The sequence below is a fragment of the Moschus berezovskii genome, chromosome 4, assembly GCF_049115385.1.
Source record: "Moschus berezovskii isolate FMDL1 chromosome 4, NW_MosBer_1.0, whole genome shotgun sequence".
NCBI classification, from domain to species: domain Eukaryota; kingdom Metazoa; phylum Chordata; class Mammalia; order Artiodactyla; family Moschidae; genus Moschus; species Moschus berezovskii.
In genome coordinates, this window is record NC_142463.1 from 7,423,811 (window position 1) to 7,535,327 (window position 111,517).

The following is a 111,517-nucleotide window of genomic DNA, read 5'->3' on the forward strand; positions in this document are numbered from 1 at the left end:
GGACTCTTTACCAAAGTTGAATCGGAGATGAAGAGTGGTTTTGTCCATATTTGTCCATTGCCCTGTTTCTCTGGGGAGGCTCTTTGGGTGCCCTGGGCTAGGATAGCTCAGGTCACTAGACACACTGCCCCGTGCCGCCCCCTTCCCCAAGTTTCCAGGGAAACAGCCTACCCCAGAGACCCTGGAGAAAGCCTGGGACACACCAGCCCCCCATCGGGTGAGCACATGGTTTCAGGATGCCTTCTAACCTTGAAGGGTCCTTCTTCCCCCAGCCCACTCTCCCACGCCCCCGCATCCCCAGACTCCAGGCTGCCCCTTGTGTGTTACTAACTCACTCAGCTTCCCCAACAAGTCAGCTTGACTCACAGCCAGGGCAGAACAACTTTATTTCTCTGAAAAAGACCCGCACTTTGGAATTTAGCGTCACTAAAGGGCTAACTGGAGCCCTGCTACCATGTGGCTAGCTACCCTGCATCCCACGTCCTGAGCCGGCCTCTTCATTCATCCATAGCCGCGTCCTGATCTGTCTTCTCTTCCTTATATTCTCCTGCATCTTTCAGATTTTGGCGAGCAAACTCCTCAAAAACAAAATTTTCATCCTGAAAACTAAAATAAAAACAAAGAACATTTTGATCAAGGCATGTTCTTTGGAGCTTGCGATGAAATCTGGAGGAAAAACAAGGTCCTTGATCTTCCTTTTGCAAGAGGAACCCGTCAAGATTCTCCCACTGATGCAAGGGGGGACAAGGCCGTCCTCCTCCTAGCTTTCCGTGTAAAATCGCTTTAGCAAACAAAAATGTGAAACAATGAAGGAACCCACACAGCACACATACATGCTTGCAATAACTGTGTGTGTGCATGCGTGCACATGCATGCGTGTGTCCACGTGTGTGCATGCCCTGATAGTAGGGAGCAATAGGAAGGTCAGGGCATGCGCCAGTGTTGAGAGCGTGGGGTGTCTATGGAAAGAACCCCCCCAAAGGGGTTTGTGCTTATTTTGTACAGGTCTTAGCCTATCAATATCCACTGTTGTGGCTGGCCCGGCCCTCGTGGTTCCTGTTAGGATTGCAAGACGCCCTTCAGCAATAACCATCCGGAAACTTTGAGAAAATAAAGGTTTATTACTTCCAGGACCTGGAAGGTACACAGCACACCTGGGGCCACACGGCAAAGTCAAGGATAAAGAGAGCTCAGGGACATGGGCCTGGGTGTTCCGCCTTTACTGGGGTCGAGGCGGGGGCGTCTAGAGTTTCGGGGGCTCACTCTTTATTGGGGAGTTTTAAAACAGAAGAGCGGGGAATTTAAACCGTACCAAGACCAAAGAACAAGTGGCTCGAAGGATCTGCTACTGAAATCAACCGAAATCTCTGAATCAGAGGTGCCTCACTGGGGAGAGCCGGCCTGGCTGGGATCTAGTCCTGTGGCTGGCAATGTGTTTATTCGAGATAGCCATCGCTGGAGCGGATGCCTCTTTGAAGTGGATGCCTCGGCAATCAAAGCCTAAGTCAGGCACTTGCATTAAAAAAAAAAAAAGGAGAAGGAGAAAAAACAAAACACACACAAGCATGAAGACTTGCTCTAGGGTTGCGGAGGAGGAGGTCACAGAACAGGGATAATGCCGGGCAGTGCTCACCTTTCCATGGCAGTATCTGTGAGCATGGAAGAGAGGAGAGACATCTGTTAGCACCCATCCTGTCTAGCAGAACTCTTCTTCCTTCATTAAGTCACTTTACAGGTGGAGCAATAAAAGGCCCGGAAACACACATTTCATGAGAATTGCATGTCAATCCTGCTGCATGGCCAGGTCCCCCTTGGAGGCCCTTTCTCCCTGCATTTTTGTTGTTTTTAAGTCATTTATTGATTTGGCTGCTCAGAGTCTTAGTTGCGGCACGTGGGATCTGGTTCCCTGATCAGGGATCGAACCCGGGCCCCCTGCATTGAGAGCACAGAGTCTTAGCCACTGGACCACCATGGACGTCCCTCTCCCTGAATTTTGAACCGTCGCTTCCTCCGAAACTTGCCCCCACAACCCGCCACAACCTCACCTCTAGACCCTCTCCCTGCTTAACCTCACCCGCTCTGAGGCTGGGCTTCTCTTTTCAAAGACTTTCTCCCTGTGACATGTCCTCTGGACCCTGTCCAGATCAGAGTCGCCGGGAGTTGTTAACGGCCCAGCTCCCATGTGGTGGAAGTACACCGGGTCCACCTTCCACGTCCCACTCTCCAGGGGGTAGTCCTGGGACCTGACACTGAACCTGCACCCCAGCGGCTGTTACGCGGTGAGGGGACATACCAAGAGGCTGATGCATCAAAAACGGTACTGGGCAAGAACCATCCTGGACACCCTCCTGGGTGCTGAGCGTAAATTATCCTAAGTGCGACCATCAGCCTTGAAGAGAGTCAACACCTGGATTCTGTAAGAATGCTCTAGACAGAGGACAGTAAAAACTCAGCAGCATTTCTCTAGCACCTACTGCGTACAGATCACTTGGCCTCTAGCCCTGGCAGGCCTTCTTAACTCTAGTTTATGCTTCTTCTGTTCAGCATCTCCTCGTCTAGACTCAGGGAGTTGGGGACCAGGCTAGTGAGGGAGATATGAGCGTGCATCTGCAAATGAAACTTGGGACGCATGAACCTCGGGGAATCAGAACTCCTAGTCCATGGGGTAATTTGTTCTTTCTCTCTGAAATCTGACAGTATGAAAGATCATTGTCTTAGCCTTGATGTTGTAATATGTTCAGTGTAAGGGCCATAATGACTGGAACATGAAGACGTCATACCCAGGAAAGGAATAACCCCACTTCCCCCAAGAGAAGTCCTAAAGTCTGTTCACACGGCCAGAAAAGGATCTGACACCAGCGATGACATCTCCTCCAGTCATAGTTTTAAAACGGCCTTTTAAAATGTCCTTGAAAGGGACCAGAATGCATCTCAATCTCACAGAGTTTAAAATAGTGCTTTAATGACACAAGCATAAATGAATAATAATAATAATAAAAAGTATGGTTAGGCTGTGTGTTTTTCCCCCAAGGGAAGTTTTTGGCAAAGCACACTGAGTATTTGAATCCAAAATATTTGGAAGACATACTTTGAGACAAAATAGTTTTGAGACAAAGCCAAAATGAATATGGGGGCTCATTCTGATGTTTAAATGCCGCCTCATTATCAGTGTAGAAAGGCTTTTTATAAAATATAAGAAAAATAAACCCCGCTTGTTTACACCACTTTTACTTAAAATGTTCTTAATTACTATAACTCTGGAGGGTTCTCATCCAGACAGGTCCATTTTTCTTTCTTGCCAATTAAGCCACCTTAACACACAGTGGAGAATTCTTCCTCAGAGTTTCTGAGATTGCATCCACATTAATTCTGCTGGTTCATTTATCTCTTTCAAAAGAGCTGTGCTGTGCTGTGCTTAGTCGCTCAGTCGTGTCCGACTCTTTGTGACCCCATGGACTGGAGCCCACCAGGCTCCTCTGTCCATGGAATTCTCCAGACAAGAATACTGGAGTGGATTGCCATTTCCTTCTCCAAGGGACCTTCCCAACCCAAGGATCAAACCTGGGTCTCCTGCATTGCAGGCAGATTCTTTACCATCTGCGCCACCGGAGAAAGCCCAATTCACACATCGTACAATTCACCTGTTACCATGCAAAGCGTTACAAGCTAAAGCCCTCTGGTTTTTAGCTTGCTCACAGAGCTGCACAGCCACGGCTTCATTTGGTTTCAACATCCATACATCAGCCAATGGACTGACAATTCAAAGGAGCCCAGGCTTTAGGATCCCAGCCTGACCCTCATTTCTAGTAACGTCTGTATTCTCATCACAGCTGCCACTCTCGGAAACACTCACCTTCTAAATTCCTATTAATGCTCCCAAATGAAACACAAAAGCCTCAGGCTGGCAAATTTATCTTTCACCCGAATTTTCTTTAAATCTCAACCCAAGCCTATCTACAGCAAAGCGTCTGCTTTTAAATCATTCCTAACAAAACCTAATGAGATAGCCTGCATCCAAGCAAGGATGCTACATCCTCCGGGCACTCACTGGAGCTGGACAAACCACCTGGACCACTGGACGAGCCCCCTGACATAGTCGCTGAGCCCTGGTTTCTGGGAGGGCCCGGGGCACTTGAATGTGGCCGCAGCCTCGGATGCCTGGCCCCGTCTGTGCCCAGAGATGTGGTCAAGGAAGAACTAGCAGTGGCTAAGTAAGAAATCCACGAGTGGTGTAGGACTAGAGGAAGCCAAGACAGGGCGTGACTGACCTGGGTCCTCTGGCTGAGGATGCATGAGGCGGAACGGCACCTCAGTGGCCACTTCACTAGAAACAAAGGAGGCAGAGCGGTCAGAATGCGCATGGTTGTAAATGCACAGCTGAGAGCTGGGCTGCAGAGCTTCGAGAAAGATCCCCAGGCCCCAGCTGAAGGAGGACTCAGTGAGGTCCAAAACAAAACAAACCAGAAATCAGGAAGTGGTCAGGAAGGAATTTTTAAATGTATTCCCTGGAATGTGGTCCGGAAACTCCACTTGCACGAGGCTGAGGAAGCCAGGATTTTGGGGTCCCCCTTCCTCCTGGTTATTAGTTTCAGGGACATGCTAAGTAGTGGGATGTCCAGGGACATAGTGTAGGCGAAATCAATTCAGTTATGTCTGACTCTTTGAGACCTTGTGGACTGTAGCCTCCCCAGGCTCCTCGTCCATGGGATTCTCCAGGCAAGAATACTGGAGTGGGTTGCCATGCCCTCCTCCAGGGGATCTTCCCAACCCAGGGATCAAACGTAAGTCTCTTGCATTGGCAGATGATTTCTTTACCACTAGTGCCACCTGGGCTCCCCTGGTGGCTCAGAAGGTAAAGAATCTGCCTGCAATGCTAGAGACCTGGGTCTTATGGAGAGCAGTCCCTTGGGATGAGCAGAGTCCAGCCAATTCCAGAAGCTACAGGACTTTGAGGTGGCTTGGAATTTATACAGAAAAAGGAGGGCAGGGAGTCAGGAAGGGGCAGAAGGAAAATGTGGACACAGGAAGAATGAAAAGGGGTCGGGGGGTCAAGGGTTACTCCCTGTTTCACCCAGGACCCACCGCCTCCCACCCTGGGGTCACTGCTTTTGTCAAATCTCATCTGTTGATAAGGCGCTCTTAGTGGATCCCCGTGTGGCCAGGGTCTAGGAGAGAAGTTCCCCTGGGTTCCATGGGACATGGGGGTTGATAGGAGTCAGTGACAGAATATTTAAGGTCAGCACCTGCCTCAAATGTGTCTTACCTGCTGCCTCTCTTGCCTGATTTAAAAGGCTGCTGTCGCTATTCACAAAAGCCCAAAGGTGGAAACAACCCAAATGTCTACCCGCCGATGAATGGATGAACAAAATGTGGTCCACTCGTGCCGTGGACTGAATCTCAGCCATAAACAGGAAAGAAGTACTGACGTGTTACAACAGGGACACCGCAGACACGCCGAGTGAGGAAGCCGGTCACAAGGGGACAGGTATTGCCTGATTCTGTTCATATAAAATGTCCAGATGAGGCAAATCCACAGAGTTAGAAGGTAGATTAGCAGTTGCCAAGTAGTGGGGGGAGTGGGAGAGATGGCGCAACAGGTACTGGGTTTCCTTTTGGGACAGGCACAGATACAAGAACTGGACAATGGTGACAGTCACGCAACTCTGTGAGTGTCCTTGATACCACTGAACTCTCTTGTTTGGTGTGTTTTCTTGTGAGTCTTAGTTTCCTGACCAGGGATTGAACCTGTGCCCCCTGCATTGGAAGCACAAAGTCTTAACCAGCGGACCACCAGGGAAGTTCCTGAACTACACAGGTTTAAATGGTTAAAACGGTAGACTTCACGTTATGTATATTTCACCCCTGAACACACATGCGTACACACAGGGGCAACTGCATGGAGTGTGCCTGTTTTCTGAGGGTGTGTCTATGTGTGTGTCTTCATCCAGGGGCAGACCCAGCGACAGTCTCCATGAAACATCCCAGCCTCACACCTGTCAGCCAAGGTTTGCACAGTGTGAGCGGGCAAGTTTCCCTACATCACTGAGCATGACACTGGGAAACCGGATTTCACTGTCCTGTTTTAAACCCCAGGTTTGTCCCCTTTATACCCTGGAATCAAGCAGAGAAGGAAGGTGACGAGGCTTACCTGGAGGTGAGCTCTCCCAGAAGGCTAGGAAACAAAAACACAAACAGGGCTGTGGTGATTGTCCATGGTGGTAACACGACCTTCCTTGCCATTATTCAGAAACGGATACGGCCCCCTCGGGTCCTTCATCACCCGCCACTTTCAGGACCTTTGTGCTCCTCACTGTGTACTCCGCTATTCCCCTCTGCTTGCGGCTTCATGTCTTTCTCAAGTGGATTAGTTAAAAAGAAGAATCACTTAGGTTTAAGCCCTAAAGTTCAAGAATAAACCCCAGTCCAGAATTTCTCTCATAGCCACAAAGGTCACCATGAAATACCTGCTAAACGCTTACCTTGACTGCTACATTCGACTCTGTTTCAGAGTCTCTCAGAGAAAGTGAAAGAAAGCACTATACACTTTATAGATATAGATACTATATCATATATATATATATATATATCTTGTCCTTGCTGCAAGGCATTTTGGATCTTAATTCCATAGTCAAGAATCGAACCTGCATCCCTGGCATTGGAAGCAACGAGTCTTAACCACTGGGAAGTCTCAACACTATATGCTTTGTAAAACAGGACAACTACAACGTTGTGTTAACAAAATCTGCAAAATCAACCCATGTTCTACTTTGTGGTCCCAACCAAAATTTGGGGAACTCTTAGTCCACTGAGACTTATGGAATATACACATAGATTTGCCTTGAGACTGAACTACCCAGGACTCATTAACGTAAAAGGCCAGAGCCACGTGGCATGTGGGATCTTAGTTCCCCAACTAGGAATTGAACCACACCCATTGAGTTGGAAGCACACAATTTTAATCACAGGACCACCAGGGAAGTCCCTTGATGAGATTTTTAAATTGAAAGAAATTGATTTCAAAGAAAGATAGAAAACCGTTTCCTCAGAACTATGAGATATCTGTGCTGTAGTGTGAAAAGGAGATTCCCCAGTCCTGTAGCGACTTTTGTGAGGGCGGGGGACGCCTTCCCATTATGGATGGAGCCTCCTGAGATGCACTGTGAATTCATTTCCCAGCTACCATGCTTTTCTGAAGAGAACTAGAGATCTCTTCAAGAAAATTAGAGATACCAAGGGAACATTTTATGCAAAAATGGGCACAATAAAAGAAATGGCAGGGACCCAACAGAAGCAGAAGATATTAAGAAGAGGTGGCAAGAATACACAGAAGAACTGTACAAAAAAGACCTTCATGACCCAGATAACCATGATGGTGTGATCACTCACCTAGAGCCAGACATCCTGGAATGAGAAGTCAAGTGGGCCTCAGGAAGCATCACTATGAACAAAGCTAGTGGAGGTGATGGAACTCCAGTTGAACTATTTTAAATCCTAAAAGATGATGCTGTGAAAGTGCTGAAGTCAATATGCCAGTAAATCTGGAAAACTCAGCAGTAGCCACAAGATTGGAAAAGTTCATTTTTCATTCCAATCCCAAAGAAGGGCAATGCCAAAAAATGCTCAAACTACCGCACAATTGCACTCATCTCACACGCTAGCAAAGTAATGCTCAAAATTCTCCAAGCCAGGCTTTAACAGTGCATGAACCATGAACTTCCAGATGTTCAAGCTGGATTTAGAAAAGGCAGAGGAACCAGAGATCAAATTGCCAACATCCATTGGATCATAGAAAAATCAAGAGTTCCAGAAAAAAAAATCTACTTCTGCTTTATTGATAACGTCAAACCCTTTGACTGGGGATATCACAACAAACTGTGGAAAATTCTTCAAGAGTTTGGAATAACAGACCACCTTACCTGACTCCTGAGAAATCTGTATGCAGGTCAAGAAGCAACATTTAGAACCGGACATGGAACAACAGACTGGTTCCAAATTGGGAATGGAGTATGTCATGGCTGTATACTGTCACCCTGCTTATTTAACTTATATGCAGAGTATATCATGTGAAATGCTGGGCTGGATGAAGCACAAGCTGGAATCAAGAATGCCAGGAGAAATATCAATAACCTCAGATATGCAGATGACACCACCCTTATGGCAGAAAGCAAAGAAGATCTAAAAAGCCTCCACATGAAAGTGAAAGAGGAGAGTGAAAAAGCTGGCTTAACACTCAACAGTCAAGAAACTAAGATCATGGCATCCGATCCCATCACTCCATGGCAAATAGAAGGAGAAACAATGGAAACAGTGACAGACTTTCTTTTCTTGGGCTCCAAAATCACTGCAGATGGTGACTGCAGCCATGAAATTAAAAGACACTCCTTGGAAGAAAAGCTATGACCAACCTAGATAGCATATTAAAAAGCAGAGACATTACTTTGCAAACAAGGTCCGTCTAGTCAAGGCTATGGTTTTTCCAGTAGTGAGAATTGGACTATAAAGAAAGCTGAGCACTAAAGAATTGATGCTTTTGAACTGTGGTGTTGGAGAAGACTCTTGAGAGTCCCTTGGACTGCAAGGAGGTACCCGTAGTGTACGTGATTTGCAGTCTGCTTTTCTACCTTTTTCTCTGTAATGTTATATCAGGCAGAATTGTGAAACTAGACAAATAGAGTCTTTCTCAAACCCTACCATGTAATTGGTAGAATTTGAGGACCTTTCTTGCTTTCTGTCTCCCAATCGCTGGGGAACAAAACCATTCAGATGGCTGACGTCCAGACACAGCAGGTGGCATGTTGGGACGTGGACACTCACCCTGACACCGTGAGCTTCACCTTGATCTGGTAAGACACCAGGATCCCCATGACAGTCTTGTCTATTCCCTCCTTTATGCTGTTCAAACAGAAAAGAAAAATGGAAGAATGCAGAGGAGCAGTAGGAAGCGGAGACCGGATGGATCAACCCTTCTCCCTAGGCTCCCAGGTCGGGGACCACCCTCTCCAAGAGACCAGATCATCCGTGTTCTGCTGTGTCCTCACTGGGGAGCTGGAAGGCAGCCCTGACCCTGGGTGGATGGGGGGCTCGGGATTTGTCATCATTCAGTCACTAAGTTATATCCGACTCTTTGCAACTTCCCTGTCCGTTGCTATCTCCTGGAGTTTGCTCAAACTCATGGGCTTCCCAGGTAGCTCAGTTGGTAAAGAATCCCCCTGCAATGCAGGAGACCCTGTTCGATTCCTGGATCAAGACGATCTGCTGAAGAATGGATAGGTTACCCACTCCAGTATTCTTAGGATCCCTTGGTGGCTCAGCTGGTAAAGAATCCAACCACCTGCAATGCAGGAGACCTGGGTTTGATCCCTGGGTTGGAAAGTTCCCCTGGAAAAGGGAAAGGCTAACCACTCCAGTATTCTGGCCTGGAGAATTCCATGGAGTGTATAGTCCATGGGGTCACAAAGAGTCAGACACGACTGAGCGACGTTCACATTCATGTCAGTTGAGTCGGTGACACCATCCAACCATTTCATCATCTGTCACCCCCTTCCCATCCTGCCCTCAGTCTCTCCCAGCATCAGAGTCTTTTCCAATCAGTCAGCTCTTCTCATCAGGTGGCCAAAGTATTGGAGCTTCAGCATCAGTCCTTCCAATGAATATTCAGGACTGCTTTGCTTCAGGTTGGACTGGTTGGATCTCCTTGCAGTCCAAGGGACTCTCAAGAATCTTCTCCAACACCACAATTTGAAAGCATCAACTCGAGGCTGGGGACTAGGGGTGGGCTTTGCTCTACCACTGACTGACCCGGTGTCCTTGGCTGAGCCTCTCATCTGGTGAAACCTCAATTTCCTCATCCACGAAATGAGTAGAAATTCACCTTTCTCACCAAAGAAAGCATGGAGAGACGGGCGTGTTTATATAATACTCCACGAACCATGGAAGATCTTTCCAAATGCACATGTCATTTTGAACTTTGTGATTCCTTCACCCTTGAGTTCCTGGATCTAGGGTGTTGTCTCCCTGTTTGCCCATCTCCCGGAGCATCACAGACATGCTTAGAATCTAACATGCCAGCTGATAAGTCGTCCTCAGAAACCCTTTGACTCCCATGATCCTGCTTTCTGCCTGGTATTCACTGCCCCAGCTGTTCGTCTCAGAGCTTTTCCTGACAGCATCACCTTGAGGCGATCACTGGGGCCGTGGGCCATACAGGATGGGGTTGGGGGTGGTATGGGGAGCTGGCAGTGAGCCCCAAGCCTGGTCACAGCTCCTACCCCCAATCCTCAGGGCTCATCCACACACACGCTGCCAGGAACGGAAGCCCCAGAGGACGGTATGGAGTGGTAGGGGTATTTGACTTAGAAGCTTCGATCTAGTTTTTACTGGATCCACTGGCTTAATTCAGTCCAACATTCTGAGCTGGGTGAGCAGATCAGTGCTTAGTTTCATTTAGATTGAGCTGACGTCCATAGCCCTCAGGACTTCCTATTCTTTACCTTTCCAGATGGAAATGAATAAACGATGTTTCCATCCTTCTTGAGGCACTCAGTTCAATGCTAGCTGATGCTATTTCTTAGAGGTACTAGCTGACTTTTCTGGAGCATTTACTGTGTGCCGGGCCCCACACTGATGTGGCCTGTCTTCCATAATCCATGTCAGCTCTCATACCCTGTGGATGGGGAAACTGAGGTCCTCGCTCAGACAGCTGATGGTGTGGCCCAGTCAGCAAGGGAGCAGGGCTTTGGCACAAGGGTGTCTCCAGAGCCCAGAGCTATAGTCACTACATCACACCAGCGGGCGCGGGCGAGGGGTCCTTGCTTGGGCCACTGAGCATTGGCTTTGCACCACCAGCCACCATGCCACATGCCAGCTGTGAGCCCAGGACTGGGACGATAAGGGGCGCAGACCCCTTCCCCCCACCTCCCCCAGCACCAAGGCTCAGGGGCTCACATGGTGCTGGAGGCCAGGTTCGTGTCCTCATGCTTGATCTTCCCGTCCAGGGCGATGCCCCTTCTCTCGCGGTTGTTGGCCAGCAAGGGCACCAGCGTCAGCGTCTTGGTCAGCGAGCTGTTTGGCGGCACTTTTTCCCTGCAGGAAGAAACAAGGCGAATTTATCCAGTTGTTCTTACAGGCTTAAGGCCACTGGGGCCCCCAGGAGAACTTGTCCACGCTCACGCAGTTCCCAGAACCCACGTTCCCCGTGACTCGTGGGAAAGACAGCCCGTAGGGGCTGTGCATGTCTTCTGAGAAGGAGGAGAGCATGAGTGATAGCTCACAACAGGCTGTCAGCAACGTTGAAGCATTTCTCAGCCTGCTCCCATGGCTGAATTTCTGGAATATTCTGTGGGGTGAAGTGAGACCGACTGGCCCAAGGATCAGGGATCACACCCAGTTTCCTCCCAAGACTCCGTGAAGCACATGAGGGGCTGCAGGGTGACTGGTCAGCGCCAGCAGCAAGCCCAGGCTGGGCGTCATCCCAGTCAGGAGGACCAGTGTGTGCCCCGGGAGTCTCCCACATGAGCTGGACAGACTGGGAGGTTTGGGGTTCAGAGCAGCACAGGCTCTTTCTCCCCCAGATCACCTCCATCACATCAGGTGGGGCGTTGCCCAGCATCTGATAGACACAGGGATACCCTGCCAAACTGTGGGCCTCGGTGCAGCGGAGGGCACCACAGCATGGTTTCCCCAGGTCAGGCAGCATCCCTGGCTCACGGAGCAGCATTGAAGGCTGGAGAGTCGGCTCTGCTGCTCACCTGTGGGCTGCCCCCAGGCCTGTGCCAACAGCCACTGAACAGCCTCACGGGCTCTCTGATCACAGAGCCCAGGCGGGATCTAGCCACGTTCCTGGCATAACCTTTGTCCTTGTGCCCGGCCAGGAGAAGGCAGGGCCCCGGAAGCCCTGCCCAGGAGCCAGCCTCGGGCCCTTTCCTCTGCCTGCCCCCAGACAGACGGGGAGCCCCACTGCCAGCGTCCTCAGTCTCCCTGGGGAGTTGAAGGCGGCCGTGGCTTCTCCAGCCTCCGAGTGCACACAGGAGGCTCCTGGGCACACCCTTTACAGAATCCTGCTTGAGACAAGGTAGCCCACATCCTTGCCTTCTGGACCGGAGGGGAATCTTCTCTTAATAAGTTTGGTTTGGGCAGCAGAGTGACAGAAGCAGGAATTACCTTGTCAAGGTAACTGCAGTAGAAAGGGGCCCCTGGGCTGGGCTTGGACCATACCTGTCCTGCTGTACCCTGGCCGATGGCCTCTGCCAAGACCCTGGACCAAAGTCCCACCTGGCCACTTCCCAGCACCTTCGGGATCTGGGACTGGGTGGTGGGTAACAGCTTGGGCAACAGGGCTGACCTGGTTCCCAGGTGGCCTGCCCACCAGAGCCCCCAAAGCCTCACTTTCACTCCCACATTTTTGAGGGTACCGAGGATGGTGTCCCGTTTTCTGGGACTCTTTGATGCAAAATGAGCTGCAAAGAGGACCAGATAATGGGGTGTATTAGGGAAAACCTCAGCTGGGAACCATGTCCTCCTATTGTTGTCGGGCACATGCCAACAGGTGAGCCGGGAAGACTCCCGGGCACGGTGCGGGCAAGGATGCAGTCTGAAACGAGAACTGACCCGGCCCTGGCCTGGCGGAGGCGGTCAGAGGTTCATTTCCTGCCTCTCCCCCCTGAGATGTAAACTCCGGCCAGGTTCTGCTTTAATAACAGTTTATCCCGAAGTGGCCTTTAAAGTATTATGTAATGTTTTCTTGCTGATTCGGCTGTCTTTCCTCACCCCACCACCTTCCTCCAACGATGAGAGTATTTTTGTCATACAATGGGGCTTGGAAAACAGGAAAACACCTTCCCAAATGATCCTTCCTGGGTGGAGGGGGTTAGTAACCCCCTGAAAGCTGTGTGTTAAATGAACCTGAGTGCCTAGCACAAAGCAAAGCGGTCAGGTCTCCTGCTGCACCATGAAGAAGCCATCACAGGATTCTCATTTGGGTTTTACTGTTTGTTTTCCGTTTGATTTTTATCTAATGGAGGGAGAAAAGTCACTCATGACAAGTGACAGAGTACTGAGGTAGCATTCTAATCTCCTTGTCATGGGTACCAGATTTTCAAATTGTGGAGACCAAAAGATAGAGAACCCCCATGTGGGCTGACAGGTTATTTGATGATCTGCTCTGAGGGTCAGAAACAGTATCAGATTCCTACCCACTTATTTAAGGATCAATAGAAAGCTCTAGCCCTTCTCGCTGTGATGATTCAGGCTTCATTTTTCTCCTCCCCATCATTTCCTAGCTCGACCCAGCTCTCAGAACTCTTGTGACTTTGCAGCCCTTGAAGTGAGAAAAGGGGAAGGACGTGGCAAGCTGGGGAGCTGGCTGACCGCTCTACTTCCTTCTTCAGCAATGACCGAAAAGGGGAACTTGACAAAGAAGCCGGAACCGCCCAGGAAATAGAAACCCAACCCGCTACTCACTGTGTTTCCTCTGCAGCCACCGGCTTGATGTAATAATCACTCGAGTAGAGAACCACGTTGGCCACTTGTTCCACTGCAAAGTGAGGACAGGGTAGGGTGACTCAGTGCGGGGTCCTGCATGCTGCCTCTCTAATGGCCATCTGAGTGCACCTCTCAGGCTCAGCGTTAAGGCTGAGATTCCTGTTCTGGCCTCAGGCCAGGCTTTCCAGGTGACACTGGTGGTAAAGAACCCTTCTGCCAATGCAGGAGACATAAGAGAGGCGGCTTCCATCCCTGGGTCAGGACAATCCCCTGGAGGAGGGCATGGCAACCCACTCCAGTATCTGGTCTGGGGAATCCCATGAACAGTGGAGACTGGTGGGCTACAGTCCATAAGGTTGCAAAGAGTCAGACATGACTGAAGCGACTTAGCACATGATGACACATGATAACCTGCTCTGTGTCAGCTCCCAGCCAGGAGCCATTCTCCTAAAACCGCACCTCCTGGGAGACCCCTCCACTGAGCTCACAGCACGTGCCAGGTATCCTTCCCAAGCACACAAGCTCACAGTGTCCCCAACTCACCATCTGCTTTCTTTCCCTAAACGTGCCCCCTTCCAACCTTCTCTCTCTTGTTTACCGAGCATCTCCTTCTGCTTGCGCAGGCTAGAAACAGTCCGGAGGCAGCACACGATTGATTTGTGGGTGTGGTGTGGTGGATAGGAAGGTGGGCTCTGCGGCCAGACTGCTGCTGCTGCTAAGTCGCTTCAGTCATGTCCGACTCTGTGCGACCCCATAGATGGCAGCCCACCAGACTACCTGGCCTTAAATCCCCGCCTAGCCGTCAGTGGGGGGTAGTCACTGAGCTCCCCTGAGCCTCAATTTCCCCATCAGCAAAATGGGGGTGATAACTGCATCTAACTTATATAGTTGTGATGATTAAAAAGGTGATTTTTAATTTTTTTTTTTTGGCTGCACCTTGTAGCGTGAATAACTTCTCCAGCCAGGGATCAACCCCACGCCTCCTGCAGTGGAAGCATGGAGCTTCCTGGACCACCAGGGAAGCCCTCAAAAAGATGACTTTTAATTTTCATTAAAATCAAATTTGAGAATCAAAAGAAATAATTTGTGTGAACTGATCAACACAGCGCTCAGCCTATACAAAGTTCTCAATATCTGGCTTCAGAAATTCAACAGCTTCTTTCAAACATTAGGGGTTTGGGTGTTTGGATTCACAAAATTTTGAGAAACAACTTAAAAAATAATTATCAAATGATACTTTCTCCGTCCTGCTGCTTTGTGAAATACCATATGGAACACTACATACAACATGCTAAATAAATCATGCCAGGTCCTACAGAGACTTAAAGGCATAGAAACTAAACTCACATAAAAACAAAGCCTTAATGTAAACATGTATAGTAGCATTAAGAAAAATCTAGACTATTTCAGTATGAGTGCATCCGATTCCTGAGCCTTATCTATGATGGACAAGAAGGAGAGAGGAACGTAGTGGATGACACTTAAGTGACCAGCCATCCTGGTCTGCCTGGGACTGACCCATTTTAGCACTGGAAGTCCTTGGTCCTTGGTCCTGGTTAACCCAGGACAGTTGGTCACCCAAACTCTGTATCCGTCATCAAGGGCCTGAGGGAGAAATGAATGGACAGGTCTCCCTTCCAGGTCATTCTATCACATCTTTTTACATCGCCCACATGAGACCAAGATCTCGGAGCATCCCCCTCTCACTTTGATGCCCTTTGACCGGATGCAATGTGCTGTACCAGTGGACCAGTAAGTCAGAGGCCCCTCTCCCAAATATATGGGAGGCTGGGCCATCACATGGTGACACAACAGCAGTAGTGACAGTGGGGATGACCATTTATAAAGCATGTCCCGTGTGTTCAATCAACAGATCGCAAAACCCGGGAAGGTAGACCAGGAAGCCCTGCTGTGACTGCCTGCTGAATTCTGAAAGGATGTGCAAGCACAAGCCCACAGGGGACCCCAGAGTTCCCAGGCCGGGTCCCCCCCACTACTCTGTGCAGAAAGGAAAACCATCCCTCTTCTCCCCCAACCCCGGACCTGGACCCTCCAGGAAGGCAGGACAAGGAAGGACAGCAAGATGTCCTGTCGGGGATGTTGTCCCAGGATGGAAGCGGCTCTAAGCTGGGCAGGAGGCTACAGAGAGGACACTAAAGTGATCTCCTCCTCTAAGGTCCTGCTGCCCTGACAACAGAGACAGACGGGAGGTTCCAAGGACCCAGGAGAGCCGGAGAGAGCAGAGGAGAGATCCTGGGAAACATGACCCCTGGGGTCTTAGAAGGCTCTGCTGTCCGGCTTGGAGCAGAAGGTCCTACCTAGCACTTTAATCTTCTTCACTGTCTTCTCTGTGCTGTTGGTCACGGTCACGGTCACAGGAATGGGTTCCCCGTGGTAATAGATCTGAAGAAGTTAGCAGATGGGACAGAAAAGGGGAAGAGAGCCTGGTCACGTCTTTCTAAATTCATCCCAGTCCTTTAACTGGAGGCAAAGTGGCTGAATTCCCACGCTTTTGAGGAAGACAAGGTGAGGGCATTGTGACTCCTGTGGGGATGTGTCTGAAGCAGCTTCTGCGCCGTGTGTGGGAGGCTGAGGTGATGGCGTGGGCTCTAGCCACAACGCCCGAGTCCTGAGTGTCACGCAGAGTCGGCCCCGGGGCACTTGCGCGGGATCAGGAAGCTATTTAGGGCAGAGTGAGTGAAAAGAGAGGAGAATGTGGTGTGGGGTAGAGGTGGAGCTCGTCCAGTGGTGACTCCATGTTATACCACACGGGTATGTTGTTGCCCGCACGCGCACACACACACACACACACACATGCGTGCACACACATGCACACACGAGTGCAGCTATACATGCACACACATGCATGCATAGACACACATGCATGTACACACGCATGTACACATACAGTCTGCTGGGCTTGTGTCAATGTGTGTGTGACTCTTGTTGACCAGAGGGACCAGAGACAGCCCTGGCCAGCGGTTCTTCACCTTTCTTGGCCATGACATTCACACATGACACAGCCACCCCCTTACCGTCACTGCCCAACTTCAGTTTGAGGGAAGCAAACAATTTGTAACACCCATTGACGCTGCACTAAGAGGCTCCCTGAGGCAGAGATGGGGGTGGGAGGGCATGGGGGTCCCCCGTGTTGCTGGGACCCATGATGAGTAGGATGCAAGCCAGTTTGGCCCTATTCTAAGGGTCACCTTCACTGACTCTAAGTGATGAGAAAGTCCAGTCATCCTCATAGGTTGCTGTTTAACTACCACTATACCCAAGACTGCCTGCAGCCCACCCCCAGATGAGGGCCCGGGCGGTCTCCCCGCAGCCTGGCTCCACAGTCACCTCTTTGCTGAGTGAGACGGCGAGGCGCAGGGGCTTGTCCGACATGAAGAACTGCCAGGAGGCCTCGGCTTGGGGCTGGGGACCCATCTCGAGTGGCGCGTGCTGTACCTTCCGAATCAGCAAACGCACGGAGCTCCTGCGGATGAGACGTCATGGACAGTCCCGGGATCAGCACCTGGGCCTCCTCAGGACGGCCCACCAGGTTGCCCCCCACCCCCCGCCTCATCCCCAGGCTGGGGTCCCTCGGGGATGCTCCCGATGGATGCAGAAGGACTGGTAGCTGGCTCAGGTCTGGGGGCTGGGGGCTGGGGCCTGGTGGTTGGTGTGGACCCGGCCGCCCTCCGGGGTCCCGCTCACCCTCCGTGAGGACCCCGGCTCAGGCCCCTCTGGGGTGAAGCTGCGGTGGGAGCGTGTGCCTACATGACGTTTCAGAACTCTCTACAAATGGTTACTGCCATTCGGTACAGGCGTCCTCGGGTGTGAATGCTGAGTATGAGGGGGCAAGTGTTGAGGGCACAGTTGGAAACCTCATTCAGGAACAAGCAAAATGAACGCCGGGGCCTCAGGAGACAGGAGTCACTGCTTAGTGGGCAAAGTTTCTGTTCGGGGCGATGATAGCATTTGGGATACAGACAGTTTGGGGATATTTCCCAAATGGTATCATTTATATAGCATTCAGGATAGCTATATCATCATAAATATATATCCCATATGTATTATATATATCCCAAATAGCAGACAGTGGTTATACAAGGTAATGAATATGTTTAATGCCACTGAGCTGTACCCTTGAAAATGGTTAAAATGGTCCACTTCGCGTTATGTGTATTTTACCACCACCATAAAATGCAGCAGCAGAAGGAACTCAGGGCACTGAGGAGGCTCTCAGGGGCTCACACGGACCCTCGGGGTTGACAACGCTCCTGTCACTTTCTCCTGCGTTCCCCCCAGATGGTCAGCCACGGACGCCCACCCCATGTGTGGTTGGCCCCTCCTGATGGTCCTGACCTGGGGAGGCTCCATGACCCACCAGCCTAGTGGGAAGAGTCCATCTCGCAAACATAAAGTGAGGGGCGGTTTCATACCCCCAACCCTTAACCCCAGACCCCTCAACCCCAGACCCCTCAACCTGTTCCCACAGCCACACTCTTACTTCTTGGGGATTTTGTCCTCTTCCATATCCGTGCTGTGCGTGGCAAATGCTTTGATCTCAAAGTCGACCCCACAGCTCTGCAAGGGGGCAAGAGATGAGATAGGGCTGCGGTCTGCGCCTCCCTTCCAGAGCTGGATGGGGTCACAGCTCACTCAGGGGCTGTTTCATGGCACTTTCTTTTTCTGCATCAGCCATCTGCTTTTCAGAGCTGCACCAGTAAGACTAGATCTGGGGGCATCCCTGGTGGTCCAGTGGTTAAGACTTCGCCTTCCATTTCAGGGGGTATGGGTTCGATCCCTGGGCAGGGAACTAGGATCCAACATGCCACAGGGCAACTAAGCCCACAGGCCATAACGAAGGCCCAGTACAGCCAAAAAATAAAATAAAAATTTTAAAACTACTGTAACAGATTCAATAAAGACGTTAAAAATGGTCCACGTCAAAAAAAATCTTAAAAAATAAAGACTAGATCTGGAAGTGTGCTCATGATGAAATAGTGGCATTGGCGTAGGGAGAGTGCCCAGGCCCCGAAGCCCCAGCGAAGGCCACCAGCCTGCAGGATGTGCCCCACCAGCAGCTGCAGAGGGTGAGTCAGGCACCCTGACTGGTCCTCGCCTCCCTCCAGCTCTCATGGCGTCCAGCCCACCCCTCGTTCAGTTGTCCTCGGAAGTGGCCTTGTGTATATGTTACTGACGGTCCACTGCCTGCAGCTGGGAGACAGGTGCAGTGCTCACAGGGCCCGCGGGGGTCCACGGACCCCCGTGCTGGGGCTCCAACACCCGACCCCGGCAGGCAGCTGCTCTGCGGCTGCAGTCAAGCGTGGCCAGGCTGCCAGGGGACCTGGCGCTGGCAGCTCTCCCAACTTCTGAAGAGAAGCTGGAAATGGAACTTGGAGCGAAGGCTCCTGAATTTTAAATCAATGAAATTAAGAAATCTTGCACGGGTGGAAGAGATGCATCTGCCGGCCCCTCTGCCCACCCCCTACCCGGCCCCAGCAAGATCCCCTGCCCCCGTTACCCTCCTTCTCTCTGTGTTAACATGAGGGGGTGGGGATGGGGGCGCCAGCGTGGGGATGGGCCCTCCACCAGCTAGCTCCCCGCAGGCTGACAGTAGCACGTAAGTCACAGTTCTGCTGCTCCCGTGAAACTGGACTCTCAACAATGTTAAAACCTGCCTTGAAAATAAATACACATCCGTACCCACCAGAGCTTGGAGTTCTTAGCCCTGTGTTCTCGCCGCGCCACTCCACGCCCACCCCATGCCGCTGCCCGCACGAGCCAAGCTCTCCCAGCTGGCTACCTGGGGCACGTGCTGTTCCTTCCCTGTGAAACGCTTAGCGCTTCTCTCTCTCCATTCATGTTGACCAGCTCCTATGTGTGCTCCTAGACCAGCTCACAAGCCTTCTCAGGGAGGAGAAAGACCGTCTGTTTCACTCACAGGGCTGCTCATGGTTAGGAAATGCCCAAGGCAAGTGATAGGCTCATTCATTATAGTTCTCTCTAATTTTGGGTGTGTCTGAACTCTTCCACAATAAAAGGCTAAAGTATTACAACCTACAACAGAAGCAGAAGATATTAAGAAGAGGTGGCAGGAATACACAGAAGAACTGTACAAAAAAGATCTTCATGAGCAAGATAGTCACGATAACGTGACTACTGACCTAGAGCCAGACATCTTGGAATGTGAAGTCAAGTGGGCCTTAGAAAGCATCACTACGAACAAAGCTAGTGGAGGTGATGGAATTCCAGTTGAGCTATTTCAAGTCTTGAAAGATGATGCTGTGAAAGTGCTGCACTCAATATGCCAGCAAATTTGGAAAACTCAGCGCTGGCCACAGGACTGGAAGAGGTCAGTCTTCATTCCAATCCCAAAGAAAGGCAATGCCAAAGAATGCTCAAACTACCGCACAATTGCACTCATCTCACACGCTAGTCAAGTCATGCTCAAAATTCTCCAAGCCAGGCTTCAGCAGTATGTAAACCGTGAACTCCCAGATGTTCAAGCAGGTTTTAGAAAAGGCAGAAGCACCAGAGATCAAATTGCCAACATCCGCTGGATCATGGAGAAAGCAAGAGAGTTTCAGAAAAACTTCTATTTCTGCTTCATTGACTATGCCAAAGCCTTTGACTGCGTGGATCACAATAAACTGTGGAACATTCTGAAAGAGATGGGAATCCCAGATCACCTGACCTGCCTCTTGAGAAACCTGTATGCAGGTCAGGAAGCAACAGTTAGAACTGGACATGGAACAACAGACTGGTTCCAAATAGGAAAAGGTGTACGTCAAGGCTGTATATTGTCACCTTGCTTATTTAACTTATATGCAGAGTACATCATGAGGAACGCTGGGCTGGAAGAAGCACAAGCTGGAATCAAGATTGCTGGGAGAAATATCAATAACCTCAGATATGCAGATGACACTACCCTTATGGCAGAAAGTGAAGAGGAACTCAAAGGCCTCTTGATGAAAGTGAAAGAGGAGAGTGAAAAGGTTGGCTTGAAGCTCAACATTCAGAAAACAAAGATCATGGCATCTGGTCCCATCACTTCATGGGAAATAGATGGAGAAACAGTGGAAACAGTGTCAGACTTTATTTTTTTGGGCTCCAAAATCACTGCAGATGCTGATTGCAGCCATGAAATTAAAAGACGCTTACTCCTTGGAAGGAAAGTTATGACCAACCTTGATAGTATATTAAAAAGCAGAGACATTACTTTGCCAACCAAGGTCCGTCTAGTCAAGGCAATGGTTTTTCCCGTGGTCATGTATGGATGTGAGAGTTGGACTGTGAAGAAAGCTGATCGCCGAAGAATCGATGCTTTTGAACTGTGGTGTTGGAGAAGACTCTTGAGAGTCCCTTATACTGCAAGGAGATCCAACTAGTCCATTCTAAAGGAGATCAATCCTGGATGTTCATTGGAGGGACTGATGCTAAAGCTGAAACTGCAATACTTTGGCCACCTCATGAGACGAGTTGACTCACTGGAAAAGACTCGGATGCTGGGAAAGGTTGGGGGCGGGAGGAGAAGGGGACGACGGAGAATGAGATGGCTGGATGGCATCACCGACTCTGTGGACATGAGTTTGAGTGAACTCCGGGAGTTGGTGATGGACAGGGAGGCATGGCGTGCTGTGATTCATGGGGTCGCGGAGAGTCAGACACGACTGAGCGACTGAACTGAACTGAACTGATTACAACCTTGCTTGTTAATTGGCTATACCTCAATACAAAATAAAATGTTTAAAATTAAAGAATAAATAAATAAAACAGATTGTTAAAAAAAAAAAAAGAGGCTATTTTAAAAAGTCCTTTGACAGAATGAATGAATCCCTGGGATTCATTCTGGAACCAACCTTGCCCACATCTTGCGGAGCTGGCTGCAGCATCACCGAACAGGGCAAGTAGTCAGGAAACTGTGGAAAGAAACAATAGATCATTTCTTTCAGAGAATGTTATTCCACGTGTATTCCACCATGCATGCATGCTCAGTCGTGTCTGACTCTTTGTGACCCCATGGACTGCAGCCCACCGGGCTTTTCTGAACAAGGGATTCTCCAGGCAAGAATACTGGAGTGGGTTGCCATTTCCTCCTTCAGGGGACCTTCCTGACCCAGGGCTTGAACTTCAGTCTCTTGTGTCTCCTGCATTGGCAGGCAGATTCTTTACCACTAGTGCCACCTAGGAAGCCCATATATACATATATATGTATGTATTATATATGTAATGTGTATACATATAATACATATATATATATATACACACAAAACATAAACCTTACTATTTTAAGTATACAGTTCAGCAGCATGAAGGACATTCACATTGTCCTGCAATGGTCCCCACCATCCATTTCCAGAACTCTTCCGTCATCCCAAGCAGAAACTCTGTACCCATTAAACATCAATTCCCCAATTCCCTCCTCCCCCATGCCCTGGAGACCACCCCTCTACTTTCTGTCTTCACGAATTTAATTCCTCCAGATCCCTCATGTAAGTGGAATCACACAGCATTTGTCCTTAGGCGACTGGTCTCTTTTACCTAGCATCATGTTTTCAAGGTTCATTCTTGGCGTAGCCTGTGTCAGAATCTCCTGCCATTTTAAGCCTGAACCGTATAACTTCAGAGGAATATGTAACCTTAAGACCCACAAACACGCTAGTGAAGAGGGTACAGCCATTCCAGGATGGAGGCATCAGAGGCAGAACTCTGGCCCCAGGGTCCCTCGGTCCCACCAGGGATTTCTCTCCCATGACCCCCCAGGCTGTGCTCAAGGCTACAGACAGGATCTCATTTCACTTAGCTCTCCTGGCTCACAGGGAACTCTTGCCTGCTTAGAAACTGCTCAGGGCCAACCTAGGGGCACTTCTTTCTTTTTATAGAAGCACAAGTGAAGGCGTGACATGCACGTATAATTAGGTGGTCAGATGCAGTTTAAATATTTAAACTGTAGGTTGAAACCATGCCTTCAAAGGCTAGGAGGCTATTTTCAAGGACTTAAAAAAAAAAGACAATGACAGCCCAGGCAATCTAGAATTTCCTCAGTTCTAGAAGGGTGCAATTTGAAGGCCAGTGTATGTGAAGCCATTACTCTGGCCCTGTTCCTTGGCCGCTGGTCACATCACAAGGTGCTGGGGGTGGAAGGAACCAGTGCAGTGGTGGGGGGTGGGTTGTGACGTCACCCACCGTGAGCAGGAAGGGGTAGGTGTTGGCCCCCAGCTTCTTGATCAGGCTCTCCTGCAGCTTCGTGGTGGCGCCCGAGGCCCCCACGGGAGGGAACACCTGGACCTGGGAGAAGTAGAGGTCCCTGCGGAAGCTCAGGCCAAGCACGTCGATGTCTTCCTGGCCGTAGCGGAAGGCACACGTCAGAGACACGTACACTGTGAGAGAGACAAGAAGGGTGGGCTTGGCCAGCTGGTCGGTCGGCCTGGCGCCCCTGCCTGGGCTGACACCGCCTGCCTGCGGGTCTCGGCATTCAGCCTTCAGCATCCGGAGGCGATGGGACCTCAGGACCTCACCACCCAGCTGGCCCTTCCCTCCCTCTGGCCTGCGTTAATTACTCTAAAGGGCTGGGTTGGAGGGCGGCGAGGCCCCTCGGAGGGGCCACGTTTTGTCTCCTGACTCCACTGTTTCCTGCATCCTCCCCCCTTTCCCTCTTGATCCACCAGCTCAGGGACCTCAGGAGGCGTTTCAACAGGGAGAGGTCACTAGGGGTCTGAGGGCGGGAGGTCTGTCTAGAGTTGAGGGCGAAGGTGAGAAGCAGAGGGGAAACAGCGCTAGGGAGTAAAACTCACAACTCAGGACTGCCTAGTCTGGACCTGGCCGCGAGGGGCATGAGCCGGGGCTCAGGGACCAGGTGGAGAGGTGAAACCAAGGCCCAGAGGAAATCCGACTTTTCACATGGCTCGGAAACTTAATTGAGCTTTCTCTAAATCATCGGCACTTATGAAAATTCACTGTGGTTAGACGGATGTAAACGGTGCCCCCAGTGGACCAGAGGAATTATGCCTTGTGTAGGAGAAGGAGAAGAGCGTGACAGAGGATGGGTTGGCTGGATGGCATCACTGACTCAGTGGACATGAGTCCGAGTAAATCGCAGGAGACACTGAGGAACAGGAGGCCTGGCGTGCTGCAGTCCACGGGGTTGCAAAGTCAGATATGGCTTGGCGGCTAAACAAGGACACGTGTTTTGAGGATGGACTGTTTACAGCTGTCATCAATGTGGTAAATAAAACCACACGAGGTGCCCTGTGCTTGAATGGAAAGCACGTCCACCCACGTCCTTGGGAGCTGTGGGTTGAAGATTTTGTCTGTGTCTGCCTCAAGGATAATTGCCCCTCGGCGCTAAGCTCAGAAGAGTCTCATAAGAGTCTCATAAGAGATCACTTGCTTATCCCTCAACCGACATTTGTAGGGACAAGGTGCCCAGAGATGACCTGGATTTATGCCTGCCTCTTCGGGAAATGCTTTCCTGTCCAAGGGCGTGGGCTTTCAGGGCTGGAACTGGGGTCCTCCTGGTGTAAGAGAAGAGCAGGGCACTCCGGAGAAAGCCAGAGACAGCAGAGGAGGGCAGCTGTCAGCCTGCTTCTGCCCTGTCCCCGGGATGCTGAGGGCCCTACAACTGACATATTCCAGAGCACATCCAGGGTTAGGAACAATCCTTGTGGGCTGCCGATAGCAACGACTCTTAAGAGGCACGGTTTGAATAGAACTGAGTGATAACTCAGATGGGCTCTCATTTCATTTACACAACTGTTATCAGCATCAAATTGCTTGTCACACACTTCACAGCAGCCAGAGATCACTGAGCGTGCTGTGCTGCCATGGTCCAGAACCATCAGCGTGGGCTAAGTCACTTCAGTCCGACTCTTTGCGGCCCCATGAACTGTAGCCCCCTCAGGCTCCTCTGTCCATGGCGATTCTCCAGGCAAGGGTACTGGAGTGGCTTGCCATGCCCTCCTCCAGGGGATCTTCCCGACCCAAGGATGGAACCCAGGCCTCTGACATCTCCTGCACTGGCCGGCGGGTTCTTCACCACGAGTGCCACCTGGGAAGCCAAAACCCACCTGAGTCAGCATAAAAAACCTCTGCCTTCCAGCAGCCTCCTTTCCTCGCTTTTCAGATAAACTCAGAAAGGAACCCTCCTGAGTCTGCCTGGACATGGAACCACAGGACACGGTGGAGAGGAGCATGAGCATGTAGTCTGCGGAGGGGCAGCCCTGGGCTCCGAGCTCCGTCTGCCGTCCCTTATCCGGTCGGCTCGAGCAAGCGGCTTCTCTGATTCTTCACCTCCTTCTGGGGGATGTGGACAGCAGACTCTGGTGCGGACAGAGCCCACGTCCCGAGGATCGTACGAGGGAGTGTGGGTTGGAGGCCTGAGGCCCTGGCAGGAGAATGGGTGTGCAAGGGCTTCCCCACCCCTCCTTGCACACACACACACATGAGTCCCCTTCCTGCAGCGAGCTGAGACCAGACCCCCACTCCCTGGAGGATGGAGGAGCACCCCTCACCTTTCTTGCCCTTCACGAGCTCAGGATCCACCAGCACGACGCCATCTAAACCAAGAGAGAGGGAATAGTGAGGGCGGAAGAGGCTGGAGGCTTCCTGGAGACTGTGTGCATGTGTGTGTGTGTGTGTGCATATCACATGGAATCCACGTTCCTTAGGGGAACCTTAGAAACGGAAGTAAACAAAGGGAAAAACTCACCCCATTTCCACATTGTCGAGATATTGATCCAGAATGATTTCTCCAGATTAGATACACTTATGGAAAAGTTTACACTAGAAACAACGAGATCCTATTATACTGTTCAGTCCACTGCTTTCCTCACTCAGCTGCATATCACAAACATCTATTCACACACACATACTCACACACTCACATAATATGCATTAATCATTTAAACTGGAGCAAATGGCCACACATTTGCTCCAATGAACAGATGTATTACAAATTATTTAATCAACCTTCTCTTGTTAGGGCATTTAGGATGTTTCTGATTTTGCCCATTATAATTAAATTGCAATGAACATCCTTATAGATAAATCTCTATCCATGGTAGACTTGAATGTGGCTTTTGATAACATAAGTGCCAAATGATCTCCTAGAAAGGACATTGCTGAAGGACATGCTCATTTTACAGCCTAAATTGCCAGTGTTTTACACTTTTTTTTTTTAAAACAAAACAAAGAACAATTTGAGTTGAAGTAATTATAGATTCACAGGAAGTTGTAAAGATAGCACAGAGAGGTCCCCATGTTTCCTTTACCCAGTTTCTTCCAATGGTTACATCTTAGATAATTGCATACAATCTCAAAACCAGGAAGTCGACATGGGTACAGTGTGTGTATAGCTCTAAGTCGTTTTATCAAATGGAGATTTTGTGTTCCCACCACGGCGGTCCGGACACAGAACTGTTCCCCCACCATATGATCTCCCTCCGGAGCTGTACCTTTGTAGTCACACCCAACTATCTCCCTCCACCAACTTTAGCCCCCTGAAACCACTATCCAGTTTTCCTTTTCTATAATGTTGTCGTCTCTAAGATGTTATATAAACGGAATCGTAAAGCATATGGCCTCTCGAGATCGGCTTTTCCCACACATCATAGGGCCCTTGACACTTACAAACTGTAGCATGGGTTGGTAGTTCATTCTTTTTTGAACTTAAAGTTAAGTTAAAAATTAAAAAAAAAAAAAAATTGGTGGTGCATTGTGGTATGTGGGATCTTAATTCTTTGACCAGGGATGGAAACCAAGCTCCCTGCAGTGGAAGCCCGGAGTTTTATCCAGGGAAGTCCCTGGTAGTTCATTCTTTTCCACTGTCGAGTAGTATCCCAAGGCATGGATGTGCCCCAGCGTGTTTAACCTTATTCACCTATTGAGAGACATTTTGGCTCTTTCTAGTTTGGAGCCATTACAAATAAAGCTGCTGTGAACAATCACATACAAGTTTTTGTGTGAACATAATCTTTCATTTCTCTGTGATAAATGTCCAGGAATGCAGATTGCTGGGTCATATAATAAGTATATGTTTAGCTTTTAAAGTAACTGCCAACCTGTTTTCCAGAGTGGCTGTCCCATTTTACATTCCCACCAGCAATGCCTGAGCGATCCAATGTCTCCACATTCTCGCCAGCATTTGGTATTGTCACTGTTTTCGATTTTAGCCATTCTGACAGGCATATAATGATATTCCATTGTGGTTTTAATTTGCATTTCCCTAACGACTAATGTTGGTCATAACTTTCCTTCCAAGGAGTAAGCGTCTTTTAATTTCCTGGCTCCGGGAGTTGGTGATGGACAGGGAGGCCTAGCGTGCTGCGATTCATGGGGTCGCAAAGAGTCGGACACGACTGAGCGACTGAACTGAACTGAACGACTAATGTTGTTGAACATGTTTCTTTTGTTGTTGTTGTTGAACATTTTTCTGTGTGTTCATGTGCCACTCACGTATTTTCTTCAATGAAATGTCTTTTCATTTTGTTTGTCTATTTCCTGATTGGGTCTTGTTTTCTCTTTACACTGAGTTTTGAGCTTTCTTTAAATACTTCAGAGGTGAGTCCTTTGTCTCTCTCACACTCTTTAAATTGTCTCCAATCAGCTGGTGGCGCCTGGGTGGTGTTTTAATTTGCATTTCTTTGATTAGATTATTAACAAAGCCAGATTTTTAAAAAACCTACAAAACTAGTAGGTGTCTCATGACTTAAAGGAAAGCCAGCTTTAAAATGTCACCCCAGACCCTCCCTGGTGGTTCAGTGGATAAGAATCTGCCTGCAGGGAGCCCTGATTCAATCCCTGGTCTGGGAAGATTCCCACACGCCCGGGAGCAATGAAAGCCTGGGCGCCACAACTGCTGCGCCTGAAAACCGCAGCTACCGAAGCCCGTGTGCCTAGAGCCTGGGCTGCACAGCCAGAGAAGGACCGGGATGAGAAGTAAGCAGAGGAGTGCCGCTCGTGGCCACTACAGGAAGCCTGTGCCAAGCAGCAAAGACGGGGCAAGCACACGATAAATACAGATTGAAAAGAACCCCACCCCAGACTCGACTTACCCACAGGCTCTACTCGTTCAACGTGGTCTGTATAGTCTCTCTTCCCCAGGTAGATGGTCAACTGTGGGTACAGAGAGGGGTTCTCAGGGGCCAAATACGCGAAGGTGTTCATGTCAAAAACCGGCAACAACCGAAAAGGGGAAAACAGCAACCACGGAAACGTTTGCTCCCGTTTGGAGAAGAGGCGGCGCCTGGCGCTGCGGCTCGGCCTCCCTGTCCCCTCTTGCCCTGCTTGGCTGCAGGCAAGGCTGTAGGCAACGCGTGGTCTTTCCTCAGCCTCCGAAACTGCTCCAAGGAATTCTTCCCATCTCTTCGGGAAGACCCTGTTCTCCCCGCCTTTTCCCACCAAGCCCAGGTCTGCTGTCAACCAGGGAAACTTGGTGGATTCGTTGCTGATACTTTAGTGGAAAGTGACGCTTATGTGCACGAGGCTCCTGTCAGCTGTTTGCATGTTGAACCTTTCCTTTCTCGCTGTGATCAAAAGGTTTCTCGTCCTTATTAGAAGAATTTCTGGCCTCAGCAAGAGGCAGATATTCTGGCATGCCCGAAATCCTATCGGGTGAGCATCTATACAGACACACCTGAAGGAGCGGGGAAGGCGTCCTGGCTGGGGAGGGATAACCATGTCCCAGCCCTCGGCCTGTCTGTTTCAGTGCCCCTGGCAGCGAAGGCCCCTTCACCACCCTCGTTTGTGGGAGAGCGTGGGTTGGATTCACCACCACTCACCACCTTGAGCCATGGCAGTGTGACCATGGTGGCAAGAATTCTCTCACACATCTTTCAGCCATCACCGTGTCTAGTGCAGTGTCTGGTACAAGCAAGAATTTAATCGACGTTTGCTAAGTGCATCTATGTGAATGCATGGATCCTGGCTAGCTCCCTCTTCCCCAAGCCTCTGGAATTCACATGTCTTTTTCTGTGGACACTCAAAATAATTTCTGTTGGCATTAAATCATCTCCTATATCTGCACCCTTGTAGTGGTTATCCAGGAGTGTATCTCTGTGGCTTCCAGGTTATTTGTGTGATTGATGTTGAAGCACCTGATAATAACCAGGTGCTGGGGGTGGGTTATGGTGAAAGGATGCTTTCTGGGTTAAAAAAAACAAAACAAAACTCAGTATGTAAAAAGCCCAGTGCCAAGAGAATGCTTCTGGAACTGCCTATGGTTTCACCTACAGATGCGTAGCCACCAAATGGGGATGCAAACGGCCAGAAAGGATCTTACAGGACCAGACCCTAAAGATTCCAGGAGGATGTGGGAGCATTTGAGACAGGACGAAAGGCCTGCAATTAAGGGGTGCGTGGTGCTTGTCCTGTACCAGGTGCCATGCCAAGCACACGGAGTACATTATTTCATTTAACCCTCACAACTACTTTCTGAGCTAGGGACTAAGCCCATTTTATGGAGGAGAACACTGAGGCTCTGGTTGCCTTGGCAGCAAAGTGGAGAAGGGGTTGGAGAGAGGAAAGCCAGGTAGGCAGCTGAAAGCAGCAGGGAGGAGTGCAAGCTGAAGAATGAACAGGAAGGGAGAAGGTAGGGCGACAGAGAATATCTTCCTCTTTTTCAAGCTTTGTCTGTGAAGGAAGGAGAGCGAGGAAGGAGACGGGGTCAAGGGGCATTTGCTGTTCTTTTTTTTGTGTTTAAGATGCATGAGGTCGGTCCTTGTTGTCATGCTTAGGCTGGTACTGGTAGAGAAAGAGAGATAGCCCGAGAGGGAGGAGGCTTTGGGATAGGACCCAGAGGAGGTGGTGGGCCACGACCCAGGCTGCAAGCAGCATGAACCTCAGTGGAAGCAACAGCACGTCCTCTGCTGCAGCTGTAAGTGAGGGGAAGAGACAAGAGCAGGTGGAGAAAGTGGGGTGGACAAGTCAGTCTGCTGCTTACCCATCTGAAAGCCACGCACACCGTCTTCATGGATAAAAGTCACCAATCATCGCATCCAGGGCCCACCATCCCCAAGCGGTTGTGTTAAGAAGGCCACCCCAGAGGATCGTTCTTCCCCCGCCCCCCAGTTTTACTGAAATATAATGGACATGTTGTTTAAGTTTAAGGGGTACAATACAACGATGTATGTGTAAATCACAAAGCTATAAGCTGAAACTGAAACTCCAATACTTTGGCCACCTGATGCAAACAGCTGACTCATTTGAGAAGACCCTGATGGTGGGAAAGATTGAAGGCAAGAGGAGAAGGAGACAACAGAGGATGAGATGGTTGGATGGCATCACCGACTCAATGGACATGAGTTTGAGTGGACTCCGGGAGTTGGTGATGGACAGGGAGGCCTGGTGTGCTGCACGCAGTCCATGGGGTTGCAAAGAGCCGGACACGACTGAGTGACTGAACTGAACTGAACTGAATAGCCACAATAAATTTAGTTAACATCCATCATGAAGGATGATTCTTGAATGGCCTGCTCCCATTCTTTTGGTTCAGGATGGGCTGAAAGTGGGCATGCAGTCAGTTTTGACCAACGAGGTAAAGAGAAGTCTGCTGGAGAAACACCTTCTCACCCTTAAGAGACCCCAGGAATCAACAGCCTTTTCCTTCTGGAAGGAAGTGAAGGTGAGTCCCCTGAAGCTGGGGCAGCCGTCTTGCCACCAGTCAGAGGATGAAGATTGCAGAAGACGGAGGAGTGGAGAGATTCGGAGAGAAACTGACCCAGGGCCCTGGCACACCACGCCCAAGGCCAGACGAAGACTTGCAGTGGGAATGATCCTGAGACGGACAGAGTCGTGGATGAATAATTTTTTCTCTCCTAAATACAAAAATTCTAAGTTTCCCAGGTCAACGGAGGTCTAGCTAGGTGGGAGTAAGGAAAAAGAAAGTGATAATGCCCAGCAGGAGTGGCTTCTCTTTTCTTTTTCCAGAAGTCAAGATAAAGTTCACTGGAAAGACACAATTGGAAGAGAGCTGGGAGGATGAAAGGCTGCGGGGTACCTGACTTGTCACCCTGAAGAATCAGAGGACTGGATGGAAGTGATGGAGATGCTCAGGGAGGAGAGGGCGGGGGAAGGGGAGAGTGTCTGTGCAGAGCCTGTGAGGCATGAGACGCTTCCGAGAGTTTCTTTCAGGCCCAGTGTAGGCTTCAGGAGTCAACCAGGAGGATGACCTAGGTGCACATCCTCCAATATTTACCTACTGGTGGCCACCAACACTTGAAATGCGGCCACGTGCTGTAAATGTAAACGCACACCAGGTCTCAACGACTTAGAAAATAAATTTAACATATGTCATCAATCTTCACTGGAAGGACTGATGCTGAAGCTGAAGCTCCAATACTTCAGCCACCTGATGCAAAGAGCCGACTCATTGGTAAAGGCCCTGATGCTGGGAAAGATTGAAGGCAAAAGGAAACGGGGGAGACAGAGGATGAGATGATTGGACGGCATCATTGACTCAATGGACATGAGATTGAGCAAACTCCGGGAGATAGTGAAGGACAGGTTGCAGTCCACGGGATTGCAAAGTCAGACATGACTTGGTGACTGAACAAACAACAAACAAGTGTCATCAATACTTTTTATACTGTTTATATGTTGAGATGACAGTTTTTTGGTTATATTGGGTTAAATAAAATGTAGTATTAAAGTGAATTCCCTGTTTTTTTCTTACCATTTTAATGTGGCTAGTAGAAAATTTTAAAATTAGAAGTGCAGCTTGCATTGGATGGCACAGAACTAGACTGTCAGCCCATCAAGCCATGCAAGGAGACACCATCCACAGAGGCTGTGGGGCAGGCCCCTTGATTGGGTCTCCCATGCCAGGAAGTTCACAGGCACATCTAGACCACCTCCTGTGCCCCTGATGCAGCCAACAGTCGCATCACCTCTGACGGGTATGCAGGGTGCCAGGGTATTGGTGCCAGGGTATTGGTGGCCGTGCAGCCACAGTGAGCACTGTGGAGCATTGAGAGATGTGCCCTTATCCAGTGGTCCTGAAGGCCCTTTAGGGTTGAGACCTTGGTGCCCGGAGTGGGTGCCAGAAGGTAGAGAATTGCATGACCCAGCATCAACACTCTCCCCAGGCAGGTAGGCAAGATGATAGAAAAAGGCCCAAGTAAATTATAGGCATTACCAAAACATCTGAAATGTAAGTCAAGGGTTCAAGGCTAGAAAAAGAAGCAAAATTGGAGGGGAGGGATGGGCACTGAGAGATCAGGAGAAAATGAAGGATCCTGGGGCTGAAGTCTTGTTGAGATTGAAGAGAGGTACTATTTCTGCAAGTCATCCCTTTACATCTCATCTATCATCCAGCAGACAGAGATGGATGACACTCACATCACTCCCATTGACCTCAGAGGGTTTTGATACTGATCCCATCTATTCAAAAAAGCTCCTTAAAAAAAATCATCACTCGAGCCCCTCACATCTGCCCCACTTACCGATTTATCACGGGAGACCTTCTTGAAGATAACGTGGTTTGGGGCGGGCTTTTTACCCTGCATGTTGGCTGCTGTGTTAACTGTCCCTGGCAGTTTCTTCCACTTTAGAGTGTACGTCAGGTGTTATAGGGCTGCAGAAAGGTAAAGCCATCCTAAATATAACATCTAGAATATTCTCAGAATAAAACCTACTCATGAGATACTGTACATCCATTAGACATTTCCATCTACCTCAAGATCCACGTTTGACTCAATAAGGCCTTTGTCTGGTTTGTATTTCACTACAGTGAGCTTTTTTTTTTTTAAAAGGTATTTATTTTTTCTTGATAAGCCTCAAACACTTCTTAGTATGCCTCACCAGCAAACCTCACTTCTTAGTAAACCTCACTTCAGATAGATTCCCATGAGAAGGTTTTACTTTAAGACTAAGCCTTGGTATCGTCACAGTAAGCCAGATTGATTTTCAAATTCTATCTCGAACGATGTATCATGGCAATTAAGGTAGAAAAAGTTCCTGCAAACCACAACCTAACCACTTCATGAATATCATTTAAAAAATCCGTTAAATCCCCTAAAAGTTCTGCTCAGCAATTCACACTAAGCAGAGTTCTCTCTCACCATCCCCAGCTCTACCCACAACAAAGAGGCCGTCCGAGCTGTCTGAAATTCAACGCCTTCTGAGTTTCCTTAACAAGCAGTGTCCGTGGAACGTAACTGGGTCAGATTGACTGCACGAAAATGCCAGTCTCCCCGGTCCTGGCTCTTTCCTGGCCTGCCCCGAGGTTCTGAGAAGGCTTTGCTGGAGGGTGGTCACGTACCTTGTGCGACCAGCTGGGAGGGCCCAGGAGGTGTTGAGGTGTGTGTGCCCTCCGGGGTGAGCACACAGCCAACCCCTGCTCCTGCTACCCAGACGACTCCACTCGGGCCCTGGCCGACCGCTCAGGGGGATTTGTAGGGAACTAGGAGAGGGTGCCCCGCACCCACGTCTCAGTGTCTAGAAGCCAAATCCCATTGAAGGAGCAGAGTGGTAACTGGATTAGTGCTGAGGCGGACGAAATGGTAGCTTCAGCAGTTCTCAGCATTAGGCAAGGGCCTCTCGGTCTCCCTCCAGCGGGGCTCACGGTGGGCTCGCTGGAACCAACCAGCTTGAGTAGGGAAGGGTGGCGGGGGGTAGGGGAGGGATGACAGCTAGACTAAAGCTACTTTCTATCTTAACCCACTTTGGGTTCTGGAAATAGACTGATTATCCCTTCCTCCCGCTATCACCAGGAGAAGGGATTTTCCAGAGCTCAACCAACTTGATTAAACTCAGCAGGCAGCTAATGCAACCTTGGGGGTGGGGATAGAGACAAAAAGGTCAAGGAGAAATGTCAGCCTCAAGATGAATCCTGGTGTTACGCAAGCCAAACGGGTGCTGTCCTTCTCCTCTGCCCCGTGTCCTATCCACCCGGTCATGAGTCCTGTCCATTTCGCCCCTGGTGTACTCTGAATTGGTCTAGTCCTCCCACCCCTGCAGGGTCCACACCAGCCGCTTGGCTTTCCCCGACTATATAGTGTCTGCTGCTGTCTGACTCCATCCTGCCAGGCCCTGAGCCACCCTCCCGCTACAGGCACAGAACTTTCTTTTTGAAAAAATTATTTATTTGGCTGCACTGTCTCTTAGTTGCTAGGTCTTGAGCCTTAGTTGCAGCGTATGGGATCTAGTTCCCTGACCAGGGGTTGAACATGGGCCCCCTGCATTGGGAGGTGGAGGCTTAGCCACTGGACCCCCACGGGAGTCCTAGGCACAGAACTTTAAAAATCACACACTCCAGCCTCTGCCCGCCCTTCCCCATCTCCCTGCAACGCACACCCATCACTGCTTCTGCCTGGAACCACCTTCTTCTTTCACGCTCCTTGATTCTTTCCACCCTTCAGACTCTGGCTCAAGAGCCGCTTCCTCAGGGGAGACTTCCCCAACCTCCGGACTAGGTTGGAGGCTCTTCTGCATTTGATGCTTGTCTGCAAGATAATTTTATAGTCTCTCGTCTCATACTTGACCCTAGGCTCCATGAGGTCAGGGACACCACGCTGTTTTGTTTCCCTTATGTTTATATTCCAGTGTCTGGAATAGAATATTCAGGGAATGAATGAAGGGGATGGTGTGGTCACTAACATGTGTGTGTTTTGGTCTTGAGCCGGTGTCTTGAAATGAAGCCAGTCTAAGCAGAAAGCCAGTTCTGATGTTTGGGGTGTTAGTATCTATTGAAACACCCCAATGGCTTCCCACCTAAACCCTGCATGATCTGGGTCCCCTTTTCATAACTTTGTTCACTTTGCTCCAGTCAGCTGGCCTCTTTGCTTTTCTTCAAACCTGCCTCAGGGCCTTTGTACCTACCATTTCTTCTTCTGGAACACTTCTCCCACAGAAAGTCACTCGGCTCATTCCCTTTATTCCTTTGAATCTTGACGTCTCTGTCACCCTATCCATCTATATCCTGGCGTACCACCCCATCCTCCTCAGCATTCCCTTCCTCTGCAGCACCTACCACCATCTAACATAGTGGAGAACTGATTAATTTCTTGTTTATTGTCTGTCCCCCACCCCACCACTGTTAGATTGTAGGTTCCAGGACTGAAGAGATTCTTGACTATTTAGTTCCTCTCCCATCTCCGGTATCTAGAATAGGGGCCTCAATAAGCTTGGAGAAAATCAATGAGTCACTGGATTGCAACAGTATGCTGTCTGGCAACAGCTGAAGTTGGGATAGATCTAGTTCCTTGACCAGGGATCGAACCAGGACTCCCTGGGAGCAGGGAGTCTTAACCCTTGGACCACCAGGGAAGTCCCAACTTTTAAAAATTTTAACGGAGGAATGTCAGCTAAGAAATGTCAAGAGAGTGATAGAATTAGAAAGACACCACTTGACAAACTCTGTTTTAATTGTGCCTTTCTATTTTCTGTAATTTTGATGCTTTGACATCTGGGGCTTTGCAGACCCTGGAGCGGCTGCCATCCCAGGCTAGTTTTTTCCCAGAATGACTGTTTTTCACATCCGTGTCAGCCCACCCAGGATGTGGACACACCAAAGGCCTCCTTTCCCACTTTGCTGGGGGTCTCACGCTCTGCACCATTACTGCTTTGCCCCCTCAGTCATCCTGGGGTCGGGTGTCAGACAACTGGAGACAGCCCCTGCACCCCAGAGCCCATCAGCCATCCCGGGGCCGGGTGTCAGACACTGGAGACGGCCCCTGCACCCCAGAGCCCATCTTAAGTCTGCTTATCTTGTCTTGCCAGTTCTTTCTCAAGGAAGCCACAAAAATTCTCTTGCCCGTGTTTTCTCCTTGATCCTTCTACCGCCCGACTGGCCCCTGGTGCTTCCATGGGTGGCCTGCCCCACTTTGGGGAGCTGTAAGTAATAAACTATCTTTTCAATGACAATGTCTTTTGAGCCACTGATCTCACCAGAGCTGAATAACAGTAAAACTTAACACTGTAAAACACTGATGACATTATTGCCTCAGATGAGGAATCCTTACTGGTGTCAAAACCATTATGTGAAGAGTTGAAGGGGAAATGTCTGTTCCTCTGACACCAAAGTGATGCCATATGGATCAAGACTTCACAAGGTGCAAGCCTTTTGCAACCACATAACAGGGGGACCAGGCGTGGTCTGAAGTCAATCTTAGCATCTCCAAAGTGTCAACCACTGTGATGTATCATCTTGAGACAGCTGGAATCCATCAAGCCTTTAGACATCACTTCTCATTTGTAGGACATACAAAGAATAGCTAGATGAGACCACAAGAAAGCTACCAGATGAATGTAGAAAGTGGCTGGTATCTTTCATAAATCAATGTCATAGAAAAGAGATGCACTGGATTAAAAGACAGTTAAGGGACTCAACATCCAGATGCACTGTGTGGTCCCCTTTGAATAAACAGGATGTATAGACATTTTGGGCCCACTGGAAAAATCTGAATATAATCTAATGTAATATGTTTGTTGGGGCTTCTCTAGTGGCTCAGACGGTACAGAATCTGCCTACAATACAGGAGACCCGGGTTCAACCCCTGGGTTGGGAAGAGTCCCTGGAACATGTTTATTATTTGACCTCAGACAGGTAGGATGGAAATTACTGGATGAGGAAGGTAGAAGCCGTGACTGAACAAAGGTCACAGGATGGCGGGTGCAGTATGATCACATTTTGCAAACACACAAGTCTGTGTGTGGATATATGTGAACATGTGTGTGTTCACACATGTTATATGCACAGGCTTCAGGGATGGGAACCAAAGAGCTGACATTGGTGGTCTGTGCGAAGGGAATGCTAGGTTTTGTTTCTAAGAAATCTTCTCTTTTCCCTTAAAAAATAAAAAAAGAAAGAAGGGAATTTCCTGGTGGTCCAGTAGTTAAGACTCCGAGCTCTCACTGCCGGGGGCCCCGGGTTCAATCCCTGGTTGGGAAACTAAGATACCACAAGCTGTGAGGTGCAGTTAAAAAAAAATAAGAGGAAGAAAAATGACTGGGGCCCTTCTAGGGTCTCCATCAGATACGATGCCCTGAGCCGTGGGTGCCCCTGGGACCCCCATTCTCCTGTAGCTGTGTTAGTCCCAGGTCCCCAGGGTGGCGGTCTCGGTCCCTGACCTGTCAGCACTGGGACAGGTAGGAGAACCTGGGGTGCACTGCACGCCAGACCTCACTCTTTCTGGAAATCGTAGTCTCTGGTAGTCATTCTCAGCCCCTGGTCTGTGATGCATTTTTCTCCGCTTGGTGAAGAACCGAGGAAAATAAGGACACTGTTGTCAGTTTTTCATAGACCCAAATGTTTTCAGTATAAAGAGTGGTTCTTTATTCTAAGGTTATGAAGTTCTAAATTTTTCTTTTTCCTTCCTTATTTGAAGTTTTACATTTTTAGATATAAATGTCCTTCTTCCTCCCAATCTTTACAGACACAGACTCTAGTTATTGTTAGTCGCTCAGTCGTGTCCGACTCTTTGCGACCCCATGGACTGCAGCCCACCAGGCTCCTCTGTCCATGAGATTTCCCAGGCAAGGATATTGGAGTGGATGCTCTGCTGCTGCTGCTGCTAAGTCACTTCAGTCGTGTCCGACTCTCTGTGACCCCACAGACGGAAGCCCACCAGGCTCCCCCTTCCGTGGGATTCTCCAGGCAAGAACACTGGAGTGGGTTGCCATTTCCTTCTCCAATGTGTGAAAGTGAAAAGTGAAAGTGAAGTCGCTCAGTCGTGTCCGACCCTTAGTGACCCCATGGACTGCAGCCTACCAGGCTCCTCCATCCATGGGGTTTTCTAGGCAAGAGTACTGGAGTGGCTTGCCATCGCCTTCATGCAACCAAATCTACCCATCTTAAGTGCAGAGTTTGATGAAGACACAACATTTCTGTTGCCCCTAAAGGTTCCCCGGCATACATTTCAGTCAGCCCCCTGTCCCAGGTGACCACTGATTTGCCTTTAGTCATTTGTTTTGCATTTTCTAGAATTGATTATGAATTTAAACAAACAGAGAAAAGCTGGAATAGTATAATAAACACCCCCATAGTCAACATGGAGATTCAATATTTCATTGCATGTGCTGATCTCTCTATTGCTTTTTTCCTTTTGAACCACTTAAGAGTAAACTGCAGACACACACTTTACCCATAAATATTTCAGAATGCAGCTGCTAAGCATAGGGACAAAGTGTTCTTCCTTTTATAAAATAGAGATGAGCGTAGATGGCAGTTTAGGGAAAAAAAAAATCCTTACTTGGCCAAAATAAACAGTTTTCCAACTCTTGCTACAGTTCTTCTGGAAATTTACTGGTCTATTAATTCTCAGAGTCTAGGAACCACTCCCTGGCTATGCATTACTTGCTTCTTGCGTCAGATCCAGTGAGAAGCGCTACAAGCCACACGTTTCATTTCCCAGCACCAAACGCAGTGCCAGTTCAAAGGGGTAGAGGGTGGGATGTGCAGCTAAGAAGCTTAGAGGCTTTGGGGCTAGGTGATCATCTTAGAGGTTTATCAGGGCACATGCATGAGGGAAACTGGTTCAGTCTGCTAACCCATCAACAGCAAAATGAAAACCTGCGTCCTCACTGCCTTAGTGTTAGTGAGGCAGAGAGCACTGGACAAGTCTGGGGTTACTGTTATTTATGAAGAGTGCCAGGGAACCAGAACTACCTTAATTCCAGCATGTACCTCTTAGTCAATTGGCCATAAAAATAGAGGGCTGTTGTTATCGGTTGGGCTGGCTAATGTCTGAAATCCCAAGTGGAACCCCATGGGCAGAGATCCTTGAAAAACACCTAGTCTACATGCCATCCCTTGTGTTGAGCTCCTCTACAATATCCATGGGAAGTTGTTGGATGCTTCCAGGGACGGGGGAATCACTACCACTTTTCTTTGAAATAACGGAAAGTGTGAGGAAACCTTTTGTAAGGTCGGAAATCAGCCTTCCTTCTACCTCTCTGCATGGGTCTCTTCCACATGTCAGTCTTCCCTGATTAGAATGTTGTTTGTTGTTGTTAGAATATAGGTTCTCAATCCTCATGGGCACTGAAACCCTCTCACCACTGGGGTCCTCCCCCCAGACAGATGTCAATATCCACCCTGAGGCGTCATGCTGACAAGGGTACCTAACACTCAAGGTTTCTGTGTGTGGGAAGCAAGCTGTACACACAGCCCCAGACTAGAGTCCTGGACTGTCATGGCTCACTGATGAGTCCACTCCGATCCTGAGAAACTAGATCCGCCTCACTGTATTCTTCTCCCCATCTGCGGGAGTCAAGGAAAGGCACCAAATGTACAGGGTAAACCTTAAAAAGGTCCTGATCCACTTTCCTTCGCCATGAGGTGAGCGCTTCTTCCTTTCTGGTCCTACCACACGGGTCCCGACGCTGGAAGGCGCTTCAGTGGTAATGAGTTTGGAGTTGACACCATTGAGGTGCTTCCTCCTGAAGTTGAGCTGAAGCTGAAGCTCCAATATTTTGGCCACCTGATATGCAAAGAACTGACTCATTGGAAAAGATAGAGGGCAAGAGGAGAAGGGGCGGCAGAGGATGAGATGGTTGGATGACATCACTGACTCAATGGACATGAATTTGAGCAAACTCTGGGAGATGGCAAAGGACAGGGAAGCCTGGCATGCTGCAGTCTATGGGGCTGCAAAGAATCGGACACAGCTTGGCAACTGACCACCACCACCACCACACTGAGATGCTTACTCCTGTAGCTGAGCAAAATTAGGCAGAGCCTTCTGGAGAAGGACACCCGCCACCATCTTCAGCCAGGACTCCGGTCTCCGGGTGTGAGACACTTCTGTTGTTTAAGCCATGCAAGCTGCAGAACTTCACCCTTGCAGCCCAAGCTGAGCAAGATGAGGGCCCACGCTTCTCTACGGAGAGATCAGTTTAGAAAAAAAGAAAAAGGACACTCATATAGCTTAAGAAATAGCCTTTCTTCTTGAAACTCAACATGGTGCTTATACAACACTGTGAATGCACTAAATGCCATTGTTCAGTTTAAAATGACTACTTTTATGTTAATTTAAACTCAATACATTTAAATATAGTTGAAAAAGAAACTCATTTATTTTTACCCTGTGACCCAGTACGTGTCTGCATGCTAAGTCACTTCAGGGGTGTCTGACCCTTTGCGAGCCTATGGACTGTAGCCCGCCAAGCTCCCGTCTATGGGATCTTCCAGGCAAGAATACTGGAGTGGGTTGCCATTTCCTTCTCCAGGGGAGAAGGAAATTATTTATTCCGGCTGTGCTGGGTCTTCATTGCCACAGTTGGGCTTTCTCTAGTTGCAGTGTATGGGCTTCCCATTGCAGTGGCCTCTCTTGTTATGGAGCACAGGCTCCAGGCATGCATGCTTAGCTGCTCCGTGGAATGTGGGATCTTCACAGACCAGGGATTGAAGCCACGTCTCCTGCATTTCAAGGCGGACTCTTAACCACTGGACCTCCAGGGAGGCCTGTCTTTTCTTTTTGCTGATTCAATTCTATTAAATAAAAACTTTTAATAGAGTACCCACTCGGGGCTTAGCATTACCTGAAAGTCAAAGATACGGTTGATTCTGAGACTTCTGGCTTGCGACCTCTTAGAACCTCCGCTGCCCCTCAGGGAACAGCAGAACGTATGGCTTTCTTTCAATTTGGCTGTGCTGGGTTTAAGCTGCAGTCTGCAGGATCTTCACTTGTGGCATGAAAACTGAGTTGCAGGATCTAGTTCCCTACCAGGGATCGAACTTGGGCTCCTTGCATTGCGAGCTCAGACTCTTGGCCATTGGACCACTAGGAAAGTTCCTCGTATGGTTATTAAGAAACTGGACTGCGTGTAGCCTATCTTCTTATGGGCCTGGCTCACAAGCATACCTATCTACTGTTTAAGTCTGTTTCTATGGAGAAACGAAGCCCAAAGCCTGCCTTCCCTGCTCTCTCCCCCAGGTCCTAGGGTGGGAGCAAATCCACAGGGCCTGGCACACAGCAACCTCCAGGGCGAACGTTCCTAGTGGCGGTGGTGGCGGTTTAGGGGCTCAGTCGTGTCCGACTCTTCTTGAGTTGATGGACTGTGTAGCCCACGAGGCTCTCCTCTGTCCATGAGATTTTCCAGCTAAGAATACTGGAGTGGGTTGCCATTTCCTTCTCCAGGGATCTTCCTGCCCCAGGGATCGAACCTGGGTCCCCTGCATTGCAGGCAGATTCTTTACCACTGAGCCACCAGGGAAATCCACAATGTTCCCACATGAGATACAAACATCACTTCTGTGAGGAAAGTCAACCAAATCCAGCTGGGACCTGAGGTGCCAGCACCGCTGTGGAGATTCTCCTCCATGTCCCCACGCTGCCGGGCAGTGCCCTGCAGAGCAGGGCTGCCCATGCCATCCGCTCCAGTCAGTGGGTAAGAAAGGTGACCAGGCGGAGCTACAAATGGCCCCACAGATGCCTGCCTTCTTATTGCATCCCCCTTGTTTCCCCTGCTGACGGCAAATGAACAGCCAGGTAAGACCGGGGCCACCCTCTACCAGCCTCCCTGAACCCAGCTGGCTCACACAACGATGCCCGTTTAGAACCATTACATGTCATGGCACTTTGTTATGCGGCAAAAACGAACTGGATCTTGACTTAAGCAAGCCAGTCATAAGAAACACTGGCACCATCAAGACAATTCGAACATGGACTGGATCGTGGATGACACTGTTGGTTAGTCGCCATCGTGTTCGACTCTTTTGCGACCTCATGGACTGTGGCCCACCAGGCTCTTTATGGGACTTTCCAAGCAATAATACTGGAGTGGGTTGCCATTTCCTTCTCCAGGGGATCTTCCTGACCCAGGGGTGGGTGACACTGGGTCTCTGTTATTCTGAGGTGTAATTATGGCATGGTGTCCTTATTAGGCTGCACGCTGATCTATGGGAGAAACGACATACTTGAGGTTCGCTGTAAAATACTTTAGCAAAACTGCTGAGGCAGGAAGGGGGCTCCGACACTGGCGTTTCCTCCACTCCTGTGGGTTCTGGATCCTCCAGACATGGACGCTCCCATCACGCCCTCCGCTCAGGGTTGGAAGAGGGCACCTTGGCCCCCAGCAGGACCCACAAAGGAGAGCTGGGAGCAGCTGAAGGCCCCACTGTGGCCAGATCGTGACAGCGTCTGAAGGGGACACAGGGCAGTCCAGAGGCTCAGGTGGAGACCAGAGCTCCGGGAGGCAGGAATCGTCTTCTGGATCCGAGTCTGCTCTAACCGGCACGCACTACACATCTGACGTGTTTCCACAGAATCTGTGTGAATACAGGTACGCTTCACCTTACACAAGACTTCCACAGTTTACTGGCTTGAAAAGTGGGGATTTCTAGTGAGCGGGCTTTTAGTAAACCACACAAGGATGTGGTGCAGACAAACCTGGGCAGCTTGCCCCCTGAAGGGGCACCTCCCACCGCCACACACTGTGGGCAGGCAAGGTGGATGTCCCTGGGCACCAGTGCCTGCCTAGGGGCCAGGACTCTGCAACAGCTTCTTGCTTAGCAGGGAAGCTCTCCCCTAATTGTGACAGGAGACCCTTCAGCTCTGACAGAATTCAAGAGCCCCAGCTTCCGTCTTACCGAGACCCCTTATGAAAACAGGCACGACTTGCACAAGGTTTCCTCACTGCCCCCTTCCTCTCCCAGGACTCTGCCCAGGCCGTGAGCTTCAAGTCCATGGTCTCGTTCCCCAAAGTCACAGTTGGCTGAGGCCCTGCCACAGGTGTGAAGACACACAGGTAGCTCGGCACACCTGCAAAATGTCAGGGCAGGCCCCCCCATTGCCCAGGGTCCACATGAAATTTCCCGTGTGCCACGATATAAAAAGACAGGCCAGGGCTTTACTAGATTTGTCAGATAACGATGAATGTATGCACAATATGTGCTTTGCAAGTAAGACACAGAACTTGATGCGTCACGCAATTCTGGGAAATGACTGAGGGACTATAAATTTTATTTCTGGCTGTGTAGGGTGGCACACAGGATCTCAGCTCCCTGACCGTGGACTGAACCCATAGCCCTTGCAGAGGAAGTGCTGAGTCCTAACCACTGGACTGCCAGGGAATTCCTGGGCATATACATTTTAAGTCTTGAACTGTCAACCTGAGACATGCTAATGTCGGGATCAAAGGCCACCCCAGCTCCAACCGGCCAGGATTCGCTCAGGGATATTTTAAAAACTCCCATGCCCACTCCTGCCCTGACCAATGGAACCAGGGGCACTGGGGGAGGGGCCTAGAGGGTCTGAGAGACAGAGAAGAGACCATGAGGGGGATGGAAGCATGTTCTACCACGGTGGGAGCCCGCCCTGTACCTCAGCCTTGACGGTCAGGTGAGCTGAGGAGAGCAAACGTGCTCCCCTGCAAAGTCAAGGAAAACAGGACCATCAGGCTATTGGCCTGCTTGCTTTCAGCCTTCCTGAAGAATGACTTACCTCCTTGAAGGTGACTGCCATGGGCTCCCCTCCTTCCACTGTCTGGCCACCCCCGAGACTTCAGTTCATGATGGAATCCCAACTCGAGCTGCTGGGTGACTGTGTGATGAGGGGCTGGACAGAGGTCCTCAGGAGAGGGGGGGATACTCTAGGGAGACCGTAATTTGTTATGGCACAAGGCCGCTTCTAGATATCTTGAGCTGCTCTGAATAAATCACTCCTCAGTGAGGAAATTTATGCCCCGACAGCAGAGATGAGGCCTGGAGGCTGGGAGACTCATACAGTTCACAATCTATCCCACGGACAGCGTCTTCAGTTCGGGGACCGGGGCTCCTACAGCCACAGTGTGGAGAACACCACACAGCTACCAGAATCCCGAAGAAAGCCTTTTCTAGATTCAGTTAAGATCTGCGAAAAAAGTGAAACTGGAATGCTGACGTTTATAGATAGCAGTAACAATGAACAATGCGGAAAGGCATTGGGAAAATATTAACCATTATTTACAGACAGATGAGTACCAGGAAAATAAATGAAAGAAACAGCTTTTTGCCCTTAGGATGAAAAAGAGTAAAATAACCACCAAGAGGCATGGAGTTTTGAAAAGTATAGAACAGATTTCTTCTTTTATTTACAATCAAGTTCTGTTGGGCAACATAATTAAATAAATAAAAGATGTGCCCTGGCCTGTGAACTTCAACTCCTCTCAATGTAAGTCCTCTGGACAGCAAATGAGGGAGGCGAGGGCAGGGGAAAACGGGGTGCCTGAACCACACCCCCTCGCTCCGCCCTAGCACTCACCCCCGACAACTGCCTGGAGAACGAGTATGGAAGGAAAAAAAATAAAGTGCAACTGAGTAAGTGATAAAAAATAATGGTGTTTCAGCCACTCAAGAAACTAAAACTTTATAAACAACTAAGATGGTAAAGATACATGTTGTTTTTTTAAAAAAAAAAAAAAACTGCACAGGCCAGTTTTTCCCTGGCCTTGTCACACGTCCTGAAATCCAAAGATGGCATTCCCACACTTCCTGGAATGGGTTTCCTGCACTAAAGCACCGAGGGGGTATTGCACGTAGGCCTGGCAAAGGGGCACGACCTGGAACTGCTGGCTTGGGGATAATACACCCAAGGCCTCCGATCCCACCCACCAGCCACCCTCACCCCAGTGTGGCGGGAAGAAGGTGGCAGGCAGGCAGCTGGGAAGTTACAGGTGATTTGGGAAATCAGTCTTCACTGATTGACAGCACACCCGCTCTTCTGGGAAAAGTGTTTTGCGCTTCCTCTCCTACCCCCGTCCTCAATTTTTTTTTAAATGAAACAGATTTATTTCTTAGTCAAGAAATAGATGTAGATATGGCGGCAGGGGTGGGGAGAGGCAGTTTTGAAGAACAGTTGCTTTCCAAGAACACTTCGGGAGAGCTAGGGAAATTCCAACAGTACTCAGATGAGACCAGAGCAAGAGCCTCTAATACAGACAGAGCAGCAGGGAGGACCCCGGGCCCACGTCTCCTCAGAGACCAGGGCAGGGCTGGGGGTTCCTGTTCGGGTTTCTGTTGATCCAATGATTAAAGCAGATTCCCTGGGAAAACGACCCAAGGTGACAGGACATGCATCAGGCCAGGACCGACCTTGGAGGACGGGAGAAAGCATGGGGGAGAACCAACGCCCCGGCATGGGGGCGCCTTTGGCACTGCTGCCAGGAGAGTGCGGGCGCCCGCGCGCCCCGCAATGAGGTATGCGAGACGGGCGCCAGTAGTGTTTTCCCCTCGAATCAGGGCAGGACCCTGAAGCCCTGGCTGAGGGACCGCAGCGTCAGTGTTTTCAGTGTTAACTCTTTCAGGCTGGGAGGGGCCTCAGCTGCAACCCTCAGGAACCCTGCTCGCAGGCAGGCCACGGACCCTGGCTCGTGCTCTTCTCAGGAGGTCAAAGCCACACCCAACACGCCACCTGCCAGGACAGAGCCATGGGGCCCGCCTGCTCCTCCAGCTCCAGATCCACTCTCTCCCGACGAGGGGCTGTCAATACTCCGACCACAGCACGGCCTTACTTCCCTTGTCCACAGTGACCACGTGGGAGCCAGCAGGGGACCAGGCCACCGCGTTGATGGACGAGCTTCAAAGGGAGAGGTGGGGACACAGGTGAGACCTCAGTGAGCCGAGCGCCAGGCTCCCTCTAAGGCTCTCTTGCCATCAGGGAGTCAGTCAGGCCTACCCCAGCACCCGGTTTACTCGCCAGTGTGGCCCCCCACGCGCAGGCAGGCGCTCACAGAGCAAAAGAACTTGGAGGAAGCCCGCCGTGATTCTAGGAGGCAGTTTAGGAAGGAAGGGAGCCAGGCCTTATCACGTTTGCCCTCAGGGAGTAGCTGTGAATGAATTAAGAGCACTCAGGGCGCCTGGCTGGGGAGCAGGAGATGAGCCACCATGGTGGGGGGCGGTGAGCAGTGGCCCCGGGGCCTGCCTTCTCAGCAGCAGCTGAGCTTGCGCAGACAGGACAAAGCTGAGAGAGAAGGCGCCTGGGGGAAAAGTATGTGCAAACCAGTGGTCAAAGGAGTCAACTTCCTGAGGAAAGGGACTAGAAGGGAGATGCGCCGCAGAGGAGGAGGACAGCAGTGAAGGGGCGGGAGGAAGCGGGCGTGCCACATGATGAACAGGCAGGACACGGGGTTCCAAGCCTTTCTCCAGTGGCCGCCCAAACTGGAACGTCCTGGAACATAAACGAGCAGGACCCGGCTGTCTGTGGTCTGGTGAGAACGGCCCCAGCTTCTCTCCACTGACCTTGCCTGGGGCAGAGCACCCAAGTGGACACGGCCTTCATGGGGTCGACCTGGGTCCACGCCCGGGAGAGCAGCGGCCCCTGGGATGGAGCCACAGGCCTGCTCAGCGCCTCAGAGGGGCTGCCGTCTTACCTGTGATGCTTTGAGAGAATCTTCTCCACTTTCCCGGACAGCACGTTCCAGATGTACAGCGAGCCCTCAGCCGCGCCCGCTGCCACGTAACTGCCGTCAGGGCTGGAGGACACACGAGAAACAGCGTCCGTCACCCACTCTCCAGTCAGCGTCCTCAGGGGCCTCTCCCCAGGAAGTCAAGGTTTGCTCTTCGCTTACGAGTCAATCTCATGACCACTCCTGAGTACCCAGGAACCCCGAGATGCTATTCACAGCCGTTTCAGCTGAAAGCTGCTAGACTGTTATCTGGCCTCACCAGCTGAGAAATGGTGCCACCGCAGTACTTCTGGGGGGCACAAGTCCCCAGTCATCTCAAGCACACAGGGAGGTCAAAGGCAACCCCAAGTGGTGAAGGGTTTCCCTCAGCTGGTGGACTGCCTGGTCACACGGTTCAGCGAGAGCAGGAAAGGAACGATGTGCGGACTGTGGAGGACCTTCTCCACAGTACTGGCCCTGACCCTGGCAGTGTGAATGTAAGAATGGCCACACTCAAGACGGGAGAACAGGAAAGGGAGGGAGCCCATTCCGCTGTGCTCCAGGAGACTCCCCACCCGTCCCGAAAAGCTCTCAGAGCTCTTCTGTAACGAGGAGAGAGAGGTGAACAAATCAGTCCACCAGTGCAGTTTCTGGGATGGCACACATTCTCAGTCGCAGAAGGGACACTTTAGAAAGAGGGAGTGACAGCAACGTCCAGGACTGAACTTGCAGGCTTGCTCCCGGACACTTGCTCGCGTGGAGACACTGTACACATTCAGCGCATTTCCCAGGGGGAGGAGGCCCCTGCTCGAACCTGAGATGAGCCGTGTTGGGGTGGGCAGGCTGGGGCAGGAGGTGCCCCTCCCAACTAACCTGAACACAGCTCTCGTCCAGTCGGAGCCGCACTTGAAGCCCGGTGCGCTGAAACAGACGACAGGGCACCGTTACCCCAGAGTCCATGCCACTCAGGGTGTGAGTGCAGGCAGGCCTCTGGAAACCCAACCAGAATGTTGCGTTTACCTGAATGTCTTCATTTACCTGAATGTCTGCCTGACAGCGTTTATTCGCAGGTCTATAATTTTCAGCAGGTCATCTCGAGAGCAGCTGAGGAGTTCAGTTCTTTCTGGGTTTAAGTCCAGGGCAGTGATCTTTCCCAAGAGCTCCATCTCTCGGACGACACTCTCTGATCTACGAAAAAGATGGAAAATCTGAGAAAATGTAACAGAAAGGTCAGAACTTCCCCATTCCAAGCAGGGTGGCATGCCGTGGAGCGGGAAGGGGGAGCTGAATGAGCTGAATCTGTACAGTGTCTCCACGCGAGCAAGTGTTTGGGAGCAAGCCTGCAAGTTCAGTCCTGGACGTTGCTGTCACTCCCTCTTTCTAAAGTGCCCCTTCTGTGACACTTTTCTTCTCCCAGTTCTCCTCTGGGCCGCGGTCCGTGCCAGGTCAGTGAACAGGCCTTGCTGGTGATACAGCCAAAGGAGCTACAAACCCTTCTGTGGTCATTCTGTTGTAAACTTTCAACGAAAAGATTTCCTATCCCAAACCATAATGGAGTAAGACAGTTTATTTTATTGCTGCCGCTCCACCTCCTGGGACTTGGGGCCTTCATCTGTTAAATTAGGGGATGGACCAGGAGCCTTCTAACATCCAATTTAGCTCTATAATTCCATACTTCAGTTCAACTGTCAGCCAACCAGTACACCTGAAACTAATCACCAGCTACCCACTTCTAACCAACCCAGTCTCATCCTGACCAGACGCTTCCCCATTTACTCCCCACACCTGGGCCATCACCGAGGCCCCAGCTTTCTTTCTACGTCCAGCCACTCAGCCCTCCTGACAGCTCCCTGAGTGCTGCTGTCCTGTCGCTTCACACACCAGCTCCGATGAAGCCACTCTCATGTTGTTGACCTCCTCCTGTGAGGATGTCTCAATTTCTCTCCCATCCAATTTCTCAAAAATTCAGTTTTCCCAAATACTCTACTAGAAGTGGCCAATTAATGCCCTCTTCTGAGTATGCTCACTGCATCCTCTCCGTAAACCTGTCCTCTCCTCTCCATCTCGCTTTGCTTCTTTCTCCCCTTCCTCTCCCTCCACATCTAACCCGTGATGAGCTCCATCCAAACTCTCCCAGGAACCGACTCCAGCTCCACATCGCCCTCTGCTGCCCTGAGTTCAGCTCCTCAAGGCTGCAGTGACTTCCCTGCTCCTCAGACACCCTCTGAAACAGCCAATGTAATCTACCAGACTCTCGTGAAGGAATCTTTGGCTAAACACCCTACAGCTTATAAGATCAAGTCATTCATCAATGGCGTCCAAAGCCTGCAATCCGATCCCACCCACCCTGTCAGTCTGCCCTTGCCTGATTCGCCCTGCCACATGCCCTCTGGGGCTCTTCTCCAGACTAATCTCGAGAGACAGTCTTCAATGTCCTTGGACAGCGGTGTCTGGCCCTGCTTTAGCACACACTGCAGACTTGTATGTCGGTCTCCCCAGTTACACCTGAATCTACCTGACAACCGAGTTGTTTAACTGTTTACTTAGCAGCTAGTAAAGTGACTAGTGAGGACACAGGGCACGCTCAGAGGTGATGACTGTGACATTCTACTTCAGGGTAAAGAATATCCAACAGGGAAGATAATGTCAATTGGAGCCCATTTCTGCCATTTCCAGGGCAGAAGCACAACCCACACAAGACACCATCACAGTTCTACTGCCCTCTCATCTGCCTCCCCACCAAGCTCGTGGGTGTTTTACCGGATGTCCCAGAAACGAATTTTCTTGTCAAAATGCCCACTCATCACACACTGCTCTGTGCAGACAATGTCATTGCAGCTGGATCCCGCAAATACCGTCTTTATGCCTGAAAGAAGACCGGACACGAGCGTCAGGCAGAGGCCCCTCCACGGCTGTGCACCACACGCCGCTGCCCTCTCACCCGTAAGTTATCGGAACTGTTTGTTTAAACGAAGCTTCAAACTTGAAAAACAGTCCCGACATCATCGCCACCCGACATGAGACCAGACTTGAAATTCAAAGTGTATCCCACTAAACGCAGGCTTTAACGCAGAAACAAGCAGCCCCGCGGCTAGTACTGAACCGCTCACAGACGCAGAGACTGAATTTCCTCACAGACTTTGCTGCGTAGATCCCAGAGTTTGAGGGTCCGGTCGTGACTTCCAGAGACGATACGCGCGTTGTCCAGCAGGAACTTGGCAGACAGCACTTTGCCGCTGTGTCCCGTGAGCGTGTGCTAGGAGACAGAACATGGCCAGGGTGAGCCTCTGGGCGCAGCGCTGGGAGCCAGGGGCCAACTGCCCGGGAGCCAGGGCCTCCAAACACCCTGAGGCTCAGTCAGGAGAACTCAGAGACAAAAGGACGAGCGGCTCAGGGGAACACCCAGAAAGCCTGTCTCTGGGCACTTCCCACAGGTGAGGTATCAAGAGCAGGAGGGTAAATCTCCCATCATAAATAAAAGTTAAAAAAAGGCAATAGGAAAACAAAGGTCCAACACCATCAGAACAGACTCCACGTGACCACATCCTCAGAGCAAGGGAAGAGCAGACAGAGGACCCAGACATTTTCCCAAAAACACACACACAGATGGCCAACAGATACACGAGAAACGTAAGCTGGTGTAGCCACTAAGAACACTGTATGAAAAAGCCCTCCAAAAATTAAAAACTGAGACCCTGTATGATCCACCAATTCTATTTCTGGGTACTTTTTCCAAAGAAAACAAAACCACTCGTTTGAAAAGATATATGCACCCCTATTTTCACTGCAGCATTCATCACAACAGTGAAGATACGAAGCTAAGTGCCCGATGGTAGACAAACGGATAAAGACAAGGTAAATATATACAATGGAGTATCAAGTCATAACCAAGAGTGAAATTCTGCCATCTGTGACAACACGGAGGAGCCTGGATGGTATTATGCTAAGTGAAATGAGTCAGACAGAGACGAATACCATACAGTTTTACTTACATGTGGGATCTAAAAACCAAATTTAACACCATGCAAAACAGAAACAGACTCAGATACAGCAAACATACTGACGGGTGTGGAGGGATGAGAAAAAAGATGAGACAGATTAAGAAGCACAAACTCCCAGTTACAAAAGGATTCACAGGGATGGGGCTTGTAGTCAGGGAGTACAGTTAATAATACTGCAATGACTTCGCTGACAGATGACAGCTGGATGTATGGCGATGATCATTTGGTAACGTACAGGAATAATGAACCACTATTTTGTGCATCTGGGACTAACAGTGTGGTAGGTCAATTTGAAAAAAAAAGGACACATAGAAAAAGTATAATGAAGTACTCAGTAAAGGCTCTACTAAAGACAGCATACAGAACGCAAATAAAAATAGGATATCTGCATTTAGTCTTATTAGCCAACGAAATGGAAAAGAACAATGCATATACTAATGTTATCTATTTAATATTATTAGATTTATGCTGCCTCTTTAATCTTATGTGTTACAGAAAAATAACGTCTGTCTTCTCCCAAGCGTTAAAAAAAAAAAACACATGTAGAAACTTCCTGAATCTGCATCCTCTATCAAGGCTAATTACACAACTTAAAAAGGGGGGGAGGGGATGAGCACCTTCTTGAAATAAGCACTATTACAGACACCTGTCTGTACTATTTTTTCCATTTTCTGGAAGTCTCAATTATAAAAAGTCAGTTTCCTATTTGACGTCAGACCAGGCAGGATCACTGGAGGCATAATTTATAAAAGGAAACACCAGGACTCTTTAAACAAACAATTAAGACTTTCGGGGTTTTTCAATCAGAGGTCTCAGCTTGAAACATCAAACCACAGCCACAGAGTCCAGCATTCCCAACAATCACATCTTTTTGTGACCAGCTGTGGGGTACCAGCCATGGCGTTTCCCCTGGGTGGCCAAGGAACGCAGCACTGGGTGGTAACTGAGGGTCACTGCCCTCTGCCCATCACTGCACTACTGGAGCCCAAGGGGAGAGCCGGCTGGGGGTGGCAGGGAGGCCAGGAAAGGATCTGGGGAGTCTGCCCCTTTCCTATTTCTCAACATGGATCAACATATTTACGTGTGGAAATCTCAGAGGCTCAGAGGGCATTCAGGTATTCACCAGCGTTTTTTATAATTTTTTTTTTAAAGGGGCTTGTTTTTGGTTGTTTCGAGGCTTGTGGGATGATGGATTTTAGTTCCCCAACCAGAAACTGAACCTGGGCCCTTGGCAGTGAAAGTGTGGCATAGTAACCACTGGTTCGCCACGGAATTGGTTCGCCACGGAATACCATCCTCAGCACCCCAAAAAGCAGCTTCTGAAAGACCCTAATAAACTTACTATAACTGCTACCTTCCTGGATTTCACTCCAAATCCCTGAGCTGAGATCTCAAAGTTGAGAGGTAACGTTTTAGAAACCAATCTTCCCTCTCTGCCCAGTAAAACAGCCCCACGTTAACACAGGAACAGAAAGCTCAGGGCCGCACGTACTTCCCCTTTTAGAAAGGGAAGTCTGCCCGCACTCCAAGACTCCTTCCTCTCACGTTTAAACCTCTCTGAAGCTGGAAGAGCATCCTACAATCGCGGCCAGCCAGGTGGCAGCCGTGTTGAGGCTGTGTGACAACTCCCTACTGATCCTTCTGAAAAGATCAAGAAAGCTCTAGCAACAAAGCTTATGTTAAATACAGTATATTTAACCTGTTCTACTGAACAAGGCTCAATAAGGAGAGACCAAAAACTCGTGCAGGTACTCCTCATGCTATGAAAGCTGTTAGTAAAAAGCTATTTCACCAAAAATTTAAAATCGCTTTTCACACACACAGGGAGGAAAAGACACTGCTCATTAAGTGGGCAATGCCAATGCACTCACTGTGCTGACCCTAACTGCATGTCAATATGGAAATATCCCTACATATTTATCCACTACATTTTTGTTCGTTTCTGTCCTTTTTTTTTACCCCAATTGGAGTATAACTGCTTTACAATGTGTTAGTTTTGTAACCTACTGCATTCAAAATTGTGTAGCCTGGGAATCCACTTTTAACTTCATGGCACAAGCAGTTTTCCATGTGACAGCTGAAAATATACGGTTTGGGGGTCCCGCTGTTTGGCCAGAATACCCTGGGTCTCTAAGTCTACAAAAGACTAATCTCTTCCTCATGCTGCTTAGAAGGGTGACCCATGCACATGGCACACAGTTGACCATCTAGAGTTTTTGTAATGTAATTAATACAGGCAAAAAGTCTATAATAGGTAACCAGTCTCCAAGTAATGAGATTATAAACTAATTGAAACTTCCTTGGCCAGCAGACACCTGCTGCTGCTGCTGCTAAGTCACTTCAGTCGTGTCCAACTCTGTGTGACCCCATAGACGGAAGCCCACCAGGCTCCCCCGTCCCTGGGATTCTCCAGGCAAGAACACTGGAGTGGGTTGCCATTTCCTTCTCCAATGTGTGAAAGTAAAAAGTGAAAGTGAAGTCGCTCAGTCGTGTCCGACCCTTAGCGACCCCATGGACTATAGCCTACCAGGCTCCTCCATCCATGGGATTTTCTAGGCAATAGTACTGGAGTGGCTTGCCATTGCCTTCTCCGAGCAGACACCTAGATCCCTCTAAAAGTTTCACAATCAGAAATGATACTGCAATGAACATCTATGAATATAAGGCTTCCTTGTGACTTATTTTCTAGCTCTTCACATGTGTTACTTCTAAAAACTGGATTTCTGCTTATCTTGTTCTTGTCCAGTTGGACAAAACCTGAACGAAGCTAGCTAGTTCCATCTCCATGCTCTCAATGGTATGGAATGTAGCTCCTGCAAGGAGATCCAACCAGTCCATCCTAAAGGAAATCAGTCCTGAATATTCATTGGAAGGACTGATGTTGAAGCTGAAACTCCAATACTTTGGCCACCTGATGCAAAGAGCTGACTCACTGGAAAAGCCCCTGATGCTGGGAAAGACTGAAGGCGGGAGGAGAAGGGGACAACAGAGGATGAGACTGTTGGATGGCACCACCGACTCAATGGACGTGAGTCTGAGTGAACTCCAGGAGCTGGTGATGGACAGGGAGGCCTGGCATGCTGCAGTCCCCGGGGACACAAAGAGTTGGGCACAACTGAGTGACTGAACTGAAGTGATTCGTTTAAAAACTGGTTTTTAAGTTATTTTAAGTGGATCAGATTTATTACCAATTCTTTTACCCATTCAGTATTTTTGATACTTTCCACCTGCCAATGCAGGGGACGTGGGTTTGACCCTTGGTCTGGGAAGATTCCACATGCTGCAGAGCAAGGAAGTCTGTGCGCCCCAACTACTGAGCCCGCACACCCTAGAGCCTGTGCCCCGCAACAAGAGAACCCATCACAAAGAGAACCCCGCGCACCACAGGGAAGAGGGGCCTTTGCTCGCTGCAACTGGAGAAAGCTCAAGCAGAGCAATGAGGACCCAGGACAGCCAAAAAATGTTAACATTTAACTTCTAACATGACGTCAAGGTTTCATCTTCCTCTTTCAGAGCCAACATGAAGTCAGAGCAGCCCGAGTCTCCCAGAGGAACGCTCTCTGCCCTCAGGCTCTGCCCTGTGCTGCAGGGCCACCCACCACGCAGGCAGTACCCATCAATGGCAACCAAGACAGGTGACCTCAGAAACACAGACGTTGATGAGGAGGTTTCTGAAATAAAAACCATCATCTGAGGGCCAGTCCACACTGAGGCCCTTTCTCCATGTCAGCGTTAGAGAAGTCGGCAGGGCAGCTTCTTCAACCCGGTTCCTCAGTTTTACACTAATCTCTGAGTTTTTTTTTTTTTTCTGGCTTTCCTGGGGGCTCAGATGGTAAAGCGTTTGCCTGCAATGCGGAGGACCCAGGTTCGATCCCTGGGTTGGGAAGATCCCCTGGAGTAGAAAATGGCAACCCACTCCAGTATTCTTGCCTGGAGAATCCCCGTGGACGGAGGAGCCTGGTGGGCTACAGTGCATGGGGTCGCAAAGAGTCAGACACGACTGAGCGACTTCACTTTAAGACTTTTTAGGCAGTTGAAAATACCCCACCTTGCAAGGCGTCCTCTGGAAGGGACCCCTTTCAGCACCAGACTGTTTCTAGGACACCTGTCCTGAAAGGATTTTAAAGCAAGCACTCGACCAGCCGCTCCGGCATTCTGGTCTTGCCCGACACCGCCCCCTCAGCATACGAGCTGAGGAGACACTGACCTGGGCTTGGATCTTGTGTTTCAGAACATGGATGCCCATTCAAACCCGCTAACATCCTCTGCAAACTAAAGAAGCCAGAGCCTGCTGGACAGGGAGCCTACTCACTTCCTGGGCCCTGGTAAGGATTTCGTGTGGCTTCTGTGGGCACGGGAACCTGCTAAAAAGGCCTCCTGACCTCCATCACACATTTACCAAGTGAGAGGGCAAGGCTGTGAGCCCTGGTCCAACACAGGAGGCTACAAGCCCTGGCACCAGCCCCCAGCTTGGGGCTCCAGCAGCTCCTCCAGCGAGACTCGCCCACCTCTGCAAACCAGCTCACTCTACCTCCAGGTCTCCTCCTAATTTCAGACCCAAAAGCTGACACCTACCTGTTCAGAACTCTTCTACCAGCTACAAATACCATCCTGTACCCAACTCCTTGCTTCACTCATCTAAGGGCCTAAACTTTAAGGAAGGCTCTGTGTCCCTTTGCACTCTTTCGACAGTTTTGCTGTATCTCAGCTGAAAATGATTCAGGCCAATGGAACACAGGAAACAGCATAGGCGTCAGTCCCAAGTCTCATCTTTTCATCTGTTCACTGCGTGACCCCAGGCAATTCTGTGGATTTAGCTGAGCCTCGGTTTTCCCATCTACCTACCTCCCCTGGATTCCTGAGAATTAAAAGCAGTAACGCACTTAATACAGCTAGTAGATGCAATGAAATTCCTACAGAATTATTCAAATCCCTAAAGGATGATGCCATCAAGGTTTTACACTCATTATGTCAGCAAATCTCGAAGACCCAGCAGTGGCCACAGGACTGGAGAAGGTCAATCTTCAACCCAATTCCCAAGAAGGGTAGTACCAGAGAATGTGCTAACCATTGGACAACTGCACTCACCTCCATGCTAGTGAGGTCATGCTTAACATCTTGCACACTAAGCTTCAGCCAGACGTCCAAGCTGGGTTCAGAAAAGGAACAGGAACTAGAGACCAAACTGTCAACATTCGCTGGATTATACAGAAAGCAAGGAGATTTCAGAAAAACATCTATCTGTTCATTGACTACGCTAAAGCCTTTGACTGTGAAGATCATGACAAACTATAGAAAACTCTCAGAGACGGGAATACCAGACCATCTAACCTGTCTCCTGAGAAACCTGTATGTGGGTCAAGAAGCAACAATTAGAACCCTATATGGAACAACTGATTGGTTCAAGATCAAGAAAGGGGTAGGACAGGGCTGTCTGCTGTCACCCTGTTTGTTTAACCCATACACTGAGCACATTATGAGAGATGCCGGGCTGGATGAGTTACAAGCCGGAATCAAGACACGAGAGAAAAACGTCAACCTCAGATATGTAGATGATAGCACTCTAACGGCAGAAAGCAGAGGAACTAGAGCTTCTTGATCAGGGTGAAGAAGGAAAGTGAAAGAGCCGGCTTAAGACTAAATGTTAAAAAAGTTAAGATCATGGCATCCAGTCCCGTTACTGCATGACAGACAGAAGGGGAAAAGGTAGTGACAGACTTCCTCTTCTTAGGCTCTGAAATCACTGAGGACGGTGACTGCAGCCGTGAAATTAGAAAACTGCTTCTTGGCAGGAAAGCCATGACAAACCCTGACAGTGTGCTGAAGAGCAGAGACACTGCTCTGTCGATAAAAGTCTGTACAGTCAAAGCTATAGTCTTCCCAGTAGTCACGTACGGTTGGGGGAGCTGGACCGAAAAGAAGGCAGAACGCCAAAGAATTGATGCCTTCAAACTGTGGTGCTGGAGGAGATTCCTCAGAGTCCCCTGGACAGCAAGGAGATCAAACCAGTCAATCTTAAGGGAGCTCAACCCTGAATATTCACTTGAAGGACTGATGCTGACGCTGAAGCTCCAGTATTTTGGTCATCTGATGCGAACAGATGACTCACTGGAAAAGTCCCTGATGCTGGGAAAGACTGAGGGGAGGAGAAGAGGGCATCAGAGGATGAGATGGCTGGACAGCATCACTGATCAAATGAACATGAACTTGGGCAAATTCTGGGAGGTGGTGAGGGACAGGGAGGCTTGGCGTGCTACAGTCCATGGCTGGGGGGCAAAGAGTCGGACACGACTGGGCGACTGAATAATAACAACAATGTACATAACACACTTGACTCCTGGGTCTAACATACAGAAGGCACCCAGGTAAATGCCCTCTCCTTCAGGCAAATTAATGCCTGCAGAGGTATCCAACCCCACCATCAATTTCCACCGAGTAACTGATGGTTACCTAGAGAAGGCATGCCCCAGGATGGACCGTGACACTGTCAGTACAGGCTAGACCACCGTTCCCGGCTGAGGATGCAGGACCATAGGGCCTCAACTGAAAACTCATCCGAGCATTTGAACAGATGGGAACTGGGACTTGAGAGGCGTCCAGCCCTGCCCACAGGCATCCAGCAGTCCACCTGCCTGTTTCTCCAAGAAGAACAGGAACAGGCCCTTCAGCTGTCGTTACACAGCCATCTCCGTCATCCTCACATCTCAGGCCTTGCACACGGATCGTCTTTCAGCTAAGAATCAGGAATTGCAACCCTTCATGCATGAGCTAGCACCTGTGCTAAGCCATGCTTTTGTTGTTCGGTCATGTCCGACTCTTTGCGACCCCATGGACTGCAGCCCATCAAGCTCCTTGGTCCATGGGGATTCTCCAGGCGGGAATACCGGAGTGGGCTGCGGTGCCCTCCTCCAGGGGATCTTCCCAGCTCGCACCTAACACTGGCTATTTTCCATACAGTTCCTTGAAGGAAATGGAAAGACCGGGGCTGAGTGAGCGGTGGGCTTCTGGCCATCCTTCTGGCTCCACCCCTGCACCAGCCTCAGGCCACTGGAAACCAGCCCGCAGACCATGAATCGCAGCTCCCGCCTCCCTGCAGGTCATCTCCAGGAAGTTCCATCTTCACTTCAGACGCTCTGCTTTTCATGTCAGTTGGTGCACAGGTTTGTGCCAAGTTTTTCTTGGGGGTAAAATGCTTATCAGTGTCAAGTAAATCCTCCACCTCATCTTTCAGTAGCCTTTATTTAATAAGCTCATGTGAAGGTTGCTTCAAGCTTAAGGAGAAAAACGTGTCTTTAAATTAACCTATGTCTTCTAACTAGAACAAAAGTGATATAACCATCAAATTTCTCTTTGTCTTAGAATCCAAGAGATTTCCTGGCAAGTGTGGGTTCAGACTGCAGATTGCTTCAACATCTGAACCTACAGTACTTGCTTTCCTGCACATCTGTCTCCTGGCTTCGTGTGAGGTGTTTAACCTCCGTCATAACTGCACCCACAAGAACTTCTCCATAGCCTACTTTCCAGCTCTACTTTGTGAGGTGATTAAGTCGTGGCGTCCTTAAGAAACACAGCTTACACGCTGGTGCTAAAATAGCTGAAGTTAAGCTAAAACTGACACCTACCTAAAAACCTTAGCTCTTATGAACAGGAGTATCCAAAGTCTTTCATGGAAATGTGATGGTTTCCTATCATGAATATTTCAGAGCTGAATATTGGACAAAGAACGTGAAGTGGAAACATCAATTTTCCTAACGAGGAAAGGGCAGGGGGAATCAAGTCTGATGGTCAGGACAACACACAATTCTCCTAATGCATCACCCTGCCATTTCCCACATTTTGTGACTGATACCCACCCACAGGAAGTCTGGAAGCTGTACTTTCTTTCTTAACTGGGTCTTACCCGTAACCGGTAATCATCCACGGTCCAGATGCGGCTTGCAAAATCATTTGAAGCTGCTAAGAGGTAAGATCCCTACAGGAAAGAAGGGGAGAAGGAAAAACAAAGAACTTCAGTTCACATGATACAAATTTCCTCATATCAAACTCAAGAATGTTTCATTTCAGTTCAGTCGCTCAGTCGTGTCCGACTCTTTGCGACCCCATGAATCACAGCATGCCAGGCCTCCCTGCCCATCACCAACTCCCGGAGTTCACTCAAACTCATGTCCATCGAGTCGGTGATGCCATCCAGCCATCACATTCTCTGTCGTCCCCGTCTCCTCCTGCCCCCAATCCCTCCCAGCATCAGTCTTTTCCAATGAGTCAACTCGTCGCATGAGGTGGCCAAAGTATTGCAGTTTCAGCTTTAGCATCAGTCCCTCCAATGAACACCCAGGATTGATCTCCTTTAGAATGGACTGGTTGGATCTCCTTGCAGTCCAAGCGACTCTCAAGAGTCTTCTCCAGCACCACAGTTCAAAAGCATCGATTCTTCGGCGATCAGCTTTCTTCACAGTCCAACTCTCACATCCATACATGACCACGGGAAAAACCACAGCCTTGACTAGACGGACCTTGGTTGGCAAAGTAACGCCTCTGCCTTTTAATATGCTATCTAGGTTGGTTATAACTTTCCTTCCAAGGAGTAAGCGTCTTTTAATTTCATGGCTGCAATCAGCATCCGCAGTGATTTTGAAGCCCCAAAAAATAAAGTCTGACACTGTTTCCACTGTCTCCCCATCTATTTCCCATGAAGTGATGGGACCAGATGCCATGATCTTTGTTTTCTGAATGTTGAGCTTCAAGCCAACCTTTTCACTCTCCTCTTTCACTTTCATCAAGAGGCTTTTGAGTTCCTCTTCACTTTTTGCCATAAGGGTGGTATCATCTGCATATCTGAGGTTATTGATATTTCTCCCGGCAATCTGGATTCCAGCTTGTGCTTCTTCCAGCCCAGCGTTCCTCATGATGTACTCTGCATATAAGTTAAATAAGCAGGTTGACAATATACAACCTTGACGTACTCCTTTTCCTATTTGGAACCAGTCTGTTGTTCCATGTCCAGTTCTAACTATTGCTTCCTGACCTGCATACAGGTTTCTCAAGAGGCAGGTCAGGTGGTCTGGTATTCCCATCTCTTTCAGAATTTTCCAGTTTATTGTGATCCACACAGTCAAAGGCTTTGGCATAGTCAATGAAGCAGAAATAGATGTTTTTCTGGAACTCTCTTGCTTTCTCCATGATCCAGCGGATGTTGGCAATTTGATCTCTGGTTCCTCTGCCTTTTCCAAAACCTGCTTGAACATCTGGAAGTTCACGGTTCACATACTGGTGAAGCCTGGCTTGGAGAATTTTGAGCAAGAATGTTTAGATGACTAAAACTATGTACCTGATCTGAATACCGTTATATCCAGAATTCTGTTAACTTACCAATCCCTGTTAACTTTAGACCTCTTTCCTGAGCCTGCTCAACCTCGCCTGAAGGCTGTAGATATTACACCTCCAGCTCAAATTGGAACTCACCCCCTGTGGTCACTTCCACCCCACTTCAGTAAGAACAAGCACTAATTCTCTACACCTGCCCGAGTCCACGAGCCCAGAGGCGCCGACTCCCCAGGCCCACCTCCCGACTGCCCCCAGCTGTAGACCCTCTCCTTTCCACTGGCACTGACTCAGCCCAAACCAGAGCCTTCAGCGAGTCTGGCGACATGCTGACTAACGGGGTTACCACAGACCTGTCTCCCCTACCCATCTTCAACCTACTCATGATCAGCACCGAATCCTTAACCTATTGGCATCCTTCTCTAACATCAATATAGAAAACAGCAGAGAAACCGGGTAGGTTATTTTTAAATTTCAAGAACCAGATGTCAAAAATGGTTTCTAAACACCTCTCAACTCACCCATTTCCATGGATATTAGGTACTTACAGCACTATCAAATTCAATGCTTGTAATTCCCGCGTTACTGCCGGACAGGGAGCCCTTGAACTCACATTTGTCTGCATAAAAACAAAGATGTCAACATACCAATTTAAATGAGGCACATGAAATCCAATGGAAGCTAATTACAAGGTCAAAAACAACTTCCCTGCATCTTTACAGAATCAAGTAGCCGGACAAACAGACAATGAGACCAAAGTTTTCAGCTGACCAGGTCCCAAAGCAATGAACGAACACACAAGAGGGTGCAGAGCCCAGCATTTTCCGGTTGGCTCTTACACTGCTCTTTTTAAGAAATGTAGTGTCATCAATTTCCTTTACAAAAGTGAAGGAATTTAAAAACATGTCAACTGACCTAGAGTTTATTTAGCTATTTAATTTATATAAACATATCTCTGTCAACTTAACCATCACTTTCACAGAAACTGACCATTAAAATTTCAGAACCCAAGTACAAAAAGAAAGTTTTAGTTGTAGTTATGTAAACTAGCTGGTCATTAGATTTCCAGTCAAGCTAGTTTGGAGTTTCTGGAATTTATCTGTCCACTCTGCCCACGTGAAGCTAAGGTTCTGGTGAACTAATCGCCTGCCAGTGCTCCCCTGAAGCCCACCTCACCCCCAGTCTCTCACCGACAGGCCCAGCCACTCAGCCCTGGACTCTGCTTTCAGACTCTGGCCACCCCAAGGGCAACTTTACAGATAAAAGGATAAATCTCAATCACGCTGTGATTACATTCCTTCTTTAAAGGGTATCTTAAGGATAACCTAGATAGACAAGCTAGGGAAATAATTAGGGAACCATTCAAACCAAATTCATAAGATAGGAGCACGGAATAGTATACATTTCAATGGACAGCCTTTTCTTTCAGGACTTCTGAATGCTAATAAAAATGACATAAATATGGATTTGGAGCTGTCAAATACATTTATGGCCAGCACTATTAAGCTGGTGAGTATATCCCTGAATTAATATGCAAAATACAGCACATTTAATGTCTTTTCCTGGATTCGAGCTTTCAATAGATTTTCACGAGTCTAAAAAAGGTCAACACCTACTAATTAAGGACTTTATTTAGATTAGATCTTTACAAACAAAAATATGACTGCAAATTCTAAAAAATATCTCCATAGCTCATGCCTAAAACATTGCTCTGTCTGGCAGGTGACAAAGTGCCAAAACCTCAGAAATGATCACTAAATGCTAGTCTACACAAGAGACTGAACTCAAAAGACCAAAGATCCTCTTATTTCATGAAAGGCCTTTTGGACTTGGTCTCTTCCAAGATTCAGTAAATATTAGCCAAGAGGGGGAAAATTATACACCAAGTAAGCCATCTGTGGAGGAAAGGTCCTATAATTAGAACATGACTGATATTTGTTCCTGAAAACTATAAAAAATATGCTGCTAGATGCTCTATGTTATTTCTGTAGATTTAGTAGAAACTTCTCACTTTACTAACACAATTTATACTCTGGCACAAATTACGTCAGTATTAATTTTGATTAGTGTTCACTTCCTCTTCGGTAGCAAAAAGGTAATACTTCTACTAGTGGCTGGTATCTCTAATTTTCTTATAGGTGTTTTACTGACCAACGAGTAAAACTAAAGTATTTCTAGAGCTATTTGTATTTATTTGCAAGGTATAATTGAAATAGACTGTGTAGATACTTTTAATCACCAAATCTCTATTGTTATCATTTTATTATTAAGTTTCAGCAATTCACCCAAGCTCAGGTCCTAGTTTACCACTCTGTCCACATAAATCACCCACACAGATTAAGAAGCGTCTTTGAGTTTTCATCTCTCAAACAGGGGTGAGACCCACTTGTCTAACAGCACAGGGCTATGGCGAGGCTCAGAGGAAATGAAACAGACAAAAGCATGACAGTGCTACCTCCTGCTGGACCGTGAGCACACATGTGCTCCAACTAAGGAAACCTGACAAGGTGGCTCCTACAGAACCCTTCAGCCTTCTCTGACCATGTCCCGTTAAAAGTACATGTATATTTAACTGAGTATCAAAACGTGGAGAGTGGGTTATGCCTCAGTTCAGACATCTGGGAGAGGGTTTAGAGGGGATTTAACTCCCCTCTCCTGTTTCAATGCCATCCCATTCTGAGTACTCTGAGGTCATTCTTAAAACAAACGTAAGCAAAGAGACTCAGTCTTGATCTTAGAAAACTGAGCCCCCCAGGTAGGAAGGTGTCCAATATGCTACTGTAGAAGAATAGAGGGCAGTTACCAATAGCTCCAGAAAGAATGAAGTGGCTGGGTCAAAGTGGAAATGACACTCAGTTTTGGATGGGTCTGGTGGTGAAAGTAAAGTCTGACGTTGTAAAGAACATTATTGCACAGGAACCTGGAGTGTCAGGTCAATGAATCAAGGTGAACTGGAAGTGGTCAAGCAGGAGAGGGCAAGAGTGAACATCAACATTGTTATGAATCAGTGAACTAGAATGGATGGGAATGGGTGAATTTAATTCAGATGACCATTATATCTACTACTGTGGGCAAGAATCTCTTAGAAGAAATGCAATAGCCTGACAGTCAACAAGAGTTCAAAATGCAGTACTTGGGTGCAATCTCAAAAACGACAGAATGAACTCAGTTCATTTCCAAGGCAAACCATTCAGTATCACAGTAATCCAAGTCTATCTCCCAACCGTAATGCCAAAGAATCTGAAGTCGAACAGTTCTACAAAGACCTCCAAGACCTTCTAGAACTAACCAAAAAGAGGTGTCCTTTTCATCACAGGGGACTAGGATGCGAAAGAAGGAAGTCAAGAGGACACCTGGGGTAACAGGCATTTGGCCCTGGAGCATGGGATGAAGCAGGATAGAGGCTAACAGAGCTCTGCCGAGAGAGCACCCTGGTCAGAGCAGACGCCCTCTTCCAACAACACAAGAGAAGACTTTGCACATGGACGTCACCAGAGGGTCTACACCGAGATCACACTGATTATATTCTCTGCAGCCAAAGATGGAGAATCTCTATACAGTCAGCAAAAACAAGACCGAGAGCTGACTGTGGCTCAGATCATGAACTCCTCATTGCAAAACTCAGGCTTAAACTGAAGAAAGTAGGGAAAACCACACTAGGTCATTCAGATATGATCTAAATCAAATTCCTTATGAATTTACAGTGGAGGTGATGAATAGATTCAAGGGATCAGATCTGGTAGACAGAGTGCCTGAAGAACTATGGACAGAGGTTTGTAACACTCTACAGAAGGTAGTAACCAAAATCATCTCAAAGAAAAAGAAACACCAGAAGACACAGTGATTGTCTGAGGAGGCCTTACAAATAGCTGAGAAAAGAGAAGAAAAGGCAAGGGAGAAAAGGAAACATATACCCAAATGAATGCAAAGTTCCAGAGAACAGCAAGGAGACATAAGGCCTTCTTAAGTAAACACTGCAAAAAAATAAAGGAAAACCACAGAATGAGAAAGAGAGAGATCTCTTCAAGAAAACTGGAGACATCAAGAGAACATTTCGTTTGAGGGTGGGCACGATAAAGGACAGAAACAGTAACGACCTAACAGAAGCAGAAGAGATTAAGAAGAGGTGACAAGAATACAAAAAAGGTCTTAATGACCAAACCATGATGGTGTGGTCACTCACCTAGAGCCAGACAGCCTGGAGTGTGAAGTCAAGTGGGCCTTAGGAAGCATTACTACAAACAAAGCTAGTGGAGGTGATGGAGTTCCGGCTAAGCTATTTCAAATCCTAAAAGATGATGCTACTAAAGTGCCGCACTCAATATGTCAGGAAATGTGAAAACTCAACAGTGGCCACAGGATTGGAAAAGGTCAGTTTTTATTCCAAACCCAAAGAAGGACAATGCCAAAGGCTGTTCAAACTACCAGACATTCGCGCTCATCTCACGTTAGCAAGGTAAGGCTCAAAATCTTTCAAGCCAAGTTTCAGTAGTATGTGAACCGAGAATTTCCACATGCACAAGCTGGATTTCGAAAAGGCAGAGGAACCAGAGATCAAACTGACAACAGTCACTGGATCCTAGAGAAAGCAAAGGAATTCCAGAAAAACAACTACTTCTGCTTCACTGACTATGTGAAAGCCTTTGTGTGGATCACAAAAAAACTGTGGAAAATTCTAAAGAGATGGGAACACCAGACCACTAAAGACCTCTAAAGAGATGGGAATACTTAACTGCTTCCTGAGAAATCTTTATGCAGGCCAAAAAGCAATAGTCAGAACCAGACATAGAACAACTGACTGGTTCAAAACTGGGAAAGGAGTAATACACGGCTGTACATTGTCACTGTGCTTATTTAACTTCTATGCAGAGTGAGTACATTACGCAAAATGCCGGGGCTGGATGAATCACAAGCTGCAATCAAGATTGCCAGGAGAAATATAAACTGCAGATATGCAGATGATACCACTCTAATGGCAGAAGGTGAAGAGGAATAAGAGCCTCTTGATGAAGGTGAAAGAGGAGAGTGAAAAACCTGGCTTAAAAATCAACATTCAGAAAACTAAGATCATGGCATCTGGTCCCATCACTTCATGGCAAAGAGAAGGGCCGGGGCGGAAAGTGGAAACAGTGACAGGTTTTATTTTCTTGGGTTCCAAAATCACTGTGGATAGTGACTGCAGTCATGAAATTAAAAAACACTTGCTCCTTGGAAGGAAAACTATGACAAACCTAGACAGCACATTAAAAAGCAGAGATACCACTTTGCTGACAATGGTCTGCTCTAAACTACGGTCTTTCCAGTAGTCATGTAAGGATGTGAGAGTTGGACCAGAAAGAAGGCTAAGCACTGAAAAACTGATGCTTTCGAATTATGGTGCTGGAAAAAGACTCCTTAGAGTCACTGGGACAGCAAGAAGACCAAACCAGTCCATCCTAAAGGAAATTGACTGGGAGGACTGATGCTGAAGCTTCAATACTTTGGCCACTTGATGCAAACAGCCTGCTCATTTGGAAAAGTCCCTGATGAAGGCTGGAGAAAGAAATGGCAACCCACTCCAGTTTTCACGCCTGGAGAATCCCATGGACAGAGAAGCCTGGCAGACTACAGTCCATGGGGTCGCAAGAGCTGGACACGACTTAGCGACTAAACCACCACCACTGATGGAGGCAAAAGGAGAAAGGGTGGCAGAGGATGAGATGGTTGGATGGCATCACCAACTCCAACAGACATGAATTTGAGCAAAATCTGGGAGACAGTGAAGGACAGAGGAGCCTGGTGTGCTGCCATCCATGGCGTCACAGAGTCGGACATGACTTAGCCACTGAACAACAAGATAACACACCCTCCTTTTAAATTAATTAATGGCTGTGCTGGGCTCGTTGCAGTACTCGGGCTTTCTCCAGTTGTCAAGCACGGGCTCAAGGGGGAGCAGGCCTCAGTGGTTGCAGTGCACAGGCTGAGTTGCTCCTCGGCCTGTGGGATCTTCCTGGACCAAGGATTGAACCTGTGTCACCTGCACTGGCTAGGTCTTTAACCATTGGACAACCAGGGAAGTCCCATACTCGTCTCTTTAGTCTCAAGCTAAGATACAATGTTATTTTTTTTTCCAAGGCAATGGCCATTGGCATTATTAAATGCATAAACCACAGCTTGATGTGTAATTTTATTACTAATTTTTATGTGCAATTTTACTAGTCCATGACTAAGACTTTCACTTCAAATCTAAAACCTGCCCTATCTTAGAAGATGCTCTCATTGGTATGCACCTGAGAAAACACAAACGCCAAAGTATCTGGAAGTTAGAGCATTCTCTGGTCACTACTTGGAAACCCAGAGAGAACAGACTCGGCTGTGTCAGCTGTAAAGGGTAACTGAGAGCGACAACGCTTTGCTCAGATGATTCCTTACACAAAACCCTGCACGTTTCAGGAAGATGGACAGTTCAGACTGTCAACCAGACATCACCAACACGCTTCTTTCTGTTTCTCTCTGGTGGGACCTTACCTCCAAACACTTCCCAGAGCTTCACCCTCCGATCCATGCCTCCCGTGGCCAGGAGCCGGGAACCCGGGCTGAACTGCACAGCGTTGACCTCCCCATCGTGCGCGTCCTGCAAGACAAACGCCCAGTTTCAAACTGGGTTCACTGTCGCTCCCAAGAAGGGGGCTAATACAGATGAACACTCTGGACGCTTAACCACACGTTAAACACTGGTCATTAAAGTCATAATCTTGGGTTCCTAGCCCAGAGTCTGCAAAGATTCTATTATCATTAAACTCTTACAGTTCTTTTTTCATTTATTTAAATACTGTGCAATCTTCTTAAAAAGCATTCAAAACCTGTAAAGACCTACTGCGTAAAGTTTGTCTCTGAGTTAATTTTATTTCTTCTAAGAATAAAGTAATGTCAATCTATACTATGATCTTCACAGCTTAAAAGTCTGTGATTAACTGCCTGTCTTCTGGTCCAGACTCCATTAATAACATATATTAAACTATATATCAAATTAGTGAAAAAAATCCTTTTCTTTTAAAAAAGCCTTTCATTTTGGTTGTCCCAGTGAAAGTGAAGCCGCCCAGTCGTGTCCGACTCTTTGCGACCCCATGGACTGTAGCCTAACAGGCTCCTCCCTCCATGGGATTCTCCAGGCAAGAGCACTGGAGTAGGTTGCCATTTCCTTCTCCAGGAGGGTACACCCTGATACGGAGAGTCCTAACAAGAGTAGGTGCCGGTCCTACCACAAGTCAGTGTTAGAGGGGACTCCAGGAGCTCATTCTGGAGACAATACAGCACTAATATGTACTGTTATCAGCAGTGGGGCCTCTACCAAGTTTCTTAACTTCCTGAAGCCTGAGTTTGCTCATCTATAAAATAAAGACTTCTGCAGGTCCTGTAAGCTCAGACTGCATCTGACCATGACTCGCCCTTCAGATGGTATCTGTGTTCAAGCTGAGAAGGGAAACCAGACAGGAAGCTCCCCAGCCTAGAATGCGTTGAGAGAATAGTGGACGTCACTATCACCTCCTCTCTGAAAAGACTATGGATTTCAAAATATTCATGAGTAAAAACACTATGAGATCTGCTTTAAATTGCTCCAGCAAAAGTTTGTGTATGTGTGGGGTCATAAGATTGGCTAATGTGACTAACTGAAGCTGCCTAACAGCAGTTTTTAATCCCTATTTCTGCTTATATTTGAAAATTTTCATAATTAACAAGGCAGGGGAAGGGGAAGGCTGCAACATATGGATTATAAATATTAAATCACTAAACAGGTCCATCACTTGCCTAAAAAGGTCAGTTTAGGAATACAAAATCTCATCTTCGCCTTTGCTTGGGGCTGAAAAAGGTACCTCAACTGCTGAGAAAGTGACTCATAAAGCTGACTGGAATATAAACAGCACCTATGATTGCTTTGCCTTCTCGCCATCCTCGAGTCCCAGTGCTGAAAAGCCATCTGACAGGCAGTCCAACTTTCCACCTCCATACGATTCCGTTCTCTTTCCAGGGCTCCCTTTCTACCTTGGAGGTCTCAGATTGAAAACTTGAGATCATGCACCATCACGCCCATGGCTGCCGCTCATCAAGCTCCTGAGTAGCTGGTTTTGTTGGATACTGGTCAGCTGTGCACTGTCGACTCTTCAGAAACACGCACTGACAGAACCCCATGTTGTCAGCTGCTCCATTACCCCATACACGCGACTTCAATGTGATGGGGGTGAAACTGGGCTGCTGGGAGCTGGGGGCAGGGCAGGGACTGTGACCTTACGTGCAATCAGACCTTTTACCAATCATCACTGACCTCCGAGGGGCCCGGCCCGTTAGAGCATCACAGCAGCAGAGCAGGAAGGGGCTGTGATGGTTCCCTGCCCGCCTCCCTCTCCACAGCAGGACTCTTCACAATGACCAAGGTGGCCACTCGGTCAGCCAATTCACTGTACAGAAGCAACTATTAAAAGTTCCCCTTTATGCCTGAAACGGAAAGCTCCTGCCATGTAAACTCCATCCCATTTTAATAGCAAGTCTTTCTCTCCCCAAAAGCTGGTTCTCCCTGTGCAATCCAAGCATCAGCCCAGCTAACTGGGCTCTGCTCTCCCCACTGACCCCCCCGACCCCATCTGCTAGCCCTGAGCCAGGGACTCTGTTTCCCCGGGCAGGTCTCATGTCTGCTCAATCACACCAGCAGGGACCTGGTTCTAGGACCCAGCTTCTCACACCAGTGTCAGCCATGGCATCACAGCAGCTTCACACAGGCCTGTCTCCTGTTTCCAACCAGGTGCTCCTGATGGTTAGAAGTCAAACAGACATGGGCATAATGAATGAAGCTAAGAGCTGCCCAAACGACCCTCCAGAACAGATCGCTGACTAAAAACTCTACACTGGAGCCAACCAGTGAAAACAAATGACAGAGTTATTCTCTCATGTTTCACTATCCCAAGTTAGCATTCCCCTGTCTCATCCCTCCCATCCTTTCTCTCAGCCGGTCCTATATATCACAGAGGGTGGCTGGAAATCAATTCTGTTCTCTGAAGATGAGGAAAACTAATGTATTTTGCTTATTTTAACAAAGCAATCTTGCTTTGCTTATCAAAATATAATCAATCCTTTCTATCAGAGAGCCACCAGGTGTAAAAGCTCCATGTAAATGAAGCAGGAATAGAAAGCTTAGCAGCAGGAGAAAGGATCCTTCAATGGTCAGGCTCTGTTTCTGCGAGAAGCTTGGCGAGGCTCAGGGATAATAAACCACACTTACAAAGACAGACACTGCGGTCGTCGGCACTCGCACTTCTTTACCAGCACTGGGGTGAGGGTCAGCGTTATCCCGGGGAACTGGAAAGGAAGAGACAGAGCGCCTCCTAAGAAGTAACACAAAGGACAGGGTTAGGACTGTGCGGGCTCACTGGCCGCCCACCTCTCAGCAGGGGCTCAAAGACGCCTTTCATCAGTAGCTGCTTTCCCTTCGAGACCCTCCAAGCCACAGAACGAGCCCCCCAAATCGGAAGCCCCCTGACGCAGTGACAACTGGAAAGACAGCACTTACCTTCGCTCTCCTTCTCGCTAACTCACGGATTCCAAAACACAACACTGAAAAGCAAGCCTGAACAACCACTGCCCCCATCAAATAAACCGCTAGACACGTCCTCAACTTAATGTGACCATGAGCTCTGCGGGAGCTCGTGGGTATTTTCACAGAACTATTTCAAGATGATTCCTATGCCTGGTTACCGTCATCCTCGGGGTACACTTGTGGTCAGGGTGGAGCTGAACACATGCCAAAACGAAGGGCGGCCAGAGCTTGAGTTAACTGTGCAAAGAGCTCAACCTATCTGCCCCGCTCAGAGGCCGGATGGCGTGCCTAGGCGCATGCAAAGCGTCCTGGTTATTGGCACACGGACGCGTGATGGCTGGGGCAGTGAAGCGGTGATGAACGTGGTTATCAGCGACCCACACTTGCATGCTGGGCTAGGAGAGGATAATGTTTTCACCTGGCAGCATCAGAAGAGTGATGTCCCAAAAGGGGAGACTCGGACAGACTAAAGGGTAAGGCCAGAGGTCAGCACGCAGCGGGATTAAGAGAGAGGAAGTTGAGGGAAAAAACGAAGAAGCTAAATGAAAAGCTGAAATTAAGGCATCAGCATATACTATGCACTGAGATTCTGGTACACGTTTAAAAAACACTAACAAATCATGTACATGTACTTAAGTATATTTATACACACACATATATATATATACACACAAGGAAAGGTGAAGGTTTTCTAACCTACCCAAAGATATTAGTGATAGAATCCAGAAGGCCTCCAGCAGGCTGCGAGAGTCGCTTACTAAAGAGGAGGGGAGGATAGGTTTAAACCTTAGAAACATTCTGCCCAAATAATCAATCAAAAACAGTCCACAAAAGTAAGTTCCTGGGAGTATGTTTCCCACTGAGTGCCCATATTCCAGCAGAGAAAACCCTCCAGGGACTGAACCACCAGAAAACAGAGGGAAGGTAAAAGGGAACACCCAGCCTTGAAATCTCAAAAGGAGTAAGATTTCCTAGCCTTAAATTAACTTCCCTGGAAATGATGCTTTGGACAATAAACTGTCTAACTGACCCAACAACTTCTAGTATGGTTAAGAACAAACCCCATTCTTTTGGTCCTGCTTTGGCAAATTAAAAAAAAAAAAAAAATCCGGCAGCCCTGGTAAGAATTAAACAGTATGCTCTAAATAATCACCCAGCCTAACAAGGTCCCTCTTTCAGGAAGTCACTACCCCTTCTTTCTGCTTCTCTTCATGGCTGGAGGCACCACTGATGGATGGCTCCCTCCTAGTTAAGGAGGGGTGCCCGGAGAAAGATGGGGATGCTCTGGAGCCCACACCCTCCACGGTTGAGTGAGGGGCCCTGCACTGCTCTCTGGTCCTGCCCACGGCGGCTGCCAGGGTGCCCCCCGAGCACCCCATTCCTGGCACAACCCGTCTACTTACGTGGCCGCTCTGCTGATGGCTCGCACGGGAGAGGTCTCCTCAGGGTGCTCAGAGGTTTCATCCATGAGGACTTCAATGTCATCATCCCTGGAAAGAAGGGCGAGAGGCCAAGTCTTTGCTTCTGCTGAACAGAAGCTCTGTGATGAGCCTGCTTTGCTAAGGCCAACAGGCAACACCACCTCCTAATCACACACGGCCCAGGAGTCTTGGCTGGGACAGAGCCGGTTTCAGCTTCTCTGAAGAAACAAGGAACTGCCATCAGAGCAACATGAAAAGAAACAATTTAAGCCAGATCGAGAACTCCAGCTGAAAATAACCTGGGAAGGTAGCTTCGGGGATCTCTCCAAGTCTAAAGATAGCTCCCACTTGAAAAGCACTGAAATAATGGCTTATTAAGTCCCTAACCACATAACCAGGAGCAAGGAAGATTTTCCTCTTTAGAAGTCTCCTGCACGCCAACCACCGGACTGCAGCACTCAGTAAGAAACAGTTCCCAGGAGGCGGGCTGAACAACACATGCAGGACAGCCCAGGGCAGCTGCGATGCACGAGAAAACACCAGGACAAGGGGATGGCCCAAGGGAGGAAGAAAACGGACTGCTAAAGGGCAATGAGAGCAACGGGCACACAAACAACCGGGGTCGAAGTATTACTTTAAGAATAAAAGACAGGAAAGCAGCATTGAAACACAGTTCATCTGTGACTCTGGCTGTTTGACGCTCATGTTTAAGTACTTGGTGTTTCTGACATTTGGTGAGTTCATCACAATTCATGTGAAATAAATCACAAGAATGTGCTCCTGGGGCCTCCCCTGGTGGGCCAGTGGCTAAAACTCTGTGCTCCCAACCTAGGGGGCCTGGGTTCGATCCCTGGTCAGGGAACTTGATCCCATGTGCCACAATTAAGAGTTTACATGCCTCAACTAAAGATCCCACAGGCCACAACAAAGGACAAAGATCTTGCATGCTGCAACCTGACACAGCCAAATAAATATTAAAAAAAAAAAAAAAAAGAATATGCTCCTCTGCTGTTTATCCCACCGGATGCAAAGCCCCTCTGGAATTCCCCTTCCTCCCCATTTTCCTGGTTGGAGGAAAGGCAAGTAATTAGTTTGGTCTTAACGACCTCCTACCAAGTTGCAATCTTCATGGAAAAGTAAACTGATAAAAACTAATAACCCAAGACTTTATTACCAAATGTTTGGATTCACAGGAACTTGGAAGAGATTCTCCCATGATTAATTATCTGGATTATGTAAATATAATCTATACTTCAGAACCTGTTACCAAGCAAGTCAAACCAAGTTCAAGTGAATTTATTTTCCTTGGCTACTGATTCCAGGATCCCGTGTAACTGACCCTCATCTTGGCCAGGGCTGAGAGGAGAACAAAGGTGGGCTTTCTTCTCCTCTCACTGGTGGTTTGGGAGCGTCATCTGTGTTCACACAAGGGTAACAACAGAACAGCAGAGACGGCAAGAATGATAAGCACGAGCTGAGCCTGCGCAGATGGTCTGTTTAAGACAGAACGGCATAGTTCAGGTCCTGGAGACTGCACAGAGACCGAGAGCCACGAGAAAACACCAGCATCTGGCGACGTATCAAAACCCTCCAAAGATGAAAGCGTTCTCTGACCTGGAAACCCTACTCTTAGGGAGGCACAGGAGAGTAAGAACAGGACTTCATAGTCAGACACCCTGAGCTTTCCAGCCTGCCCCTGCCACTGCTCTGTGTTTGGGGCAGGACGCTTGACCTTTGTACATCTATACCAACCTGTTCACGCTGGCCAATAGCAGGCCGACAAATGAGATTTTCTTCAGCTGTTACTTTTAAGGAGAACCAAATCTCATTTTTAGATCAACTATTTATCTACTTTGCAGCTCTGGGCAAAAATACCTGACATTCACTTTTCCCATGTGGGAAGACAGAAGATACACACACATGCTACATCTAAGGCAAAGGCTTGGTATGAGATGTGTTATCTTTAAATCAAGACTTTTGGCCGATGACTCCTACATGAAATGAAACCACTCCCCTCCATTTATAAGGAAGCAACCAACATTTTAAAAGAAAGGATCATAACTATAATACTGTATTTCACAATCTATTTCAATGGGGGCGGGGGTGGTGGTGGTGCGGGAAACAAATCCTGAACCAGAGCAAAGGGAATTTAGTCACTAAAATACCCACCACTCTCAAAACAAAGCCTCAAATCTCAGGGAAGACCCTCCACCTGACTCCAGATTAGGAAAAACTCCATCTTGATTAAATTCCTTGTGTTCCAGGAGATCCCAGTTTTTACTCAGGCTTCAAAGGTTTGCCCAAACTCCACACGAAGTCACAAACCAAGCAGAGAGCAGGAGACACAACCCAAGCCCAGTATCACACTGCAACGGCTCCAACTAGAGGTAGAAAACGGGTGAGGGTGTCAACAGGAAGACAGCGAGGCTGTCGCTGGTTAAGGGTGAAGGAAGTCAGGACTCACCCTTTCTGGAAGCCAACAACTTCCTGGAAAGTAATGAGTGTTTTTTTATTTTCTCTCCTAAGTCTTTGACTTTTCTTTCTACAATCTATAAAATGGTTTCACAGAAACAAAACATTAGAAAGATATTTCAGAAGAGCAAACCAAATGACTAAGAGCACAGTTTTAACATGCACTTTCTACTCACTGCTCAACCGGCAGAGGCTCCTTCGCTGCTTCTGCGAGCTCCTTCTGCAGCCGGGCTTGCCGCCTCCTATTAAAAAAAAAAGCTGACTATTTATGTCTACTTAAAGCAAACAACCAGTACTCTTGCCTAGAAAATCCCATGGATGGAGGAGCCTGGTAGGCTGCAGTCCGTGGGGTCGCTAAGGGTCGGACACGACTGAGCGACTTCACTTTCACTTTTCCCTTTCACACATTGAAGAAGGAAATGGCAACCCACTCCAGTGTTCTTGCCTGGAGAATCTCAGGGACGGGGGAGCCTAGTGGGCTTCCGTCTATGGGGTCACACAGAGTCGGACACGACTGAAGTGACTTAGCAGCAGCAGCAGCAGCAAAGCAAACAAGGGGTTTTGGCTCTCAAAAAACTACTAGCTCTAATAATATATTTTAAGTGCATATATTAAGTGCAGTGAATATTCAAGTGACTATTGCCTTGGGCAAACGTACCCAGAGGCCCAAACCCACACTTGTAGAATCAGAAAGGACCCCATTAGAATGGATTTCAGAAAAAAGCCCTAGGAGGGGTCATGTTATCAGAGAAAGCAATGAACCAGCAGAGAAGCCTCTCAGGACCAGGACCAGGGCCAGGGCCTCTCAGGACAGAAGCGAGCACCAGGTTCATTCAGGGTTAGTCACGATGGAGATTTAGTTTTCTGCAGTAAACAGCCTCACACTAACATATCAAGAGCACGGATTATCATAAAAATGTACATGTTCCTGCCACGGTTTCATTATTTTACAGGTTTTAAATCATTTAACACTTATAACAAGCTTTGAGGGTGGATACTATGATTCTCATTTTACAGACGTGGAAGCTGAGGTATAGTGAGATTCTTCAGCTGTCAAAATGTATGCAGCTTCAATTTACTAGTGCTGAACACCCAAGTCTGGGCTGTGGCAGAAGTTTCACACGGTCCGCAGTTGCTTCCACTTTCTCCCCGCTCTCAGAATCATTTTTAGCTTTCCTTCCCGAGTCCTAAATTCAGGAGCTTCTTAGCCTTTAAGCCTCGGCCTCCCTCTCTTTTCCATGGCGATTTCACTTCTATCTGTGGTTTTGCCTTTGAGGTGGAGGGACCCCCCAGTCTACAACTCCAGCCCTGCTCCTGAGCTCAGGTCAAGAATTCTGCTGGAAATTTTCTAAAATGCTTCTACCATAGTGGGAACTTTCAAATAGGGCAAGGTCCTGCAAGTGACACAGCAGAATCTGGGACAGGACAAGGCTGTAGCTTAACAAAAATGCTTTATACTCTTAATCCCATGCCTGACCTGGAAGATGAAAAATCAGTTTTAGTTTACAGGATAAGTGACAAAAAACACAAATTAACAGATTTTTCGTAGGTGGAATTAAGAGGTGACCTCTAAACCATCTCAGAGAGAAGAGCAGAGTCTCAATGTTGGGTGTGTAATGCTCCCCTACAGGAGAGGCAGCCGCCTGGCAGGGGCGGGTAAGGCACACAGCTCAAGGTACGGGGAGAAGAAACCAGCCGCAGCCCGGCTTTCATCATGAAGGCTGACAGGAAACCTTCTCTGAGAGCTGACGGCTTCCCCAGGAACGTCCCACACAGCAGCCACTGTGGCGGCCTGCGGGGACACACCCAGACAAGCAAGGGAGACAGCACATGAGCAGCTATTTCAAAACAGCACTCCACTGCAACCCAGGTAAACAGAAGCTGCTAGAAGGGGAAGTACACCTAATCTGGGAAACTGGTTGGGGGGCGGGGGGAGGCTTCTGAGAAGGAGGAAGTAGCTGCGTCACGTGATGAAAAGAATGCCCAGGCCCCACAGGTGTAGTCAGAGGGTAATTCACGCAAGGGCACGTTCCCAGCAAAACATTTCATGGGACAGAACTGGGGCAGGTGTGTCACGTGCCTCATGCCCCACTGTCACCAGAAAGTCTGGGCTGTTCTTGTCCACGTGACGTTCCAGCACTCTCCCCCTGCGTAACCCACGCCGGCTTCTCCTTCAGGCAGGTTCTCACCCGCAGCATATCGACATCCAGGGAGACCCCCATGTCCTCACCAGTCCCCAGCTTCCTAAGAGCTCCACATATAAGCCACACAGGGAAGCCCAAGAACACTGGAGTGGGTAGTTTATCCCTTCTCCAGCGGATCTTCCCAACCCAGGAATCACACTGGGGTCTCCTGCATTGCAGGGGTATTCTTCACCAACTGAGCTACCAGGGAAGCCCTTATAAGCCACACAATTTAACTTAAATGTGAGACAGAAAGAATATGAAAAGGATGGCTCACTTTTTCTTAATGTTAACTTCAGTATGTCTGTTTTTAAACGACTTCATAAAATCCTACTGCACGAACATATCAGTTTCTTTTCCTCCCAAGGTAGATACCGCTTCTGATCTTTCACTTCGGTGAATAATGGACGATCACAGAATCGCATTTGTGAGCTAGTCTCATGACTCACTTGGGATGAATTCCAATAAGAGGAACGTTCTGCAGGTGCCCTGCCATCTCTAGAGCCCTCCAGGGGGTTGGAGAAACAGCCCGCCCTCATCAGAAACGTCCCACCTTCCTTCCTCCCAACAACCCTTTTAACCAAATTCTCAGAGCCTGTCCACTTCTTTTACGATCTATGCTTTACATCCACCTCTCTGAATGCGCACCTGTTTCTTAACAGACTCTATACTAAGGACACGCATTTTATAGCTGCATATCCTCGCTGGTTGTTTTACAGTGTTCTTCAGTGTTAAGAAACCTACGATATTTATAGTCCATTTTTTATTACCATTACCTTTCATGTTTATAAAGTCTTCCAATACTCCTATGTAGGAACTTTTCATAAAACAACAGAGTAACGCTTTTTCCTTCTACCTTTTGCTTTCTGTTTTCACACAGATTTCAAAATCTTTCTGCATACAGTATTTGGTAGGACTAGGGCTCATCGTTATTAAGGTTCTTTCCTATTCCATGTATTCATTCTTTTAAATTTTAACTACGATAATCTTTTCAAATTCTAAACTACTGACGTGGGGATTTAAAATCAAATGTTCTAAATCTTTTAGACTCATTACTAGTGACGTTGGCCCGCAGTCATTCTGTACACTGGCAAGATCAGAATTTTTGGTTGGATCAATTTTATAAAATGAGGGGGAGGATTTTAATCTTTTTCTAATTCTGGTTTAATTCATAATGTTCAAGAATTAGCTTTTCTTCTTGAAACATGGAAAGAATTCACTGGCAAATACAGTAATGTGCCAAAGCCCTTCAGGGCGGTAATCCTTTGCCCAGCTATAACAGTGTCTCATAAACCCAAGTCTCTTTCATACCCACTACTGCCCCTTCTCCTTGTGTTTCCTGATGCCCGCTCCCTGTGGTTAGAGCTGCCCGGTGTGCCTTGCTTTTCTAGCTCCTACTGTACCAATGACGAGACTCACTGACCGCGGGTGCATCTCCCACCTTGAATCCTTCTCATTCTCCGCGTTTAGGCGGTTGGCCTCCTGGGCTTTCTCGGCCATCCACCGGGTGACCAGCTCCTGGTTCTCCTCGGAAGTTTTCCGCAGCTTCTCCTCTAGGGCGGTGAAAGTGATCTGCAGGGCGTCGTATTCATCCTTCAGGGTCTGGTTGGCTCTTTCAAGGTCCTGAAGCTTAGTGCGTAGCTCCTGGCACTCGGTCTCCAGGTCAGAGATGGTCTGCAGGTATTCTGCAATTCTGAATTCATGAGGAGAGGAACGAATCCATAAAGCTGTGTGACCCTGGGCCCTACAGTGACCTCAGCCACCAGCGTGGGCACCTCCCCTGGCCGAGCCCAGCCCCAGTGGTTTCGGGACAATCCCACTAGCAGAGGCAACACTTCAGGCAAAGTTCACCAGACCGTGAATGACAAGCTAAGGCACCGTTCAGAGAAGCAGGGTTGGAAGGAAGAGGGAGCTTCTGATGCTGAACTGAGAGTGGTGATGGCAGCTCAGCAGGAGACCAGGGATCGTGCATTTCATCCGCTCTCTCACTCACTGAAACTAAGCAAGCTCCCCACCTTTCATTCTAAGCCTCTGGAGAGCCCTCGCGGCAGACTAGGAGAACAGGCCCAGAGGAAACCCAGGGGAAACCCAGGCTCCCCTCCGGCTCAGAAGTCCTAGACCTGGAGGCTCTGTTTATCTCATCTGGCAGGCTTCTCCCAGATGAAGGATAACCTGCTCATAAGCACACCCCTGTTCTCGTGCCCACCACAGGAGATGCCGCAGGGAGAACTCGGGCTGCCTTGTGTTCGCTTCCCAGAGCCAAGCTTACTTCTCAGAGGGGTATGTCTCAGGGGGGTATGTGTGCGCTGGGATCCCAGAGGCCTGAGGGCACTGTTCTTGCCTTTCACATTCTCAGAGGGTAGGAAAGGACCCCGTGCTATGCGTGCACAGAAACGAAACTGGGGCTGAGTCCAGCGTGGGGGCTGCTGGCCCCACGCACAAGAGGGCAGCAGAACAGGAAGCGTGACCCCGTGCCCGGCCCTGAAGGAGGGCTGGTCTCTACTCACTTGGCTTCGTTCACCTGCATCTCCTTGTCCTTCTGCTGCATTTGGTTATTCAGGTCAATCACCAACTGGGCTAACTGGGGGGTAAAGAACACGTTTATCATTAACAAGAGAGTTTAGGACCTCAGTTGGAAATTAGTAAGAGTGACTTATTTTAAAGAAAAAAAAACCAAAAAACAAAAAACAACATGTGCCTGTGGGGTTGGGCCAGAGCAGGAAGAAGAAACGAGCTGGGTGGAAGAGAGAAGGGCCAACAGGGAGGCTCGTGAGTTCAGTGTGTGCCTCCCCTGTTGCAGGCAGCCTGGGATAGACCCGTGATATTCTAGGTTGACTACCGAGCTCCTGCTGAGCAAGTCTGTCTACCCTTCCACCCCGGCTACCTTTCTGGATTCTTTAGCTGATGAAACCATCAACTCAGCTGAAGATCTTTATAACATCCCATCAGACCACCATCCAGGGTAAACAGAGCCCAGAAGGTGCTTCGTCCTAATGAATTTTTCTGAAATTGCAGGGTTCACACTCCATGATGGTTATCAGTAAAACTTTCAGTCGACCGAGGAGCAGGGTTCTTCTTACGTTTTCTCCACTTGTACCTTTCATGCCACCTGGGAGTTATCTCGAGGGTTGCTGATGGGGGAGTCTAACCTTTCCTGTTGTTTAATTCCCACAGACAGAGCTGGTGATGCTGTATGTAGCCTGAATGGCTGCAAATGCCAGCGGAAGTGCCTGCCCCCCGCTGCCCCCACCCTCACAGAGAGATGGGAAGGGCGATCTTTCTTTACCTCCCCACGTTTCTTGTGCAATTCAGTCAGTTCTTCTTGGTGTTTAATTCTCAGCTGGGCCATTTCTTGCAGCTGACTATCATTCCATGAACCATCGTGTCCGGGACTAAATGCCCCAACCAGGCAGATGAAGAGAACATGCAAAACAGAGGGAAAAAGAAACAATCAGGCCCCAGACCCCATCAACCAGACACTGGAACAGTAACTGTGGAATCTGAAGCCCGTACATGACAACACAGCCAATAAAGCGGTTCAGTTCTCCAGGCCAGTGGAGTCAAAGTCACTACAAACCTGAAGTAGAAAGTGGGACCCGTGAGACACAGGTAAAACCAACCAGTCACAACCCAAACCACCAGCCGAGGCAGGAATAAGAGATGGCTTCTGGAATGAAGTTCAGGTGAACGGGGAGGAGACGATGCAGTCCCCTCGGTCGACAGGTATCTGAGAGCCAGCTCTGAGCCAGGCCTGCTCTGGGAGTGGGCAGAAGGCAGGGACACGAAGCTCTGCCCGCGTGACGCCGCGATCGGCCGAGAGCACAGACCACAGGCGAGAGGATGGGCGGAGGCTGGTGGCCAGCTGTGCTGTGAAGAGAACTGAGCAGCGTAAGTAAAGAGGGGAACAGAACGATAAGGCTCCTGTGCCACCTGGAGTAACCAAGAGCAGCCCGAGAGCTGACGCAAGACTGGAGACGCGACACAGTGAAGAATTAGCTGTGCAGGCCTGGGGACTGGGCAGTGAGCGGAGGGAACAGCAGGTGTCGCAGAGGCCGGGGGCGGGCTTCTCAGGGGTAAGTGTGCCTGCACCCCCAGGGCAGGGGTGCAGGGGGTCAGGGAGGAGCAGGGTGGCCATGCAGAATCTCCCAGAGCCCCCAGGACTGTGGCTTTTCCTCTGCGTGACCAGAAGCCACTGAGGGTGTTGAGCAGAGAAATGACTTACGTTTCAAAGGATCGCTATAGTGGCTGGGTGCAGAGTGGACTGCAGGGGGGCGAGGGCAGAAACAGGGAGATCGGTTAGCAAGTTATTTTACGGTCTGGACTCGGGGAAGTGCAGATCAGGACACGGCGGTGGCGGGGGACATGGTGAGACGTGGTCAGATCTGGGCTAGGTCCACTGCAGAGAGAGATTGCAGGACGCGCCTCTGAACTGGATGTGGGGAACGACAGAAAGACAGGAATCGGGGATGACTTCAAGGCTTTTGGCCTGAGCAGCTGATCCAAGGCAGATGTCACCACCTCAGGAGGAAGGGCTGTGGGAGGAGGTGGGGTTGGGGTGGGCGGCTGGAGAACGAGGTCACCTCGGATGTCCATGGCAGCACACCGAGTGGAAACAGCACATTTATTGGAGCCTGACTTCAAGTAAAGAGGTCCAAGCTGGAGGCTGACATGGAGACGCTGTCAGCAGACAAATGCTTCTGAAGCCATGGACTGAGTTCAGGCCACCTTGAGAGTCGACAGTTTGGGAAAGTCTGCAGGTGTGTGCACACTACCTCAAAATCCACAGTAGGTGACCAGACTCTGGATGGATGATTCAGGAGACTGGTCTTGGCTAGAGCTACAGATGTAAACCATCAAACCACAGTGAGCAGCTGAAACCACCGCCCAGGGGAAAGACGGCTGGCAAACTAGGGTACCACCACCTGAAGGGGGGTGGGGGGACCGTGTCCTCCCAGTGACTAGTAAGAGATAAAGGGGGAAAGGGGAGCAGGGTGATGCTCCCTCCGTCGCTAAAAGCGTTTTTATCACAGGTGCTAAGGCACCCTAATGCTGCATTCTCTGAGGCAACACAGTGCTTCCTCAATCTTGGCCCAAGAGGTCGAAGTCTGGAGACTAGAAAATGGCACATGCCTTATAAGAAACCACCCTAAATGAGGCAATAAAAGCAACAGGCCTGGGTAACTGACTCTGTATGAGAATCAAGAAGACGAGAAATAATTGCTATCAAATTCTCATTTTAATGCAAAGCAAAGCGAAATATGCAAAACATCAAACTAGTCCCTTCTTCCAAGAAGCTGGCATTGTAGAGAAAAGATCCCTGAGACAAAGGCAAGGACCCAGGGGGCTCATTCCTCTGCTCAGAGCCTTTTTACTGCTTTCAATTTTACTCACCTAAACAGTCAAACTTCGTATTAAAGCCCAGTGCTCCACTAGGCAGAGAAAAAGAATCATCCAGACAGCAGGTTTTAAGAGATTCTTGGGCCTCATCCCAGATGGACTCATCAGGTCCAAGAAAAGGGCCGATAACCTGCGTTGATAGTCTGCGGCTCTAACACACTCTTGGGACCTTCCGATGGCTCAGGGTCTCAGCAGCCACCAAGGCAGTGGTTCCTAAATGTTAGACGTCATCAGAATCACCTAAAAGGTTTCTTGAAACAAGACTACTGGGCCCCACCCCAAGAGCTTCTGAAACAGGAGGCCCACCATTCCGCATTTCTAACAAATTTCTGAGGCTGCAGTCCAGGGAGCATACTTAGAAAACGGTTGGAGTCAACTATTTCCCAGGCAAGAGTTTCACTTTAATCTCTTCTGTTAGCAAAGGGATTAAAACACTGAAGAGGGGAGCCAGATTGACGAGAGGAAGCTTTTTAAGCACGGTGTGTTTTAGAATTCACTAGAATGGGGTAGGCAGGGCAGGACTTAGGGACAGCCAGGAACACAGAGAAAGCAACCAATCGGACTCCGTCTTCGGGGACACCCGCACCCTGTCAGCACACGCCTCTCTGGGTTGGTTTCCCCAGCGGCTCAGGTTCTCGAGAACAAGGACTCCAGCTTGTTCATCTTCGTATCCCAGCGTCCAGCCCACACCGCAGTCACAAGGTGTCTCAGTGAACGGGACCCCTGCCACAGTCCAGGAAAGGAAGCACAGGCAAGCAAGGAAGGGGGCGGCACACAAGTGCAAACCAAGGGACAGATACAGCGGGTGCTGTGGGCACGGAATCAACTGGCCCGCTGACTGCAGGGAGAACGGTCGGAACACTGAGGGAAAAAGGAACCAAAGCTGACTTGTGGAAAATACGGATAGGAGCGAGGCAATCAGGAGGAGGCCTGGTTAGGAACACAAGTTTGCAGGAAAGCAAGGACCTCCATTTACATTACTACCCCAGTGTTGTGCTTAATCGCTCAGTCATGTCCAACTCTTCGTGACCCCATGGACTGTGGCCCACCAGGCTCCTCTGTCCATGCGATTTCCCAGACAAGAATACTGGAGTGGGTAGCCTATCTCTTCTCCAGGGGAATGTCCTGACCCAGGAATCGAACCGGGGTCTCCTGCATTGCAGGCAGATTCTTTACCAGCTGAGCTATCCAGGAAGCCCAACCACCCCAGTGATACTCAGTTAAAAGAATGTTGTATATTTATTTATAGCACCTTTTCAAGCAAATGAGTTTGGGTGATAAAGGATGCAGGACTACAGTCACCAAGTGTCTTGTTGTTCAGTCGCTCAGTAGTGTCGGACTCTTTTTAATCCCATGGACTGCAGCACACCAGGCTTCCCTATGGTTCACTATCTCCCGGAGCATGTTCAAACTCATGTTCATTGAGTCACTGATGCCACCCAACCATCTCATCCTCTGCCACTCCTCCTGCCTTCAATTTTCCCCAGCATCAGGGTCTTTTCCAATGAGTCGGTTCTTTGCATCAAGTATTGGAGCCTTAATATTCACTTGAAGGACTGACGCTGAAGCTCCATTACCTTGGCCACCAAGAGTCTAACCAAATAGAAATAAAATGTTTCAGCATTTCAGTTGACTGAATTTAGACGAAAAAAAGGTCACGTGGCTTCTCTACACCTAAGCTGACCAGAACACAGCAACTACTATTTTAAATACTGAGAAGGCCTCCCAGGGCCACAGCTTAGGCATGATCTCCTGAATTGTTTTTAGGCAGAAACGGAGCCGAGGATGGGCCATCTGTCCCTCTCTCCACTCCATTCTGTCTGGAGACCATCTCGCCAGATAAGGAAACATGGATGGCAGGTACTGAGCAGATACGGCAACCGGAATAAATGAAATAAGCTACACCAAGCATTTCTGTTTTTCTTCTAACACCCCAAGTTACCATCAACTTTGCTTTTACAATGGGTAAAATGTAACTGACGTACCAAAAAATATGTAGATTTTAAAGCAAGAATGGGTATGGTTACCATGTAAGTTGTATGCATGCATAGTCATATCTGACCCTTTGCAACCCTCTGGACTGTAGCCTGACAAGCTACTCTGTGCGTGGCATTGTTTAGGCAAGAAGTGGGTGCCATTTCTTCCTAGAGGGGATCTTCCCAACCCAGGGGCTGAACCTGCATCTCCTACACTGCAGTTGGATTCTTCACCCACGGAGCTACCGAGCAAACATGGTAAGCAAATGGAAAAGGAGGACAGTAAGACTCTAGAATGATTCCATTTAAGCTACTTAGGACCCTCGGAAAGAGACAGTGAATGACCCAAGTAAACATACCAAACTCCCTAACATGAACATACACTCACACATTTAATGAAGCAGTACTTACCCTTCCTATTAAAAATGCAGATTTCCTCCTAGTCTTTCTTGAAAAAAAAAAAAAAAAAAGCTTTTTGCAACTCACTAGTGAGACTGCATTCTAAAATATGCTGTAACACACTGAACTAAATAAGATTAAACAGGCCCGTACCGCTTATGTTTACAGGCCTTTCAATGCTATACCAGCGAGATCTATGTACATCTGTTCAAGAGTAGTTATACCTTATTGTTTAGAAAAAGTGAGGCTTCGTAGGCTAGAGAAGCTGGCCTTGCTGCTCGTCTGAAGCAGTTTCTCAAGCTCACATCGTACTGATGATGAGCCTTCTAGGTGGGGAAGTACCTACATGCCTTCAAAAAATCAAAAAAAGATTTTGGCTATGTGGCTTTAGAAGCTTTGATTTGAAAGGAACTAACAAAAACTAAAAACTGAAAGTTGCTCAGTTGTGTCTGACTCTTTGCAACTGCATGGACTATACAGTCCATGGAATTCTCCAGGCCAGGATACTAGAGTGGGTAGCCCTTCCCTTCTCCAGGGAATCTTTCCAACCCAGTGATCGAACCCAGGTCCCCTGCGTTGTAAGCGTATTCTTTACCAGCTGAGCTACAAGGGAGGCCGAAACAAAACTGGAGCACAAACACAGTACTTGGTTTGCTTTGAAATTAGAGAAGTGACAACTGAACTGAGACAAATTTCAATTAAAAGGGGGACATAAATAACAGAGGATAGTTTCCAAATACCTTATCTCATGCCTGTTTGGTACGTCATGCTTTTCGGCTTGTAGCTTATGGGCCAGCACCGAATGAAGATCTGACTTTTCCAGCAACTTGTTATCTATCAAAGAAAAAAAAAGTTAATATAACCTATGTACACTTAATTACTACTTAATGTCTTATAAAGATCTGGACCAAAAAAAAAATAATCAGATGACGGGGCTGGTTTCACTTTTATGAGGTGCCAAAGTACTGGGTATCCTGCACTTTGTCACCAACTGTAGCAGTCGCCCAAACTCCAGAAACACACACTCCTTAGATGCTTGCTGGCCTAAGCACAGGCGGCCACACAAAGGAATCTGAAAACTCCCTCCAAACATCCCCCTCTCTATTCTTTCTACTCCCACAGCTTCCTACCTGGGGAAGAAGAAACAAACAACACACCAAAACACAACGGGAAAATGACGTGCTCTGCACCACTAATGACAAGAAGAAACTCTCCCTTAAATCAGATCAAGGCACCAGGGACACAGATACAAACCAGAGCCCCTGACCACGAGGAGCTAAACACACATGGGGGAGGGGTGGAGGCCAAGCACGATAATGAAGAGAAAAAGTGAGTGTTTACTCATGTTCTCAGATGGTTTCACAGGTGAAGAACACAGACAGTCCAGGCAGAAGGTCCAGAGCTGCCTAGTAGGTGGCTAGAAGTAAAAGTCACTCCAACACATGAGAGGGCAGGATGAGAACATTCAGACCTCTTCTTACTGGCAACAGTGAAACAACAGATTTTAAAGCAAGCAGTAACTGGAAGGACTGATGCTGAAGCTCCAATCCTTTGGCCACCTCACGCGAAGAGCAGACTAATTGGAAAAGACCCTGATGCTGGCAAAGATTGAAGGCAAAAGGAGAAGGGAGCGGCAGAGGATGGGCTGGTTGGATGGCGTCACCGACTCAATGAACATGAACTTGAAAAAACTCCAGAAGATAGTGAAGGACAGGGAAGTCTGGTGTGCTGTAGTCCGTGGGTTGCAAAGAGTTGGACATGACTTAGAGACTCAACAGTTGACATTAACAGATAGTAATCAGTAAGAAGTCAAAGGTTATCCTGAGGTTCCTTGCTTGACCAACTAGGTGCGAGATCCTAACATGCTGAAGAATACAGGAGCAGAGAGTTCAAAAAAGGGAGTTCTCGAACCATAATAAACGTGACAGGGAGCACAATAAAGGAAGTCAAAAGTCAAGTCAGGGCTAGAAATGACATACATGCAGGGGGCCAGTGAGATCAGAAGTGGGAGGGGTGCACCAAGCAGAACCAGAAAGTGACCCTGGGAAACTTACAGAAAACCCACATCTGATGTGGGCTTTCACTAACCCCACACGTCTGAGATGACAGCTGCTTCATGACAAAAACGCCATAGGGTTTATGCTAGTGACCATTCCTGTTAGAAGGGCTTGTCTTTCCTCTTAAAAGAGTTGAGCCCCACTTTTTTGATCTCTGAAGATGGAGCGCCTGGGCAGAAACAGAAACACTGTATTCATCTATATTAATTTAATAAACTAGCTCAGAAGAGGGAAGGGATTCCAACCTTGAATGTTCACCCATGTCAAAGGGCCCTGAGAAAGATCTTCAAAAATGTTATAGATGGATGCCTGGTGATACTGGGTCTTTCAAAGGACAGGAGGTATTCAAGAGGGATCCTTCCCAAAAGCTCCTCTCACTCAAGAGAAGGATGGAGAGGGAAGGGAGCCACCTACGGTCCCCATGGCCTCTTCTCATCTCCCTCTTCAGGCCCAGAGGCAGGACTGACAGCAAACTCTATCCACCTCTTTGAGAAGCGGGGCAATGAAGAATGGGACCGTTTCATAGTCAAAGCAGAGGTGATCTCCCAAACGTCAACCCCTGCCTAAACTGGAGATCTGCACAGGTCACGGTAGCCGCGTCCAATTGCTCCTCACCCTGGTCTCCTCTCCAACCGCTCCATGACCCGGGGCTTGTACTCCTCACTAGGCTGTTTTAAGACATGTTCCCTCTTAAGACAAGACTGACCTGTCTTTCTGACTAGCCTTTGACATCCTCCACCCCCCTTCAAGACGTCCATTTTCAAAGTGCAGAAAAACATTCAGTTGTGTCAATGCGATGACAAGCAAGCACCTTCCATTTATAGACAATTACATAGACAGCTTTCAAAGCACTTATATGCCCAGCACTGTATTTATGAAGCAGGCAAGGCAAGCTTCACCCCGATTTTATAGATGCAGGTCAGTGAGGCTGGTAAGGGGGCTGTGGTCAGACCGCCAACCCGGTGTGACTTTTAGTGTGTATCAGCTTTTAAAGAATAAGCATGTGATGAAATACCTGATGACTCGAATTTATGTAACCCGTGAGGAGTCACGTTTGAATAAGTTTCCTGTGCTTCTGGCTTTCTGAAATAGCACCGGGCTGCCAGTCTCTTAAGAATGTAAGGAATTAGTGCAACAGTGGCACACCCATCATCTCCCTTTTCTTCCATTTTAGTTAAGAGGATGAGCTCAGCTAGGACCATTTCTTGGGGAACCCAGTGAGAAAAGCAAAAAATGCAAAAGTTCAGTTCAGTTCAGTTCAGTCGCTCAGTGGTGTCCGACTCTCTGCGACCCCATGAATCACAGCACGCCAGGCCTCCCTGTCCATCACCAACTCCCGGAGTTCACTCAAACTCATGTCCACAGAGTCGGTGATGCCATCCAGCCATCTCATTCTCGGTCATCCCCTTCTCCTCCCGCCCCCAACCCTTCCCAGCATCAGAGTCTTTTCCAGTGAGTCAACTCGTCGCATGAGGTGGCCAAAGTATTGCAGTTTCAGCTTTAGCATCAGTCCTTCCAATGAACACCCAGGATCGATCTCCCTTAGAATGGACTGGTTGGATCTCCTTATAGTCCAAGGGACTCTCAAGAGTCTTCTCCAACACCACAGTTCAAAAGCATCAATTCTTCGGCGATCAGCTTTCTTCACAGTCCAACTCTCACATCCATACATGACCATGGGTATATAGCCTTGACTAGACGGACCTTTGTTGGCAAAGTAATGTCTCTGCTTTTTAAAACATTATCAAGGTTGATCATAACTTTCCTTCCAAGGAGTAAGCGTCTTTTAATTTCATGGCTGCAATAAGCATCTGCAGTGATTTTGGAGCCCAAAAAAATAAAGTCTGACACTGTTTCCACTGTTTTTCCATCTATTTCCCATGAAGTGATGGGACCAGATGCCATGATCTTTGTTTTCTGAATGTTGAGCTTCAAGCCAACCTTTTCACTCTCCTCTTTCACTTTCATCAAGAGGCTTTTGAGTTCCTCTTCACTTTCTGCCATAAGGGTAGTGAAAAAAGTTAGAAGCCATCAAGTCTGGGTCCTAATCCAGACCCTATCCACTCTGCCGTGCTACCCGGAGAAATTACCTAACCTTTCTTGGTCTCAGATTCCTCAGCGGTATAAAGGGCAACAGGACCTGTTTCAGGGAATTTTCAGAAAGAAAGTGAAACAATACATGCCAAATACTGCAGCACTCAAGCCTGTCTATACATTAGAATTACCTGGGGAGCACCAAGAAATACTGACCCGTGTCCCACCCCATTCCTGTGGTTTAGTTGGTCTGGGGTATGGCCTGGATTATCCCCATCTAATTTTAACGTGCAGGTATGTGTAGGTACCACAAATTTAGCATGATCAGAATTCAATGGATATTAACTAACTGAATCTCATCATCAACAGAATTTGAGACCTAAAGGCATACTTCAAGGGGCAGACCTGGAACAAGAGTGCCCATTTCTTCCCCCAAATGTGTCATCAGTTAGGGTAAAATGGGGGGCGAGGTAAGGAAATGCTCATTAGACGGTATCTAAGGGCACAAAGGGAGAAGGCAATGGCAAGCCACTCCAGTCCTCTTGCCTAGAAAATCCCATGGATGGAGGAGCCTGGTAGGCTGCAGTCTGTGGGGTCGCTAAGGGTCAGACGCGACTGACTGACCTCACTTTCACTTTTCACTTTCACACATTGGAGAAGGAAATGGCAACCCACTCCAGTGTTCTTGCCTGGAGAATCCCAGAGACGGGGAGCCTGGTGGGCTTCCGTCTATGGGGTCACACAGAGTCGGACACGACTGAAGTGACTTAGCAGCAGCAGCAAGGGCACAAATCCAACCAGTCCATCCTAAAGGAAATCAGTCCTGTATATTCATTGGAAGGACTGAAGCTGAAACTGAAACTCCAACACTTGGCCACCTGATGTGAAGAACTGACTCACTGGAAAAGACCCTGATGCTGGGAAAGACTGAAGGCAGGAGGAGAAGGGGACGACAGAGGATGAGAAGGTTGGATGGCATCGCCGACTCAATGGACATGACTTTGAGCAAGCTCCGGGAGATGGTGCTGGACAGGGAAGCCTGACCTGCTGCAGTCCATGGGGTCAGAGTTGGACATGACTGAGCCACTGAACTGAACTGAAGGGCACAAACATCTTTGTACTCAAATTGCTGCGGCGGCGGTGGGTGTGGGCCATCTTTTCCATATCCAAGTTTTCAGTAACAGTAAAGCCTACTATGTCCCGACTAAAAAGGGAGTTAAGACTCAAGATATGTCACAAAGAACACCAAGGCGGAGTGTAAGGACAGGTCTTGAGAAATAAAAGGCAAACCTTTCGTGATGCTCAGAGCACCACGCTAATGCCGAGAGTTAATGCTTCAAGTCAGTGCCCGTTTCAGTAACACGATGCCCGAAATAGCCCGTTTCTGGAAGCTGCCTATTTAATTACACAAGCATTGTGTGCGGAGCAGCTGGGATTTACACACACAAACGTGCACGGCGCCTGCCCATGGAGAAAATCCAAGGCTTGCAGGGAAACCCTCCACATTCACACCCAAGGATAAACGGAAAAGAGGAAAAGATACAAAAACGCATGGGGCTGCGCCAGGCGCTGGGAACCCGGGGCGGCAGCGAGGCGCGAGAGAGGCGCCGGGGCTCGGCCTGGGGTTCCCGCCGGCGGCCCCGCGTGCCTCGGCGGGGTTCGCCCGCCTGCCCCCGGGGCCCGCCCGCCCTCCGGGCCCGCCCGCCGCTCACACTGCAGGATGATCTCCTCGAACGCCTGCCTCTGCAGCCGGTCCCGGCGCCTCAGCTCCTCGGAGATGTGCCGCTTCCAACGCGGGAAGACGGCGGCGCGGAGGCCCGACGACATGTCGCGTGCTGCCCCGGCGCCTCAGCGCCGCCGATCCGAGCGCAGACTGGCGGCCGCGGCCCGCACCATGAGGGAACCAGCGGGCGCGGGAAGGCCAGCGGCCCCTGCGATCAGCTCCACGCAGAGGCGGCCCCCGAAGCCATCCAGGACGGACTTCCGGCTCCTGACGGAAATGACTTTGAACCCAGCCGGAAAGCCCGCCTTCTCATCCGACGTCTTGCGCCACGCGCACGCCGGCGTCCGGCTCAGACTTGCGGCGCTGGCTGATGACATCATCCCGATACCGGAAGTGCCTGTGGCAGAGATGTGGCCGCTGGGAGGCGTGTGGGCTACGTTGGAGGTTTGGTCCGGGGGTTGGGGAAGGAAACGGTGAAAGGGTGGCTTCCGCCCACCTGCTGTCCCCTTTGCTTGCTTTTCCGCGTTTTATACTTTCTTTCCTAGTCTACCTCTGTTTTCTTCAGCTCAGTTTACTGAGCAGAAGTAAACTCCCCACATGGTAACTGTGTGATCAAGGATAAGCGCCAACCTTCCTAAGCCTCAGCTTCCTAGTCTGTAAAATTGCGCGCGCTCTAAATCGCTTCAGTTGTGCGACCCCATGGACTGTGGCCCGCCAGGCTCCTCTGTCCATGGGATTCTTCAGGCAAGATTACTGGAGTGGGTTGCCGTTTCCTCCTCCAGGGCATCTTCCCAACCCAGGGATCAAACCTGCGTCTCTTACATCTGCTGCATTGGCAGGCGGGTTTTTTACCACTAGCGCCACGTGGGAAGCCCAGGTGAAATGGGGATGGCCCCTAAATGGGGAAGGAACGATACCTACCTCACAGGATTGCCGTGAGGGTTAAAAGTAATACCTATATAATGCAGTTCACACTGTGCCTGTGCATGATAAGCTTGACTTTACCTAAATACTCCGTTTCTTTCTAAGTCTTAATCAAAGTTTGGTTGCTTTAGCAAGAGCATCGCATTAGTCTTGAAAAAGACTTCTTTTTTTTTTTTTTGCAGTGAAGAAATGGATTGCAAAGAACAGGTAAAGAAAATGAATAATTGTTAGAAGCCTAGAAATTGTCTACTACCTAAAAGTAAATGGGTCGTTAGAAGGTATTTTAAGGGTGGGGATACAAACAGGATTTTGAAGGAAAAAAAAAAAAGTTTGCCAGTAGACAAAAATGGGAGATGGAAGTCTTGGGAGAATATGGCATGTGTCAACTAAGTAGAATGGAAAACCTAGTCTGTAGTAGAATCACCTGAGCGCCATCTGCCTTTAACAACTCAGTGAATTTATTGCCTGGAACTGGAACTGGACGAAGTAGGAGGCAGAGGAGAGGAAAGGAATGTCAGAAACTGCCTTCTCTTTCTCTGTCTAAAGTTCAGAGGAAGGTCCTTCACAAGCAGATAAGAAAGCCTTTGATCTCCTGCGGTGCTCAGGAGTAGGGCAGTTAAGCTTCTAGAGCCACAAAGATATTTTGCTGGCAGCCAGTACTGAGTGATCTGGATGTGTGGGAAAAACCCATGGGGATCAGAAATAGCAGGGACTTCCTAACACTGAAGCAAATGAAGAAGCAGGTTCTGAAAGTCACCAAAAATGCCTCTACGTGTAATAGTGGTACCAATCTGCCTAGCCTCAGCTCTAGACAGCTGAGTATGCTGAGTTCCACCACCCCACCCCCAACACACGAGATTGTGATTAAAACATGTTAACGAATTTGCAGGAACAGCAATTCCCCTTACAGGAATGTATCCAACAGATACTTGGACAAATGACCACAAAGAGGAAGCCATCAGCATCGTTAATAAGAACGGAAAGTTGGGGGGAAAAAAACCTGTATTTCCACCAGAAAGAAAGTAAAGTTGCTCGGTTGTGTCCAACTCTGCGACCCCATGGACTGTAGCCTACCACACTCCTCTGTCCATGGGATTTTCCAGGCAGGAGTACTGGAGTGGGTTGCCATTTCCTTCTCCAGGGAATCTTCCCAACCCAGGGATCGAACCCAGGTCTCCCGCCTTGTAGGCAGACGCTTTACCACCTGAGCCACCAGGGAGGTCCTAACTTCCACCAATGAGAGTAAAATTACTGTATATTTATTATTCAAAAAAGTTTATAATAAAAGCATTAGTAAGTTCCCTACATATAAACCGTCACGTTTCGAACAAAGATGCAAATGTGTGACCCGTCAACATCAGGCGGGAGTGACATTGCAGCTTGCCCTCCATCTCCTGTTGCTGGTGATCCTCAGCTCTACCATCTTCCCCCTCCAGTCAGTAACTCTTCGTGCCTGGTCACTCGATGCCAGCCCCTGTATGCCAGCTGTTGTACTGTACTACCGGACTTTTTATGTCACTGTAAGATTAAAAATATTTTCTTTATTTTTGTGTTTGTTTTTTAAGTACTATTTGTGTGAAATGTATTATAAGGCTATTACGGTACGGTACTATATAGCTGATAGTGTTATTACAACTTTGTTGGACTTAGGACCAAATTGGACTCACGAACCCACTCTTGGAATGGAACTCGTTTGTGCATAGGGGACTTACGGTATATGATATAAATCTAATTGATGTAAATGTCCCTGGATCCTCATAGGCAACGTTCGTTGAATGAATAGAGAATCTAATGTTTCAGTTAAGGTTATAAAGCTCTGCAGGTCTGCCTTCTCGCTGACCAGCCAGCTGTGTCTAGTGCGCACTGCAGCCTCAGTGGCAGCGCCTCCTCTCTTCTGCTCCCTCTCGCTGCATCAATGGATTTACTGTGCCTCTGTTGGGCAAACTCTTCCCTTCTGACTTCTCTGAGTTGATTCCTATGAGGTAATTCTCTGCTCAGTAGTCTCTTCCTCACAACCTTCAAATAACAGACCTTCACGTCTAGGTCAGATCTCCCCATGACACGTGTGCCTCTCCATTCTAGCACTTAACACAATTGCACCTTCACATGTATTATCATTCATTACTTGGTTAAGGCGTGTCTTCCCACCCCCACCAGACTGTAACCTCCATGGCAAGAGCTGCATCTGTCTTTCTTCATCACTTTATCTCCAGTAAGAGTGTGAAGCCTTTCTTTTTTTTTCCCCACCTTGGCCTTGTGGTGTGGCTTGTGGCATCTTAACTTGGGGGAGTTGATCAAACTGGGATCAAACTGGGACCCTTGGCAGTGAAAACACAGAGTCCTAACCATTGGCCTGCCAGGGAATTCCCTTGAAGCCTTTCATAGACTAAGTGCTCAGTAAATGTTGTTTAAACAATGAGTGGAATATAAAAAAAATATTTGGGCAGTAGCATTGCCGGTGTTGTTTTGTTGTATGTACTTTCTATATTTTATATGCATTTCCTAATTGTTGTGCATTACACGTGTACACAGGGGCTGCAGAGGATGAGATGGTTGGATGGCATCACTGACTCAATGGACATGAGCTTGAGTAAACTCTGGGAGATAGTGAAGGACAGGGAGGCCTGTCCTTTGCATGGGGTTGCAAAGAGTTGGACATGACTTATTGACTGAACAACATACGTGTACTAAATACACAAGAAAAAGTTATAGAAACAAACATTGTGGTTGTTCAGTCACCAAGGCATGTCCATTTCTTTGTGACCCCAGGGACAACAGCATGCCAGGCTTCCCTGTCCTTCACTATCTCCTGGAGTTGACTCAAGCTCATGTTCGTTGAGTCAGTGATGCCATCCAACTATCTCATCTTCTGTCACCCGTATCTCCTGTTGCCCTCAATCTTTCCTAGCATCAGAGTCCTTCCTAGCATCAGAAGTAAACATAGATTTATTGATAAAATCATTTCTTCAGCTCTGTGGGAGATAATAAGCAGGAACCTTTCTACAATATTATGGGCCTTGCACTCTTCTGAAAATTTCATGTATTGTAATTCTTTTAACCCTCTCAACAATCATGCTCAGTAAGGTTGTTATTGACTACTGTTAGCATCTTTAGCCTCATTTACATATGAAGAATCTGAGGCATGCAGGAGTTGAGTCACTGGTCTGGGCACACCTGGGTTCCAATGCAGGCAGTTTGACCTTAGCCTCTGTGCCCGAACTACTGCACTCCATTGTGCAATCTCTGAGTCAGCTGACATTGCAGTTTGGCTCCAGAATACTTAAAACCAAGAATAATTGAAATGATTTGAAATCAGTGCCCAAAAGGTAGGGTATCCTGGCAAGGAGCAGGTGTGTTCCCAGGGCCCTGAGGGGAATGGCTGGAGGGGGTGTGAGTAATAGGAAGGCAGGGGAAGTGGCTTGTCTGAATATTCCAGAAACAAATTATGGATCTTAAGTATGGTTTGTGTTGTTGTTCTGGTAAATAGTGTCTAAAGAATTCAGCATGCTTTTTTGGAGAGCAGTATCTATGAAATGGATTCTGATGGTCTGGAATGGATGTACTATAAATGTGAAATTATGCTTTGGTTCTGAGGAATTCAAGTCCAGCCTTCCAAGGATGGGCATATTGACTCCAGTCCTTTCCCTTTTGGTCCTCTTAAACTTTCAGTCAACAAGTGGTCAAACAGTCGGGTCCTAGTGTGGGTCAGGCATAGGGTTAGCTCTGCCTGGAAACAAAAACGGTCCAGGCTTGGATCCTGACCTCAAGGAGCTCACTGTGCAAGAAAGAGAATGTGAATGTGATTATTTATAAATATAAGGACTTACAAAGTGAAAAGAGCCAGCCGGAAGGCAGTGCCCAGGGGTTTTGATTCTATTCTGTTCTTTTTTTCTCTTATTCTTTTTTAAAAATATAATTTCCTGGTTTAAAAAAATATGGCTCTTGATCTTTATTCTCTATTTCCACTCCTTTTTAGCTCTTTTCAAAAGTAGATCACTTAAAGTGAAAGTAAGCCAAGTAATGGAGAAGGAAATGGCATCCCACTCCAGGATTCCTGCCTGGAGAATCCCATGGACAGAGAGCCTGGCAGCTTACTGTCCATGGGATCACAAAGAGTCGGACACGGCTGAAGCAACTTAGCACGCTGGCACACAGGATGAGTTAACCACGTTCCTATGTTAACTGTTTATGGTAGCCTGGTAAACCTAGTGATTGCTGGAATGAACCAAGGATAGTCAAGAATCCAACTGACATGGGTTTTCAGACTTGCTGATGATTCCTCCAAATGTCGCTTTTTGGATGATGATAATGTTCCCTTTCAGGCATGTGTCGCTCAACATTTTTACCCCTTGGCTTTTCCTCATTTCCCTTTTCTTAGTGTTATTGCGTTTGCATACATACAAGTAAATACTACAGGACATTTTCATTATAAAGACTCTCTGTGCCCATGGACTAAACCCCATGCCGTTCTCCTCATCCCCTCCATATATATATTGACATGTAGATTTCATTTTTAAAAATGACTATCTGACATGGGTGTTATCTGACATGGAGTATTGTTATACCCCAATGCAAGCATGATAGTAAAGTTTAACTTTTTAAGAGAAAGTCCTTGTTATCCCTTCTATAAATTAACAGCCAAGTGTCTGGAATGGTGGCTGGAGGATTCAGGATGGCACATCTAACCAGCTGGGACAATGGCTAGAGAGGGTGTGTGTCCCTGGGAATCTTCCTCCTTGGTTTGCCTCTTTACTCTTTGAAGACATGATGAAGTTTCTCCCAGACACTACTGCCGTCTCCCACTGGATTGAACCTGGGTCTCCAGTGTTGCAGGCAGATTCTATACCATCTGAGCCACCTGGGAAGCCTGATATAAATAATACCAACTTGAGCATTGTTTGGCAAATTAGGTAAATAATACCTAATTGAGTGATATTTCATGCCAGGCACTTTGCTGTGCGTGGATTAGTTTATTTGATTCTCACAACACTACCATGTAGGTACTGTCAGAATTTCCTCTTACGGGTGAGGGAATTGACACACAGAGGTCAAGTAGCTTGTCTGATGTCACATCGTAAGAGGCAGAGCTTGGATTCAGTGGAGGAAGCTCTCTGCCAGAACCCAGCCGTGTAACGATACGTGTCTGTGCTCTGTGTCAGGGCGTCAGGGTTCCGGCTGGGTTTTTTCAGGATGAGATAGAGAATCAGTGAGAATGCTTTAGATCACAGGCAACAGACATGCATTCACACTCCCGTAAGGGAAAGTGTGGGTGTAGCATCAGGCTGGCAGGAGGATGTGGCTGGACTGGAACCCGGATGCAGATTCTGCCTCTTTGCCTCTGTCTTCCTCTGTCAATTGCTGCATCCTTCATCTTGTGGTCCAGCTCTTTTTGTTTCCCTGGTGGTGGGGTAATGGCTCCTCCAGCATCTCCACAGTACAAGCAAGCAGTAGACCAAGTTGGCATCTCCAAGTCCCAGATCTAAATTCCTGGGGGGGGAGGCTGCTGGACTTGCGGGTGCCTGTGTCCAACAATCCATGCGGCAAAGAGGTAGGGTCAGTCTTCCCTCTGGATGGCGGGGAAGGGATGTTTCCCAGGAGCAGGGAAGCATAAGACACACCTGTTCAGACTGCCCAGCTCCACACCCTCATCCTTTCATTAACAACCCACCCTCCTGACCATGGGCATCCCAGGGGGCTCAGTGATGCAAGAATCCATCTGCCAATGCAGGAGATGCAGTTTCGATGCCTGGGTCGGGAAGATGCTCTGAAGGAAGAAATGGCAACCCACTCCAGTATTCTTGCCTGTGTTAGGTAGGTAGAATAGGAAAAAGGAGTCCAGAATGGTGGTGGCTAAAAGACAAGGAAGGGAAAAGCCCATGAAAATAGAACAAAGGAAGGTCCGAGGACTGGAGTGAGGACCGCAGGTAGAACAAACAGCACTCCTGGCTGGCCCAGTTTACATAGGGCAGGCCCAGGGGGAGAAAAAACATATAAAAAGAGGAGCCGAAGGGCTGGGGCTTGCTCTTGCTCGCTCGCTCTCTCCTTTGCTCTCTCTCTTCTCTTCGCATCTTTTGGGTTGGCATGCCCTCACGCCTCGAGGGTGTATTTTCCTTTATTTTCTAAATAAAAGTGAGCTGTAACATGGAGCTGTAACACTGATCTGTCCCAGAGCTGTGATATGGTCTGTCCAAGGGCTTTAGCGTTATTCTGTCGCTTCAAATTTTTGTTGTGACAAGACAGAACCGAGGAAATTACATACTCCCACAACACCTGGAAAATCCCATGGACAGAGAAGCCTGGAGGGCTACAGTCCATGGGGCCACAAAGAGTCAGACACGACCGAGCATGCACGCAGGCTCCTGGCTATAGTCCTGTTTTCCCCCTGACCTTTCATGCAACAAACTGGCCCCAGGGGTAAGCACAGGAACTCTTGCTTGTCACTGTCCTCCACAGGAAGTTTTAAGCTGGATCTGGGAGAGAGCCCTTTTTCTCCTTTGGTTAGGAAATGAGGCTATGCTTGGGGACCTGCTAGCGGCCATGTCCCCTCCCAGATCTCATGGAAAGGTTAGCCTGAAAAAAATGGAGCAAGCGCATGGGGAGAAGAGGAGACGAGAAACCAAGAACCTGATGGCACTAGGGTCCTGGGTTCCACCATTCCTGAGGGCAGCCCAGCCCCATCTTCCCAGTCTGGCTACCCGCGCTGGCACGTCCCTGTGTTTCACTGAGGCTTCTTTACTCTGGGCTTTAATCTTCTCTCGCCACCCAAGAATCCTGATTAATACAGCAGGCGAGCTCAAGCCTGTCCCTTCTCCAGCGGATCTTCCCGACCCAGGAATCAAACTGGGGTCTCCTGCAAGGCAGGTGGATTCTTTACCCCCTGAGCTGTCAGGGAAGCCTCAAGAAAACACTGGGACTGGGAAAACAGAACAGTGGTGCCCTCACAGGTGGGTTTTCCACTTTAAAATCTTGACGAAAGCAGGAAGGTCCACCCACTCTTCTCATCATGACTGTTTGGTACTCACCATCAACCCATTTCCACATTTCTTGGGACAAGTTTCTGGATCTGAGGTCTCATGAACTTCTGAGTGAAACTCTGTTCTGAATAGTACTGTCTGCTGGAAAGAGAAACTTTCAGTAACCTCAGAGTATTCCGGGTCAGCCTGGAGATACTAGCAAACACTCTTGCCATATGTTAGAACTGTGTTGCCATTCTCCTCTCAACAGAAAGTGAAGGCACACCATTTCCATGACTCAGGATATTCATAGCTCTGCAGAGTGTCTAGGCACCATTGTGTCCTCACGTGGTAGAGCGGCATAGAAAGCACCCAGCCTCGGAATCAGTGTTTGATTAAACAACAAGCTAAATAAATATTGCCTATCAGGAGGTTCTTTGTCAAGGTAACAAGTTGACGTTTTGTCTGTTGAACCCTCTACAAATCCGGATGCCCAGACGCTTCACCTTCTGGGGCATGCATGAGTGTGCTCAGTCGCTTCAGTCATGTCTAACTCTTTGCAACCCTGTTTTGTAGCCCGCCAGGCACCTCTGCATGGGATGCTCCAGGCAAGAATGCTGGAGTGGGTTGCCATGCCCTCCTCCAGGGGATCTTCCTCACCCAGGGATGGAACCGGCATCTTTGGCATCTCCTGCACTGGCTGGTGTGTTCCTTACCACTCGTGCCACCTGGGAAGTCCTACGTTTGTCAGCTGTTCTCTGATGCATCCCAGTTAGGGATGTGCGTGTATGTGTGTGTGTGTGTGTTTGTATGCATGTTTGTTTCCAACAAAATTAGTTCCTTTTGTTTAAAAAAATTACAAATAAGTGTGCAAAATTGAATTTCATGATTAAATACACATAAAGTAAAATGAATACTTCACACTGAAACCCATAGACAATGTTAATTGGTTACATGACAGTAAAACAACTGGCGAAACTGAGGACTTGGTGCTGCAGATACTAATGTTTGTAACCTGAAATAAAAACATAAAATTAAGTTTAAAGGGAGTTTAAGAAAATTAAATATATGCCTCAAGAAATACTAACAATATAGAACCGATAGCCTATTTTAGTTACCAAATGTTAAAAAAAAATATGTTCCTCTCATTCCCAGAATGTCAGTGTGTAGCTATTTTTAAAAACCAGCAGAGAAGACGAGGAGAAAGGGAAGTGGAGCTGGCCAGCCAGGGAGGCAAGGGTGAATGGGCTTTCTGCTCTGGTTGGGAAGGCAGATGATAGGGTTGTATCTAGAAGACAATCAGATCTTGGATTCCTGCTAGTGGCTCTCTGGTGCCTTATTAAACTATAAGCTTATTGGGACTTCCCTGGTGGTCCAGTGGTTAGGAATCCAATGGTTAGGACCCCTGCAGGGGGCACAGGTTTGATCCCTGGTCAGAGAACTAAGATCCCGTGTGTCAGGCATCATGGCCAAAATGAAAAAAAAAAAAAAAACTTAAGACCTTAAGATCATCTTTGTCTTCTCAGGTCTTGACTTCTGTTTACGGAAACCTGTACCTACCCCACACCCATTACCGAAACTTTAAACATTTCCTGCTTCAGAAGGTGTGAGGAGTGGACAGGAGAAAAAGAAAAACCACTCATCATCTCACTCAAGCAAGAACTTAAGTAAGATGTGGTAAGTCTGAGTGTGGGTGGACTAATTTGCTAGGGGAATTAGAATGACAAGCACACTGAATGTCAGCAGTGCTCACCCCTTGTGGAAGTTAGGAGGATTTCAGCTGCAAAGGGAAATCTTTAACTTGTAATTTAAACCGGGGGTTAGCAAAATACAGCCAGTAGCTCAAATCCAGTCCATTTGCTTTTGTGTGGCCTTCAGACTAAGGAGAGTTTTTGCATTGTTAAAATAAAGAAGGGCCTGAGTATTGGCCTTGAGCTTAAGTCCTCAGATCTCCTACTGGGCAGTCAAATTGACTGACAGCCCTTGATGCTTTTCTCTGACTCCACCATAGGCAATAAGCCTTCCCTGGGCTTCCCTCCCTTGGGCTTCCCTGATGGCTCAGACGGTAAAGAATCTGCCTGCAATACAGGAGACAGGGTTTGATCCCTAGGTCAGGAAGATCCCCTGGAGAAGGAAATGGCAACCCACTCCAGTATTCTTGCCTAGAGAATTCCATGGGCAGAGGAGCCTGGCAGGTTATAGTCCATGGGGTTGCAAAGAATCGGACATGACTGAGCAACTAACATACATACATACGCTTCTGATGGAAGCTCAACCAAGACAGAGCATGCCGGGAAACCAAGGAGGTGGGGCCTTTGGGAGGTGATTAGGTCAGGAGGGTGGAGCCCCACTGAATGGGATTAGTGCCCTGCGTGAGATTAGTGCCCCCATAGAAAGAGACCGTCTGACAGATGACCTCTTTCTTTGGGGTGGTTTGCAAACCTGGAAGAGAGCTCTCATTCGATATAAAAACTTCTGGCACCTAGATCTTGGACTTCCTGATCTCCAGACTGTGAAAAATAAATATCTTTATTTAACCCCTCGGGCTGTAGTGTCTTCTTAAAGCAGCCAGAGCTGATGAAGACAGATGCCCCAGATGTGTTTAGTGCTAGATCACATGATGTTCATCTAGATGAAACATCACTAGAACTTGTTGCAGGCTGAGAGCCTTCCTTTGTAACTTCCATTCCTCCTCTCTCCCTCCTGGGTCTGGCCCTCATGTGGTCTGACAGCTCCCCCAGCCTCATCCAGTGACCCCCGTCTCCCTGCTTTGCTCCCAGGCATCTCCCTGTGTAAATCTGTTGCATCTAATCCTGCCTTGACATGTGCTTCTCAGGGAAGCAGAGGAGGTGGTGATGAAACCCAGGTACCAGAAGGATGGGAGAGGAAGGAGCTGCCAGCCCTGCTATAGACATTTTGGGGGTCCTGCCCCCACAAGTCCATTCTTTTTCCCTCTAACAACATCATGGGTCCAGGGGCCTATGTTTCCATCACAGGCAGAACTAGACCTTTCTGACCCATTGCTCTTTGGAGCAGCCATGGACACTTGACCCAAGATGGGCCAGATTCCTCCTCTAGGGATCCAGGCATGGGGAGCTGGACTTTAGGGTTGGAGCAACTAGGCGGAGCCAGGGCAAAGCCAGGGAGGCCAGGAGTGAGAGGGGAGCCGACTGTGAACAGGAGCAAGGAACACGGGCAGAGGAAAAGTCCAGGGAAGACCGGGGTCAAGGAGGAGCCCTGCTCTCCATGCCACGTGCTGGAGCCTGCAAGTCATCAGCACTTCCTCGCCTCTCGCTGCCCCGTCCCCACCTGTAGCTCGTTTCTCTTCCTTGTAAGCAGAGAGCCTTGACTAAAATGGAAATCTAGAACCTCACAGCTGGAAAGCCCCTTAAACATAGCTTTATGGCAGAGACTCAAAGCAGGGAGTTCCCTCCCTGTCCTGCCTTCCTTTGCCAGGATCAGAGGAAATGAACCAAGTGCGGCTTTAGCTCCTGGGTCTGGAGTAGGGGGCTCCTAGCAGGGAAAGGATGGCCTCACCGTGTCCTTTCCCAGGTCCAGGTTCATAATTGGGGAGGTGACAGCTCCTCATGCTACCACTTGCTGGGGGTTCTGTCACCCTGTCTGCCAGGTCCCAGAGTGACTTCTCATATGAGGGCTAAGAAAGCAGGTCTCCTGCAGGGCAAGGAGGGGGTGAACGGGATCTTCTCCACTCCTCCCCATCTATCCTGAGCTTCCAGTCTGTCATGAGTCACAGCATCTCTAAGATCCATTTATGTGAATTTACTTTACCTTTGGATAACTAAATAGCCCATTTCTCTGAGTTCTTCCAAACTAAATGCAGTCTGGGCAGATCTTTTAAAGGAAAAATAAATCAGGGAACGCCTCTGCTACAAGGGTTCCACCTCCAGAAACCGGGACCTGTTAGCCACCTTTCAAGCAGCTTTTCTGCTAAAAATTAAGAAACAAAAGCTTAAATCCCATTGTGAGTGAGTGTTTGTTTTATGGGCTGATGCTACTTAAAAACAAAAACAAAAAACTAGTGCCTTTACTGAAAGATAAAATATCCATTGTTGTTGAATCTATTCTGGCTGAGATTAAAGAAAAAAACACCTCTATAATTTCAGCTGATATTTAGTGAGTGAGGTTCAAAGAGAAAATATCAAGAAAATTCAAAAATTTTTAAGTGGCTGTTTTGAATTCTGAATTTTTGAATTTTGAATAAAGTTATCAACATGGCACCAGGTTAATAAGAGTCACACGCAGGGGAAGTTTTGGGGACTGTTGGAAACGTGACAAAACTGTCTTTGAGTGCGCGCGCGCACACACACACACACACACACACACACACGCGCGCGCACACGCAAGATGTTTGGAGTCTGTCTCTGTGTATTTGACATCTGTATCCCAGGTGGAGTGATTTGCATATTCTGATGCTGGGTTCAGATCCATTATCCAACTCATGGGCAGAGTCAAGTTAAATGTAGAAAATGCAGACAAGTGACATTTCAGCCTGAGTTAATAGAATTTGTTTTTGAGAGAGCAAATGACCTCTCATCACACAATTATCTGGGGATTTATAAAATGTCTTAGGGACCTGAAAACATACTTGCAATCAGAAGCACTTTTTATTGACAGATTTGTTTTTTTTAAAATGTGTCCTAGCGATGGAAAATTAAACCAAGAGAAATTTTGAAGGAATCTATCAGCACTTTACCCAAGTAGTCTACTCCTCTCCTTCTCTCTCGTTGGTATTTTAGTCCTGATGAAAACACTTACGGCTGGTTTTGTTTATTTATTTATGTATTTTTGATGTGAACCATTTTTAAAGTCTTTATTGAATTTGTTGCAATATGCTTCTGCTTTATGTTTTGTTTTGTTTTTGGCCTCGATGTATGTGGGATTTTAACTCACTGACCAGGGGTCAAACCCATACATACCCCTTGCATTGGAAGGCAAAGTCTTAACCATTGGACTACCATGGAAGTCCCTCTAAGGCTGGTTTTAAAAGGTTCTTCTCCCCCTGAATATCTGATCATTTTGGTAGGTCTGGGTTCCACCAAGGTTCTGACTCTAGTAGGTTATAAAAACAGAGAAGTCTAAACACATCTGGCCATGTAACTTTCCATACGTTTTTACCACTTTAAACTTCCACCCATGTGTAGAATCACTTCTTTGCCAGTTTTGGTAGTACAATTAACAACAACAAAAAAAATCTTTGCTATTTGACAGATGACAATTGTACCTGACTATTGCTTTAATTTGGTAAAACTGAACATTTTCCCATCTATTTGTTTATTCATGATTCATTCTCTTTGGGGTAATCTCTATCTAAATCTTTTGCTCATTTTGTCTAGTCAAGAAATAGACAATCTCCGGTGATTTGCTTGGTGGGAAGGCCAGCAAGAGATGATCAAAAAGATAAATTTTTTTTCACAGTTTGTCCAAGATCCTTTCTTTATAAGGCAGATGGGATGTGGTCAAACTGGTTGCTGAACCGATGAGAGTGCGCATATTAGCAAACATCTTCTAAGGAAGTTGTGAAAGTTCGTCACTTGGGATTTTTTTTTTTTTGAAGTGTTGTCATATCTGAGTGTTTCCATAGCTGAGCGTTTCTGTGGGCTTCCCTGGGAGCTCAGCTGGTAAAGAATCCGCCTACAATGCCGGAGACCCCAGTTCTATTCCTGAGTCAGGAAGACCTCCTGAAGAAGGGATAGGCTACCCACCCCAGTATTCTTGGGCTTCCCTGGTGGCTCAGATGGTAAATAATCTTCCTGCAATGCAAAAGACCTGGATTCGATCCCTGGGTTGTGAAGATCCCCTGGAGGAGGGCATGGCAACCCACTCCAGTATTCTTGCCTGGAGAATCCCCACAGACAGAGAAGGTTGCAAAGAGTCAGACGAGACTGAGCAACTAAGCACAGCACAGCCGTTCTGGATCTTTGGATGAAAATTTCTGCTAAGGTATTATTATCAGGGTGGTCTTCTGAGGAAGAATTAGACAAATCTATTTAAGAAGGACATGCGGTAGTCTAGTAAGTCCTCCACCGTGGCAGCCGTGTTGGGCAGACAGCTCTGAGCAGTCCACAGAGGACACAGCGATGGCTGCTTTGCATTCATTTGGACCCAAAGATGGAGGTGGTGGTACCTCTCCTGTAGGACCTCCTGCATTGGTTGGTGTGCTTTTTAGACTATCTTTTCTCTAGAGCCTTGACCTCTTTTCTTCTTTGGGTCTGGGTCCCTTTGTGACTTAAATAATGAACTCAACAAACATTTATTAAGTTCCTCGTGTATGTGAAACACTACTCTCGGGACTAAGGCTCGAGCAGTAGTTTCTGCCCTTAAAGAGCTTCCATTCTAAGGGGAGATGCGAAAACTGAACACACTAATGGAGTGAGATACGCGTGTCTGAGGGTAACGCAAGCTGTGGACACAGAGAGGGTGGCGCAGAGTGCGGGCGGTGGTGAGGGCTGGGGCGCAGTCTGCCTCTCAGTAGCGTGGCCGGGGTGGCCAGCGTGGTGGACTGCCTTGAGAAGGCGAGGTTTTAGTAAAGACCCAAAGAAGGAGGGGAGGGAATCAATTAAGAGGTTATCTGGGGGAAGAGCAGCCAGGCAGAGGGCTGAGCTAGAGCAGGCTCCGTAGCAGTGCATCAGGAGCCCACCTGGCCCTCTGCAGCAGCCAGTGCGCTCCGCTCTGTGTTGAAGTGAGTGTTAAGCTGAAGGCTGTCCCCTTCCCTGGAGGACTGCCCTTGGCTGACCAGAGCCATCTCCCCTCCGTGAGATGCCTGAGAGGTGGTCAGTGACTGGCCGATGGGAGGGGGCGCAGGTGCCCGGTGTCCTTGCCGCTGAGATGCAGTGTGTGTTCCGGAGCGCCCCAAGGACAGACTGAAGATCGCCTTCTCTAAGCCCTGCCTGATTTCTTCCCCTGATCTATTCTGCCTCCCTCAATGCCTGTCCTGCTGCCTGGAGTGAGGATTTCATCAGTAAATTGCCAGGCACAAGAAGCCCCGTCTCAGGCTCTGCTTCTAGGGAGTCTGGCCTAAGACAACCCAAGACCAGAGCTTGTCTCAATGTCCAAAAACCAGCAGGGAAGCCATTGGGTTAGAGCCCCTCCCGGAGGAATTACACATTCAAACACATTTGCATACAGTTCTGTCTCGGACACTGTGGAACTGGATTCAGCAGCCAAGGCATCTTTCAGGGTTCCTGCCTGAGGGTTGATAGCCCCACAAGTTGACTTCCTGATACACCATCCATGCATGCATGCTTAGTCACTCAGCCATGTTCGACCCTTTGCGACCCTTCAGACTGTAGCCCTCCAGGCTCCTCTGTCCATGGGATTTCCCAGGCAAGAACACTGGAGTGGGTAGCCATTTCCTCCTCCAGGGGATCTTTCCAACCCAGGGATCAAACCTGTGTCTCCTGTATCACAGACAGCTTCTTCACCTGCTGAGCCATGGGGGAAGCCCCTGTATACCACCCATTCCTTCACCTAAGGTTTAGAAGGGTACCTTCTCAGAAAGAACTTTCTGTCTTCAGTTAGGAGAAGCTGCCTATTTGCATCTTTCCAAAGTTGCTCTTCTAGAAGATTACAGAATCCATCTGCTATGAACTGAACGATATCCTCCGCAAAATTTGTATTTTGAATTCCCTAAACTCAAGATGGACAAAGAGCTTTCAGGAGATAAAGCTCGATGAGGTCATAAGGGTGGGGCCCCAGTCCAGTAAGATCAATGACCTTATAAGAAGAAGGGACAGAGAATTCTCTTTTTCTCTCTCTGCTGAGAAGACTCTGAGAAAACAGCCATCTGTAAACCAGGAAAGAGTCTCTCACCAGCAACTAAATGATACGGTATTTTGTTATGGAGTCTGAGCAGACCATCAAAAGTGCAAAACTATCAGCACCGCAAACATCAGCTTTGAAAACTCCAGCCTTACGTTTGTGAAGATCACTTTTGTGATCCTGTTGGGACACAGTTCCTGCAATGCCCCTCACCCAAGCCAGGATGTTCTTGGGCCACTGACAGATGGTTTACAAATGGGAGGCAAACCAAGACTTAATTTTCTATTTTCACACCTAACCATAAGATGGAAGCATTGTAAAAGGTCTGACGCTAGAGACTGAGGGAGACATTTCTTAGAATTTTAATCATTTCCTGTGTAGCTGCTTTTCTGTGAGTACACGGTAATCTCCTCTTGTACAGAAAATTAATTCTGAGAGGTAATTGGTTTATTTTTTGATGTAAAGTGCTTAACCCACCTCCACATATCCTGGCAACATAACCAAGCTCTTGACAAGGTAAGCACCAATTTGGAGCCTGATGCATGGCTCATAATTCTCTACTTTTCTTGTGTGAGCTTTGCTAAGTACCCTGAACCTCTCTGAACCTCAGTTTCTTCCTCTGTAAAGTACAAATAAGACCCACCCTGCAGAGTAATGAGGATCAAAAAACGAATGCATGAGGCACTGCATTTCTTTCTTTGGCTAGAAGGCATCCGGTATTAGGCCTTCTCTGAGCATTCTCCTTGGATAACCTGCTGGATCTGTATGAATTTACCTTGTTAGTGATTAGAGTGCCATGTGGGCAAGCCAAGAGTTGGAGATCCGGAAAAACATTCCATGATCCTAGATATACACCTGCCTCTAGGCCAGTGCTGAAATGGTAACCTGGGTTGGGAGTGGCCCTGGGCAGGAACAGAGGAGGGAGGAGGGTCTTTAGGAAAAATGGACTAGTTAGTTCCCAACTAGCTGCCCCAGCCTTACCCGGGGAGGAGATGTTTCAAATGCACACTCCTGGGTTTACCTCGCCCATGTCCTCAGAGCTACTGAGTCAGTTTCTCTGTGGGTGGCCCCAGAACCTATAGCTTTATTTTTAAAAAACTTTTTATTTTGTGTTGGGTTATAGCCAATTAATAATGTTGTGATAGTTACAGGTGGACAGCAAAGGGACTCAGCCATGCATATCCACGTATCTATTCTCCCCCAGTCCCCGCTCCCATCCAGGCTGCCACATAACATGGAGCAGAGTTCCCTGTGCTGTACAGCAGGTCCTTGTTGGTTATCCATTTTAAACATAGCAGTGTGCACATGTCCATTCCAACTCCCTAATTCTCCTTTCTATTTAAACAGCACCTCAGATAATTCTTATGCACACCTGAGTTTGAAGGTCCAGTAGAGCTACATCAGATTTTATAGTCATTAACAGGTTACTGTAGATTCTGCACCTAAGTTACAAATAAATGTTTTGAATGGCTTGCTTAGAGCAGTTTGCAGCTTAAATTTATTCCCCATAACAAGCAGTATTCGTAGGCTATTTATTGACCACAAAATTTGGAGCTTATTATATGTCATCTAGGATTAGTAATGACATTATGTAAAATATTCCTCAAGCCATGTATTATCACATGTACATGCTAAGTCGCTTCAGTCATGTTCAACTCTTTGCAACCCTGTGGACTGTAGCCCACCAGGCTCCTCTGTCCATGGGATTCTCCAGGCAATTATAATGATTTAATAGGAGCAACAGAAACCATTTTTTACATGTCACTGAAAGTCAGTTAAGTCAAAGATGAGGAAAGACCCACAGTGGTCCTTGGGGCTTCCCAGGTGGTGCCAGTGGTAAAGAACCCTCCTGCCAATGCAGGCGACATAAGAGACCCGGGTTTGATTGCTGGGTGGGGAAGATCCCCTGGAGGAGGGCATGGCTACCCACTCCAGTATTCTTGCCTGGAGAATCCCACGGAAAGAGGAGCCTGGTGGGCTACAGTCCGTAGGACTGCACGGAGACGGCACGCAGGCACATGCAGTGGTCTTAGAACCTGGGCATCATCAGGACCATTGCATCATGAGATCTGAGTTTTGTTTTGCTGCTTGAGGGTCCGATGCCAAGATGCACAGCCAATTAAACGGCAGCAAAATGGATTTGCAGTGAACGGAGAGCAAAGGTTCACTTAAATTTAGCATTCTGACTTCATTAAAAATCTTCATCCCCGTGCTTAGAACACGCTGTGAAAAAGAAATTAACAGAATGACATGAAACAACCCCTCTGTCATCTGGCAGTCTATATTTAGAAACATTTCTAAATGTTTCCGCACCACTGGGACTGTGCAAAAGATTTTCCTTTTCATTTCGCTGCACTATGAACCAGAACCACAAATTTAAGACGCTAGTTTTAATATTTTTTGTTAACACCACATTGTTGAATGGTGTTATATGCCAACGATGAGAGAGAATGGGTAAAAAAAACCTGTTGTCCATATGTTGCAGCGTGAATAATAATTGCGTGAGTGGAAACAAGGGGTGAGCCTCAAAATTCTGTGCACTGTATCAGTTACCATGTCTCAGGATGCCATTCAGTGGGCTCAAGGACACAGTGCTGGGTGTCAGAGGTGCCGTCCTCACGGGTCTTTGGAGGTGGGACCCCCAGAGCCTCATCATCTTGAGGAAGCCTTACTCGAGGAGCTTCTGGTGCTGTGAGTGCCCCCGGGTCTTCATTATGATTTTCACTTTTCATTTATTACCTCCAAGTGTGCACACGTGCCAAGTTGCTTCATTTGTGTCTGATCCTTTGCGACCCTATGGAGTGTAGCCCACCAGGCTCCTCTTTCCGTGGGATTCTCCAGCAAGAACACTGGAGTGGGTTGCCATGCCCTCCTCCAGGGGATTTTCCCAACCCAGGGATCAAACCTGTGTCTCTACGTGCATACTCAGTTTTTTAGTCTTCTTGCAAATGACAGAGAAGGTAACTAGCCTCCACTAGTCAAGGGTGAAGTAGGGATCTGAACCCAGCTCTGGGTTCAAATTCTTCCCCCTCTGCTATCACAGCTCTTTGTCTCCTTGGCATACGAATCGTATGTTCAGCCTTTGGAACAGTGTTTCTCAAAATGTGTTGCCCTGACCCAGCACCAGCATCAGAGTGTTCTGGGATGGGAGTTCAAATTCAGATTCCTGGGCACCATGGAAATCAGGGGAATCCTTCCTTCTGGTGGGTCCAGGAATCTTCACCCTCACAGGTTCCTCTCATGACTCTTATGCATAATGAGCTTTGAGTACCATTATCTTTGAGGCATCCAGACAGGCCAGTCAGAGACAGCAGCCCGCCATGAAACCAAAGCAAAAACTTCCATTTTTGCATCGTCTGCAGCAAATTGCAAAATCCCAGCCTGGTTTCCACCTGGCGCTCAGTGTGTGCTTTTGAGTCATCTTGCTTTGTGATCAGGTGGTATTTACTTGAGGAATCAAATCCTCGTATTAACATAAGCAAAACATAATTAGAAAAATCTGTTATAAAAACCATTCTGCTTTCCAAGCCAAATATAAATGACTTTGGAGTAAGTCATGCCAGGAATCCCACTTTGTTAGCTCATGTAATTAAGAATGACTCTCATGCCAATTGCTGTCAATGTCTGTTTTTCTTAATTGCTTGGACATGTGCCCCCTCCTCCCCCAACTTCTATTCCCAGTGTATGCCTAGTTTGAAAGAGTTGCCATCAAAAGATAATCTTAAAAAAAAAAAAACAACCCAAAACCCAAAGATGATCTTACTCATTTTTGTAACAAGTTGTGCTGGGTTTTGCCAACCCCCCACTTCACCCACTCTCTGACCTTCTCAGTGTGTTCCTTGTCTGGAGGCTGGCCCCAGTGGCCAGTTGGACAGTGTCACCATGTAAACTCCCTTGCCCTCTGGATTCTGGTTGAGTTTGGCCAATGGGAAGGACCAGCAGGAGATAAAAGAGCAGGAGAAGAGGGAAGTCAAAGTGCCCTAACCCCATGCACTTCACTACCGTTATTATCATTTTTTAATGGCTATAGCTTCTCGTGGGGGTGGGGGCCCTCTTCCTGTCTTCCGCTCTCACTGCCTGGGGTAATATCACACCACTCCAGATCTCTGGGTAGTGATGGCTTTCTGCTGTTGCACCATCCTTAGATGCCTGTATCCCCGAAATAGTCTCCTCATTAATGTCTCTCTTGAGTGTGCCATACCTTGTACATTCAGGTGGATCTATTTACAGCTTTGGGTTATGTGCATACAAAGATGTCTAGACTACCCAAATTCCTGAATTAACTTGCAAATATAATTATTGACTTAAAATTATTTGGTTTATTTTCAAATATATACATATATGTGTGAAAAATATTAAAGAGTGATAACCTACACCCTCCCACCTTCCTAAGGAGTAAAGAGTGTTGGTTCACTGAGGGAATATAGAGATGGACCATGGGAAAGATGTGAGAGTCTAAATACAGCTTGATAAAAAAGGGGTTGCATGAGCCAGGACAGAGAGAGGAGACTGAAGAAGAATGGTGTAGAGGTGGGTGGTGGAAGGGGAAGGAAGGAGGGAAGAGAGAGGAGTGGGCTGCCGGGAGGTGGAGAGAACGGGGGAGAATGGGTTTGAGGCTTTTAAAGCAGCTTTCTGTGGATTACACAGCGGACTCCTTGCTGCCCAGCAAGAAGACTTTCAGTTATGATGCTCATTTCTCTACAAGGCTGTGTTTTTTTAATTAATTCTTATTGAAGTTTAACTGTCTTACAATGTTGTGTTAGTTTCTGTTGTACAAAGTGAATCAGCTATTGTTTCATTCAGCCGCTAAGTCAGGTCTGAGTCTTTGTGACCCCGTGGACTGCAGCCAGCCAGGCTCTTCTGTCCATGGGATTCTCCAGGCAAGAATACTGCAGTGGGTTGTCATTCCCTTCTCCAGGGCGTCTTCCCCAGCCAGGGGTCGAACGCAAGTTCTCCTGCATCTCCTGCATTGGCAGGCAGATTCTTTACCATCTGAGCCACCAGGGAATGGTATCAATAGTGTATATATGTCAGTCCCAATCTCCCAATTCCTCCCACCCCTCCCCTTTGCCCCTTGGTATCTATATATTTGGCTGGGGGTGGGGTTGAAACATACGAGTTCTTGGACATTTCTCCCATGAAAAGGTGGAATCTATTTCTCATGCCCTGAAACATGGATTTACTTTGACTAGAGTGGTTCTGCGTGAAGGTAGAAGCTGGGCCAGCAGTGTTCCAGCTGTAACTGAGGTCCCAGCTGATGGCCAGACCTGCCATTGAGCGAATGTTCATACGGTTCCAGCTTCCAGCCTTCAAGCCCACCGTCTGACAGTGAATGGAGCTGGGAGAGGCTGTCCCTGAAACACTCTGCCTCAATTGCAGACTTGTGAGCCAAATAAGTGTGAACCAAAAGAAGTGGAGTGGTTAGTTATATGACAATGGATGACTGGGGTGGTTAGACTTGGGTTTCTTCAGTTGGCATAAAGGTGGACTAGTGTTAGTCAGAAACAAAGAGATGATATGGAAAGGAGGTTTCTTATACTCTTACCAGCCTCCTGAAAAACCCTTCTTAGGGAGAGTTAAATACCTAATATTAAAACAAGCTCTGTATGTCTAGTATGTGGGAGGTACTTAATACATTTACATATTAGATGAGCAAATAAGCCATGTGGGGTGGGGAGTGGGACCCTTGGAAAGTTGCTTCAGTATAATAGCTACTGAGGGTGGCTTTCTTTGACTCAGAACCTGGCTAAGTGGATGATGCAAGTTTGGGTTGGAGCTCATTTGTTCTAGTTAATAGCAAAGGGAGGTCTAGTGGCTAAAACCCTGCACTCCTCATACAGGGGGCCCAGGCTCAATCTCTGGTCAGGAAACTAGGTCCCACATGCTACAACTAAGATCTCGAGTGCTAAAACTAAGAGTTCGCATGCTGCAACTAAAGATCTCGCACACCAGTAAGACCCAGCACAGCCAAATAAATAAATTTCTAAAAATATTAAAAAATAAGAGAGAAGGGAGCCAGGAGACAGCTCAGTGATGCATCTATATGTAAAAAGAAGGGAAAGTTCAGTTCAGTCACTCAGTCATGTCCAACTCTGCGACCCGTGGACTGCAGCATGCCAGGCCTCCCTGTCCATCACCAACTCTCAGAGTTTGCTCAAACTCGTATCCATCAAGTCAGTGACGCCATCCAACCATCTCATCCTCTGTCGACCCCTTCTCCTCTCTCCTTCAATCTTTCCCAGCATCAGAGCCTTTTCCAATGAGTCAGCTCTTCACATCAGGTGGCCAAAGTATTGGAGCTTCAGCTTCAGCATCAGTCCTGCCAATGAATATTCAGGACTGATTTCCTTTAGGATTGACTGGTTGGATCTCCTTGCAGTCCAAGGGACTCTTAAGAGTCTTCTCCAGCACCACAGTTCAAAAGCATCAATTCTTCAGCGCTCAGCTTTCTTTATAATCCAACTCTCACATCCATACATGACCACTGGAAAAACCATAGCTTTGACTAGACAGGCCGTTGTCAGCAAAATAATGTCTCTGCTTTTTAATATGCTGTCTAGGTTTGTCATAGCTTTTCCAAGGAGCAAGCGTCTTTTAATTTCATGGCTGCAGTCACCATCTGCAGTGATTCTGGAGTCCCCCAAAATAAAGTCTGTCAGTATTTCCATTGTTTCTCCATCTATTTGCCCTGAAGTGATGGGACCAGATGCCATGATCTTAGTTTTCTGAATGTTGAGTTTTAATCTCTCCTCTTTCACTTTCATCAAGAGGCTCTTTAGTTCTTCTTCGCTTTCTGCCGTAAGAAAACATGTGTCTAAAAGTTCGTAGTGGAATTTTTCAGAAAGAATACCATCTTCTTGCAGCAGACCACCTTGGAGTGTAACGGCTATGGTAAAGTGACGACCCCCAGACATGGCAAGGATGGGCTTTGAATGCAATGGAGAACCATGTTGTTCCATAGCACAAAGTAAGAAGGCCGTGGAGAGATCTAAGCAGAGGGAGGGCCATCACAGGGGGCAGGACATCCCAGAGAAAGTAGCTCAGAGAGTTCTGCTGGCCAGGCGACGTTAGAATTTTCAGAACAAAGACATCTACTAGTTATTTGTGGATTGTTGGCCATGATATTTTGTGATGAGGCAACCAAATCTTGACCCCAAATTTCAGTGAAGTCTGTCTTCCACTTGAGCTTTCACTCACGGACCAGAATGGGGCAGAAAAAGGTCAAAACCCAGAAATATGGAAGTGGAGCTGGAGACCATTGAAAGACACATAGCTCCTTAGGAATCCCCTTCTTTGATGTTTGCTCTGGAAATTAAAATACATATCTTCAACATATCACAGCTTATTTAGAATTAATATCGTACCACTTCAGGCTTCCCAGGTCTTCCTTGGTGGCTTAGTTAGTAAAGAATCTGCCTGCAAGGCAGGAGACCCGGGTTTGATCTCTGGTCAGGAAGATTTCCTGGAGAAGGGAATGGCAACCCACTCCAGCCTTCTCTTGCCTGAGAATTCCATGGATAGAGGAGCCTGGCGGG

At 48.2% G+C, this 111,517-nt stretch overlaps 2 protein-coding genes and 2 non-coding genes across 15 annotated transcripts; all 4 read right to left on the minus strand.

Annotated features, from left to right (window-relative positions):
- Positions 1–322: 322 nt before the first annotated feature.
- Positions 323–39,281, minus strand: SAG (S-antigen visual arrestin). 9 transcript variants are annotated; one of them, XM_055401909.2, is made up of 16 exons: positions 39,121–39,281; positions 31,914–32,044; positions 27,528–27,588; positions 24,987–25,031; positions 22,663–22,856; positions 21,336–21,395; positions 17,981–18,057; positions 16,828–16,963; positions 15,798–15,882; positions 13,459–13,531; positions 10,945–11,082; positions 8,815–8,892; positions 6,149–6,172; positions 4,269–4,324; positions 1,634–1,649; positions 329–606 (listed from the first exon to the last, which is right to left on the minus strand). In XM_055401909.2, the coding sequence occupies exons 2-16, from the start codon at positions 31,974–31,976 to the stop codon at positions 498–500; spliced, it is 1,215 nt and encodes a 404-aa protein (XP_055257884.1). In that variant the 5' UTR covers positions 31,977–32,044; positions 39,121–39,281; the 3' UTR covers positions 329–497. The 9 variants fall into 9 exon arrangements, 8 of the variants coding, with proteins under 8 accessions (XP_088691240.1, XP_088691235.1, XP_088691237.1 ...); XR_016037153.1 differs by lacking the exon at positions 39,121–39,281 and adding an exon at positions 1,313–1,512 and having other exon boundaries at positions 485–606; positions 31,914–35,750; XM_088835108.1 differs by lacking the exon at positions 39,121–39,281 and having other exon boundaries at positions 31,914–35,761.
- Positions 39,282–43,788: 4,507 nt separating this feature from the next.
- ATG16L1 (autophagy related 16 like 1) lies at positions 43,789–88,581 on the minus strand. Of its 4 annotated transcripts, XM_088835107.1 has the most exons (19): positions 88,316–88,581; positions 83,253–83,346; positions 78,027–78,132; positions 77,248–77,321; positions 76,182–76,433; positions 72,734–72,799; positions 70,068–70,154; positions 69,365–69,421; positions 69,083–69,130; positions 68,350–68,452; positions 65,604–65,709; positions 59,645–59,715; positions 57,676–57,747; positions 48,910–49,030; positions 48,535–48,640; positions 46,813–46,962; positions 46,648–46,695; positions 45,760–45,861; positions 43,789–44,966 (listed from the first exon to the last, which is right to left on the minus strand). In XM_088835107.1, exons 1-19 carry the CDS (start codon positions 88,428–88,430, stop codon positions 44,873–44,875), a joined length of 1,872 nt encoding a protein of 623 aa, XP_088691233.1. In that variant the 5' UTR covers positions 88,431–88,581; the 3' UTR covers positions 43,789–44,872. The 4 variants fall into 4 exon arrangements, with proteins under 4 accessions (XP_088691233.1, XP_055257882.2, XP_055257883.2 ...); XM_055401907.2 differs by lacking the exon at positions 69,083–69,130 and having other exon boundaries at positions 88,316–88,580; XM_055401908.2 differs by lacking the exons at positions 69,083–69,130; positions 69,365–69,421 and having other exon boundaries at positions 88,316–88,579.
- On the minus strand, positions 50,584–50,845 carry LOC129541896 (small Cajal body-specific RNA 6). Its single transcript, XR_008682949.2, has one exon.
- On the minus strand, positions 67,125–67,399 carry LOC129541895 (small Cajal body-specific RNA 6). The gene has a single exon (XR_008682948.1).
- Positions 88,582–111,517: the final 22,936 nt, after the last annotated feature.

Bases quoted from the DNA above. Each gene is read 5' to 3' on its own strand.
- ATG16L1 (XM_088835107.1), bottom strand. From the start codon at position 88,430: ATGTCGTCGGGCCTCCGCGCCGCCGTCTTCCCGCGTTGGAAGCGGCAC. The intron at 77,322-78,026 runs GTAAAGAAAGAT...TTTACCCCCCAG, and splicing joins TGCACAAGAAACGTGGGGAG to TTAGCCCAGTTGGTGATTGA. The intron at 45,862-46,647 runs GTTAGTTGGGAG...TGTGTCCTCCAG, and splicing joins TGGACGAGAGCTGTGTTCAG to CCCTGACGGCAGTTACGTGG.
- SAG (XM_055401909.2), bottom strand. From the start codon at position 31,976: ATGCAGGGTAAAAAGCCCGCCCCAAACCACGTTATCTTCAAGAAGGTC. The intron at 27,589-31,913 runs GTAAGTGGGGCA...CTGTACCCACAG, and splicing joins AGGTCTCCCGTGATAAATCG to TTGACCATCTACCTGGGGAA. The intron at 22,857-24,986 runs GTGAGGGGTGCT...TCTCTCTCACAG, and splicing joins GCTCGTGAAGGGCAAGAAAG to TGTACGTGTCTCTGACGTGT.